The sequence below is a fragment of the Coregonus clupeaformis genome, chromosome 7, assembly GCF_020615455.1.
Source record: "Coregonus clupeaformis isolate EN_2021a chromosome 7, ASM2061545v1, whole genome shotgun sequence".
Taxonomy (NCBI): domain Eukaryota; kingdom Metazoa; phylum Chordata; class Actinopteri; order Salmoniformes; family Salmonidae; genus Coregonus; species Coregonus clupeaformis.
Genome location: NC_059198.1, coordinates 23,837,812 through 23,981,990, shown reverse-complemented (window position 1 = coordinate 23,981,990; position 144,179 = coordinate 23,837,812). Strand labels below are relative to the sequence as shown.

At 44.4% G+C, this 144,179-nt stretch overlaps 4 protein-coding genes, 1 long non-coding RNA gene and 2 pseudogenes across 11 annotated transcripts in view; 5 read left to right on the top strand and 2 right to left on the bottom strand.

The window, feature by feature from the left end:
- Positions 1–30,846: 30,846 nt before the first annotated feature.
- LOC121568685 lies at positions 30,847–35,136 on the bottom strand (annotated as a pseudogene).
- Positions 35,137–35,610: 474 nt separating this feature from the next.
- Positions 35,611–49,871, top strand: LOC121569222 (ranBP-type and C3HC4-type zinc finger-containing protein 1). The gene is made up of 14 exons (XM_041880011.2): positions 35,611–36,094; positions 38,109–38,283; positions 38,405–38,488; positions 38,605–38,746; positions 38,886–38,976; positions 39,139–39,436; positions 39,536–39,663; positions 43,324–43,494; positions 47,638–47,798; positions 48,143–48,254; positions 48,446–48,625; positions 48,722–48,820; positions 49,074–49,217; positions 49,577–49,871. The coding sequence occupies exons 1-14, from the start codon at positions 35,828–35,830 to the stop codon at positions 49,655–49,657; spliced, it is 2,133 nt and encodes a 710-aa protein (XP_041735945.1). The 5' UTR covers positions 35,611–35,827; the 3' UTR covers positions 49,658–49,871.
- A 13,862-nt stretch (positions 49,872–63,733) lies between these two features.
- LOC121568686 lies at positions 63,734–84,019 on the top strand (annotated as a pseudogene).
- A 2,514-nt stretch (positions 84,020–86,533) lies between these two features.
- LOC121570459 (forkhead box protein H1-like) lies at positions 86,534–93,406 on the bottom strand. 3 transcript variants are annotated; one of them, XM_045221625.1, is made up of 4 exons: positions 93,336–93,406; positions 89,174–89,739; positions 88,468–88,572; positions 86,534–88,111 (listed from the first exon to the last, which is right to left on the bottom strand). In XM_045221625.1, the coding sequence occupies exons 2-4, from the start codon at positions 89,654–89,656 to the stop codon at positions 87,128–87,130; spliced, it is 1,572 nt and encodes a 523-aa protein (XP_045077560.1). In that variant the 5' UTR covers positions 89,657–89,739; positions 93,336–93,406; the 3' UTR covers positions 86,534–87,127. The 3 variants fall into 3 exon arrangements, with proteins under 3 accessions (XP_045077560.1, XP_041737856.2, XP_045077561.1); XM_041881922.2 differs by lacking the exon at positions 93,336–93,406 and adding an exon at positions 91,193–91,447; XM_045221626.1 differs by lacking the exon at positions 93,336–93,406 and adding an exon at positions 91,193–91,447 and having other exon boundaries at positions 88,507–88,572.
- Positions 93,407–93,535: 129 nt separating this feature from the next.
- Positions 93,536–109,199, top strand: LOC121569224. The gene is made up of 3 exons (XR_006001341.2): positions 93,536–93,621; positions 93,884–94,034; positions 109,159–109,199. It is a non-coding gene; the product is annotated as an uncharacterized LOC121569224 (long non-coding RNA).
- On the top strand, positions 109,192–120,018 carry LOC121569223 (protein phosphatase 1 regulatory subunit 16A-like). The gene is made up of 11 exons (XM_041880012.2): positions 109,192–109,228; positions 109,409–110,534; positions 111,219–111,289; positions 111,941–112,086; positions 112,473–112,576; positions 112,763–112,887; positions 113,261–113,386; positions 113,711–113,786; positions 118,403–118,532; positions 118,689–118,851; positions 118,989–120,018. The coding sequence occupies exons 2-11, from the start codon at positions 110,282–110,284 to the stop codon at positions 119,484–119,486; spliced, it is 1,692 nt and encodes a 563-aa protein (XP_041735946.1). The 5' UTR covers positions 109,192–109,228; positions 109,409–110,281; the 3' UTR covers positions 119,487–120,018.
- A 14,421-nt stretch (positions 120,019–134,439) lies between these two features.
- Positions 134,440–144,179, top strand: part of LOC121569225 (alanine aminotransferase 2-like) — an 11,225-nt gene continuing 1,485 nt past the window's right edge. The window contains exons 1-8 of one of the 5 annotated variants that reach the window (XM_041880017.2): positions 134,440–134,674; positions 138,152–138,338; positions 141,431–141,520; positions 141,628–141,736; positions 141,831–141,964; positions 142,090–142,333; positions 143,980–144,059; position 144,179. The exon at position 144,179 is cut by the window's right edge and continues 136 nt beyond it. In XM_041880017.2, the coding sequence (XP_041735951.1) occupies positions 138,201–138,338; positions 141,431–141,520; positions 141,628–141,736; positions 141,831–141,964; positions 142,090–142,333; positions 143,980–144,059; position 144,179 (796 nt within the window). In that variant the 5' untranslated portion in view covers positions 134,440–134,674; positions 138,152–138,200. The other 4 variants (XM_041880014.1, XM_041880015.1, XM_041880016.1 and 1 more) reach the window with 4 other exon arrangements.

Genomic DNA, 144,179 nt, shown 5'->3' with positions numbered 1-144,179 from the left:
TCTCTCTCTCCTGAGAGGACACAGTGGGCCTGGACTGCTCTCCACTGACAGTTGTCTATCTGTGCAACAAATGGCACATTCATTCAGGGGCAGCAGTGACAGCCCCACTCCATAAATTCTGGGGCACGCACACACACACACACACAGCAGCTAACAGCAGCACCTCCAACAGAGCCTGCTGTGTTGATGCTGCTTTGCGCCACAAACTTTATGTGCAGCTCTTAAAAGGCCTGTTAAGTTCAAGTCAGTTAATAGTCTAGTTTACCAACGGTCATTGACTACCGTATCAGTATTCCAAGCCAATGAACAGCAGAACAGCCTGTAAAAGCACTTTGTTTTATTAAGGCTGTGCATTCAAATGGGATGGTCTGCTCCTATTTGCATATGGGGCATCCTCCAGTTGGCATCTGGATTCACCCGAATTTGAATTAGGCCATGATGCCTAACTAGACACCAACCCACAACATTTGTTGCTGAGGTTTACACATACGGTCCAGGACACCTTGTATCCACATGAGGCCAAGGGCCGATAACTAGAAGCCTACTAGTTCGATTCTTTATAAAATGGTGGTACGCCAGCAGTTGAGGCACATAACATCTTAGGGGAGATTGAAGTGAAAAGAGATGGGCTCAGTTCAACAATATCCCAAGTGTTACAACAATACACTTGGGTGTGTCACTGTCTTTCGCAAAAGCAAACCCTCACAGTCTTTCAGCACTTGTGTGTGTGTGTATACATGGGTGTGAGTGTAGGGGCTGCCTTCAGGCCTGCAAGCTCATACACGCCATACCTGCCTAAGCCTGGACTTACCCAACACACACACACACACACCAAGTCCCTCAGACAAGACTCAAACCCTCGTCACACGGATTAGCCCAGCCTACATTAAAACTTTTGTGTGCATAGGCATACCACAAAAACAGAAAAAAGCCCACCCAAAGCATCTCCCAACCCATACAGTCATATGAGCTACTTGTATGTCAGATCTTAAAAGCAGGCAATTATTTCAGCCATTCACAGTCAGTCATTACAGACAGTAGCTAGCTGTTTGAAATGTAGCGTTCATCTTAATATAGAGCACTGTGTGCACAGTGAACACACACATCTGGGATGAGTTAGGTTGACTTGTGTGTCAGATGTAAAAAGTATGCCACTTCAGACATTCGCAGTAAGTCATTTCGCACAATAGCTGCTTGAAATGCAGCGAGCATCTCAACATTGTGTAGAGTGAGTGAAATGTTTTCACGCTACTTGGTCATTGTGTTTAAAATGCTGTATCCCTACGAGTCTGGGATGCCCTTATAACTGTAGCATGAAGCATCATCAGCTTGTGAGGCTGTCCGCCTGTATGTGTTCCACCATGTCTGATGAGGAGACAGAGCTGGAGAAACCACTGGAGGGGGGTTCTCCCAGCAGAAGACCCACAGCCCAGGCGGGAGGATAGGCCTCTTCACCACTCTCACCATAATGGAGCTCTTTGTACAGCCAAGAAGAATACACCCTTCATCTGGGCTGTGGACTAAGGCTATCCCTCTCCCTCTCTTCCCACACACACGCACGATTTGTGGCTGTCAAGACCTTTCTTCCCTCCCCCTTGTAGAGGACTGCCTCTGTGTGTGTGTGTGCGTGCGTGTGCGTGCGTGCCGACATTTAGCAAAGTGTAAAACTAGATGGATTAGTTCAGCAGAGGCACCACCAGGTATTATCTGTATCTGTCCTTCTACCCCTAACCCCTCCCTCCAACCCCTAACCCCTCCCTCCAACCCCTAGCCCCCTCCCTCCAACCCCTAACCCCTCCCTCCAACCCCTAACCCCTCCCTCCAAGCCCCTAACCCCCTCCCTCCAAGCCCTAACCCCCATCCTGCAACCCCTAGCCCCCTAGCCCCCTCCCTCCAACCCCTAGCCCCCTAGTCCCCTCCCTCCAAGCCCTAACCCCCATCCTCCAAGCCCTAACCCCTTCCCTCCCACCCCTAGCCCACTCCGACCCCTAACCCCATCCTCCGACCCCTAACCCCATCCTCCGACCCCTAGCCCCATCCTCCGACCCCTAGCCCCATCCTCCGACCCCTAGCCCCATCCTCCGACCCCTAGCCCCATCCTCCGACCCCTAGCCCCCATCTCCTCCCTCCAACCCCCATCCTCCACCTCCTCCCTCCAACCCCCTAACCCCCATCCTCGACCTCTCCAACCCCTAACCCCATCCTCCACCTCCTCCCTCCACCCCTCAACCCCCATCCTCCACCAACCCCTAACCCCCATCCTCCCCCTTCTTTGGCTTCTTGATGTTAGATGACCTAACACTCTAAAGTGAGGATGCAGGCCAAAGTACAAAGCCAGACAACATCGGCCAACTGTTTGCCGTCACCAGCTCGCACTCGCCCACTGAGCTGCCCAGTGCCTAAGCCCCTCCTACCCACATGGGCACCGGCCCCCTTGCTCTCTGCCTCGGGCCAATCAGGGACTACGCAGCCAGCTGTTTGCCCGAGCAGCACGTGTGAATGACAGCGAGCGGGTGGATAGGTGGGGGGGGCTCTCGCAACTCCTAGCAGCGGGGGGGGTTATCCATGGCGCCCCCAGGGGTATATGGCCGGCCGTGCAGCACAGCACCTCTCGGCTACACTGAAACGACTCCCCCAGCAGCAGCATCACATCATGTCTGCCTTTCTCCTCCCCTCTCCTCCACTACTCCCCTCTCCTCCACTCCTCCCCCCTCCTCTCCTCCACCCTCCTCCCCTCTCCCCTCCTCCTCCACTCCCCCCCTCTTCTCCACCACTCCTCCCCCTCCTCTCCTCCACTCCTCCCCCCTCCTCTCCTCCACTCCTCCCCCCTCCTCTCCTCCACTACTCCCCCCTCCTCTCCTCCACTACTCCCCTACTCCCCTCCACTACTCCCCTCCACTACTCCCCTCTCCTCCACTACTCCCCTCCTCTCCTCCACTACTCCCCTCCACTCCCCTCTCCCCTCCTCTCCTCCACTCCCCTCTACTACTCCCCTCTCCTCTCCTCTCCCCTCCTCCTCTCCTCTCCTATCCCCTCCTCTCCTCCCCTCCTCCCCTCCCCTACTCCCCTCCCCTACTCCCCTCCACTACTCCCCTCTCCTCCACTACTCCCCTCCACTACTCCCCTCCACTACTCTCCTCCACTACTCCCCTCCACTACTCCCCTCCACTACTCCCCTCTCCTCCACTACCACTCCCCTCTCCTCCTCTCCTCCCCTCTACTACTCTCCTCCCCTCTACTACTCTACTCCCCTCTCCTCCACTACTCCCCTCTCCTCCACTACTCCCCCCTCCTCTCCTCCCCCTCCTCTCCTCCACTCTCCTCTCCTCCCCTCTACTACTCTCCTCCACTCCTCCCCTCTCCTACTCCTACCTCCTACTCCTACCTCCTACTCCTACTCCCCTCTCCTCTGAAATAAGAGTCACATTGTGTTTTTTTTATTTTTTCCCCCTCTTCCAGCAGTGCTGGGATCTCACTACATGGATTCTCTGACTGCCTTACTGCCTGAGGACATGGGCTCCTACAAGGGAGTGATTCATCTGGAGGGTGGGGTGGGATGTGATGGGGGTGGAGATGCTGGAACTTCACATAGAGCAGTTTTTTTTTTTTTTTTTTTGGGGGGGTCCCACAGAAAAACAACCATCTTATGCATTGAACTATTAGAGTCTGTGGCCCAAACAGAGGGACCCCTACAGCCCAGAGGCTGGTCACAATGAGCCCTGGTCTTCTGCCCAGTGCTATACTGACTGTAAAGACCTCATTTACATCCTCATTGTCCAGCTAAATGTTAGGCAGTGATGGAGCCTGTTGCATGTCAGACATTACTGAGAGTGGTAGAGCAGGATGGGTGACCGAGCAGAGCAAGATCTGGGAGTTTGAAAGATGGGCTACTTTCAGGGCTTGAAAGTGTTAAAAGTCAAATCCCCCCCACACACACACACACAAATTACGGGAGGGGGAGAATGGAGCAGTAATGACCAGTTACAAAGACTGCAAGCTTGTTTCTGCTTTCCATGTTTAATAGTAATGCTAGAACAGCTAGCATCGCATGTTAGCATCTATGAGGCTCCTCCTCTGATGTCTGCCTCAAGCCTCCTCGTCAAGCACAAGGCCTGATAAAAAAAAGTTAACATTTACTGGGATAGAAGTGCTAGCTTAGGGAGTGCCCGAAGGATAAGCTTTGACTAAATGTTGATTATTCTCTTTGTTAACTATTTCTTTCTGAACCAGTTTATTTCCCCTCGCCTTCTGACAACAATTTCTCTAATGCTACACACAACTGCTCATCATAATTATGAAAACCTGAAAAACATCCAGTAGCCATCATTTCCTGTTCAGGGGAAGTCCAAAAGACTGCAGTATTGTGGGATGGCCCATTTCCTCAGCAAAGGATGACATGAGAGGGGGAAAGGTCTTCTTTTCCCCCTCAGAGTTCTATTTATCCCTGACATTGTCCCTCAATCTCAAAATGGCTCTGGTGGCATGCTATTCTGGCCAGTCAGGCCTAGGTTAAAGGCATCACAACCAGCATAAAAACTAAAACATTGCACTGAAAGGGCAGCTGAGAGAAACTAAGCAACTTTGTCAATTTAGCGGAGTTAAGTAGTCTTAATCTTCACAAATGATAACACACTAATGCTAAGTCCCAGCAACTACAAAAACAAAACAAAAATCAATGACTGAACAAACCAAATGGCGGTACAGACGTATGCCTACGCAATTCCTTAGAGCCTTTAATTGTCAGCATGCGAGTCTATCTTTACTCGGAGCAGTCTCCATTAGGGTCATTAGAGGGCTCAATGAGCATAACACTCTCGTCTCTGGGGCCATAACACTCTCGTCTCTGGGGCCTTGCTACACTGTTACAGTCTTCAACACTGAGGGGGCTGACTGAGTCATTGCATCACAAGCTTGGTGACCTTGCTCCGAAAAGATAAGAAAGTGGAGACAGATCTGGACATAACGGACCTGAAAGGGCATCATCTTCCAGAGACGGTGTTGATTGAGACCGCCTTGATGACTCAGAGGACTGAGGATGTTTGGTGGTTTCACAGTTCACATTTCTGCAGTATTTGGCGACAAACAACAAGCAAAGCGTTTGTACTCCTGAGTGGCGCAGTGGTCTAAGGCACTGCATCGCAGTGCTAACTGTGCCACTAGAGATCCTGGTTCGAATCAAGGCTCTGTCGCCGCCGGCCGCGACCGGGAGACTCATGGGCGGCGCACAATTGGCCCAGCGTCGTCCAGGGTAGGGGAGGGAATGGCCGGCAGGGATGTAGCTCAGTTGATAGAGCATGGCGTTTGCAACGCCAGGGTTGTGGGTTCGATTCCCACGGGGGGCCAGTATAAAAAAAATATGTATTCACTAACTGTAAGTCGCTCTGGATAAGAGGGTCTGCTAAATGACTAAAATGTAAATGTAAAATGTAGGTAGACATAGTATGGAAGGATGAATGATGGACAAAGACGAAACTGGCCAGCTAAAGAAATCTCAGCTGAAAATATCCATCCATCTCAAAGTCCCAAGGCCTGTTCAATATCTAGTTAAGGAGCAAGAGCACTCCTCTCAGTTGAAAGTAGTTAGCTACATAAAGGGGTCAAAGTCTCCTCTTTTGTCCCGATGCTGCTGCTCTTTCCATGTAGAGCCTTAATCTGGTTTTCAACTGGGCACCAATGCCTGCGGGAGAGCTGTGAAAGATGTTTAATGTTCTGCTTGGACAGGGTTTATGATTCCACTCTGGTGAACTTTGGTACCTGGGGGGGAGCAGAGAGGAGGAGAGCTGGCTGACAGGCTGGTCTGACTGACTGGCTGGTTAATTATAATTCCCCTTTGAAGGAGGCACCGCGACCTCGCGCCACGCCAAGGATGCTGGGAAAAGCACAGCTCAGGAGAGTGGTGGGGGGATGGGGGAGGATGATATAGGGTCTTTGCTGGTGATACTTTGACTGAAGTTAAAAACTAACTTTTCCTCCCGGGGGGCTAAAAACGGGGGGGGGGGGCTAAAACGTTGCACTAGGCCTATGTCATTATACAGTTATCCCAGATCTGTTCAGTTCAGGAGAGAGAAAACATTCCCCTGGATGGTTGAAACGGCGGAAGTGGTCCTGTGTTGCTGGGTGTACACCTGCCGTGAGATGGGTGGCGGCTGTGCGGCCTATATATCACCAGTGTTGTCTGGGCAGGGTTTAAGGTTTAGGCTTTTAAGGTAGGTCCCTCCATTGTGTGGGAGCGAGCTGCTCCTGTTGTGGGGGGTGGAGGGAGAAGAGGCCAGGTTTCAACCAAGAGAAAGGACAGAGACTTTGTGTGCCCTGCCTTTGTGTGCCCTGCCTCCGGGGCATGTCAGGAGAGAGCCTATCCCATCAACTAGCCTATCCCATCAACTCTACTCCCAAAGTGTGTGGGGGGATGACAGTGTAGCGTTAACTTCAGATCAACGGAGTGAACACACCTATCCCCCCCCACTAAGCACCCCTCTCCCCCTCTTTGCATTCCTCCGCTCCAACTACATCTCTGCTCAGGATGTAGGAGGTATTTTGGAAACAGTGTGCATCTTTATCCATTGTCCAATCATATTCAAATGTTGTCTCTAAACAAATAGTTTAATCTCATTAGCAAATTTTTGTTTTCGCAAAACAGTGTTTTCTTCTGTGATGTGAGACAGAAGCAGGCAGGAAGGGGTTGAGTTACAACTAGTGTCATCCTCAAATCTTGGGCGTGGAACGGCATGATACAGAGTTGTGTGTGTAGCCGACGTCAAAGAGATTACGTCCATCTTGTAAAGTCAGTGTGGTTTGTCTGTGTCTCACGGCTGATGATGAGAGCATGTCTAATAACCGGAGAGGACTTTTAAGAGAAAACTGAAACTCAAAACAGAGTTCCTCCTGTCAGTAAGAATGAAAGTTCTTGTGTTTTCCTCTAAACTTTTTTCTCTCCTGAAAATCCGTAAAATAAAGTCTACAGTCAACTGAACTGCACATCCTAAAAACAAAAAATACTATTCCCATAAAGAAAGAATAGAACATTTAGAAAAATAATGTGTACGTTCATGTAGGACTAAGCTAGTTCAAAACTACTTGTTGTAAGTGCTGAATCATTTCAAAACAGGAAGAAAAACAGCAACACCAAGCAGAGTCATACTCCTCCCCCCCAGGCTCCTCCTACACTAGAGCCTCTCCCATCCCATAATCCATGTACCCTCCCCCACCCAGCTGTGCAAAGGGATGCTCTCTCAGGTGTGTGATGTGTGAGGTGTCCGTGTCGGGGGATGTGAGTGAAGGTGTGTGTGTGTGGCGGGGATGTGAGTGAAGGTGTGTGTGTGTGGCGGGGATGTGAAGGTGTGTGGGGGGGGATGTGAGTGAAGGTGTGTGTGGGGGGAGGAGGTGTGGGGGATGAGTGAAGGTGTGTGTGGGGGGGATGTGAGTGAAGGTGTGTGTGGGGGGGATGTGAGTGAAGGTGTGTGTGGGGGGGATGTGAGTGAAGGTGTGTGTGTGTGGCGGGATGTGAGTGAAGGTGTGTGTGTGGGGGGGGATGTGAGTGAAGGTGTGTGTAGCTAACTTCCTTTCATGGCCATGGAGGAGCGACAAGCAACAAGTCTGGGGGCATGTGCTCCGGTCTCTATGGAGACGAGGTGTGCCGTCTGTTTGTAGAACAAACATTGGTACCTTTTCAACTGATGAGGGGGAAGATGGCTAGTGTGTGTGTGGGAATGGGACAAGGAAGTGGGAGCTCAGTGTTTCTTCCAAGGATGCCCTTTTGAAGAGGCATTACGCGGGGCTAGCCTAGCAGGATTAATAGGGATTACCACGGTGGAGTTGGGCTTAACAATTAAAATGCAAAGGAAATGTGATTATTGCTCTGGAATTCTATAAAAATAAAAATACCTTATTTACACCAGAAACCAAGGTATACAGAAAAACATATCTAAGTTAACTCAAGGTTTGGAGGTGTAGGCTAAAAGTAACACGAATCAGATGCATGTCGAAATGCTCCACAATAGTTATGCACAAGGAAGCAAAATATAAAACTGCAGGAAATGGTTTGGGTGTACATTCAGCCAGAAGCCTCTGAAAGCTATTAGCACGTCGGCCCCATATTAGCAGTCACCTCTGACCTCACTGGCATCTTTTCCCAGCATGCAGCGCTCAGGTGGGCTGTCATTAGGGAAGCTCTTCCTTCAATATTTATTGTCTCTGTGCAGCTGACTGACTGTCTGAGACACACAGACTAACTAACTAACTAAAAGAGCCCTCTCTCAATTAGAAATTGCAGATACAGCCTATAATCATCCATTAATTTGACTACATTTCTCTAGACATTTATTTACGTTCTAAAAACAAAACACAATGTTAGGCAGTATTTTTTTTAAAAGACAGTTTGCCTGAAAAATTATGCCCACAAATTCAAAAACTTTGATTGCGGTAATCTGGCTGTGTTGATGATAAAGTATGTTGTATTTGCATGTTCTCTCTTCTCTTCCACACACAAAACTGGTTGGACGATGCAGTTGCCTTATGCACTTTTTTTCCCTCTCCCTCTGTTCCTCCCAATGACGTATATAAACCCTGGATTGCTATCCATTGGCCATTGAGAGGCTTTGAAGCAACCGGTCGGCCATGTTGGCACTCCCCAGTAGGAGAAGTCCTCCATAGGAATGAATGGAATTCTACAGTATTTCAATTAAAATGTTTCAAGGACAAAATTGCATGTATTTAAGTAATTTTGTTGTTGTTGTTGTGACAGTAACATTAGTACTCTCTAAAAAAGATACTTTAAGGAAAATGTTTTAATACGTTATTTCATTGTTTATTTTTATGTTTAGCTCACATAATATAATTTAAAAGTACGCATTAGGGTGTCTGTAATAGAATACACTTGTCAAAAACGAATGTAGACATTTATAAATGCATTTATATAGCTTCCAAAAAGCTATTTCTTTCATGGAGTAGGAGTACCAAGATGGCTGCGCGGTGGCTTCAATACAGCGCCCCATGTCAGTCATCCAGGGTTTATTCACATCATTGGTTCCTCCCTCCCCTGCCTAGCTCCAGTGAGCAACAAGTGCTGCCTGTGAGTACCACCCCCTCCCCCTCTAACCTCCAGAAGCTATCGCAAATCCTCAGCCTGCGAGCAACTGCCAGCTGACAAAACTGTTTAGTCAGCAAGAAAGATGGGGAGGGAGGGAGCGATGTGGGGCTGGAGGAGAGAGGGAAAGGTAGAGACAGAGCGAGGAGGCAGAAAGGGAGAGAGAGAGAGAGAGAGAGAGAGAGAGAGAGAGAGAGAGAGAGAGAGAGAGAGAGAGAGAGAGAGAGAGAGAGAGAGAGAGAGAGAGAGAGAGAGAGAGAGAGAGAGAGAGAGAGAGAGAGAGAGAGAGGGAGGGGCAGCGCAAGAGCAGGAGACATTCTTACTGCGCACTCTCGGTTTAGCCTCCCTTTTTCGTCTCCATCACTCTCTCGACATAGTGTTAACCCTTTCCTCTCCGAGACAGCCGACACAGAGAGATGGCTGCTCGTGGAGGGGAAAAGTAACACTAAACTACAGGGGGGGAAGACAATCCACTTTGTGGTAGGAGTATTTTGAGGGTTATTTTGCAGGTAAATAGGAGTCAATGGACTCAAAGAATTGTAAACAAAACAAGACTTTAAACTTTTTTTCTCATCTGTAAGACGGAGCTAGCTGCTTGGAAACAGGCTGACTTAGGAGAGGACAACTCTGGAGAGCGGAGCCATTGTTGTTCCACTTCCTCCATATCTTCCCCCACCACTTCGAAGAGGAGGCAGTTTAACTTCCTGTCTCCCCCATGCTTCACCCCAGGTCCTGCTGCAGCCTCCATTTTCATTTTCTTCTCCTCCTCACCCCTCCACCCTCCTCTTCACCCGCCACCCTCCTCCTTCTGGCATTCTTTCACATCAGTGACACAGCCGTCGAGTTAGACTTTGAACCCACAGTAAATACCTGCTTTTTTTGCAGCCTGTGCTGGAGGTTGAAGCCTAGGTGGTGGCTGGTGGTTGGGAAGGGGAGGGTGTGTGTATGTTTGTGGTGTATACGTGTGTGTGTGTGTGTGTGGGGGGGGTAGTGACAGCTCTGAGCTGGGCAGAGGGATAAAGGACACGTAGGGCTCTGCACTGAGACAGGGCCGACATCACCCCGGTGCAGTGCTCCCTCCCTCCCTGCAGCTTATCAGTTAGACCCTGGACACACCCTGTGAAATGGATGACTTTGCCAATATTAACAACACACTTCTGTGGCCCGACAAGAAAGAGGAGAACTATTGGACAACCAAGGTGCTACTTGGTTGTTATGGCAAGGGATGCTAGTAAAATAGGTCACTCAGTACCCATAACAACAAATAAAGCCATCAATCCATTCATCCAACAACAAAAAAGATCATGTTCACCAATGTAGGATGGATGGCATGGATTTTCTAGCAGTGGGTTGAAGGAGTAGTCATGGCAGCAATCAATTCATCCAAATGTTTACCGAACCCAGCGATGTGACGCAATAGTACCTTGAGAGACGGGCCCCATAAACATTAGGACCTACTTTGCACATTATCTGTACAGCCAAGTATCGCCTATAAAAAGACAGTGATATTAACCTAGATTTGGGACTTCTACCACAAATGTGTGGCTGTGTCTACAAATATCACTCAGCCTGACCACTAGGCCTATATTTACACTGGGGCATAGACCACAGGCAGAGTATAGGGGGCTAACTAAGGACTCACCCCAGGGACATGTTGTAATGTCTACTGTAAGGTCCCGCCATGTGTTTGTTAGTTACAGCTTACATTCACACACCTGTAAAAGAAGTCCATCCCTTATTCGGTCCCTTTAAAGCGACACTGTCCTACTTTGCCGTTTTGTCCACTTCTCAAATTTCCATCATCTCACTTCTTTTTTTTTTTTTTTTAAGGTAATTTAGCAGACGCTCTTATCCAGAGCGACTTACAGTTAGTGAATGCATACATGTTTTTTTAAATTTATTATTATTTTCATACTGGCCCCCCGTGGGAAACGAACCCACATCCCTGCCGGCCAAACCCTCCCCTACCTTGGACAACGCTGGACCAATTGTGCGCCGCCCATGGGTCTCCCGGTCGCGGCCGGCTGCGACAGAGCCTGACTCGAACCAGGATCTCTAGTGGCACAGCTAGCACTGCGATGCAGTGCCTTAGACCACTGCGCCACTCGGGAGTTAACTTGGCTGTCTGTTACCGCATCCCCATCAAAACACCCACACGAGCCTCCCCAACTTTCCCTAATTCGATCAATACATCAATAATGTTGGGTATGTAACATATTTGAGTTGCAATACAGTGCATTGTCATTTTTAAACAAGGAGTCAATGCTTAGTAACAACTGCATCAAGGGGTAAAATGTATGAACTTAGCCATTTCCCAAAATCACAAAGTAAACATGTTATGAATTACTTCAATTTGTAATGTAGAAGGTAGGAGTACCCTACATTTGAGAAATTCCTGAGCAAGGAAGGTTTAAGAGGAGGGGCGTGGTGGCAAAGTGAGGCCCAACCCCAAGCTTGGATTCCATTTTGGAAACCATCTTCCTCAGGTTCCCTCTTTCCTCCCACCTCCTGCATCTACAAGTAAGTCCCTGTGTCCCCTCCATGCCCCGCCGGCCGGCCAGGGGATGGAACCTAATCTTATCTAAAAAAGGCGGGTTAAAAATAGCCCTGGGAGCCAAAGGGCCAGCCCATCTGTACCCTTGGGGAAACCACGACCCATCTCCATCAGGAAGAGAGAGAAGAAGAACTGTCTTAATACCACTACTTTTTTCATTTTGACCACATCTTCTGGGTGGTTCGCCCCATACATCCCTCTCCTATTCCACTGATTTAGCCTCAGTGAACAACATGTTAACAGCTAAATGAGAGGAGAGATAGAATGGGGGGGGGGGACTTGACTGTTGGCTTGCCATCAGGGGACATTGTGTTTAAGTAGGTGTCTTTGGGGGTATGGAGGGGTATTTTAGGTTAAATGGTGGGCTAATGAGAGCATAAAGGGACCTGATAGGAGGGGGGTGAAGGCTCTTAATTACCTCTCCTTAGAGGGAGCTCACAGCATCCTCGTCTGGCCCAAACCTCATTGGGAGGAATGTTGATCAGCTGACTTGTTTTTTTGTCAAATAATCTATAAATGATTCTCCTTTTAGCTTATCCAAACTCCTAATTACTTGTGTTATCGTTTCAGTGATGCTACAAAATCCATGTTTAACATCTGGACATTATTGAGTGTTTAGTTCAAGGCCTAATCATTCCCTTGAGTAGCCTATTTGTTTCAATTATTTTACCAGCCCATATACACTGAGTGTACAAAACATTAAGGATACCTTCCTAATATTGAGTTGGACCCCCCACTTTTGCCCTCAGAACAGCCTCAATTCATCGGGGAGTGGACTTTACAAGGTGTCGAAAGCATTCCACAGGGATGCTGGCCCATGTCGACTCCAATGCTTCCCACAGTTGTGTCAAGTTGGCTGGATGTCCTGTCGGTGATGGACCATTCTTGATCCACACGGGAAACTGTTGAGCGTGAAAAACTCAGCAGCGTTGCAGTTCTTGACACAAACCTGTGCACCTGGCACCAACTACCATAGAGCCTCACAGTGGAGGTGTCATAATACCCATAAAACCTAGCGGTCAAACAGGGAAACGGTCCCAATCGTTTTCCCACCATTCATTTTTCCAATTGGGAATTTTAGAAACTCTTAAAATAAGGGCTGTGTTTTGTGTAGGCTTAACCTGGCATGACATTTTGATAACCATGTAAATCTCTCTCGGACAAGGTGACGTTTATCAATATATTTGTCTCTATTGACTCTCAGATCCGAAAATGCTAAACAGCATCAAAGTAGACATCATGCAAGACTACAAATCCCTGCAAGCTCCTGTACGTCATTTCTAGCTGACACCTTTGCTAACAGGTATTGTGTAAATTTAAAACATGCACAAGACAGTTCACAGAATTGTCAATTGAAAGAAATGTAGCCAATTTATTCATTACTAAATTTAGCTAACATTAGATAGTTAATCCAGAGATTCTTACCTTTTGCTTCGATTCGACAGTCTCGTCCAGATCATCATGGCATTTGTAGTTCTTTGTGATAGCCACATTAGCAGCTAATTAGCATTTCAGTTTTGGGGGGTAAATACAGGCGAATATATTGATAAAAGTAACCTTGTCCTAGAGAGATTTACAGTTATCAAAACGTCACGCCAGAGTAAACCTACATGAAACACAGCCCTTATTTTAAGTGCTTCTAAAATCCCCTATGTGAAAAATGAATGCTGGAAAAACGATGGGAACCATTTCCTTGTTTGACCGCTAGGTTTTATGGGCATTATGACTCATGGACCCCAGGAAGAGTAGCTGCTGCTTTTGCAGCAGCTAAAGGGGATCCTAATAAATACCATACCACACTGTGGTACTCTATACCCCGTTCAAAGGCACTTAAATCTTTTGTCTTGCCCATTCACCCTCTGAATGGCACACATACAGAATCCATGTCTCAAATGTCTCAAGGCTTTAAAATCATTCTTTAACCTGTCTCCTCCCCTTCATCAACACTGATTGGATTTAACAAGTGACATCAATAAGGGATCATAGCTTTCACCTGGATTCACCTGGTCAGTCTATGTCATGGAAAGAGCAGGTGTCCTTAATGTTTTGTACACTCAGTGTATAATGACATTGTTATTATTAGGACCATTTAGGCCGAAGACAAAACAAACATCATCAAACAAACATCTCTCCATTAAAGCCTATCACATCAAATTGCAGAGATGGAACAACACAAGATGGCAGGCAGTCAAACTGCCATTTCTAACCAAAAGAGTAAGATGTTCTTGCTGGAGTAAGATCCAAGTCCAACCAACAACTTAAATCAGAAATATGCATTAAGCCTTCTGGGGTGTGTAACTACCTACAACTGGTCAACATCACATGAAATCAAACATTATTTTTGCACTCTATGCATCCAACATCAAGGATGAAAAAAAACTGTTAAAACTGACTTGCCTCCTGACTCATTGGCTAAGCAGAGACCCATAGCTAGTCTATTTTGTCAACAGGCTAGATTCACACCCCTGAGTCAATACTTTGCAGTGGATTTGGAAACATTGTGGAGGGTGGAGAGCTGAGGACATACAAAGGGACCTCCTCTTTTAAAGTGTGGTTCCACGTTGATCATCATTCATCAACTATCTCCAGGCTCAGAATTCAATAGAAAATAGTTGGTATATAGAATAAATTGTTGATCATTTATTCAACCACACCATCTATATAACTTCCTCCAAAAAGAACATGATAATTTATGAGGGATGATTACATTATTTATTTATTTTACTAAACTGCCTTCTTGACAGTGCAAAAGCATTCTCCTCTGATCTAGTCTGCCATTTTATTTGCATGGCCTTGCTTGAGTATGACTGCAGGGCCTAAACCAGGACAGGCTCATCATCTTTCTCTACCACAGAAAAACTACTTTTAAAAAAACTAAGTTATGTCTCTAGCCTATATCAGGATATCCTAAATACATGATGATACACTTCAAGCAATTAATTCAACTGATACATCCTGCATACTACCCCTACCCACATCATTATCACCATCGTCCCCTCGTGTTGCCTTGAGGTGTTATTTCATCACACATTCAACTAAACTATTCACACTTTCAGCATTTCTTCATCTGAAATAAACCAAACATCTTTGATAGAGAGGTGAGTTTCCCTACAGCAAAATGAGTGTGTTTGATCCCGCTGTCGCTGTAGGCCTACTCGACTACAGTGTAGAATTTCGTAATGGAATGTGAACTGCTCATCCGGATCTGCACTCTCCTCCCTGTCTCCTTCCAAGTAGTCACAGAGCTCGAGAGAAGAGGAACATCGCCCAGCAAGTGCTCCAAAACCGTGTTGCTTCTATTTTCAACCACCAACAAAATAGCATACAATGCAAATATCAACAGGTCATTTCTCCATCACCAGACAACATGTTGCAAACAGAGCAACACAGTAGAGACAAAGTTACACTTTTACTCAATGCGGTTCTATGCGCACAGTAGCCGACGAGAGCAAGGGACGAATGATTTTTATAAGAAAAAATGCCTAGCAACCATTATCTAACCAGCTCTCGCTACTTTGCAGTTCCACAAGAGACAAAAACGCATCAATTCACTTGAGAAACTTTTGAGCGTCTAAACGAGCAAAACAATTCAAAGGAACCATGAATGATCACCAAGAAACACGTTTAACATCAACCATTATCTTCGTAGATGATGCAATATAAATTATCATATATAACTGAATGATAATAATTGTAGAATGTGAAAAGTGAGAAATAATGACGTTCTTAATTCTAGTGATGTAATAATTAGGACAAATACAGACTGATAACAAGCGTCGTGATGAGTACGGAGAACTATTCTGTTTACTTCCTGAGCAATCTAGAAATAATGATATCGAATCATTGAATAATTCGAATTTTAACATTTTAACACACAGGCTACTCTTGAAAAATAAATAGGTTTCGAAAACGTCTTGGCAAGGTCAAAATGTAGCTAGCTATACCGACACATGGCCACTAAGCTGTAGCTAGGCTTCGATCAAAGTGCACTGAAGATATGGATGCTCGAGCGCAGCAACAGGCGGTTAGTTAGCAAGCTAGCAGACTTTGAACCTCCACCTCGAGCCCCCATCATTAAAACAAACTTTACCGAGGGTGGAAGTTAGAACTCCAACAATTGCTGTTAATTTGAAGTGGGGATGAGTAACTAAACCTCGTCGGTTAAGAATAATCATATAAGGAAGATACATTCCATCGCTCAGGCGTTTTAATCATGGATGAGCATCAGGTCCTCAGCGAAACTAGGAAGCGAATGGGAGTCGAGAAAACTATCCTATCCACGTCTCTTTTCGAAGTTTTACAACTTTGTCACAACAACTGTAAACTTCGCCAAACACGCAATTAACATCACATATGACTAAACCAAACAAATAAGGCAGACTTAATAGAATAAGCCGAGAAGCTAGCTAGGTACTTACGTTTGACTTTGTTGGGGTTGGGCTGCTTACGCCGAGACATACTGATGATGGTGATGATGGGCAAAGAAAAAAAAGAAGCTGCAAAGTTGTTCCGGAGAGGAATCAAAATGGCGTTTCTGAGGATGTGCAAAGTTCGACAACTTTGTTCCCCCCTCTTTCTTCCAAATTCCTAAAAAGGAAGATAGGAGAAAGAGTTCAGAGACGAGAGGAAAACACTTATTTCGCTTTCCTCTCTGACCGTCCCCAAAGCGCAGCTCTCTCCTCTCCCCTAACCTGATAAGTAAGACGCATCACGTGTTGCTCCTGCTAGTCTCCAAGGGGACGTGTTACTGAGGCTGCTTCGACAAGACTTGAGCCACTAAGCATCTCTACAGGAGGGGTCTCAAAAGAGCAAAAAGTTTTATCGAGCGGCGTGGTACCCTCAACATGAAAACTTGTCGAGAGAGGAAGTGCACGCCGAGGAAACTCGAGCCCTTTAAAGTTCTAGAACTTTGTTGTTCATCAACATTTCTTTATGGGGCAACTTTGAACGATGAACAGATGCGATTTATAAAATTAAAGACCGCCAAGAATACACACCAATCATTTTAAAAATAAGTGTGATGATTTAATAATGTTTAAGTAGATACAGGACCCAGTGATGGATGCATAACCAAACTATATTTAGCTAGTTTCAATTGTTAAATTTAGTTTCAACTGGTGCTGGCATACTCCCACATTCCTCCAAGCCCTCCTCTCTGGATACAAACCCCTCCCTGCGCCTTTACTCATCAACCACTGGCCGACAAACATTCCCTCCCCTCTATGCAGCTGAACTGTTAGGAGCCTGCACAGCCCTCACACTGTCTGGGCCCCATTGAGATGGAGTCAGATACATTAGGCTACTAATTATTATAAATTAAACTTTCATTTAGGCCTAATGAACTGAAAAGTAAATGTGAGATGATAGGCCTAGCCTACAGAGAGTTTGGTCATTGTGGCTTCTGTTGATTATACCTAACCTAAACTTAATTTGATTGGAGGTGTCATGTGTGACTGAAATCACCACAATGTTATTCCCCTGACTCTCCTCCATAGCCATTGCCAAGTGAATAGGCCTAGTGATGCTTCAGGAATTACAGATAATAAGGATGCTATTTGGGATGTTTTTAATGCTAGCTTTCAAAAAAACAATATATGATGAATGGGATGTAATTTTGTTGGCATCACATCATTCTTATGACACTTATGGAGACACTTATTGCAAATTGATCTGACCATTGATCACTAAACATTCTAACAAAGTTAAACTCTAGGCTCTATCCAGCTGTATGCTCAATCAACCCCAACTGAATGGAAAAGATATGCACAAAATAAAATAAAGAAATTAGATGGTGCTTAGCTTTCCTATTAATATGGGGTTGAGGCATGGGACATGTACTCATCTTGATAGACCAATTCAGAAGGTTTTTAAAAATCTGGCAAACATATGATTTTGGGAGTGAGATCTTAGATCTTATTTGTATAGCTAATCTAAAATCAAAGAAGATACCTAACATACAGTGCCTTCAGAAAGTATTCATACCCCTTGATTTATTCCACATTTTGTTGTTACAGCCTGAATTCAAAATGTATTTAAAAATAATAATCTCACCCATCTACACACAATACCCCATAATGACAAAGCGAAAACATGTTTTTAGAATCTTTAGCAAATTTATTGAAAATGAAATACAGAAATATATCATTTACATAATTATTCACACCCCTGAGTCAATACTTTGTAGAAGCACCTTTGGCAACGAATGAGTCTTTCTGGGTCAGTCTCTAAGATCGTTCCACACCTGGATTGTGCAACATTAGCCCATTATTCTTTAAAAAAAATCTTAAATCTCTGTCAAATTGGTTGTTGATCGTTGCTAGACAACCATTTTCAGGTCTTGCCATAGATTTTCAAGCAGATTTAAGTCAAAACTTTAACTCGGCCATTCAGGAACATTCATTGTCTTCTTGGTAAGCAACTCCAGTGTAGATTTGGCCTTGTGTTTTAGGTTATTGTCCTGCTGAAAGGTTAAGTCATCTCCCAGTGTCTGGTGGAAAGCAGACTGAACCTGTAAGGGTTGGTGTGAGGTGTGACCCAGGTGCGGTGCAGGATATACAGTAGGCAGTAGGCAGAGATGGTGAAACAAGGATCTTTACTGGTGGTCCCAAAACCAGGATACAAAATAACGGACTTGTCACGATAAAATAAAGGAGGAGCAAATTGGTCTCCAAAAACAGGCTGACAGCAAACATACGAAATACTAACTACGACTGAAAACAACAATGAAACAGGGAGAACACTTCTCAAGTACCTGTACATATGTCTCACGATCAGACACTGATTAGTACTGTTTGGCATCAAGAAACTAGCAGAGAAAACAGAGCAAGGGAACACAGGGAAGTGAGGACATAAATACACAGGTGAACATGTAGACACAGATGACACCAATAGGGTAATGATTAGTCCATTCTGTGAGTGAGGAGGTGACTAAGGTTGTCGGAGGATGACACCTAGTGGGTCGCTCCAGAACTGCGACCCCCTACTGTAACAGTGCCCCCCCGACGAACGGCCCCAGTGACGGAATGTTGTTATCAGCCCTGGATCCAGAATGTCCCTCCTGGGCACCCAGGACCGCTCCTCCGGCCCATAACCCTCCCAGTCCACCAGAATTTGGAGACCCCTCCCCACCCGCCAGCAGTCCAGGATCCGGTCCACAGTAAAAGCCGGCTGCTCTCCGACGATGCGCAGCGGGGTAACAGGACGAGGAGGGGGAGCCAGGGAACAGGTGGCGATGGGCTTGAGGAGGGACACATGGAACGTGGGATGCACCCGTATGGTAGGGGGAAGTTGCAGGCGGTAGGCCACTGGGTTGACTCACCAGACCACTCTGAATGGGCCGACGAACGAGGGGGACAGCTTCCTGGACTCCACGCGGAGAGGAAGATCCAGCGTGGAGAGGACACACCCTCTGTCCCGGGCAAAAAACCGGGGCCGGGCGACGCCTGCGGTTGGCCTGATGTTGAGACCTGACCGAGGCCCGCTTAAGCGCCGCCCGTACCTGCCTCCAGGTGCAGCGACAGCAACTGATGTGAGCCTGGACCGACGGAACCACCGCCTCCTCCTCTTGCTCTGGGAATAGGGGGGGTTGGTATCCGTATTGGCACTGGAAGGGGGACAGGCCGGTGGACGAGCAGAGAAGGGTTTACTCCGCCCACACCAGTCGCTGACTCCACGTATCTGGGTTGCTGGAGGCGTAGCACCTCAGCACCGCCTCCAGATCCTGGTTGACACGCTCCGTCTGCCCTTTCGACTGGTGATGGAAGCCGGAAGACAAGCTGACGGAGGCGCCGAGGCAGGTGGCGAATGCCTTCCAGAACCTGGAGGCGAACTGAGGACCCCGATCCAACACCACATCTTGGGGAAGGCCGTGGACCCTGAAATGTGCTGCACCACCAACTTAGCCGTCTCCCGGGCCGACGGGAGTTTGAGAAGGGGAATGAAGTGGGCAGCCTTCAAAAACCGGTCCACAACGACCTGGATGACTGTGTATCCATCAGAGGGGGGTAGGGCGGAAATGAAATCCAGCGAGATGTGGGACCAGGGGCGCTTGGGGATAGGCAGGGGTCGGAGCAGCCCTGCCGTGGGCTGACGTGAGCTCTTCGTGCGCGCGCACAACGGGCAATCCCCATCAGCTGATGGCCACCAGAACCTTCTACACAGGAACTCCAACGTCCTGGCGCCTCCCGAATGGCTAGTGAGGTCGGACGTGTGCGCCCACTGAAGCAGTCGTGAGTGCGCAGCCTTGGGTACATACATCCTCCCCGATGGACCTCCGCCTGGATCGGGCTCCCGCTGTAGCACTGCTCTGACCAGCCTATCGATTCCCCATGAAACTGGGGCAGCAATTAGGGCGTTGGGGACAATGGGGTCGTCCCTCTCCACCAGGCTTGGTGTTCTTCGACCCCGGACGGTATGAGATCGTGAACCGGAACCTGGTGAAGAACAACGCCCACCTGGCCTGGCGCGAGTTGAGCCTCTTGGCCCCCTGAATGTAGGCTAAGTTCTTATGGTCAGTCCATACAACGAATGGATGGGCGGCCCCCTCTTGCCAATGCCTCCACTCCCCCAGGGCGAGCTTGAACGCTAGCAGCTCACTGTTCCCCACGTCGTAATTCCACTTCGCCGGGGACAGCCGATGGGAGAAAAATGTGCAGGGGTGAGTCTTACCATCCGTGAGGAACCGCTGGGACAGGATTGCTCCCACCGCAATGTCTGAAGCATCCACCTCCACAATGAACGGCAGGGACGGATCAGGATGTCCTAGGACCGGGGCCGATGTAAAGCGCCGCTTAAGCGCATCAAATGTGTTCCCCGCTTCCGGGGTCCAGGCGAAGGAGCGTACGCTCGTCTGGGGGTGAGGGCTGTCAGGGGAGCGGCTAGGGAGCTAAAATTGCGAATAAATCGCCTATAAAAATTAGCGAACCCTAAAAACCGTTGTAGTTGCTTGAGGAATGAGGGTTGGGGCCAATCCAGTACCGCGCTGACCTTGGCTGGGTCCATCCGTAGGTCCCCCTGGGTGACGATGAACCCCAGGAAGGAGACTGTCTCTGTGTGTAACACACACTTCTCCACCTTGACGTAGAGCTGGTGATGGAGAAGGCGTTGGAGGACCTGCCGAACGTGCTGCTGGTGTTCACTCATGTCCTTTGAAAATATTAGGATGTCATCCAAATACACAAAGACGCTGTAGTCGAGGAGGTCCCAGAGCACGTCATTGACCAACGCCTGGAACACCGCAGGTGCGTTGGCTAGACCGAACAGCATTACTTGGTACTCGTAATGCCCACTGGGTGTGTTAAAAGCCGTCTTCCACTCGTCCACCTCCCGAATCCTCACCAGGTTGTAGGCATTTCATAAGTCCAGCTTGGTAAAGACCCGGCTCCCTGCAATTACTCGAATGCCGTCGTCATCAGGGGGAGTGGGTAGCAGTTCTTAACCGTGATGTCGTTGAGCGCCCGGTAATCAATGCACGGCCGCTTCCCACAGTCCTTTTTCCCCACGAAGAAGAAGCCCGCGCCCGCGGGTGAGGTAGAGGGACGGATGTGACCCTCAACAAGTGCCTCGTCGATATACTCCCTCATGGCCAGCGTCTCCGGCCGGGACAAGGAAAACAATCACCCTCGTGTGGGCATGGCGCCCGGCAGGAGATTGATAGCGCAGTTGTATGGCCTGTGAAGAGGTAGGCCCTTGGCACGCCTCTTACTAAACACCTCCCCCAGATCCCAATACTCCCGGGAACACCTGCCAGGTCTATGCCGGTGATGGAGTCTGTAGCCGCTGTCCTCCCGGTGGCAACAGCCGCTAGGGCGGTAGGCGGTTCGGAGTGCAGGACCTGGGGAAGAGGTGAGGACTGGTAGGTGGTCTGGGATGGTGGTTTGGGCTGATGAGTTTTCGGTGGAGACTGGAACAGGACGGAGGCGGAGCCTCCCTCCAGGATGAGCCGCACCGTGGACCAGTCTATCTGGGGTTTGTGGGCGACCAGCCAGGGGTGCCCGACGACGAGGGGACACTACGGAGAGTCCATGAAAAACTGGATATCCTCCCATAGCCCCCTTCCACCCGGACACGCACAGGGACAGTGCGCTGGTGATGAAGCCCGACCCCAACGGCAGGCCGTCCAGGCCCATGACCAGAACCAGCTTGGAGAGGGAGAGTAATGGAACGCTCCACACTTGGGCCAGCCCCACGTCCATCAGGTTTCCCGCGGCCCCCGAATCCACCTGTGAATGCGCCCGATGCGTAGCGCGGGCCCACTGAACCCTGACGGGGAGAAAAGTCCGGGAGTCTCTGGGGTTGGGGTTCCGGCTAGCACCCTTCCCGATCTTAGCGAGCCCTCCCATTTCCCAGCTTCTCCGGGCATGATTCGCAGTGGTAACCTGCCTGGCCGCAGTACAGGCAACGTCCCTGGCACAGACGTCTCTGCTTCTCCATCCTGGACAAGCGAGCCTTGCGTCATCCCTCTCTCGTGCGCCCTCTCACAACGGCAATTGTCTACCCGCACCGAGAGGTTGACGAGGCCGTCCAGTTTCTCAGGCAGCTCCCTGAAGGAGAGTTTGTCCTTCATGCCCTCCGATAGACCCTGCGCATAAAGGACGACCAGGGTGGCCTCCTCCCATCCTGCCTCTCGAGCCCGGGTCCGGAACTAGCTCCCGGGTGAATTGGTAGGAGTCGAGAGCACGCCTGAGTTTGGCTCTCCCACTCCGCGGTAGCCCAGGAAAGGGCTCGACCCATCAACAGAGTGATAATGTAGGCCACCCGGCCCTGCTCCGTCGGGAAGGAGGAGGATTGTAGGCTGAATACCAGGGAACACTGGGTGAGGAATTCCCTGCATCCCTCTGGATGTCCGTCGTACCTCTCCGGAGGTGGTAGGCGGGGTTCCCGCAATGTCACAGGCGAGACTGGAAACGCCGCTGCCGCGGCTTCCGCTCCGCCAGCTGCCGGGGCTTGTGGGGTGTTCACCCGGCTCTGCACGGCAATCGTCAGCTGGCGGAGATTCTCGGTGATCTGCTGCAGGCTGCGGTCGTGCTGGTTCAGCATAGCTCCCTGCGTTGCCAATGCGCTACGATACTGTGCTGCTTCCGCTTGGTCCATATTGGCTCTGTTTTCTGTAAGGGTTGGTGTGAGGATAGACAGTAGGCAGAGACGGTGAAACCAGAATCTTTACTGGTGGTCCCAAAACCAGGATACAAAATAACGGACTTGTCACAATAAAATAAAATAGGAGCTAACTGTAAGTCGCTCTGGATAAGAGCGTCTGCTAAATGACTAAAATGTTGTTGTTTTTAAAGTAAAATGAGCAAATTGGTCTCCAAAAACAGGCTGACAGCAAACATACGAAATATTAACTATGACTGAAAACAACAATGAAACAGGGAGAACATTTATCAAGTACCTATACATATGTCTCGCGATCAGACACTGATTAGTACTGTTTGGCATTGAGAAACTAGCAGAGAAAACAGAGCAAGGGAACACAGGGAAGTGAGGGCATAAATATACAGGTGAGCAGGTAGACACCAATAGGGTAATGATTAGTCCATTCTGTGAGTGAGGAGGTGACTAAGGTTGTCGGAGGATGACACCTAGTGGGTCGCTCCGGAACTCCGACCCCCTCCTGTAACAGAACCAGGTTTTCCTCTAGGCTTTTGCCTGTGCTTAGCTCCATTCTGTTTATTTTTTTGTCCTGAAAAACTCCCCAGTCCTTAACAATTACAAGCATACCCATAACATGTTGCAGTCACCACTATGCTTAAAAATATGGAGAGTGGTACTCAGTTATGTGTTGTATTGGATTTTCCCCAAACATAACACTTTGTGTATTCAGGACAGAAAGTTAAGTGCTTTGCCACATTTTTTGCAGTATTACTTTAGTGCATTGTTGCAAACAGGATGCATGCTTTGGAATATTCTTATTCTGTACAGGCTTCATTCTTTTCACTCTGTCAATTAGGTTAGTATTGTGGAGTAACTACAATGTTGTTGATCCATCCTCAGTTTTCTCCTATCACAGCCATTAAACTCTATAACTGTTTTAAAGTCACCATTGGCCTCATGATACACCATCCAAAGTGTAATTAATAAGTTCAAAGGGATATTCAATGTCTGCTTTTTTTTTTACCCATCTACCAATAGGTGCCCTTCTTTGTGAGCAATTGGAAAACCTCCCTGGTCTTGGTGGTTAAATCTGTTTGGAATTCACTGCTCGACTGAGGAACCTTACAGATAATTGTATCTGTGGGATACAGAGATGAGGCAGTCATTCAAATATCATGTTAAACACTATTGTTGCACACAGAGTCCATGCAATTTATTATGTGAGTTGTTAAGCACATTTCTACTCCTGAACATATTTAGGCTTCCGTATCAAAGGGGTTGCATAGTTATAGACTCAAGATATTTCAGCTTTTCATCTTTAATTAATTTGTAAAAACTTTGAAAAACATCATTCCACTTTGACATTATGGGGTATCGTGTGTAGGCTAGTGACAAAAAATCTCTATTTAATCTAATTTAAATTCAGGCTGTAACACAACAACATTTGGAAAAAGTCAAGGAGTATGAATACTTTCTGAAGGCACTGTATTTCACAAAGCACAGTTAAAGAAAGATGGTCATTGGTGAGCTATTCAATTAAAGGCAAACATGAACTTTATGTGCATCAATTTAGTTTTAAAAACAGTGCTTGACTTGGGCAGGAGCTCACCCGAGCTGAGTACCGGCATCTCAAATGTTCTAGTGCTTGAGCTCCTGTTACTCTTATAGAATATTACCTCAAAAGTATTGTGAACCTCCTGCACCTAAATATAAACAGTACCAGCACCCAAAATGAGTACCGGAACCTATTTCAGTCCAAGTCAAGCAGTTTATAACTATACTTTTTTTTTACCTGAGTGTTTAACATAAACACACACACATTCTGCAGTGCCTAGCCTATCTAAAGGAAATACTCACAGTATCAGCCTCATGAGCCTGTGATGAAAAGTAATTACATTACATCAGTAAACTAATAAAGTGTTTACATTCAAATTCCAATCGAACTATATTGACAAACAATTAGCCATAGCAATATAATGATTTATGTTTTTGTGCAATTAGCACATTTAGTTTCAAGCTGCTGTGCATGCTAGCAATGAACTGATTCACAAACATGTTGCCTTTCCCCTAGGTATCAGTCTTTGTCTTCAAGGGTTTGCATGCTAAATAACCATTTTAATTCTAGGTTGCTCAAACTTTATGATCTTCCATCAAAACTCTCAAAAAGGCATTTTAAAAAGCTGTATGTGATTTTATGATAATAAAATAACATTTCATCAATTTGACTTGAGTTTCAAGTAAGACCTGTAGCATGCCTATACATGATGGTGGTCAATAGTTGAGATTGCGTGTGCCGCGCAGGCGCGTATTTTAGTTGCCAGAAGTGGCAGTGTGCCTTTCTTCAGTCACAAAACCCACACAAATGAGAGTGATGTTATTTATTCAACGTAATCATGGCCTCAACCCCGTTGCTGGGAACAACTATCCCAATTCGACAGCAACAAAAGGGTGGATTCATCCATCGTGGGCGAGGCGCCCACAGCATCTCATTTTCTGTAAAAACAAGTTCCAGATTGGTCTGAACCGCGAGAACGCATTTCTCTAAAATAAGCGAAAAAGTTGATAGCACTCGACGCATATGGGTCACCATGTTTTAACTTTAAAAATGATTTGACGCGGTCTTGTACAAACTGTAATTACAACTGTACTTGACTCTACCCTCGCACCATCGTCAGTCACATGAGATTAACACCTGTTGGTTGTGTGGGGGATGACAAGCACATGCTGCACTTACTCAATTGGCTGTGGACTGACTGTCTAGTTTTTTTCCTATGGAGGGTCAATTTAACTGCTTAAAACTTTTATTGTATTTTTTACACATATATGTGTTGCAGAAATTGACTTTGTGCTTAAAGAAAGTAGTGATGTGAATTACAGTAAACAGGTTGTTAAAGATGTTGCCCTGGCTGGCTCCAGCATGTACTTGTAAGTAAATGCAAAGAGGACAGGGGGAGTGCTGAAAAACCGGTTTCCATTGGTGACAGATGATTTGTAGGTAACAGTTGTTTGCCTTGCAGCCTGCACTGCACTATAGCTGCACAGAGACTCTTCGTGCATGAGGGCAACTTGTAAATGCTCTTTTTATAACTTGCAGATTCATTCTTTATTACGGGGCGCAATATGCACAAACAAATGGTGTGCACCCACTTCTTAGTTGCAGTTTGCCCTTAATGAAGTCAATTTTAAAGTGTATGGTATCTTTGGCTAAAAAATTACTTAGAAAATGAGGATGAGTGAAGTTGTGATCGCTCAAATGTTTTGCAAGCAACCTCATCCATCTGTCATCCATTTATGTTAAAAAAATGTATTACAGTTATTACAAATAAATCATCATTTGGTTATTATGTCTATAATACCCTTGACCCCAAATAGAAAGGTTTCTGATTGAAGGGCATTTAATCTACCTTTGTGCCAATTCATAAAAGAGCTTGGATGGAAGACATGGAAATTATACTCAGGCAAGGTGAAGAGAATAGCAATAATTACAATGGGCAACTACAGTATATATTAGCCACAAGTGCAAGAATGTCCTCTCTCCCTTTAGTAACGTCTCTTTCCACTGGGAACAAACTGGTTAAATCAACTTTTTTCAACTTAATTTGTCGATGTATTGTGACGTGGAAAATACATTGGATTTGCAAAAAGTAATCACCCTCAACTGTTGTTTTGAGGGTGAAATTTCAACCACAGGATTATGTCATCATGGTAACCAATTTTCAACATAAACAAACCTTGTATAAAATATGTTGAATTTGTACCTTTGAAACATCATCAGATCTTCAATGTAATATCTACCCTAAGAAAAAAACAATAGGCTGGACAGCACCTCCTACAGGATAGTTGATGTATCTACAGGTATCCTTTTGATTTTAACCAAGCCCTGCTTTTATATTTGTCACTGACTACTACCAATGTGCTATCGTGAGAGTGATTGTTGAGAAATCTCCACTAAATAGATTCACTGTTGCTATCGAAATCATTCCAAAGGGTATGTATAACAGAGCAAATTAAATGTACCATACTTTATTAGTCATATCATCAATGATGCTATTTAGGCCTATATAGCATTTGCGAAGTCATCAACAGCTGTTGTTTTAAATTCAGCCCAGGATTCAAGAAAAATAGACAATACATATAGGCCTAGGGTTTCAAGCTTTGGTTGATTTCAAATGGAATCTACAAGTTAATAATAAATATGTTGGATTCACGTCTCCATCTCAACCAAAAATCTAAGTTAAAGAATAGGACTAAATTAAATCAAACTGTATTTAAAGTGCATTTAAAGTTTGATTTGATTTGATTCAGTCCTATTCTTTAACTTAAATATTTGGTTGAAATGGAGACGTGAAACCAACATATCCAACATAACATAATAATTATTAATTTGTAGACAAACTGGAATTAATGCCAGACTCAGTGGCACAGATAAAACTATCCAAGCAGAAGTTACATCTCATTCAAATGTTGATATTTGGTTGAGTTGACAACCAAACACAATTCAATATCACTTTTGTAATACAGTAAATAGCCCTAAAGTTAAAGCTATCTTACAAACTAATGTAACCGTATTTATTCAACTTTAAAATGAGTCTTCTAATGTAATCATAGAAAGCGTGCATGTTCAAGATAGCATGCAAAGGTCACAGGTCTGTGGAGAGCTTTACAATTGCTATAATAATCTGGGCAGAATCTCAAATGGCATTGATTACTTGCACCATGTACTTTAATGTAATCTTAACTGCAATACAGGTCATTTGGTTGTGCTATTAGATGAAGCACAGTGATAACATATTAAATTGTATAAATTAACAAAATATCTGACATTGTATTCCCATTTTAACTTTGTTGTGCTTTTAAATGGTTGAAAGCAAGTGACAACACATTTAGGTGACAACTAAACCAAAAATCTGAAATGTATTTGCCATTGGAATTTGGTTGTTCTTTTGGATGGTTGAAAGCATAGTGATAACACATTGGGAATTCAACAAACTTTTGGCTGTCTTTTTGAGTGGGTGAAAATAGGTTTTAATTTCACTGATCTACGTATCAACCAAATATTACCCAATTCTACACGTTGAAATGACGTGGTGTGCCCAGTGGGTTATTAGGATTTTGGAGAGATGACAGGTCATTGCAATAGAGCCTGACTCATTCCTCCATTGAAGTCTCTTAGGCAACAGGCGTTTTTTTTTCTCTATTTTCATTCCATCCCTGAATAGGAATATTCTAATAACATTATAAGGTTATTATCTAACCAACCAGGAACTAGGTGTAAATGTTCTTTATGTTCTGGGAAGGTTTCTTGTCAGCTTGGTTCCTACTGGTTGGAGAGGTTTACAGTCCTTCCCTGACCCCAAATCACCACCATACCCTTTTGAAGGACCTATCACATGGGCTGTGTTCATTGGGCACCAAACGGAAGAAAACAGACTGAAACAGGGACGGACCACCTGGACTTATTTTCATTTTCACTTTCATTTCTGTTTTAAATTATTTTCTCTGGATAAATGTGAAACCTTTGTTGCCTATGCTGACACTATCCTGATATTAGGGGGAAGAAAAGGTGACAAATAAGATGTTTGCAAATTTGAACGGTAGTAGGATAGAAGAGTGAGGGGGGAAGGGGAGAGAGAGAGAGAGAGAGAGAGAGAGAGAGAGAGAGAGAGAGAGAGAGATAGCGATAGAGAGAGAGAGAGAGAGAGAGAGAGATGAGAGAGAGAGAGATAGCGATAGAGAGAGAGAGAGAGAGAGAGTGGGAGGGGAGGACAAGAGAGAGGGAGTAGGCGGTAACATGAAGCCTCCTTCAACCCTGTCAAGGGATCCAAATTGTTTGGAGTGCTCGAGTGCTTTGAGATCTGACCTGCACTGCAGCGTGGCTGTCTGTTCTACTAAAGGCTATCCCCAGAGGCCATCACACAGTCTGTGATGAAACAACCTTGGGATTTGTCACAGCAGTAGCAGTACATGAACATCATGTAAACAACTTTTTTTTGGGAATACGGCCCTTCTCTTACCATGCTTCAAGTGGAAAGTGATAGTGGTGTGTGTGAGGTGCATGTGTTCCTGGCTTGAGGAGTTAATCATTGACCTGTTTGCTAGTCCCAGTGTGTGTGTGTGTGTGTGGGTGGGTGTGTGTGTGGGTGGGTGTGGGTGTGTGTGTGTTTCGGTCATGACATGAGTCACCAAAATGGCAGGTAACTTCGGCTGGGGTGAGACAGTCCAACCTGTGCAGAACTGTAGGGATGGTTGCTATGGCTCCACACCTGTTATTTAGGATGCTTTCCAGTTGCCACCTTTCAGACAAATACGAGAGCAAAGGCCAACACAAAGTGCCTCAGACACAGGCAATCCAAACATAAGACCAACTTGAGTTTTGAAAGCCAGCCTCAATGCATTTAAAAAAAAAAAATTTGAACCTGATCTACTGGTCTACTGAAGATCTTGAATTGTGGCGTGAACCTCTTGATTCTATGGCAACAGGAAATACTTTTAGCAGTGTCAATATCAGTGACTGGTGTGGAAAACAGACTAAATCCTTCTGCGAAAGTGACCCTTAAGCCAAAAATAAGCATCTTCTGCTTGGAATGTCCACACAGTGAAGCGTTTGACAAAGAGAAAATTAGTCTGTAAAGACAATAAAAATACAATAAAATGTTAAATATATGAAAGCAATAATAATGTATAGCCTATAACAATGTATCCAAATTCACATGTACAATCAACAAAAGCGACAATGTATCAACATCCAGCTAAAATTGTATCAGTGTTCAATTCGACCACAGGGTACCTTTACTGATGACTAACAAAACAGTGACATGGATTTAACAGGATCCAGTAACAGGTTCACACATTGTTGAGAAACACTCCTTTCACACCACTTCGTACAGCTACGATGGAAAGTTACTTTTTTGTAGCAGGTTAGGAGAATAAACTTAGCAAGTTCGGAGAATTAACGTAGCAGGTTAGGAGAATTAGGTTAAGGTTAGGAAAAGGGTTAGGGTTAGGGTTAGGGAAAATCACTTCCCGTCGTGAAAAGAGTGTGTCCCCACATTATTATGTCAACAATAAAACCAACATGGAACTTCTCACATTTGGCATGGAGCGTTATGTATTTCTGTACTCTCACATTGAAAAGAGTAGGACCTCTAGTGGACGAAATGGGAAACTGCTGATGTAGGCTTTCTACCCTTCTGTAGAGGATTGCATAATCGGAGAGTATATTTCGGTCAGAGGTCATTTTTGCTTTTGAAGCTTTTATTTTAAGAAAGAGTTGTCATTTTGGAATCATTAGTAGTCAGAACTTTTAGAAACTTAACTTGTTCTACTGTATGTTGAAATCTGTATCAATGAACAGAATCAGAGAACCTGAAATTCAGAGCAAATAGCAAAGAACTCATTTAATACAAAATGTATACATGAACAAATTGTAATTGGACAGACATTATGCACCTTCACAAATCATGGATCTCTAATGCATGTTATTTGAATAATGGTGCAGGTCTATTTGAATCAAGCGTTTTATCTTGTATTCACTATGGGACAGTTTGCCAGACACAGATTAAGCCTAGTCCTAGACTAAGAAGAAGCATTTTTAAGGGAGATTCTTAATTCAAAGTGGTTGTAAATCCAGGACTAGGCTTAAAGCTGCAATATGTAATTTTTGCGGTGACCCGACCAAATTCACATAGAAATGTGAGTTAAGAACAGAAAGCATAGAAATAATGCATATAGAACAGATCTACTGCTTTTTAGACTTGCTTTCAATGAGAATGACAGATCTATACGTTTCCTCTTTGCATCTTTTACTTTCGGTTTTGTACACCAGCTTCAAACAGCTGAAAATACAATATTTTTGGAAATTGAAACTATATTTCACAGCGGTTTAGATGGTACAATGATTGTCTACATTGCTTGTTTTGTCACATAAACTGAAATTATAAAATATATAAAATTATAAAATTACTCATTTTTAGTATTGTAAACACAGCTAATATCTAAGTACATCATGAGTTACAGTATATCAGCAACATTTACACACACTATCCAAATATTGTACATAATGGTGTGGTGTGGTCATATCACAATGTATTTATTCCTCTCCTCTATGTCATCTAATTCACATTAAACCTTCTCCTTGGCCTATTTTTTTTCTTAAAGTGAGATTGAAGCAGGCAATGTGGTAGCCATTTTGGTTCACCACAACAGCATGCATATCAAGTCGTCTCTGGAGCAGGCAGCAGAGGAAGAATGAGGTTACAACATGCACTTCACAGGAATGTGTCCAAATAGGCACTTCACAATATAAGAGCAACATTTGCACAGATGCACACAAGCACACCCGTGGTAGGTAGTCCAGATTCAACTTCAATGGTTTTTCACAAGCAATCAGTTCTGCAAATAAACACACCCTATTTTAAAAGTTTAAGAAAAACATCCAAGTGAACCAAAGTTTTATATTAATCATGAATCTATAAAATGTATCATTCACTTCTGCACACCATTGTGCTACAGTGCATCCTGCTAATGCGTCCTATCTATCTATCTATCTATCTATCTATCTATCTATCTATCCTATCAATGTGTTTAACAGCATAGCAAACACTTCTCCACCCTTTAACGTAAAGTGCATTTAATGCATGAGAAAGACTTAATATGTCCTTTTTAGGGGTGCTTTTTTCTTTACACAGGGCGAAATTCAATCAAACCTGCATTTCTGTATTTACGCCATAGTTTTTTTTGGTACCTACTGTGTTTGATTGAATCCCAGCCCTGATCTGCTATTAGTGCCACACACCTCCTTTCTTTCGGGAGCAGAAGGGGAAGCAGGGGATATTTGGCAGGCACAGGGGGTCGTCATAGTGAAACATGGCAGCCCTGTCCAGGAACACATTAGCAGACAGGTATAGCTCCTCAATGGACTGACCTGTGGGAGAGGGATATACACTGAGTATATCAAACCCCCCCCTTTGCCCTCAGAACAGCCTCAATTCGTTGGGGCATGGACTCTACAAGGTGTCAAAAGCATTCATTTACATTTTTTAAAAACATTTACATCATTTAGCAGACGCTCTTCTCCAGAGCGACTTACAAATTGGTGCATTCAACTTATGATAGCCAGTGGGACAACCACTTTTCTTATTTTTTGTATTTCTTTTTTTTATGGGGGGGGGGGGTAGAAGGATTACTTTATACTATTCCTTAAAGAGGTAGGGTTTCAAGTGTCTCCGGAAGGTGGTCAGTGACTCCGCTGTCCTGGCGTCGTGGGGGAGCTTGTTCCACCATTGGGGTGCCAGAGCAGCGAATAGCTTTGACTGGGCTGAGCGGGAACTGTGCTTCTGTAGAGGTAGGGGAGCTAGCAGGCCAGAGGTGGATGAACGTAGTGTCTGATCAGAGCCTGAAGGTAAGGAGGTGCCATTCCCCTCACTCCGTAGGCAAGCACCATGGTCTTGTAGTAGATGCGAGCCTCAACTGGAAGCCAGTGGAGTGTGCGGAGGAGCGGGGTGACATGAGAGAACTTGGGAAGGTTGAACACCAGACGGGCTGCAGCGTTCTGGATAAGTTGTAGGGGTTTAATGGCACAGGCAGGGAGCCCAGCCAACAGCGAGTTGCAGTAATCCAGACGGGAGATGACAAGTGCCTGGATTAGGACCTGTGCCGCTTTCTGTGTAAGGTAGGGTCGTACTCTGCAAATGTTGTAGAGCATGAACCTGCAGGATCAGGTCACCGCTTTGATGTTAGTGGAGAACGACAGGGTGTTGTCCAGGGTCACGCCAAGGTTCTTTGCACTCTGGGAGGAGGACACAATGGAGTTGTCAACCGTGATGGCGAGATCATGGAGCGGGCAGTCCTTCCCCGGGAGGAAGAGCAGCTCCGTCTTGCCGAGGTTCAGCTTGTGGTGGTGATCCGACATCCACACTGATATGTCTGCCAGACATGCAGAGATGTGATTCGCCACCTGGTTATCAGAAGGGGAAAGGAGAAAATGAATTGTGTGTCGTCTGCGTAGCTATGATAGGAGAGACCATGTGAGGATATGACAGAGCCAAGTGACTTGGTGTATAGAGAGAATAGGAGAGGGCCTAGAACTGAGCCCTGGGGGACACCAGTGGTGAGAGCATGTGGTGCGGAGACAGATTCTCGCCACGCCACCTGGTAGGAGCGACCTGTCAGGTAGGACGCAATCCAAGAGTGAGCAGCGCCGGAGATGCCCAACTCAGAGGGTGGAGAGGAGGATCTGATGGTTCACAGTATCAAAGGCAGCGGATAGGTCTAGAAGGATAAGAGCAGAGGAGATGCTGGCCGATGTTGACTCCAACGCTTCCCACAGTTGTGTCAAGTTGGCTGGATGTCCTTTGGGTGGTGGACCATTGTTGATACACACGGGAAACTGTTGAGCGTGGAAAACGCAGCAGCGTTGCAGTTCTTAACACAAACCGGTGTGCCTGGCACCTACTACCATAACCTGTTCCAAGGCACTTAAGTATTTTGTCTTGCCCATTCACCCACTGAATGGCACACATACACAATCCATGTCTCAATTGTCTCAAGGCTTAAAAATCCTTCTTTAACCTGTCTCCTCCCCTTCATCAACACTGATTGGATTTAACAAGTGACATCAATAAGGGATCATAGCTTTCACCTGGATTCACCTGGTCAGTCTATGTCATGGAAAGAGCAGGTTTTCTTAATGTTTTGTCAACTCAGTGTACAGAGAGATCAAACACTTACTAACTGCTGGTATTTTTAAAAATGACTAAACCTAGTTTCTACTAAGGATCAATGTACAGTAGCTTTCACGTAGCATCAACATAGCTGGTGGGCTGAATTTGCCAAAAGTAATACAGTTACCTTGATTTCCGCCATAAATCGACTATAGGGTTTCAAGGGTTGGCATATTCCAAGTGTATTTGATGACAACGCAACATACCATTTACCAACCTAAATTGAACGGTGATGATCTGGCGTCTTTGCCCTATGGGTGGATGCAGTTGCGTTGATTTATTGTAATATTCTTCAGGGCAATGTTCAAAAACATACACTCATTCCAGTTAGCACTGTTTATTTCATATTGATGTGTAACATTACGTTAGGGTTAAGATTAGGGTCAGAGAACTATAACACCAGTGGCTTTGTTTTGAAGGGAAGTGCAAACAATCAACAAAGGGAAATAGTGAACTCATGGAGCAGATGTGACACTCTTTAAGGAATACCTGGGATAGGATAAAGTAATCCTTCTACCCCCCCCTTACCCCAACCCAAACCCCAACCCAAAAACAAACAAAACAAAAAATATATAAAAAATATAAAATAAAAAAAAATAATAATAAAAAAAATTAAAAAAAATTGTAAAGTGGTGATCCCACTGGCTATAAGGTGAATGCACCTATTTGTAAGTCGCTCTGGATAAGAGCGTCTGCTAAATGACGTAAATGTAAATGTAAATGTGACACTCAACTTGCCCTCATACGATGATGGCATGGGAGTGCAGGGGTTAAGGCTGACTCCAATGTCCTGTAAAGGGTCTGGAAAAACCAAACAGCAACAGAGCAACTTCAGACAATTTTACTTTTTCTGATGAGAAGTAGAAAATATTTATTGATAACAACAATTAGTGAAAACATAAACTGTAACCGACATGAAGTTAAAAAAAATAGACCCACCGTGGTAGTGCTATCCCATGGGCACAGATGTCATTTCAACGTCTAGTTTTGATTTACATTTGGTTGAGCTGTCAACTAACTTGAATTCCATGTCATTGGATTTAGGTTAAAAGTTGGGTGAAAAAATATTAAATTCCCTTGCCATGGGGCGTAGAGAAAATTGTTGCAGTTTTAAAGCAAGTTTGCTGCAATTCTACACATTTTGCCATGGGACGAAGAGAAGATTTTGCCATTTTTAATATGATATCTGAGTGTGACTGACTAACAAAATCAAGAATTGATCTGTGGGCCTTCAAAAGGGGTGTGCCGCCAGCTGCTCTACACAGTATCAAGGGGTCAAAACATGTGCAATTCAATTACACATTCTTCATAGGCAAAGGCAAACATTGCAAGTCAACTTTGTATGTAAGGTTTGCTACCTTGCTATAATCTGAATGTCGGTATAACAGATGTAGTACAGCTGTGTTATCTCTGTTGTAATGAGTGGTACCCTGCTTTGCAAATTAAAAGGAATACTTATTTAAAAAAACTCACCACAGCTACAATTGAAGATTTGCATTTTTTCCAAGTTGCAAATAGTGTGAACAGGCCATTGGACCGACCTGAACGAAACACCTCTGGGGCCAATGGGTCAGGATAGCTAGAACCAAGAGAAGAGACCGTGAGGCATAGTTTCTTCCATAGGCTGGCTGACTGCTCTCCGTACAGCAAGAGGAAGTGACCAGAGCGGGCCAGGCTTCCCCCATTTCAGTGTGTGCATGCGTGTGTGAGCAGGGATATGATGTGGACTTTTCCAGGCCTCATCTTCAATGGATATGTGTATTCTATTTCCACTGGCTCACACATGAAGGTAAACACTGGGCATCGCTGTTTCACCCTGTCTAAAAGAAGGAACACTGGATTAGAAGCTGTCTGAGTTGTTGGACTACAACTGTGGGGTCTTATAAATTACAACAAAAAAGCAACATTTTGCATGGCATGACATTAGCGCTGCATAGTCCTCAGACTTTTCTATCTGCTAATGTCTTTTTGAAAGTAGGTCAACCATGTATGCGTAAAATGTAGTATAGGAGTACATCACATATGCTGTACATTTGTGCACCTGCTTTTGAAAAATTTAGGAAATTGAACGTTTTTGGACCTGCAGAAAAGCCATGTTGTGTAGTACATGGGTACAACGTGTGGTGGCGCAAATGATTGGCACTGGCAGCACGAGAGAGCCAGCCAAACAAACAGTACCACAGAGTGCGCACTTCCTGGTAGCTGGTCGTTCATCGGTTCTGTTGTTGTGAGCTTGGTAAATGAAGGGACTACGATGAAACTGCCATTTTTATGGGAATACTAATAGCAATCGCTGCTGGCAATATTGGGGTGGTGGTAAACACACCGGGAACGGTGTCTTGACGTCTCCAAACACTGCATGAGGCTGTCGGTGGAATGTCGCTGAGCTCAGGCGGGTGGACTACTCACACCCCTCCGCCGGACCCGTCCTCATCTATCGCTGGCTATGGGGCCTCACAAACTGGCTGCCATACCGTCTTGATGTCGGTACGGGTATCAGTTTGCCATTCTGGTATTCGGCCGCTGTGTCTTCCAGGGGCAGGTGATGAGTCACTCCGTCTACAGCTCAGTATGGACCCCGGGAAGTCCGGGGAATTCCGTGTCACGCTACGGGACACCAGCGGAACAACGGGTCGGAGTGTGGTAAGAGAGATGAGGGTTAAAGGGGGATTTCAATTCATGTCATTTGTCAGCCATGTTGACAAATAATGTTTATTGCTTTTGACTAAATGCAAAATGGTGTTCATTAAAAATAGTTTTTGAAATTGCCAGCTAAAACGCAATGAAGTAAAGTTACATGTCACGTGATGTTTTTATTATTACCAGTGTTACCAAGGTAGGCAGGCATGTGTGTACAGGGGGTTTTAAAACAACACTATGACATTTCTCCTGGTCTCATGCTTACATTTGACAGGCATGCATGAGTTATTTAGTCATTTGAAACAGATCATTTATAGTTAAACAAAATACACAGAACAAAAATATAAGCACAACAGATTTTACTGAGTTACAGTTCATATAAGGAAATCAGTCAGTTGAAATAAATAAATTAGGCCCTAATCCATGGATTTCACATGACTGGGAATACAGATATGCATCTGTTGGTCACAGACACCTTTAAAAAAAGAAGCTAGGGGCATGGATCAGAAGACCAGTCAGTATCTGGTGTGACCACCATTTGGCTCATGCAGCGTGACACATCTCCTTTGCATAGAGTTGATCAGGCTGTTGATTGTGGCCTGTGGAATGTTGTCCCACTCCTCTTCAATTGCTGTGCAAAGTTGCTGGATATTGGCAGGAAATGGAACGCGCTGTTGTACATATCGATCCAGAGCATCCCAAACATGCTCAATGGGTGACATGTCTGGTGAGTATGCAGGCCATGGAAGAACTGGGACATTTTAAGCTTCCAGGAATTATGTACAGAAACTTGTGACATGGGGCTGTGCATTATCATGCTGAAACATGAGGTGATGGTGGAGGATGAATGGCACGACAATGGGCCTCAGGATCTCGTCACGGTATCTCATTCAAATTACCATGCTATTGTTTTCGTTGTCCTTAGCTTATGCCTACCCATATCATAACCCCACCATGGGGCACTCTGTTCACAATGTTGACATCAGCAAACCACTCGCCTACACAACGCCATACACGCTGTCTGCCATCTGCCCAGTACATTTGAAACCAGGATTCATCTGTGAAGCTTCTCCAGCGTGCCAGTGCCCATCGAAGGTCAGCATTTGACCACTGAAGTCGTTTATGACGCCGAACTGCAGTCAGGTGAAGACCCTGGTGAGGACGTCGAGCACGCAGATGAGCTTCCCTGAGACTGTTTCTGAAAGTTTGTGCAGAAATTCCTCAGTTGTGCAAACCCACAGTTTCATCAGCTGTCCAGGTGGCTGGTCTCAGACGATCCCGCTGGTGAAGAAGCCGGATGTGGAGGTCCTGGCCTGGTGTGGTTACACGTGGTCTGCTGTTGTGATGCCGGTTGGACGTACTGCCAAATTCTCTAAAACGATGTTGGAGGCAGCTTATGGTAGCGAAAAGAACATTCAATTCTCTGGCAACAGCTGTGGTGGACATGCCTGCAGTCAGCATGCCAATTGCATGCGCCCTCAAATCTTGAGACATCTGTGGCATTGTATTGTGTGACACAACTGCATATTTTAGAGTGACCTTTTATTGTCCCCAGCACAAGGTGCACCTGTGTAATGACCGTGCTGTTTAATCAGCTTCTTTATATGCCCCACCTGTCAGGTGGATGGACTATCTTGGCAAAGGAAAAAATGCTCACTAACAGGGATGTAAACTAATTTGTGCACAAAATTTGAGAGAAATAAGCTTTTTGTGTGTATAGAACATTTCTGGGATCTTTTATTTCAGCTAATGAAACACTTTACATGTTGCGTTTAATATTTTTGTCCAGTATAGTTATATATTCTTCTCATCAAACATTCCCACTGACTAGGTCTATAGGCTGTACCTTGCTACAGTGCTGTCCAATCAATCTCTCCCAAAAACAGAGCTCAAAAGTAATTCCAGTGCAAGAATTACAGTCAACATACTACCATGGAACAAACAGTGGTAGGCAGCCAATTTCAGTGTGATAAAATGAGCACCACTCTTCTTCTCTCTCCCCCTCCATGTCTTCCAGTCCATTGCAGAGTTTGACCTGAGGTCGGTGCACTATGAGGTGAAATCACCAAAATGCCATGAGCTGAGTTTGGCCACGCCCCCTCACGACCGCATCAGCTTCAACTTCCGCTGCGAGCAGGAGGCTCAGGAGTGGGCCACAGTGGTGATGTCATCACTCCGAGAGGCACACAGGGGTCAGTCTACTTTCTTCCCGCCTCTTTTCTCTTTGATCTGATATTCCACTATATTCTCCTCTAATCTTTGCTGTGCTCTAATAACTTGAGTCCCCTGTCTTCTCCTGTCCTGACCCCTCAGTGTCCGACAGCCCTCCCACCGATGACCGACAACTTCCTCTAGAGGCCTTTGAGACACCTAGCTCCACTTCCTTACCACGCACAGGTAGCCCTCAACAGTGGGGGTGTGTGTACAGTAGTGTATTGGCCAAGTTTCTACCCTTTTTCAATTGCTCACTGTCCCTGACTCTGTGTTTCTCCCTTGTGTCCATTCGTCTGTAGAGGAGATGTGTGCTGAGCTGACCAGGGCCATCCAGGCTGGTGACATCCAGGCGGCCTCCATCTACGCTGCCACCCTGGCTCGTCAGCAGGCAGCGCTGAAGATCCAGCCCTCTGAGAGGAGCTACGGCGACACAGAGCTTAGGTGAGAGAATTAAGAGCAAACAAGCTACTGGGTAGAAGAACAGGAAGTTATTGAAGAAGTAAGAATATTGTGCGAATTGGTGCGATGACAGGAAATGGGTATTTTAGGAGTTCATGACGATTGTATCTTTCTGTGAAAGCTTGGCTGTAGTGGTCGAAGATTCTTCGTCTTCCTGTTGTGTCACAGTGAAAGTCCTCCCCCACGCGACCATCGCAATACTCAAGCAGCAGGTTAGTCTGAACAGCTAAAATAAGAATATATATTTTTTTACAGTTTGAATTTGAATTCAGATCTCTATAACAGTATTTAGCTCTACAATAGTTTCAACATAATGTAAACCTACTTTCTGTCTTCAGTTTTTGTACCTTTCTGTATGTCCCTCTGTCCCCTAGGTATTCCTGGAGTATGGCTTCCATCCGCGGGTGCAGCGCTGGGTGATTGGCCAGTGTCTGTGCGCCGACCAGCGCTCTCTAGCGTCCTACGGGGTGCGTAGGGACGGAGACACAGCCTTCCTGTACCTCCTCTCTGCCCGCCACGCCCGCCTCACACGGCAGCTGCTCCAGCAGGACCAGGAAAGAGCCCTCCTCACCCCCGCTACCCCTCCTCCTGAGACCCCAAGCAACGGCCCCACATCCCAGGAATGGAGGGGTTACAGCACCCTGCCCCCCAGACTGAGCCACAGCAGCATGGGTGACACTGCTAAACACTCACACAAATGCACGCACATACACACCATTGACAGAAGGACCCATTGTGTTGGCTTCCTCCTGACGAGCTTTGTTCCGATAGGTTCAAATGGAGCGCGGCCAAATGGAGCCGGGGCAGAGAGGCTGAACATCAGTGAAATCAAAGACCTCATCAACCTGGAGATGCCACAACTCAACAAAGCACTTACCCCTATGAAATCAGGCCCTCAGGTACACTATTATTATTAATTTCACCTTTATTTAACCAGGGAAGCCAGTTGAGAATAAGTTCTCATTTACAACTGCGACCTGGCCAAGATAAAGCAAAGCAGTGCGATTAAAAACAACAACAACACAGAGTTACATATGGGGTAAACAAAACGTACAGTCAATAACACAATAGAAAATATATATACAGTGTGTGTGAATGTAGTAAGTTATGGAGGTAAGGCAATAAATAGGCCATAGTGCAAAATAATTACAAATTAGTATTAACACTGGAGTGATAGATGTGCAGAAGATGATGTGCAAATAGTGATACTGGGGTGCAAATGAGCAAAATAAATAACAATATGGGGATGAGGTAGTTGGGTGGGCTAATTACAGATGGGCTGTGTACAGGTGCAGTGGTCGGTAAGCTGCTCTGACAACTGATGCTTAAAGTTAGTGAGGGAGATAAATGTCTCCAGCTTCAGAGATTTTTGCAGTTCGTTCCAGTCATTTGCAGCAGAGAACTGGAAGGAATGGCGGCCAAAGGAGGTGTTGGCTTTGGGGATGACCAGTGAGATATACCTGCTGGAGTGCATACTACGGGTGGGTGTTGCTATGGTGACCAATGATCTAAGATAAGGCGGGGACTTGCCTAGAAGTGATTTATAGATGACCTGGAGCCAGTGGGTTTGGCGACAAATATGAAGTGAGGGCCAACGAGAGCGTACAGGTCACAATGGTGGGTAGTATATGGGGCTTTGGTGACAAAACGGATGGCACTGTGATAGACTACATCCAATTTGCTGAGTAGAGTGTTGGAGGCTATTTTGTAAATGACATCGCCGAAGTCAAGGATCGGTAGGATAGTCCGTTTTACGAGGGCATGTTTGGCAGCATGATGGAAGGAGGCTTTGTTGCGAAATAAGTAGCCGATTCTAGATTTAACTTTGGATTGGAGATGCTTAATGTGAGTCTGGAAGGAGAGTTTACGGTCTAACCAGACACCTAGGTATTTGTAGTTGTCCACATATTCTAAGTCAGACCCGCCGAGAGTAGTGATTCTAGTCGGGCGGGCGGGTGCAAGCTGCGTTCGATTGAAGAGCATGCATTTAGTTTTACTAGCGTTTAAGAGCAGTTGGAGGCTACGGAAGGAGTGTTGTATGGCATTGAAGCTCATTTGGAGGTTTGTTAACACAGTGTCCAATGAAGGGCCAGATGTAACTGTAAGTCACTCTGGATAAGAGCGTCTGCTAAATAACTAAAATGTCAATGTATACAAAATGGTGTCGTCTGCGTAGAGGTGGATCTGAGAGTCACCAGCAGCAAGAGCGACATCATTGATATACACAGAGAATAGAGTCGGCCCGAGAATTGAACCCTGTGGCACCCCCAGAGACTGCCAGAGGTCCAGACAACAGGCCCTCCGATTTGACACATTGAACTCTATCTGAGAAGTAGTTGGTGAACCAGGCGAGGCAGTCATTTGAGAAACCAAGGCTATTTAGTCTGCCAATAAGAATGCGGTGATTGACAGAGTCAAAAGCCTTGGCCAGGTCGATGAAGACGGCTGCACAGTACTGTCTTTTATCGATCACGGTTATTATATCGTTTAGGACCTTGAGCGGGGCTGAGGTGCACCCATGACCAGCTCGGAAACCAGATTGCATAGCGGAGAAGGTACGGTGGGATTCGAAATGGTCGGTGATCTGTTTGTTAACTTGGCTTTCAAATACTTTCGAAAGGCAGGGCAGGATGGATATAGGTCTGTAACAGTTTGGATCTAGAGTGTCACCCCCTTTGAAGAGGGGGATGACCGCAGCAGCTATCCAATCTCTGGGGATCTCAGACGATATCGAAAGAGAGGTTGAACAGGCTAGTAATAGGGGTTGCAACAATTTCAGCTGCTAATTTTAGAAAGAAAGGGTCCAGATTGTCTAGCCCAGCTGATTAGCTCTGTACAGTACCCCTTGGTAATAATTGAATAACTATTTCACTCCACTACATGGATTTCACCCTCATAACACAACTGATGCATACCTAGATGCTGTATGTTGACATACAGTAGGTTTCCATCTACAGTGGGGGAAAAAAGTATTTAGTCAGCCACCAATTGTGAAAGTTCTCCCACTTAAAAAGATGAGAGAGGTCTGTAATTTTCATCATAGGTACAGGTCAACTATGACAGACAAATTGAGAAAAAAATTTCCAAAAAATCACATTGTAGGATTTTTAAGGAATTTATTTGCAAATTATGGTGAAAAATAAGTATTTGGTCACCTACAAACAAGCAAGATTTCTGGCTCTCACAGACCTGTAACTTCTTTTTTAAGAGGCTCCTCTGTCCTCCACTCGTTACCTGTATTAATGGCACCTGTTTGAACTTGTTATCAGTATAAAAGACACCTGTCCACAACCTCAAACAGTCACACTCCAAACTCCACTATGGCCAAGACCAAAGAGCTGTCAAAGGACACCAGAAACAAAATTGTAGACCTGCACCAGGCTGGGAAGACTGAATCTGCAATAGGTAAGCAGCTTGGTTTGAAGAAATCAACTGTGGGAGCAATTATTAGGAAATGGAAGACATACAAGACCACTGATAATCTCCCTCGATCTGGGGCTCCACGCAAGATCTCACCCCGTGGGGTCAAAATGATCACAAGAACGGTGAGCAAAAATCCCAGAACCACACGGGGGGACCTAGTGAATGACCTGCAGAGAGCTGGGACCAAAGTAACAAAGTCTACCATCAATAACACACTACGCCGCCAGGGACTCAAATCCTGCAGTGCCAGTACATGTCCAGGCCCGTCTGAAGTTTGCTAGAGTGCATTTGGATAATCCAGAAGAGGATTGGGAGAATGTCATATGGTCAGATGAAACCAAAATATAACTTGTTGGTAAAAACTCAACTCGTCGTGTTTGGAGGACAAAGAATGCTGAGTTGCATCCAAAGAACACAATACCTACTGTGAAGCATGGGGGTGGAAACATCATGCTTTGGGGCTGTTTTTCTGCAAAGGGACCAGGACGACTGATCTGTGTAAAGGAAAGAATGAATGGGGCCATGTATCGTGAGATTTTGAGTGAAAACCTCCTTCCATCAGCAAGAGCATTGAAGATGAAACGTGGCTGGGTCTTTCAGCATGACAATGATCCCAAACACACCGCCCGGGTAACGAAGGAGTGGCTTCGTAAGAAGCATTTCAAGGTCCTGGAGTGGCCTAGCCAGTCTCCAGATCTCAACCCCATAGAAAATCTTTGGAGGGAGTTGAAAGTCCGTGTTGCCCAGCGACAGCCCCAAAACATCACTGCTCTAGAGGAGATCTGCATGGAGGAATGGGCCAAAATACCAGCAACAGTGTGTGAAAACCTTGTGAAGACTTACAGAAAACGTTTGACCTGTGTCATTGCCAACAAAGGGTATATAACAAAGTATTGAGAAACTTTTGTTATTGACCAAATACTTATTTTCCACCATAATTTGCAAATAAATTCATAAAAAATCCTACAATGTGATTTTCTGGATTTTGTCTGTCATAGTTGACGTGTACCTATGATGAAAATTACAGGCCTCTCCCATCTTTTTAAGTGGGAGAACTTGCACAATTGGTGGCTGACTAAATACTTATTTTCCCCCACTGTACACACCTGTAAAGACCGTCTCGCTGTGTGTCTCAGGGTTGGGCCTGCCCCTCTTGCACGTACATAAACAAGCCCACGCGGCCAGGGTGTGAGATCTGCAGTACAGACCGTCCAGAGAGCTATACTGTTCCTGGGAGCTACAAACCAGACCCTCTGGAGCTCCGCCGCATACAGCAGGAGAAAGAAGCTGTCCGACAGTACCAGCAGGTAGGATGGTTTTATGCTCATGAACACATACAGTGGCTTGCGAAAGTATTCACCACCCCTTGGCATTTTACCTATTTTGTTGCCTTACAACCTGGAATTAAAATGTATTTTTGGGGGGTTTGTGTCATTTGATTTACACAACATGCCTACCACTTTGAAGATGCTAAATCTTTTTTGTGTGTGATACAAACAAGAAATAAGACAAAAAAACAGAACTTGAGCATGCATAACTATTCACCCCCCCAAAGTCAATACTTTGTAGAGCCACCTTTTGCAGCAATTACAACTGCAAGTATCTTGGGGTATGTCTCTATAAGCTTGGCACATCTAGCCACTGGGATCTTTGCCCATTCTTCAAGGCAAAACTGCTCCAGCTCCTTCGAGTTGGATGGGTTCCGCTGGTGTACAGCAATCTTTAAGTCATACCACAGATTCTCAATTGGATTGAGGTCTGGGCTTTGACTAGGCCATTCCAAGACATTTAAATGTTTCCCCTTAAACCACTCAAGTGTTGCTTTAGCAGTATGCTTAGGGTAATTGTCCTGCTGGAAGGTGAACCTCCGTCCCAGTCTCAAATCTCTGGAAGACTGAAACAGGTTTCCCTCAAGAATTTCCCTGTATTTAGCGCCATCCATAATTCCTTCAATTCTGACCAGTTTCCCAGTCCCTGCCGATGAAAAGCATCCCCACAGCATGATGCTGCCACCACCATGCTTCACTGTGGGGATGGTGTTCTCGGGGTGATGAGAGGTGTTGGGTTCGCACCAGACATAGCGTTTTCCTTGATGGCCAAAAAGCTCAATTTTAGTCTCATCTGACCAGAGTACCTTCTTCCATATGTTTGGGGAGTCTCCCACATTGCTTTTTGGCGAACACCAATCGTGTTTGCTTATTTGTTTCTTTAAGCAATGGCTTTTGTCTGGCCACTCTTCCGTAAAGCCCAGCTCTGTGGAGTGTACGGCTTAATAATAATATAATAATATGCCATTTAGCAGACGCTTTTATCCAAAGCGACTTACAGTCATGTGCGCATACATTTTTACGTATGGGTGGTCCCGGGGATCGAACCCACTACCCTGGCGTTACAAGCGCCATGCTCTACCAATTGAGCTACAGAGGACCTATGAACAGATACTCCAATCTCCGCTGTGGAGCTTTGTAGTCTCTCTCTCTGATTAATGCCCTCCTTGCCTGGTCCGTGAGTTTTGGTGGGCGGCCCTCTCTTGGCAGGTTTGTAGTGGTGCCATATTCTTTCCATTTTTTTATAATGGATTTAATGGTGCTCCGTGGGATGTTCAAAGTTTCTGATATTTTTTTTATAACCCAACCCTGATATGTACTTCTCCACAACTTTGTCCCTGACCTGTTTAGAGCTCCTTGGTCTTCATGGTGCCGCTTGCTTGGTGGTGCCCCTTGCTTAGTGGTGTTGCAGACTCTGGGGCCTTTCAGAACAGGTGTATGTGTTATATATATATATATATATATATATATACTGAGATCATGTGACAGATCAGGTGACACTTCGATTGCACACAGGTGGACTTTATTTAACTAATTATGTGACTTCTGAAGGTAATTGGTTGCACCAGATCTTATTTAGGGGCTTCATAGCAAAGGGGGTGAATACATATGCACACACCACTTTTCCGTTATTTATTTTGTAGAATTTTTCGAAACTTTTTTAGTTCTTTTTTTCATTTCACTTCACCAATTTGGACTATTTTGTGTATGTCCATTACATGAAATCCAAATAAAAATCCATTTAAATTACAGGTTGTAATGCAGCAAAATAGGAAAAACACTCACTCACTCACTCATGCACGTAAACACATTCAAATGGTGCGTACAGCAGGAAATGCAAGCTGTCAGACAGTGCCAACAGGACCGGTAGGAACATCTGATGCAGACACACACATACACACTCTTGCATATGCACACAGTTTACAGTTCATTACAGTGCGTCATTTATTAGGGAAAAGGTTTATTAGGGAAAAGGTAGGGATAGTAGGAGTTGAGACGACCAGGGATGGTAGGCTGGGCTCTAAGGCTGACTCTCTTCTCTTCTGTCTCTTTGTTTTTTGAAGGAGGAAGGGAGAAGAGAGGAGCTGAGGGGCGCGGGTGCTCAAAATGACTCACTACTGGAAAACTTGGCCATGGACTAGACACACACACACACACCACGTAACATCGCAGAAAGACGCTGACTGACTGACTGCACACACACACACACACTTTCTATGTTTTTGTAAACATACTTGAACGTTCTCTTCAACCCATGCACTCACGCTCAAGCTACTAAGTAATACTCATTTATCGTATGACAGAATCTCAGTGACTGTACACTACATTACATAGCATTGTGGCTTCCTACCCTCTGACATTGTTTGATACAAATACACTATATATACAAAAGTATATGGACACCCCTTCAAATTAGTGGACTCAGCTATTTCAGCCACACCCGTTGCTTATAGGTGTATAAAATTGAGCACACAACCATGCAATCTCCATAGACAAACATTGGCAGTAGAATGGCCTTACTGAACAGCTCAGTGACTTTCAACGTGGCACCGTCATAGGATGCCACCTTTCCAACAAGTCAGGTTTAAAAATGTCTGCCCTGATAGAGCTGCCCCTGTAAGTGCTGTTATTGTGAAGTGGAAACGTCTAGAAGCAACAACGGCTCAGCCGCGAAGTGGTAGGCCACACAAGCTCACAGAACGGGACCAACGAGTGCTGAAGCGCATAGTGCGTAAAAATCGTCTGTCCTCGGTTGGAACACTCACTACCAAGTTCCAAACTGCCTCTGGAAGCTACGTCAGCACAATAACTGTTCGTCGGGAGCTTCATGAAATGGGTTTCCATGGCCAAGCAGCCACACACACCTAAGATCACCATGCGCAATGCCAAGCGTCGGCTGGAGTGGTGTAAAGCTGGCATAGTGCCAACTGTAAAGTTTGGTGGAGGAGGAATAATGTTCTGGGGCTGTTTTTCATAGTTCGGGCTAGGCCCCTTAGTTCCAGTGAAGGGAAATCTTAACGCTTCAGCATACAATGACATCATAGACGATTCTGTGCTTCCAACTTTGTAGCAACAGTTTGGGGAAGGCTTTTTCCTGTTTCAGCATGACAAAGCGAGGTCCATACAGAAATGGTTTGTAGAGATCGGTGTGGAAGAACTTGGCTGGCCTGCACAGAGCCCTGACCTCAACCCCATTGAACACCTTTGGGATGAATTGGAACACCGACTGCGAGCCAGGCCTAATCGCCCAACATCAGTGCTCGATCTCACTAATGCTCTTTTGGCTGAATGGAAGCAAGTCCCCGCAGCAATGTTCCAACATCTAGTGGAAAGCCTTCCCAGAAGAGTGGAGGCTGTTGTAGCAGCAAAGGGGGGACCAACTCCATATTAATGCCCATGATTTTGGAATGAGATGTTCGACAAGCAGGTGTCCACATACTTTTGTTCATGTAGTGTACATCAGAAGTGTGTTTGTATGACTTCTAAGCAAATGAAAGAATCATGGCTGTTGTATGTTGAAGTCTTTGTATATAGGACAGCAGGTAGCCTAGTGGTTAAGAGCGTTGGGCCAGTAACCGAAAGGTCGCTGGTTTGAATCCCGAGCCGACTAGCTGAAAGAAATCTGCCGCTGTGCCATTGAGCAAGGCATTTAACTATAATTGCTACTGTAAATTGCTCTGGATAAGAGTGTCTGCTAAATGACTCAAATGTAAATGTAACTTTGCATGTTTGTAATGAATTATGTAATTATACTGCAAGTCCATGTAGGCCAAGTTTGCTTAGTGTGTGCCAACCAGTTGAAACCTACCATTTCAGAGAAAACAAAGAACTGCTGTGTTGCCCACTCTGTGCCTGTGTTACAGTCAGGGTCATCAAGTGGACAACTTCAATGGCCGTTTGTTTTTAATGTGTTATCTTTCAAAATGCACAATTTAATAAATAATGAAGGCCTTTTGACATCCATGTTGTTGCAATTAAAACGTGTATTTAACTGTAATAAAGCAAGCGAATAAAATGCTGTTTCGAACAAAATGAACGTCTGTCTGTGTGTGTGAACGATGTGTGTGTACAATGTGCGTGTTCAACGTGTGTGTTGTATGTTGTGGATCCCCACCACCCCAGGCGAGGGAGACAGAGCGGAGGGAGAACTTTGCCCGGCTGGTGATGTTGGATGGAAAGGACCTGGTGCCCAACCCAGATGCTGTGGAATGTAGGATCTGTTACCTGGACCTGCAGCCTGGGGAGGGAGTCCTGCTCAGAGAGTGTCTCCACTGTTTCTGCAGGTAACACTCAGAGACATGGGAGACAGTATCCGTCCACAATTCTCTTGACCCTCCTCCTAATTACCCTCCCCCTAGTGACCCTCCCCCTCATGACCCAACCCCTCGTGACCCTCCCCCTAGACACTAGCTGATCTGAAAGCATTGGAGCGGTGTTAGCAATGTGACGGAAACTCCACTTAGCCTGCCAGAGAGCTGCTAAGTGCAGCTATAACATCATATTGCTTACACCCCTCGGATTCTTTCTTTCTACAAGAATTGTCTTGGGGTGGATTTCGAACTGTGCAAGAGGGGCGTGGGTGAGATGCTTATGCAGAGATGGAGCAAGTGTGTTGTTGTGTTCACAGAGATTGCCTGCGCTCAGTAGTCCTGATGTGTGAAGACCCGGAGGTGGCCTGTCCGTACCGTGATGACACATACGCCTGTGACTGCACCCTGCAGGGGAGAGAGATCAGAGCTGTGAGTGGAGACATCACTGGCTTCTTTCTAATGTATATAATAGTAGCTACACAAGATGGTCCATTGGATATTATAGACATACTGTGTAACACTGCCTAATGTCTGGTTAATGCAGACCAGACAACCCACGATACATCAGTAATCTAATCATCTCTCTCCCCTCTGCTCTTCCATTCCTTCCTGCCTACCAGTTGGTGTCGGAAGAGGAGTATGAGCGCTGGCTGCAGAGAGGCTTGTCTGTGGCAGAGTCTCGCTGTGAGGGCAGTTACCACTGTGCCAGCCCAGACTGTGCCGGATGGTGTGTGTACGAGGACACAGTCAACGTGTTCGACTGCCCCGTCTGCAACAAGCACAACTGCCTGCTCTGCAAGGTACACACACACACACATGACATTTACATTCACCATTGATTGCATACACCATGGATTTGAACAGATCTCATTCTCTACTCTGTCTGTCTCTCTCAGGCAATCCATGAAGGGATGGACTGTAAGCAGTACCAGGATGACCTGACGGCCCGTGCTGAGAACGACTCGGCAGCCCGCAGAACTAGAGATCTACTCAAGGTGACGCACAGACACTTTTACACACATACTTTATACCTGTAGATCGATTTCAGCATTGAGGACAATGAGATTTTAGGGGAAGGATTGTTAGTGTTTTCAGGTTAGTAAGACTTTGCTCATATCATATTAACAGATAATAACTGTTACATTAACATGTAATACCTGTCTCTCGCTCTCTGTCTCTCTCTCTGTCTCTGTCTCTCTCTCTCTCTCTCTCTCTCTCTCTCTCTCTCTCTCTCTCTCTCTCACACAGACCCTGGTCCTCTCCGGGGAGGCCATGCACTGCCCTCAGTGCGGCATCATCGTGCAGAAAAAGGAGGGCTGTGATTGGCTGCGTTGCACTGTCTGTCACAGTGAGATCTGCTGGGTCACCAGAGGGCCTCGCTGGGGGCCAGGGGTAAGAGCCCGCCCCTCCTGTCTCTCTCTGTCACATTCAGTCTAGCTCTGCATGGTGGTGCTCCTCTGGTCACCTGTAATGCAGACATTTCACATTTGTCTGTCTGCTACCTGTGCAGCGCAGCATGTAGCCTAGCAGTTAGAGCGTTGGGCCAGTAACTGAAAGGTCGCTGGTTCGAATATCCGCACCGACAAGGTGAAAAATCTGTTAATGTGCCCTTGAGAAAGGCACTTAACCCTAATTCGCTCCAGGGGCGCCGTACTACTATGGCCGACCCTATAAAACAACACATTTCACTGCACCTATCCGGTGTGTGACAATAAAATATACACATCTAATGTGCTTCTGTTTCCTCCCAGGGTCCAGGAGACACCAGCGGTGGCTGCCGCTGCAACATCAACAACCAAAAATGTCACCCAAAGTGTCAGAACTGCCACTGAGAAAGACAATGAGGGATGTGTGTGTTGAGAGAGTGAGTGAGTGAGATAGGACAAATTAGTGTGTGTCACTCAAAGGATTGATGATTGCACTACACATTTAGCTATGCACGTTTCCTGTTGGTTTCTGTTCTCCCTTTAGGCTGCGTTTAGACAGTCAGCCCAATTCTGATTTTTTTTTCACTAATTTGTCTTTTGACCAATCAGATCAGCTCTGAAAAAGATCTGTGAAAAGATCTGATGTGATTGGCCAAAAGACCAATTAGTGGAAAAATATCAGAATTGGGCTGCTTGTCTAAATGACTCATGCAAATAGAGTCATGCAATACTGTTCAGGGACACATTAAACTAAGTGTACTTAACTTTTTCAGCACTCAAAGCCAAAGTCTAATGCTAATTACGGCATTCTGGGGTTGTAACAGAGAGCGTACTGTGTTCTGACTGGAAATAATGCTAATTACGGCATTCTGGGGTTGTAACAGAGAGCGTACTGTGTTCTGACTGGAAATAATGCTAATTACGGCATTCTGGGGTTGTAACAGAGAGCGTACTGTGTTCTGACTGGAAATAATGCTAATTACGGCATTCTGGGGTTGTAACAGAGAGCGTACTGTGTTCTGACTGGAAATAATGCTAATTACGGCATTCTGGGGTTGTAACAGAGAGCGTACTGTGTTCTGACTGGAAATAATGCTAATTACGGCATTCTGTGGTTGTAACAGAGAGCGTACTGTGTTCTGACTGGAAATAATGCTAATTACGGCATTCTGGGGTTGTAACAGAGAGCGTACTGTGTTCTGACTGGAAATAATGCTAATTACGGCATTCTGTGGTTGTAACAGAGAGCGTACTGTGTTCTGACTGGAAATAATGCTAATTACGGCATTCTGGGGTTGTAACAGAGAGCGTACTGTGTTCTGACTGGAAATAATGCCATTTTTTCTGCATAGAAACAGAACAAACATAATCTCTGTATCAAACTGAATTGCGTTGTGTGTTAATTAATAGCCATTTTGAAAGTACATGAGAGTTCATGTGAAATTAATACTTCTTCATGTTTTTCTATGTTTTAGCACCTCTGAATGAATGCCAGGCTCTGTCACGTAGATCTGTTTTGAAGACTAAGTGTTCTGTTCTATTTATTACACACAGGCTCTTATTACAGACAGACAAATGTATGAATGCCAAGAAAACACTTTCTATCTGCCAGTTTTCATGGAATAATCAGTGGATCTGCTCAGTAGCTGCTGTGTGCCATAGTGCATTTTAAAACAGTGTGTCAATAAAGCCACTCTAAACACAAGATTGAGTCTCTCTAATGAAATGTAATATGATAAAGCATTAGATGAGGGTGGTTCAGAAGAGGGTGGTTTAACACAAAAAACACCACAGTTTGAATGCCTCCTGTTTTGCCAAAGCTCATGAGGATGGCACACTCGGTCTGCGTTTCTTTAGCCTATTCAAGCTGCATAAGGTAATTAAAATGTATTACCCAGTCTATGGTAAATACACTATTTTCATGGTTTACATTGTTAATGTAACAAATATCAGTATGTGTTATTATTTTACATTTTTGCATTTTACTCATTTAGCAGACGCTCTTATCCAGAGCGACTTACAGTTAGTGAATGTAAACATTTTCATACTGTAGCCTACGGAGGAATATAATGCCAGAATTCGTGAAGCTGTTCATTATAGTTCGCTTTTTGTCAGTCAGTGGCAATGTAGGCCTGAATGCAAAACTGATGCATTGCATTGCTAAATGTTTGGAATAAACTAATGATCACTCTACTATGGCAAATCCTAAACCTTGTCATATGATGGTCATCTGTTGCAGTAGTCTGACAACTCACACCAAATTCTTACTATGCTCTGTCGTTCGCTACATACTGTCGTTCGCTACATACTGTTGTTCGCTACATACTGTCGTTCGCTACATACTGTCGTTCGCTACATACTGTCAAGCAAGGAGTCTGGGTAGCCAGGCAACTGTTGCAGCTAGCTGGTACTAAAAAGCTGTAAATCCGGTTTCAGAAATGTGACAATACAGGAACAGGAAGACCGATGAGGCTTGCCTCAAGCACATCAATGAAGATTCCGAGATACACTGCACAGTAGGGGCTCTCGCTCACATAGCTGCGGGAAGTAGGGGTGCTGAGGGTGCTGCAGCATCCCCTGATAAATCGAGATGAACCCCTAGTTAAAAAAGTATGACCATCATTTGACAAGGTTTAGGATTTGCCATAGGCATAAGTTTATTCCAAACATTTCGCAATGAAATGCATCAGTTTTGCATTCAGGCCTACATTCCCAATTTAGCCACAACATTTGTGAACTATGCCTTTATTGCTCCTGTATGAGCAGAGAAGAATACCCCCTTTTGCCCTCAGAACAACCTAAATTCGTCGGGACATGGACTCTACAAGGTTTCGAAAGCGTTCCACAGGGATGCTGGCCCATGTCGACTCCAATGCTTCCCACAGTTGTGTCAAGTTGGCTGGATGTCCTTCGGGTGGTGGACCATTCTTAATACACATGGGAAACTGTTGAGCATGAAAATCCCAGCAGCGTTGCAGTTCTTGACACACTCAAACCGGTGCGCCTGCCACTTACTACCATACCCCGTTCAAAAGGCACTTCAAGCTTTTGTCTTGCTCATTCACCCTCTGAATGGCACACATACACAATCCATGTCTCAATTGTCTCAAGGCTTTAAAATCCTTCTTTAACCTGCCTGCTCCCCTTCATCTACACTGATTGAAGTGGATTAAACAAGTGACATCAATAAGGGATCCTAGCTTTCACCTGGATTCACCTGGTCAGTCTATGTTATGGAAAGAGCAGGTGTTCTTAATGTTTTTTATACTCAGTGTACATCATAAGGATGTAGTAGCCTAATGCCTCGATCATACCTACAGTGTCATTGCACAAAATGGTATGCAGCATCATCTGGATATGTGTGCAACAAAAGTTCAGCATTCACCTGCTACCATTTCTGTCAAGCCATCTACACATACAGAATGCACTGCCACTGCAACGCAATGCTGTAAGGCAAATGCAGTGTTCCATTAGAAATTAATGTACTTCTGGTGTACAAAAACATAATGGCACTGTCGGTGTAATCGAGGCGTTAGGCCAATGTAATAGGCCTATTGTCAACCAATCATATTTCTCAAATCCTTTCGGGAGATGACACTTAGGCCTACTGTGCTTCTGGTGAAGAGCTACAAAATTAAGTAAATAGCTGTATTAGACTGAAAGTAATTTCATCAAACTTGTGAGGCTCTCCTTTCTTATTCAATATATTTGCTGCTACTTCACTCAATCCTATTTTAAAAGTCTCCCTTAACTGTTTTACATTCCCTGAGACCAATCAGAAATGTTTCCTTGGCCATACATGTGGTCTCTCGTTTCTGCATCACCTAATTGAAATTGCATGTTAACTTCAGCGGACTGCCGGGGTGTAGCAAGATGATGGATATACTGACAACACTATATATATACAAAAGTATGTGGACACCCCTTCAAATTAGTGGATTTGGCTATTTCAGCCACACCCGTTGCTGACAGGTGTATAAAATTGAGCACACAGCCATGCAATCTCCATCGACAAACATTGGCAGTAGAATGGCCTTACTGAAGAGCTCAGTGACTTTCAACGTGGCACCGTCATAGGATGCCACCTTTCCAACAAGTCAGTTTGTCAAATTTCTGCCCTGTTAGAGCTGCCCCGGTCAACTGTAAGTGTTGTTATTGTGAAGTGGAAACATCTAGGAGCAACAACGGCTCAGCCGCAAAGTGGTAGGCCACACAAGCTCACAGAACGGGACCACCGAGTGCTTTAGCACATAAAAATCGTCTATCCTCGGTTGCAACACTCCCTACCGAGTTCCAAACTGTCTCTGCAAGCAACGTCAGCACAATAACTGTTTGTCGGAAGCTTCATGAAATGGGTTTCCATGGCCGAGCATCCGCACACAAGCCTAAGATCACCATGCGCAATGCCAAGCGTCGGCTGGAGTGGTGTAAAGCTCTGGAGCAGTGAAAACGGTTTTGGCGGATGCCAGGAGGACGCTATCTGCCCCAATGCATAGTGCCAACTGTAAAGTTTGGTGGAGGAGGAATAATGGTCTGGGGCAGTTTTTCATGTTTTGGGCTAGGCACCTTAGTTCCAGTGAAGGGAAATCTTAACGCTACAGCATACAATGACATTCTAGATGATTCTGTGCTTCCAATTTAGTTGCAACAGTTTGGGAAAGGCCCTTTCCTGTTTCAGCATGACAATGCCCCTGTGCACAAAGATAGGTCCATACAGAAATGGTGTGTCGAGATCGGTGTGGAAGAACTTGACTGGCCTGCACAAAGCCCTGACCTTTACCCCATCGAACACCATTGGGATGAATTGAAACGCCGACTGCGAGCCAGGCCTAATCGCCCAACATCAGTGCCCGACCTCACTAATGCTCTTGTGGCTGAATGGAAGCAAGTCCCCGCAGCAATGTTCTAGTGGAAAGCCTTCCCAGAAGAGTGGAGGCTGTTATAGCAGCAAAAGGGGGACCAACTCCATATTAATGCCCATGATTTTGGAATGAGATGTTCGACAAGCAGGTGTCCACATACTTTTGGTCATGTAGTGTACTACTCCAGGGTTGCCAGGTCTACCAAAAATGTATAGAATAAAGACTAGTCAAAACCCGACCACAAGGCCTGATACAAAAAATGTTTTGCAGCGAGAGAGGAATTGCTACATTTAGCCAATAAACCCATTTTTTCCATAATGTTATCGAGCAAAATAAGAAGGAATCTCGACTTAACTTCCAACGACCTAAGGTAAATTCGGTTTTCCATCAAAATAATAGTTATTGCTTGCTAATGTGACTAATAAAGGAATCTGAATATGTCGCAAGAGAAAATATATTAAACTTTATAAAACGAATGTTAAGTTATTTTCTGCCAACCGTGCCTTCATTATGCAGATGTTAAGACTACAACCCGTTATAAATTGCCTATCTGCGAGATTGATTTGTAATTTCAATAAGAACAGGCTTTCAGAACACCCGGGGATCAACGCTGACTCCGGGAGGGGGTAGATTTCATCCCTGCACGACCGAAATGAAGCGGCCCGCACTCTTGGCCTCGACGCTAGCAGAGAACATTTTGCAGAAACATCACACTATGTGGCATATCTCACTGCTTTCTTCCATGCGCTGTGCTCTCCTGACGCCAAATAATCAAGACTTCTTAATATTAAGTGAATGGATTGTGGTCAGTAAACCCATGGAATATGGTGTTAGGTAACTGCGTAGCTACTGTTAATATTTATGCATAACTATATCGTAATTTTCCATTGAGAAAAAGTATTGGAAAAAGTATTTGTATCATTATTTTGTTACAACATTTTCATAAACCATGTTCAACATTTGATTGGCAACAAAAAAAAGCCTGACGTTGATGTTGGTCACATTACCGCTATGTGGTCGGAGGCGCAGTATGGATGGTGTGACGCAATCGCGAAGCCTTCCGAGGCACGTAGAGGCCAATTTTAGCTCAGTACCGCATCGCTGTGCGCCTCTCAACATTTGTTCCAATGCCGAGGGCTCCGTATCCGCATTGACATGATTGGTTGACCGTAGGTGAGGGCGGGAGATCCTGTATAACACAAACTCACTTCCTTGACAACTTCCTTCACGATGCTGCACGGCCAATGCTGATGTCTGATTGACCATGTAGCGCCTAACTAATGTGAGTTTGTTGTGCTGCGCGCACTCTGCAGTTCTAACATATTCCAAAGGGTGGCAGTCTAGACCACAAATTAATGTTTTGTATGAAATAATGTAGTTTATTTTTATTTTTATAATGTAGTTATTTGCAATATAGCAGGATTGGGATTTTAGGCTTCCATCCTTTGGATTATGTTGGAACTGCGTAAAGCTACTTTCCTACTTTCCTATTTGTCAGCTGTGCAAACCTGTCTTCACTCTTTCCCAAGCGTGTTAGTATATCTTTGTCAATGTCATGATGCATTTTATCTTGGTATCAGGGTCCAACAGTTTATACACACAGTACTTGTCAGAAGTGGCATCTTTCTTTTTTTGAGAGGTAATGTTTAGCAACAACTACTTCCTTTGGCTTGAGAGGAATATGATACATGTTTGTCTTGTGTGGGCCTCTCTGTCTATGTTCTCCTGTGTTCTCGCTCTGTCCTGTCTGCTCCCCTCTCCTCCTTGCTGTCTGAAGTTCTGCTTTCCTGGATCTCCTATATTATTACAGAGATGGAATAGTATCCGTGCCTTTGCAATATGGAGTACTCTGAACACACACATGCACACAGAAGCAATATGAACAGGCAAATCATATGTTTACCTGAATTGAGCTAAAGGTCAAATCTGGGATAATTTCTGTTCCTTAATGATAATAGCAGTTCACTCAATCTTAAGCCTGATTAACATTCAACTGACTTAACCTATCACTAACCACAATACCCGTTTTCTCTCTCTCTCTCTCTCTCTCTCTCTCTCTCTCTCTCTCTCTCTCTCTCTCTCTCTCTCTCTCTCTCTCTCTCTCTCTCTCTCTCTCTCTCTCTCTCTCCAATTCAATTCAATTTAAGGGCTTTATTGGCATGGGAAACGTATGTTAACATTGCCAAAGCAAGTGAAGTAGATAGTAAACAAAAGTGAAATAAACAATAAATATTAACAGTAAACATTACACTCAGAAGTTCCAAAAGAATAAAGACATTTCAAATGTCATATTACAGTTTTTCTCAATTGCTAAAACACTAAAACCCATTGGCTGAACAAAGTTCTCAGTTGCCTGGACTCATTTAGCTAATTATGCAGTCTGTTGTCAATACCTTAAACCATTTCACATGGTAAAACACAATTTGCAGATCTCACTTAGACTTTTCAGCAAAACTCTAAACACATTCTCATTCTCAAAACACATACTGCACTCTAATGCACATGTCATCCATACTGGTAAACACAAGTGGCAACAATCAAATACAAATAGAGAACACATGTCATTGATTGAACACAACCACTCAAAATTGATTTAACCTGTTTCAAATGATGCGACACAACCAATATGAGCCAGTTCAGAAAGCAAACAGGTTGTTGTAGGTGGGAAGGAGAAAGTCTGAGAATGGATAGAAGAAACAATGTGAGGGGACGAGGACGAGGACGAGTGCGTATGCGAGGTGGGCGACGAGGAGGAAGAGGAGGAGGAGGGCAAGAAAGAGGAAGAAGAGGACGAGGAAGACAAAGAGTGGAAATATCTGATGAAATTCGAGCAACAGTCATTGACCATGTTCTTGTCCATGGACTGACTATGAGGGAAGCAGGACTTAGAGTGCAACCCAATTTGAGCCGATTTTCTGTGTCCACCATAGTAAGGACATTCAGAGAAGAGAACAGGTACAGTATACTACTGTATTTTTGTAATTGCACATTTACTGTACTACACTATATGCAGCTGTTTCAATAGACATTTGTAAAGTTAATCACTGTATGTACAGTAGGGGAAAAAAGTATTTAGTCAGCCACCAATTGTGCAAGTTCTCCCACTTAAAAAGATGAGAGAGGCCTGTAATTTTCATCATAGGTACACGTCAACTATGACAGACAAAATGAGAGAAAAAAAATCCAGAAAATCACATTGTAGGATTTTTAATGAATTTATTTGCAAATTATGGTGGAAAATAAGTATTTGGTCAATAACAAAAGTTTCTCAATACTTTGTTATATACCCTTTGTTGGCAATGACACAGGTCAAACGTTTTCTGTAAGTCTTCACAAGGTTTTCACACACTGTTGCTGGTATTTTGGCCCATTCCTCCATGCAGATCTCCTCTAGAGCAGTGATGTTTTGGGGCTGTCGCTGGGCAACACAGACTTTCAACTCCCTCCAAAGATTTTCTATGGGGTTGAGATCTGGAGACTGGCTAGGCCACTCCAGGACCTTGAAATGCTTCTTACGAAGCCACTCCTTCGTTGCCCGGGCGGTGTGTTTGGGATCATTGTCATGCTGAAAGACCCAGCCACGTTTCATCTTCAATGCCCTTGCTGATGGAAGGAGGTTTTCACTCAAAATCTCACGATACATGGCCCCATTCATTCTTTCCTTTACACGGATCAGTCGTCCTGGTCCCTTTGCAGAAAAACAGCCCCAAAGCATGATGTTTCCACCCCCATGCTTCACAGTAGGTATGGTGTTCTTTGGATGCAACTCAGCATTCTTTGTCCTCCAAACACGACGAGTTGAGTTTTTACCAAAAAGTTATATTTTGGTTTCATCTGACCATATGACATTCTCCCAATCCTTTTCTGGATCATCCAAATGCACTCTAGCAAACTTCAGACGGGCCTGGACATGTACTGGCTTAAGCAGGGGGACACGTCTGGCACTGCAGGATTTGAGTCCCTGGCGGCGTAGTGTGTTACTGATGGTAGGCTTTGTTAGTATGGTAGGCTTTGGTCCCAGCTCTCTGCAGGTCATTCACTAGGTCCCCCCGTGTGGTTCTGGGATTTTTGCTCACCGTTCTTGTGATCATTTTGACCCCACAGGGTGAGATCTTGCGTGGAGCCCCAGATCGAGAGAGATTATCAGTGGTCTTGTATGTCTTCCATTTCCTAATAATTGCTCCCACAGTTGATTTCTTCAAACCAAGCTGCTTACCTATTGCAGATTCAGTCTTCCCAGCCTGGTGCAGGTCTACAATTTTGTTTCTGGTGTCCTTTGACAGCTCTTTGGTCTTGGCCATAGTGGAGTTTGGAGTGTGACTATTTGAGGTTGTGGACAGGTGTCTTTTATACTGATAACAAGTTCAAACAGGTGCCATTAATACAGGTAACGAGTGGAGGACAGAGGAGCCTCTTAAAGAAGAAGTTACAGGTCTGTGAGAGCCAGAAATCTTGCTTGTTTGTAGGTGACCAAATACTTATTTTCCACCATAATTTGCAAATAAATTCATTAAAAATCCTACAATGTGATTTTCTGATTTTTTTTCTCTCAATCTGTCTGTCATAGTTGACGTGTACCTATGATGAAAATTACAGGCCTCCCTCATCTTTTTAAGTGGGAGAACTTGCACAATTGGTGGCTGACTAAATACTTTTTTTCCCCACTGTATTGTACTGCATGAATATGTTTTGTAACTGCACAACTACTTTTTGTAGAATTGCAAGGCTGCCACATGCAGGTGGATGGACAGCTATATTCACTCGGGAGCAAGAGGCCGTTATAGTTGGCATGGTCCTTCAAGATAATGCAATACGACTCAGAGAAATCCAGGAACGGGTGATACAAGACAACACACACTTCCAGGGAATCGACAGTGTGAGCATTTCCACAATTGACCGTATCCTCCATCGTAACAGGATGCAAATGAAACAAGTATACAGAGTACCTTTTGAGCGCAACTCACCAAGGGTGAAAGAACTGCGAGCTCAGTATATGCAAGTAAGTGTACATTCAGAAACATCAATGGGCAGTTTATGAACTTGTACCTCCCTCCATACTCGCCTTTCCTGAATCCGATTGAGGAGTTTTTCTCCTCTTGGAGATGGAAAGTGTATGATAGACAACCCCAGAGTAAATCTGCTGCAAGCCATTGATTTAGCCTGTGGTGATATAGGTGAGGAATCATGTCAGGGCTGGATACGACACACAAGAGGCTTCTTCCCCCGTTGCCTCAGGAGGGACAATATTGCTTGTGATGTCAACGAAGTGCTCTGGCCTGACCCAGCCCAAAGACAAGAAGAAGCACATTGATCACATGTTTACTCCTTTGATTTTTGTCCCTTTTAGTATTGTATACTGTAGTACAGTGCATTGTAGGCTGTATACTGTACAATGGACAAATTGTATGGCCCTGAACATTGTGCTTTCCATTTGTTAACAGTACTGACTGCTCAATAGATTTTGACTGGTTGCAGGTTCATATCAACAAAGAACAATAATTACAGTATCACAGAGACAAAGGACAAGTTTGTGAGATGCAGGGTACAGTACTGTAAAAATAGGGGTACAAGGAGGAGGAAGAACAAAAAACTAAATCTCAAAGAGCAAAGCAGAGTAGTAATTTCTGATACATTTTGAGCTACTATGATAGAACATGTTTTCGTTCATCAAAAGACAATGACGGAAAAATATGAAATTAGTTTTGAGATTAAAAATGTACTTCTCCCTGAGAACTGTATGTTTTGAACAATGTGTTTTTTATTTTTCGGTGTATTGTTTACTGACTGCTTGAGAGTGTATATCATTTTGATCACTTTGTTTATGATTTGAGAGCAGTGTTTGATTTTGAACACCGGTAAAACTGTTTTGAGGCGAATGTTTCATTTTGCGAGAGGAGTCAGAGGTTTTGTAAATAGTGCTTGAAGATGAGGTTTTGTGTTTAATGTTTTCAGGAAATGGAGCAAGGTTTCAGAAATTGTGTTTTAGCAATTGAGAAAAACTGTATGTATATATACAGTGTTGTAACAATGTGCTAATAGTTAAAGTACAAATGGGAAAATAAATAAACATAAATATGGGTTTTATTTACAATGGTGTTTGTTCTTTACTGGTTGCCCTTTCCTTGTGGCAACAGGTCACAAATCTTGCTGCTGTGATGGCACACTGTGGTTTTTCATCCAGTAGATAAGGGAGTTTATCAAAATTGGGTTTGTTTTCGAATTCTTCGTGGATCTCTGTAATCTGAGGGAAATACAGTGGGGCAAAAAAGTATTTAGTCAGCCACCAATTGTGCAAGTTCTCCCACTTAAAAAGATGAGAGGCCTGTAATTTTCATCATAGGTACACGTCAACTATGACAGACAAAATGAGGAAAGAAAATCCAGAAAATCCCATTGTAGAATTTTTAATGAATTTATTTGCAAATTATGGTGGAAAATAAGTATTTGGTCAATAACAAAAGTGTCTCAATACTTTGTTATATACCCTTTGTTGGCAATGACACAGGTCAAACATTTTCTGTAAGTCTTCACAAGGTTTTCACACACTGTTGCTGGTATTTTGGCCCATTCCTCCATGCAGATCTCCTCTAGAGCAGTGATGTTTTGGGGCTGTCGCTGGGCAACACAGACTTTCAACTCCCTCCAAAGATTTTCTATGGGGGTTGAGATCTGGAGACTGGCTAGGCCACTCCAGGACCTTGAAATGCTTCTTACGAAGCCACTCCTTCGTTGCCCGGGCGGTGTGTTTGGCATCATTGTCATGCTGAAAGACCCAGCCACGTTTCATCTTCAATGCCCTTGCTGATGGAAGGAGGTTTTCACTCAAAATCACACGATACATGACCCCATTCATACTTTCCTTTACACGGATCAGTCGTCCTGGTCCCTTTGCAGAAAAAACAGCCCCAAAGCATGATGTTTCCACCCCCATGCTTCACAGTAGGTATGGTGTTCTTTGGATGCAACTCAGCATTCTTTGTCCTCCAAACACGACAAGTTCTATTTTGGTTTCATCTGACCATATGACATATGACATTCTCCCAATCCTCTTCTGGATCATCCAAATGCACTCTAGCAAACTTCAGACGGGCCTGGACATGTACTGGCTTAAGCAGGGGGGACACGTCTGGCACTGCAGGATTTGAGTCCCTGGCGGCGTAGTGTGTTACTGATGGTAGGCTTTGTTACTTTGGTCCCAGCTCTCAGCAGGTCATTCACTAGGTCCCCCCTTGTGGTTCTGGGATTTTTGCTCACCGTTCTTGTGATCATTTTGACCCCACGGGGTGAGATCTTGCGTGGAGCCCCAGATCGAGGGAGATTATCAGTGGTCTTGTATGTCTTCCATTTCCTAATAATTGCTCCCACAGTTGATTTCTTCAAACTAAGCTGCTTACCTATTGCAGATTCAGTCTTCCCAGCCTGGTGCAGGTCTACAATTTTGTTTCTGGTGTCCTTTGACAGCTCTTTGGTCTTGGCCATAGTGGAGTTTGGAGTGTGACTGTTTGAGGTTGTGGACAGGTGTCTTTTATACTGATAACAAGTTCAAACAGGTGCCATTAATACAGGTAACGAGTGGAGGACAGAGGAGCCTCTTAAAAAATAAGTTACAGGTCTGTGAGAGCCAGAAATCTTGCTTGTTTGTAGGTGACCAAATACTTATTTTCCACCATAATTTGCAAATAAATTCATAAAAAATCCTACAATGTGATTTTTCTCGATTTTTTTTCTCTCAATTTGTCTGTCATAGTTGACGTGTACCTATGATGAAAATTACAGGCCTCTCTCATCTTTTTAAGTGGGAGAACTTGCACAATTGGTGGGAGAACTTGCACAATTGGTGGCTGACTAAATACTTTTTTTCCCCACTGTATGTGTCTCTAATATGGTCATACATTTGACAGGAGGTTAGGAAGTGCAGCTCAGTTTCCAACTCATTTTGTGGGCAGTGTGCGCATAGCCTGTCTTCTCTTGAGAGCCAGGTCTGCCTACGGCGGCCTTTCTCAATAGCAAGGCTATGCTCACTGAGTCTGTACATAGTCAAAGCTTTCCTTAAGTTTGGGTCAGTCACAGTGGTCAGGTGTTCTGCTACTGTGTACTCTCTGTTTAGGGCCAAATAGCATTCTAGTTTGCTCTGTTTTTTTGTTAATTCTTTCCAATGTGTCAAGTAATTCTCTTTTTGTTTTCTCATGATTTGGTTGGGTCTAATTGTGGGTGTCATGATTTGGTTGGGTCTCGCTTTCTCTATGTTCTACTGTACGCTCCTCTGTGTCTCTATAGACATGTTGGTTGTTTAGCAACAAAAATGAGACGTGCGCAACCATGGGGCAAAACAGATGAGGTTGGCTTTAGATTGTTGACAATATGTAAGCTATATTTTGTCTCCAATGTTTATTGAAAACATAAATACATTTGCACAAGTACCACTTGTTGTCTCTCAAATACTTAGTTACAGTTGTAGATTAACTAGCTAGCGAATTTTTGCCATATTAGCCTTGACATGAAATCAGTCACAACACCTCAAAACAAGACATGGTATCAATAACAAGATGAAACAAGCTGAAATGAGCCACTTATGATTCCCCACATGGCAGTTTCTTGTCATTCTTGCTAGCTATCTGGCCATCCAGAATCACAACAACAGGCTGACTTCTGCCCCATGGAAGCGCACACATCGTTTTCATGATGTTGTCAGCCAACCCATCTATCTAGATGCCGAATAATTGTATTGTAAACACACACACACAATATCTATTCACTTACTCCTGCAAATAGAAGAACCATCTCTGTGTTTGCTGTGCTGCATCTCTTGCCCTTTTTCTCAAAAATAAATTATGTATCTTCTATAAGTTGGAAAAGCAATGTTAACTCAGCTATCCAGCTTAGTTTTCTCAACAGATAGCTAATTGACCTGACATTACCAAAAGTAGCTAAGGTCATGTTAGCCATTGTCGCCCCTCAAATTAGGTTTAGGGGGGTGTGGTGTGTGTGTGTGTGTGTGTGTGTCTGTGTCTAGGGTCTAGTGTCAGATTGCCTGTTCTTCTTGGTTTTGGATCATTGTGGTCTATGTGGAAGGTAGGGATGGGCGGTTATTTCTGTACCATACAGGGGTCTACGTATCATACCATGTCTGTACCGTACAGGGGTCTACGGTATCATACCATTTCTGTACCGTACAGGGGTCTACGTATCATACCATGTCTGTACCGTACAGGGGTCTACGGTATCATACCATTTCTGTACCGTACAGGGGTCTACGGTATTATACCGTTTCTGTACCATACCGGGGTAAACTGTATTACTGGAAGTGCACACAAGGGGCGCTATTTCAAAGCTATTTATGCACAAAACAATTTAGGCAACAGGGATCTTGATCCAGGAGGGGATTGAATGTCTCTGTTGTAACCAAGAAGCTTGATCTTGATATCAAGCCACTTAGCTAGCAAGTTAGCAAACCAAATGCATAGCTGGAGCCTTGAGCTGCATATAATTTATTTGACACATCTTACATTTCTTATTCTTATACTTAACTTAGTTATAAGCAGTGGGGGATTTTTTAAAACGGTATTGAAAATCATACCGTCGGTATAAACAGTATATCGCCCAAGCCTAGTGGAAGGTCATGGACAGAGAATGGTAGAGGAAACTGGGCCTCTCCTTCTCTTTCACTCCCTTTTCTCCTGCCGTCTAGATACTTGAGTTTCACTCCCTTTTCTCCTGCCGTCTAGATACTTGAGTTTCACTCCCTTTTCTCCTGCCGTCTAGATACTTGAGTTTCACTCCCTTTTCTCCTGCCGTCTAGATACTTGAGTTTTACTCCCTTTTCTCCGGCCGTCTAGATACTTGATTTCACTCCCTTTTCTCCTGCCGTCTAGATACTTGAGTTTCACTCCCTTTTCTCCTGCCGTCTAGATACTTGAGTTTCACTCCCTTTTCTCCTGCCGTCTAGATACTTGAGTTTCACTCCCTTTTCTCCTGCCGTCTAGATACTTGAGTTTCACTCCCTTTTCTCCTGCCGTCTAGATACTTGAGTTTCACTCCCTTTTCTCCTGCCGTCTAGATACTTGAGTTTCACTCCCTTTTCTCCTGCCGTCTAGTTACTTGAGTTTCACTCCCTTTTCTCCTGCCGTCTAGATACTTGATTTCACTCCCTTTTCTCCGGCCGTCTAGATACTTGATTTCACTCCCTTTTCTCCTGCCGTCTAGATACTTGATTTCACTCCCTTTTCTCCTGCCGTCTAGATACTTGAGTTTCACTCCCTTTTCTCCTGCCGTCTAGATACTTGAGTTTCACTCCCTTTTCTCCTGCCGTCTAGTTACTTGAGTTTCACTCCCTTTTCTCCTGCCGTCTAGATACTTGATTTCACTCCCTTTTCTCCGGCCGTCTAGATACTTGATTTCACTCCCTTTTCTCCTGCCGTCTAGATACTTGATTTCACTCCCTTTTCTCCTGCCGTCTAGATACTTGATTTCACTCCCTTTTCTCCGGCCGTCTAGATACTTGATTTCACTCCCTTTTCTCCTGCCGTCTAGATACTTGATTTCACTCCCTTTTCTCCTGCCGTCTAGATACTTGAGTTTCACTCCCTTTTCTCCTGCCGTCTAGTTACTTGAGTTTCACTCCCTTTTCTCCTGCCGTCTAGATACTTGAGTTTTACTCCCTTTTCTTATATCCTTCCACTCTGGGACTTCTACTTTGTTAACTTACAGGGTTCTTTCAACTCCTAGTTTCAAACTGTAAAGTAATTAAAGTCACTGGATGTAAGTACATTGAAAAGGCACCTTCAGGATTTAATGCCATGCCCGATAATCACAGAACACACATTTCAATAGGAGGGAGTGCACAGAAAGGCTTAACAAAAAAAACACTGTTCAAAGCAGTATGAGTTAATGAGTCAACTTTGCAGACTGCCTCTCAGTACTGTATGTTGGACAGGAACATAATGGAATGAAACTGATGTGTGAGCTGACTCTCTCTGTATGTCAGGTTGCCTGGCCATGAGAAGGTCGCAGGGTCATTGGCACGCAGGCTGGGTTTCGCCCAGGTGTCCCTGTCCTGTGAGGTCATGCCCATGGTGAGGGCTGTGCCACGTGGGTACACCATCTGCGCCAATGCCTACCTCAACACCTAAAATCCGCCAGTACTTGAAATGCTTCACTTCTGGCTTCAGGGGCACCTGGAAGTCAGTCACTGTGGTTTTGTAAATATATGTGTGGGTTTTGTTCTATTAGCATAATGTTATGTAGTTGTATTTACTTAACACTCATAGTATGCAGAGAGATCATACTCTCACAGTCACCTGATGTATACACACCTTGAAATTACTACCTCCCTCAACCTGCTGTACTCCCCTCCTCTCTCTCCTGTAGGATGTGTGTTCTCTTCATGTAGTCTGATAGAGGTCTCACCCCCATGGAGCATTTCTGTGCGTCCCGGGCAGTGCTGTCTGGGCCTGCCGGGGGCGTGATGGGCTACGCCATCACCTCCTACAGCCAGACAGAGAAGAAGCCCGTCACCGGGTTCGACATTGGGGGGTGGGGCGAGATCTGAAGTGGGGTGTGGGGAGGTCAGCCACAATAGACAGGAAGCAAACAGCAACAATTACACCTAAAGAGTGGCAGGGGGGAAGGGGCCAAATGCGGTCTATATAGCATGGGGACAGGGAAAGGGGTTAAGGGGTTGTTGACATTGAGAGAGAGGTGTGAAGTGAAGGAGTAAACAGGATCATAGGAGGTTACACACATCGTAGCAGGAAGCATGACACAGAATAATGGGGAATGGTATTGATGGATGTCCGACAAAGGCTTCTTTGAAGCCCTTGATTACAAAATTCCAAAGCATTTCGCTAATACTGGGCTGATGGAGGAACTTGTGTTCTTTTACACTCTTCATGCCCCTAACAGATACGCTGTGCCCCCTCTAGGCACCTCTACGGATGTGAGTCGCTACGCGGGGCAGTATGAGCACGTGTTTGAGGCCACCATGGCCGCCGTCACCCTGCAGGCCCCTTAGCTAGACATCAATACAGTAGCGGCAGGCGGTGGCTCTTTTTCAGGTCAGTCGGGACATCTGGGTCACACAGAGTATGGTTCAAACACAGCATAAATATGGACTTTCAACATACATGTATGTATACATAGACTGTACACAGTCTGTTGTTGGAAGTACAATGATTCAAATATATTTTCTTTCCTTTTGTAATTTATGCTCATGGGCCTTCTGTAGCTCAGTTGGTAGAGCATGGCGCTTGCAACGCCAGGGTTGTGGGTTCGATTCCCACGGGGGGCCAGTATGAAAAATGTATGCACTCACTAACTGTAAGTCGCTCTGGATAAGAGCGTTACTAAAATGTAAATGTAATGCTCAGACTGTTCTTCCGTAGCTAAACCATTAACCCACAGTTACTACCTATGACGCTAGTAGATAAACATTGGATGGCAACGTATAACTTCTTCAGGGAATGACTGTCTATGTGGTGGAAGTCACTCTAGTCCAGTCAGTCTACAGGGAGATGTGACATTATAGTCGTGACCCCCCATACCTCCCCTCTCTGATCCCAGGTCAGGGATGTTTGTAGTGAGGCCAGAGTCTGCTGGTGCTCATCAGGACCAGCCTACTACAGAAAGGGTAGAAATACTCCCCATCACTGCTTATCTTTCTCTCTCTGTCACGATCGTTGACTGAAGACACGGACCAAGGTGCAGCGTGCTAAGCGTACATACTTTTATTTAGCGTACTTAACGACAAAACAACAAACAAACGATACGTGAAGTCCTGAGGTTATAAGCGGAGAGCTAGGTCTGGAGCGGAGAGCTGACACAACCCGTCCTGGCTGAATGCCTATTTCCACACAATATGTGTGAGGCATCAGCACAGGACGTACAGGGCTGTGCACTCGTACTGGCGCTACAGCACGTGGCACTGGCGCAGGATATACGGGACCGAGGAGGGGTACTGGAGGCCACGAGCGTTGAGCCGGCACACCCCGTCCTGGCTGCATGCCCACCTTAGCACGACACGTGCATGGTGCTAGCACAGGACGTACAGGACTGTGCCGGAACACTCGCGGCACAGTACGTGGCTCCGCCAACCACCCTTTTAGCCCCCCCAAAAATTTTTTTATTGGGGCTGTCTCTCGGGCTTCCTCCCCGGCCGGTACCCTCTGCGTTGCCGCTGCTCCTCTCTGTAGCGCGCCTCCACAGTCTCCTCTCCTGCCTGGGCATTCACCTTTGCCCTTTCCCCGCGAATATCTCCTCCCAAGACCACCATTTGCCCACCTGCGACATAGCCATCTTCTCCTCCTGGGCACGCTGCTTGGTCCTCTTATGGTGGGATCTTCTGTCACGATCGTTGACTGAAGACACGGACCAAGGCGCAGCGTGATAAGCGTACATACTTTTATTTAACGTACTTAACGACAAAACAACAAACAAACGATACGTGAAGTCCTGAGGTTATAACACAACAAACCTTTACGGATCAAGATCCCACAAAGACTAGTGCAAAACAGGCTGCCTAAGTATTGTCCCCAATCAGAGACAACGAGCTACAGCTGCCTCTGATTGGGAACCACCCTGGCCAACATAGATCAAACGATCTAGAACAAAAACATAGAAAAACTAAACATAGCAAATCCACACCCTGGCTCAACATTTAAGAGTCCCCAGAGCCAGGGCGTGACACACTCTCTCTCTCTCTCTCTCTCTCTCTCTCTCTCTCTCTCTCTCTCTCTCTCTCTCTCTCTGTCTCTCTTTCTCTCTCTATCGCTCATCCTCCCCTTCTTTCCACTCCTTTACTCTGTTAGATAACTTAACCCTATCCCTTTCTGCTGCTCTCCTTCCCTCTTCCTCACACACTCTTTCCCACCTTAATCCAGTGTTTTGTTTTCCGTTTATCACACACCCCATCATCCCCAGCTTTTACCCTTTGACTCGATCTACCCCTTTCTCCCGGATACAGATTTCTGTCTTTAATCCGTTCCACTCACTCAGATAAAAATGTATGGACATTTAACATCTATACGGACAACGTTTTTCCCTACCCCCTCTTTAGGTTGATGGGATGGCTGAGGGGGAAGGTTTAAAAAAGTTGGAATAACTCCAAGTTCTAACCGAAATGTGAGATCATGTAACTCTGCTTTACATACGGCTCTAGTGGAGTAGTAACCTACATCTGTGTCTGATCTTCATAGGTGGTCCTCTGACAGTGACGGATGCCAACCTGGCTCTGGGCCGCCTGCTCCCCTCCTTCTTCCCCAGGATCTTTGGTCCGGGAGAGGACAAGCCTCTGTCCAGCGATGACACCATGAAGCACTTCCACCAGCTCACCCGCGAGATCAACCATTTCCTTTCCACAAGTTATGTCAGCTGTTATGACATATTATGACATGGTTATGACCGTGTCATAATGTGTGATGACGCTGGGTGTTAAGTAAAGTGTTACCGGGTGCGGTATGTAGTGTGTAAGGGTAGTGTATGTGAAAATCTCTGCTGTTATTGCCTGGTTGGAATAGAGTCAAGTCTGATTTTTACTAGTAATCAAGTATAGTTTTTACTGGTATCCAAGTATGATTTTGTACTAGTATCCAAGTATGATTTTTACTGGGATCCAAGTATGAATTTGTACTTGTATTCAAGTATGATTTTTACTAGTATTCAGGTGTGATTTGTACTAGTATTCAAGTATGATTATGTTAACATTCAAATTAATTTCCCTTTTTATTACTTTTTTTTACTTTTAACAGAAACTTGATGGTCTTTCTGCTTGTCTGCAGATTCTCAAATATTTTCTCTTTCAATGCACTTTTGTCTCTCCCAATTGAACTCTATCCCTCTCTCTCTCCCTGTCCCTCCCTATCCCTCCCAGGTACAGTGGTGTGTTGTCAGCCTACGACCTGGCCCTGGCTGATGTGGTGGAGGAAGTCCAGGAGCCCTGCTTTCTGCACTACGACCCTCGCTCCTTTTCTGAGCTGGACCGCAGGGTGGACCAGCTAACCCAGCGCTGCACAGAGGCCCTGAGAGACCGCGGCTTCAGCAGGTCAGACACAACACACTCACATGCATAAGCACACATACACATGAGCACACACACACACACATGATCGTGCACTCACACACACACACACACACACAAACACACTCTTATCCATTGTCTGTTATATAATTAAGAAATAAGCTCCAAGGGGGTGTGGTATATGGCCAATATACCATGGCTAAGGGCTGTTCTTATTCACGACGCAACACGGAGTGCCTGGATACAGCCCTTAGCCGTGGTATATTGGCCATAAATCACAAACCCCAGAGGTGCCTTATTGCTATTATAAACTGGTTACCAACGTACTTAGAAGAGCAATGTTTTGTCATACCCGTGGTATACCATGGCTTTCAGCCTATCAGCATTCAGAGCTCGAACCACCCAGTTTATAATTAAGAATGAACCAATGATTTCTTATCTTTTTTTCTATTTCAGCGCCCAGATAACCACTGAAGTTTTCCTCCACCAAACAGACTGTGCGCTCATGGGAATGGCCACAGGTTACCCTGGCAACTCCCAGTCATGTAGGTCTGGGGAATTCTGTATTGCCTTCATTAAGTGGTGAGCACATTAACCTTTCCCCTCACTCCATTATGTTCCTACATAATAAGAACCAATTATCTTAATTCTATAATCAACGGTACAACCCTCACACCCTCATGTTCCCTCTGTACCTCTATCTCCTCCCAGCTACCTGAAGGAGTTTGGCTTCACCATCCCAGACCGGCCCATCATAGTTGATGACATCAGAATCAGGGGCTCTGGGAAATCGGGCCTTAAATCTATGACCAACACCAAGATGGGATATGGGTTTCCCAAAGCCACTATGGTTCAGAACTCAGGGATTTTGAAAGTGTCATTAATCATCACACGCACTGTTTCCTTACTGTACTGTACATCTCAAAGTAATGTCACTTTTTTCGCCTGTGTTTACAGGGCTGTGAACAGACACACAGTCTGTCTTTTATGTGAGTAACAGGTAGTATTACAGTATATTTCATGTATGGCTCCATCCTGGGATCCTCAAAATGGACTCAAAGTCAACTACTGTATATCCTCTGTTTTCCATCACTAAGATAACCATGTGTTACTTTGAGGATGGTTACCTGGACACCAACGTTTACCTGTGGGAAGAGTTGCCATGTGACCACACACACACTGAAAGCAATTTGGTGTTTTTGCAATGCGGTGGCTTGCGAAAGTATTCACCCCCCTTGGCATTTTTCCTATTTTGTTGCCTTACAACCTGGAATTAAAATGGATATTTTGGGGGGTTTGTATCATTTGATTTACACAACATGCCTTCCACTTTGAAGATGCAAAATATATTTTATTGTGAACAACCAAGAAATAAGACAAACTGAACTTGAGCGTGCAAAACTATTCACAGTACTTTGTAGAGCCACCTTTTGCAGCAATTACAGCTGCAAGTCTCTTGGGGTATGTCTCTATAAGCTTAGCACATCTAGCCACTGGGATTTATGCCCATTCTTCAAGGCAAAACTTTTCCAGCTCCTTCAAGTTGGATGGGTTCCGCTGGTGTACAGCAATCTCAATTGGATTGAGGTCTGGGCTTTGACTAGGCCATTCCAAGGCATTTAAATGTTTCCCCTCAAGTGTTGCTTTAGCAGTATGCTTAGGGTCATTGTCCTGCTGGAAGGTGAACCTCTGTCCCAGTCTCAAATCTCTGGAAGACTGAAACAGGTTTCCCTCAAGAATTTCCCTGTATTTAGCGCCATCCATCATTCCTTAAATTCTGACCAGTTTCCCAGTCTCTGCCGATGCAAAAACATCCCCACAGCATGATGCTTCCACCACCATGCTTCACTGTGGGGATGGTGTTCTCGGGGTGATGAGATGTGTTGGGTTTGCGCCAGACATAGCGTTTTCCTTGATGGCCAAAAAGCTCAATTTTAGTCTCATCTGACCAGAGTACCTTCTTCCATATGTTTGGGGAGTCTCCCACATGCCTTTTGGTGAACACCAAAAGTGTTTGCTTAATTTTTTCTTTAAGCAATGGCTATCTTCTGTCCACTCTTCCGTAAAGCCCAGCTCTGTGGAGTGTACGGCTTAAAGTGGTCCTATGGACAGATACTCCAATCTCCGCTGTGGAGCTTTGCAGCTCCTTCAGGGTTATCTTTGGTCTCCTTGTTGCCTCTCTGATTAATGCCCTCCTTGCCTGGTCTGTGAGTTTTGGTGGGCGGCCCTCTCTTAGCAGGTTTGTTGTTGTGCCATATTCTTTCCATTTTTTAATAATGGATTTAATGGTGCTCCGTGGGATGTTCAAAGTTTGGGATATTTTTTTATAACCCAACCCTCATCTGTACTTGTCCACAACTTTGTCCCTGACCTGTTTGGAGAGCTCCTTGGTCTTCATGGTGCTGCTTGTTTGGTGGTGCCCCTTGCTTAGTGGTGTTGCAGACTCTGGGGCCTTTCAGAACAGGTGTATATATACTGAGATCATGTGACAGATCATGTGACACTTAAATTAAGTCCACCTGTGTGCAATCTAACTAATTATGTGACTTCTGAAGGTAATTGGTTGCACCAGATCTTATTTAGGGGCTTCATAGCAAAGGGGGTGAATACATATGCACGCACCACTTTTCCATTATTTATTTTGTAGAATTTTTTGAAACAAGTAATTTTTCATTTCACTTCACCAATTTTGACTATTTTGTGTATGTCCATTACATTAAATCCAAATAAAAATCCATTGAGGTTTTAATGGTCCTCTGTAGCTCAGCTGGTAGAGCACGGCGCTTGTAACGCCAAGGTAGTGGGTTCGTTCCCCGGGACCACCCATACACAAAAAAAAATGTATGCACGCATGACTGTAAGTCGCTTTGGATAAAAGCGTCTGCTAAATGGCATATTATATTATTATTATATTATATTATATTTATTATATTATATTATATTATATTATATTACCACAATATCCCCGATCCAGCCATCATCATAGACAAGAACAGGTGTGGGTTTCTCATGCCATATGACATAAGTGCAAGGCTACTTAAGGGCAAGGCTACCTTGGAGTATTTATAAATAATGACACTGGAGAGGTTGAGGGTAGAGGAAGTTCAGGAGTAAAAACCATCAAAATAGAATTATTGTCAAATTGACTGTGTCATTAAAATGTACAGTGGGGAAAAAAAGTATTTAGTCAGCCACCAATTGTGCAAGTTCTCCCACTTAAAAAGATGAGAGAGGCCTGTAATTTTCATCATAGGTACACGTCAACTATGACAGACAAAATGAGGAAAAAAAATCCAGAAAATCACATTGTAGGATTTTTAATGAATTTATTGGCATATGATGGTGGAAAATAAGTATTTGGTCAATAACAAAAGTTTCTCAATACTTTGTTATATACCCTTTGTTGGCAATGACACAGGTCAAACGTTTTCTGTAAGTCTTCACAAGGTTTTCACACACTGTTGCTGGTATTTTGGCCCATTCCTCCATGCAGATCTCCTCTAGAGTAGTGATGTTTTGGGGCTGTCGCTGGGCAACACAGACTTTCAACTCCCCTCCAAAGATTTTCTATGGGGTTGAGATCTGGAGACTGGCTAGGCCACTCCAGGATCTTGAAATGCTTCTTACGAAGCCACTCCTTCGTTGCCCGGGCGGTGTGTTTGGGATCATTGTCATGCTGAAAGACCCAGCCACGTTTAATCTTCAATGCCCTTGCTGATGGAAGGAGGGTTTCACTCAAAATCTCACGATACATGGCCCCATTAATTCTTTCCTTTACACGGATCAGTCGTCCTGGTCCCTTTGCAGAAAAACAGCCCCAAAGCATGATGTTTCCAACCCCATGCTTCACAGTAGGTATGGTGTTCTTTGGATGCAACTCAGCATTCTTTGTCCTCCAAACATGACGAGTTGAGTTTTTACCAAAAAGTTATATTTTGGTTTCATCTGACCATATGACATTCTCCCAATCCTCTTCTGGATCATCCAAATGCACTTCAGACGGGCCTGGACATGTACTGGCTTAAGCAGGGGGGACACGTCTCGCACTGCAGGATTTGAGTCCCTGGCGGCGTAGTGTGTTACTGATGGTTGGCTTTGTTACTTTGGTCCCAGCTCTCTGCAGGTCATTCACTAGGTCCCCCCGTGTGGTTCTGGGATTTTTGCTCACCGTTCTTGTGATCATTTTGACCCCACGGGGTGAGATCTTGCGTGGAGCCCCAGATCGAGGGAGATTATCAGTGGTCTTGTATGTCTTCCATTTCCTAATAATTGCTCCCACAGTTGATTTCTTCAAACCAAGCTGCTTACCTATTGCAGATTCAGTCTTCCCAGCCTGGTGCAGGTCTACAATTTTGTTTTTGGTGTCCTTTGACAGCTCTTTGGTCTTGGCCATTGTGAAGTTTGGAGTGTGACTGTTTGAGGTTGTGGACAGGTGTATTTTATACTGATAACAAGTTCAAACAGGTGCCATTAATACAGGTAACGAGTGCAGGACAGAGGAGCCTCTGAAAGAAGAAGTTACAGGTCTGTGAGAGCCAGAAATCTTGCTTGTTTGTAGGTGACCAAATACTTATTTTCCACCATAATTTGCAAATAAATTCATTAAAAATCCTACAATGAGATTTTCTGGATTTTTTTTCCTCAATTTGTCTGTCATAGTTGACGTGTACCTATGATGAAAATTACAGGCCTCTCTCATCTTTTTAAGTGGGAGAACTTGCACAATTGGTGGCTGACTAAATACTTTTTTCCCCCACTGTATATAGTATGTATAAGCTGGAAGTAGAGGCCTAAGCTTTGTTGTTCACTAGTTTACTCCAATTAGGGGAGGGATGGTGGGGTTGGAAAGTAATAAAGGAAAATAATTTCAAAAAAAGGATATGTATTTATATGTATGTATGTATGTGTATGTGTGTGTGTGTGTATGTATGTATATATATATATATATATATATACTGTATATATATATATATATATATATATATATATATATATATTTGAGAGAGATAGAAACATATGGGGGATTGGAAGTGATGCAGACAATTACATTGATGGAAGTTACAATCTGCAATATTAAAGCTTATCTCAGTTTACCTATTTGCTTATGGTCTTGCGAACAGTTTTTTAAATTATATGAGAAAAAAACTATTTGATTTTATTTGGAACGGCAAGCCAGACAAAATTAAACGGGCCTATTTATATAATGAATATGAATTAGGAGGACAGAAATTATTAAATATTAAAGCATTAGACCTATCACTAAAAGCTTCAGTCATACAAAAATTATACTTAAAACCGAACTGGTTCTCTAGCAAACTAGTAAGATTGTCTCACCCAATGTTCAAGAAGGGACTTTTTCCCTTCATTCAGATTACAACCCCTCACTTTCAGGTATTTGAAAAGGAAATCATCTCCCAAATATCACTATTTCTAAAACAAGCCATAGAAAGTTGGTTGCAATTTCAATTTAATCCTCCAGAAATGACAGAACAAATATTGCAACAAATATTGTGGTTAAACTCTAATATAGTAATTGATAGAAAACCGTTCTTTTTTGAGAAAATGTTTAAAAAATGTATAATCTTCCTAAATGATATTATCGGTAGGAATGGTGGAGTTATGTCGCACATGCAGCTAACAAAAACATATGGAAATGTTTGCTCTACCCAAAATTACAACCAAATAAATGCAGCATTACCGCAAAAATGGAAGAGGAAAGTGGAAGGAGGAAAAAGTATGGAAGTTGTCTGTCGGCCTTGCATTAGTTACATAATTGGTTAAAGAAAATGGTGATAAATAAAAAAGTTTACCAGTTTCATTTAAGGACCAAAAGATTGACAGCCGTCCCATATAGATTGCAAAATAGTTGGGAAGAGATTTTTGACGTACCGATTCCATGGCATAGTGTTTATGAATTGATACGCAAAACGACGCCGGATTAAATTTGTCAATTTAAATTATTATATCAAATTCTTGCTACCAACAGAATGTTATTTGTATGGGGGATACAATCTTCCCAGCTCTGCAGATTTGGCTGTGAAGAGACAGAATCATTAGATCATTTGTTTTGGTACTGTCCATTTGTAGCTTGTTTCTGGACACAGGTCCAGGAATGGCTGAAGGGTTGCAATATTTGCATGGAGCTGACCCTGCAGATAGCACTACTGGGTGATCTGAAAAGTCATAGTCAATCGATCAATAATATAATAATACTTTTAGCAAGGATGTTTATTTTCAATTCACAAACTGTAGAAACAATGAGAATAGAAAGGTTCAGAACTTTTGTAAAACATCACAGTACAGTTGAAAAATATATGGCAAATAGAAATCCAATATGGATGGTGTTAAGAGATAGATGGGAGGTGTTGAATGGAGCTGAAGGATGGGACTAATAACAACAACGAATAACAACAAGATAACTAGTGTAAGACATGCTGTGTCCATAATAAGTATATAGGTTATATATTGTGAGCTTTTGTGAAAGAGCACAGTTAGAAAGATATGGCATATAGAAGCATACCAGATGGACATCATGAAAATGTTTGGAGGAAGTTCAGGAGTAAAAACAAACAAAATATAATTAGTGACTGTGTCCATAAAATGTATATAGTATGTATAAGCATGAAGTAGAGGCCTAAGCATTGTTGTTCACTAGTTTACTCCAATTAGGGAGGGGATGGTGGGGTTGTAACGTAATAAAGGGAAATATATATATTTTTAAAGGATATGTATGTATGTATGTATGTATATATGTATGTATGTGTATATACAGTGGGGAAAAAAGTATTTAGTCAGCCACCAATTGTGCAAGTTCTCCCACTTAAAAAGATGAGAGAGGCCTGTAATTTTCATCATAGGTACACGTCAACTATGACAGACAAATTTAGAAAAAAAAATCAGGAAAATCACATTGTAGGATTTTTAATGAATTTATTTGCAAATTATGGTGGAAAATAAGTATTTGGTCACCTACAAACAAGCAAGATTTCTGGCTCTCACAGACCTGTAACTTCTTCTTTAAGAGGCTCCTCTGTCCTCCACTCGTTACCTGTATTAATGGCACATGTTTGAACTTGTTATCAGTATAAAAGACACCTGTCCACAACCTCAAACAGTCACACTCCAAACTCCACTATGGTCAAGACCAAAGAGCTGTCAAAGGACACCAGAAACAAAATTGTAGACCTGCACCAGGCTGGGAAGACTGAATCTGCAATAGGTAAGCAGCTTGGTTTGAAGAAATCAACTGTGGGAGCAATTATTAGGAAATGGAAGACATACAAGACCACTGATAATCTCCCTCGATCTGGGGCTCCACGCAAGATCTCACCCCGTGGGGTCAAAATGATCACAAGAACGGTGAGCAAAAAATCCCAGAACCACACGGGGGGACCTAGTGAATGACCTGCAGAGAGCTGGGACCAAAGTAACAAAGCCTACCATCAGTAACACACTACGCCGCCAGGGACTCAAATCCTGCAGTGCCAGACGTGTCCCCCTGCTTAAACCAGTACATGTCCAGGCCCGTCTGAAGTTTGCTAGAGTGCATTTGGATGATCCAGAAGAGGATTGGGAGAATATCATATGGTCAGATGAAACCAAAATATAACTTTTTGGTAAAAACTCAACTCGTTGTGTTTGGAGGACAAAGAATGCTGAGTTGCATCCAAAGAACACCATACCTACTGTGAAGCATGGGGGTGGAAACATCATGCTTTGGGGGCTGTTTTTCTGCAAAGGGACCAGGACGACTGATCCGTGTAAAGGAAAGAATGAATGGGGCCATGTATCGTGAGATTTTGAGTGAAAACCTCCTTTCATCAGCAAGGGCATTGAAGATGAAACGGGGCTGGGTCTGTCAGCATGACAATGATCCCAAACACACCGCCCGGGCAACGAAGGAGTGGCTTCGTAAGAAGCATTTCAAGGTCCTGGAGTGGCCTAGCCAGTCTCCAGATCTCAACCCCATAGAAAATCTTTGGAGGGAGTTGAAAGTCCGTGTTGCCCAGCGACAGCCCCAAAACATCACTGCTCTAGAGGAGATATGCATGGAGGAATGGGCCAAAATACCAGCAACAGTGTGTGAAAACCTTGTGAAGACTTACAGAAAACGTTTGACCTGTGTCATTGCCAACAAAGGGTATATAACAAAGTATTGAGAAACTTTTGTTATTGACCAAATACTTATTTTCCACCATAATTTGCAAATAAATTCATTAAAAATTCTACAATGTGATTTTCTGGATTTTTTTTCCTCATTTTGTCTGTCATAGTTGACGTCTACCTATGATGAAAATTACAGGCCTCTCTCATCTTTTTAAGTGGGAGAACTTGCACAATTGGTGGCTGACTAAATACTTTTTTCCCCCACTGTATATATGTATATATGCGAGAGAAAAAACAAAACAAAAACATATGGGGGATTGGAAGTGATGCAGACAATTACATTGATGGAAGTTACAATCTATCTGCAATATTAAAGCTGATCTACCTCCTAAAAATGTTTAACAAAATTATGACACTGCAGATCTAAATTCAGATTAGTTTTTAAGCCTTAAATAGCCACTGAATTACATCCGTTGGTTTAGATGAAGCTGGCATTCTATAGACCAAAAAGTAATTTCCTCTGTAAGTACTATTTTAGACGGTGTCATTTGATTGTTTCCTCCCAGCACCATCCTGGTGGAGCGCAGCTGTGTGGCCCATCTGACAGAAGGGGGTGATGTGTGCATCGCTGTGGGCACCGACACCCACTGCCTCCTGGGAACTGAACTCAACACCGTACAGCTCTCCATCTTCTCCCATCGCTTCATGAGCATCGCAGGTCAGTTAGTAACCAGGGATGGCCTGGGTGCTCCATAGAACCTCCATCTCCATGTTTGGCCCTGACGGAGGCCTGGTGTCCAACGCACCTCACATCCCTGTTCACCTGGGAGCCATGCAGGAAACTGTCCAGTACCAGGTCTGGATAATCACTGCAAACATGAAAATTCACTGCTTTACAAAATTTATTCAAAGTCTGTTAAACATAATAAGCAAGTATTTGGGGAAGTTGAGACAGCAAGGAACCAAAGTACAGTATATTCTATCTCATATCTCTCTCTGTCCTTTCTGTGTTCTACAGATCAAATCCATAAGGAGCACTGTTAGAAAGTGTCATGTGATTCTGCGTAACCATCCACGTGCAGGAGGCAGTCACCTCCCTGACCTCAGTCATCACTCCGGTGAGTTTCACTCATAATCAGTGGCGTGTATTCATGGATGCCAAGGGAAGCCAGGCTTCCCCCAAAAATGTACCAAGAAAAAAAGAAAAAAACATTAAAACAATGTATATTTTGTCTCTCTGTGTTTTATCATGTTTCTTCAGTTCGCAAGAGGCTGAATGTACTGTATCTCACCGGAGCAAGTGAAACAGCGCCCCTCTGTCTCTCTATGTGTAGGCAATCTATCTGATGCTGTCTGGTCATAAAGAGGATGCAAGGGAAGCCAGCGAACATTTGGCCTCCCTGATAAAAAAAGTATAAAATAATATCCAATCAGCGTTGAGCTAAAATGAGTGAGCTCAACTGTGAATGGTTCTGGAGCACCAAAAAAAGTGTCAGGGAAGCCAGTTTGGATTTGGCTTAACTCCTATCACAGAGAAATACGTCATCGACAGAAACAACTTGAATTGTTGCATCTCGTTGTGTTGTTGTCCTCCGGTGGCTAGCTAGCTAGCCAAAATTGCCCCTTTCCTAAATTAGCCATGGATGGAGATAGGGATTTGGACTTATTTAATTCTCTGTACTTAATTCTCTGTACTGGCCAATGATTATAACGGAGATTGTGATTCAATCATAAAATACATTGTGCCCCTGGACTGAGAGGATGGAAGTTCAATATGTAGCAAGATGTAGAAGGCTAATGTTAACTAGCTAACATTGCCCATGAAAGGAAGTTAGGCTAGTGAGCAAGCATTTTGGCCAGGTAGCCTAGGACAACAAAAAATAAAAGCCTATACTGTATGACAGAGTCATAGACTGTTTCGTCATCATGAAAGAGAGGAGGACGGCATTGATGTTTCTCTACAAGTTGGGTGAGTCAACATGTTTTTTCTACTTGCAGGAACACACACACAAATCAGAACCATGGACAGCCACATATTTAGCGTGCGTTGATTGGACTAAATAGTTTTTGGTATCTTTTAGTTGTCACTGTATTAGACTAAGCATAGGTGATTTGATGATGTTGAAATGTTGTAGTTGAAATGGTGCTGGAATAGTGGAGGCAGCTCCTGTTTTCTTTGCGACTTGCATTAACTCTCCGTGGTTCTAAATCAATAGTTGTTTAGTAGTCCGAAAATGTTGGGAACATTAACTTGCTTTACCATGCTGTAGGTCATGTAACTGTTTGTTACATTCAATATGCTTTGTGGACTTCACCAGACAGAGATTGCTCTCCAGTTTTGTGATGAAACAAAGGTGTGGTTGAATTTATTCTGTCACTGTGTCGGCTTTAGGCCTATCTATCACGGTCGCAAGGCATATTAACTAACAGGTTATAGAGCAATTATCACAACATCACAACAGGAATTCAGAGCACTCCAGGAATCTGTTTGTAAAAACGTTTCCATGGCATTGTACTGATCTTTCTCATTATCTGTCTCTCTCTCTCTCTCGTTCTTTATCAGCTGTAACCGAAGCACTCATGGCTCCAGCTCAATACCAAGACTGCTCTGAGACTTGCAATCTCCATGACAATCTGTCAGACCTGTGAGCTCAAGTGGCAGCCAATCAGCGAGAGAGCACACTAGTGGGGGAGTTGATTGACGGCTATGGGCTGGCTGTGGTGCAGGTCTACATGGGATACATCCAGGTTAGGAGGACATCACTGTGAGATGCTTGATTCAGTTGGGCTGTATTAGCTCATATCACATTACAAATGGAGTGGTCAGCATTCGTGTTGATAGGTACTAATGTGTTTGTCTTTATGTAATCTGACCTGTGTGTGTGCGAGCGCCTGTTTCTGCGTGCATGTGCGTGATTCCAGAGTAATACAGAGCTGGCGGTGAGAGACATGCTTAAAGACAGGTTCCCTGAAGGTGGAGGCAGAGGACTTCATGGACGATGGAACACCAATCAGACTGCGGGTCCAGATGAACGAGAATGAGGTACATGTATGTGGAGATACAATGCTATCCATGTAATAATATATCCGCCAGATCTGTTTACACTGGAGCCAACTCCTTTTTCGTGTTTGGCGTGCCTACGAACACAAGATAAGTGTTGGTTAAAACACAGACAGACCTGGCAACCGGGTCACTACCCATCCATCAGGACTGTAAAGGAATTGCTAATCTCAGTTAACCCAGAACTAAAGTCTTGTGTAATTGGTCAGATGTTTGATTACATTCTGGGTCTATACGTGTTGAGAGAAGGGATGAAGATACGCTAGAACGATGAGCGGAACTGGAACAAGGTGCTCCACCCTCTCTCTTTTCAAGTTAGGGGCCTAATGACCCCTCCCCTTCCGAAATTTGAAAGATGATAACACCTGCGAAATCGTAATCGAACTAGCTACTGCTGCTCGTTTTCCCACGCATGCCATTCCTCCCCAATGTAACCGGTGTGAAATGGCTAGCTGGTTAGTGTTACTCGCAAGTAATGTTTTAATCGATGACGTCACTCGCACTGAGACCTTGAAATAGTTGTTTCCCTTGCTCTGCGGGGGTCATGGCTTTTGTGGAGTGATAGGTAACAATCTTTTGTGGGTGACTGTTGTCGATATGTTCAGAGGATCCCTGGTTAGAGCCCAGGTTGGGGCAAGGAGAGGGACGAAAGCAACACTGTTACACCGACAGATTCTTCGGTACCAGTTATGTTTATGTAGATCTGTCTATGAGAGATTGGAACTGTTTATATGATTCTATTGGTTATTCCTCCTTTCTTTTATTCCCTCTACCTCACCATCTCTCTTCCATCTCTCCCTCCCAGGGCAGTGCAGTGTTTCACTTCACAGTGGGGGAACTGTAACGCCCCTCATGCCATCAACTTCTCTGCCCGCATCTACTGCCTGCCTGCATGGTAGGCCAGGACATCCCCCTCAACCAGGTCAGTAGGGGCTCAATGTTCTCAATTCACAAATTCTCAATTCAGAAAGAGAGTCTAGAATAGGAAACAAATGCTAGGACCTCTGGTGGTAGACATTGGTACTGCAATGTTGAAGTTTGGATGCAAGGATATGATGTGATAAACACTGAGAAAGCATTAAAACCACTCTTCGTCTCAGGGCTGTCTCACTCCAGTCAAAGTCATCATTCCCAGCGGCTCCATCTTCTAGCCTTCCCAGAATGCCGCTGTGGTGGGGGGGAATGTGCTGACGTCACAGAGGGTGGTCGATGTCATCTTCCGCGCCTACAAGGTCTGCGCCGCCTCACAGGTAGGAGAGGGAGCTGTTACTGGACAGTCCTGCCACAGTTACATAACAATTGTCTTGATGTTTATGAGTGTTAGCAGCCCTCACTCTCCTTTTTCTCTCCTCCTCACTCTCCCTCTCTCTCTTTCTCACTCTCTTTCTCTCTGTCAGGGCTGCATGAACAATGTGACTTTCGGCAGTGAGGGGAGCGCTTACTACGACATGGGAGGAAGAGAGAGCAGGGGCGGGGCCAGGCTGGACAGTCACATGACTAACACACTCATCACCGACCCAGAGATTCTGGAGAAGAGGTGGGGGGGAGGAATTATAGTAGAGGCTTCAACCCCTCACATTTCTACATTCAGTTCCATAGTGCTTGTCCTTAACTTAGTTAGCTAGCGATCACCTCTTCTTGTGTCCTGTTGATCTGACTCCTCATGCCCTCTCCTCCTCTTCCTCCCTCTCCTCATGCCCTCTCCTCCTCTTCCTCCCTCTCCTCATGCCTTCTCCTCATCTTCCTCTCTCTCCTCCTCCTCCTCCTCCCTCTCCTCCTCTTCCTCCCTCTCCTCATGCCTTCTCCTCCTCCATCTCCTCCTCCCTCCTCTTCCTCCCTCTCCTGATGCCTTCTCCTCCTCTTCCTCTGTCTCAGGTACCCTATGGTTCTGGAGCACTTCTCCCTGCAGCCCGGCTCGGGGGCTGCAGGGGAGTACCATGGGGGCGATATGGTCATCCGGAAACTTCTATTCAGGAACAAGGGGGTCCTGTCAGTGCTAACAGAGGCGCTCCAGCTGACCCTATGGTCTCCATGGTAATGCAGTGGAAATGTTTTTTTTGGGATTAAGTTCATTTTCATGGCAATTAATTGCAATTCATCTGATCACTCTTCATGACATTCTGGAGTATATGCAAATTGCCATCATCATAACTGAGGCAGCAGACTTTGTGAAAATTAGTATTTGTGTCATTCTCTAAACTTTTGACCACGACTGTACAATATGGGCCTGTTGGTGTGGTGTACTGTAGAATATGGGCCTGTTGGTGTGGTGTACTGTACAGTATGGGCCTGTTGGTGTGGTGTACTGTACAATATGGGCCTGTTGGTGTGGTGTACTGTACAGTATGGGCCTGTTGGTGTGGTGTACTGTACAGTATGGGCCTGTTGGTGTGGTGTACTGTACAGTATGGGCCTGTTGGTGTGGTGTACTGTACAATATGGGCCTGTTGGTGTGGTGTACTGTAGAATATGGGCCTGTTGGTGTGGTGTACTGTACAGTATGGGCCTGTTGGTGTGGTGTACTGTACAATATGGGCCTGTTGGTGTGGTGTACTGTACAGTATGGGCCTGTTGGTGTGGTGTACTGTACATATGGGCCTGTTGGGTGGTGTACTGTAGAATATGGGCCTGTTGGTGTGGTGTACTGTACAATATGGGCCTGTTGGTGTGGTGTACTGTACAATATGGGCCTGTTGGTGTGGTGTACTGTACAGTATGGGCCTGTTGGTGTGGTGTACTGTACAGTATGGGCCTGTGGATGTTCTTGCATTGTACTGTTTAGGCTTGGCATTTTTTGTTCTGGGTGTGTGTTGATTACCCAACTGACCATCTGCGTGTCTTTTGTTGACAGGATATGTTTTGCCTGTATACCCCTGGTGGAAGTGGATATGGTGAGGGAGGACAAGCAGGCAGCTGGGTATGGAAGACCTCTTAAAAATGAGAACTTCTCAGAGAGGGGCAGTGTGTTTGAGTACCGTATGGCACAGGGGTGTAGAGGGAAAAGACCTGGAAAAATAGTTCCACAGGGAACTCCAATCAAATAAAATTGTATTTGTCACATGCGCCGAATACAACCGGTGTAGACCTTACAGTGAAATGCTTACTTACAAGCCCTTAACCAACAATGCAATTATAAGAATACAAAAAAAATACAAAAAAACATTACATTTTTCATTTAACTCCAGTACAGCGAGTATGAATACGATGAGTGAGAGGTGTGTTGAGACACTGCCAAAGATGGATACGACGAAGGCTGGAGAGAGCATTTCAAACTCCAATGTAATCATGTCAGTACTGTACTGTTTTTTTCCTAGACCTTGGTTCAAATCGAATTACATGAACAATGCCTTTATTTCAGCAGTCTGTAGTCAACAATCCAATACCACTAGTCATAAACCACTAGTCGTGTTTTTAAAAGCATGCTAGCTTTGCAAGCTCCTTACAGTACCGTATGAGTTTGCGCAGAGAGCAGACATACATGGAAATCCTGTCACCTGTAGCGGATTTATTAGAGAACAAGTTAGGATACATATCGCTCTCTGAGCAGACCTTTAAGCTTAGTGTTTAACACACTCTGTGTTGCCCATCTCTATTCATCTAGTCTACTCTCTTCTAGACTAGTCTGCTGCCTCTCATCACAACTGATTTTAACCATGATGTAAAAGCAACAATACATGAAACTTAACTCTCACTTCAGTTGTACCTTTTTCAAATCAGTCGAGGTGTAACAGACTAGCCGACTTGTGGATCAGATCTATACAGTCAATAACTGACCTGGGTTTGTTCTTTGTGTGTGTAACCTGTAGACCCCTCCAACCCAACTCTGGACCTTTCGCCAGTTCCACTGCGTTTTTTCATTGTTCCCCTCTAATCAGAGGCTGATTTAGACCTGGGACACTAGGTGTGTGCAATTAATTATCAGGTAGAACAGAAAACCAGCAGACTCCGGACCTCGTAGGGTAAGAGTTGAATACCCCTGCTTAAGACAAATCGCTGCATTATTATACAACTGTAGTTTGGCGAATACATTTATAAAAACTTCCAGTGAAAGCTTGCCGTTTTGTTTATTTATATATAAATAAATAAAATGCTATTTAAAATAGTCATTTATTCCAGGGTTTCCCCACCTCGTCTTGGGGGCCCCCCCTGTGTGCACATTTTGGTTGTTGTCCTAGCACTACACAGCTGATTCAAATCATAAAAGTTTGATGATAAGTTGGTTATTTGAATCAGCTGTGTAGTGCTAGGGCAAAAACCAAAACGTGCACCCAGGGGAGAGCCCCAGGACAGAGTTTGGGAAACTCTGTTTTGAGGTGAGAGCTCAGCCCTGACCACACAGACTCAAGGAAAGTAGTTCTCCTCATCCAAACACACACACACACTTCAAGCCAAAATGACTGACCCATCTATGTTTCCTGTTATTGCACTGCCACCCTGTGTTCAGAGCACTACATGGGGGTTTCTCAACCCTCTGCCCCTTTCCCCCAGACGTTTAACATTTTAGTTTTAACCCTAAACTGGCACATCCGATTGAATTAGTCAAAGGCTTGATGATTAGTTGACTAATTGAATCAGGTGTGCCAGTTTAGGGTTAAAACAAAAATGTGAAATGTCTGGGGGGGAGAACCCTGCACCATGACACCCAAATGTTACACAACATAACCAGAGTCATGAGGGGTCCATATGGGAATGAGTACAATGATTATCCTCACAGGCCTCAGTTACAACACCAACCCCTGCATGATGTCAAGGTTTACAGTATCTGTCATTCTAACTCAACTCAAACTTATAAAATAATAAAGCCCAAACCAGCCTCCAATATGAATTCCAGGGAGTCGCAGGGTGTTCTGGGAGAGATAAGGAGACCCAGCAGGAGGGTTGCCGTGTGGGGCTGAGAGGCAGGAAGGTTGGGGAGTGGGGTTGAGAGACAGGAGGGTTGGGGAGTGGGGCTGATAGGAAGGAGGGTTGGGGAGTGGGGGTTGGGGGGTTGGGGGGGCTGAGAGGCAGGAGGGTTGGGGGTGTGGGGCTGAGAGGCAGGAGGGTTGGGGGGTGGGGTTGAGAGGCAGGAGGGTTGGGGGGGGTGGGGTTGAGAGGCAGGAGGGTTGGGGGGTGGGGTTATGAGGCAGGAGGGTTGGGGGGGGTGGGGTTGAGAGGCAGGATGGTTGAGGTGTGGGGCTGAGAGGTCCTGGTCCCCACAGGGGGGAGGAGAGTTTTCAGTGACTAGGATGATCGGGGAAGGAGGACTAGCAGAGGAGAGGAGGGGGTGCAGGCCCAGGGCAGGCATGCATGGAGAGTAGATTGAAAGATAGTGAGCATTGATGTTCCAGCAGCAGGACGTTGGTAGAGTGATGTAAATCAGATGTTAACGAGTCGCGTGGGACCTTACAGCTGGTGCTGTGGACCACGGATCAAAGACAAGAAAATTTAAGTTTATGGATCACAATTCCTGTGGTAAAAATGTTAGTCACACCCAAAGAGACATTCTAAAACTCAGCCCCTCCCCTAGTCACCACTGAGCGCTCACCCACCCTGTATTGACTGATAGTGGGCTTGGGTTGTGAGACGGGGTGGTAGCTACAGCCCTGACTGACATGGTAAAGATATCTGCCTACGCATCAGGAAAGGCGACTTGGAGACTCTCTACAAGTATTTCTTCAGTAATAGCCAGTATTGTACACTAATACAGCGATAACATCGATAAACATTAAGGGGTGAAACCAAATGACACCAATCTTTAGACTAGAATAACAGCTACCATTCACAGTAAGCCCTATGCAAATAAGCCCTTTAGAGCTGGCTGGGGGGGGTTCAAGCTTTTTGTCAGGTAGGCAGACTAAGATCACATTGTCTTGTGTTGTAACACTGGGACATGTCTATTGGACAAAGAATACAAGGTATTCAACACTGAACTTTAACTCTGAACCAATTACGGACAGCTTATCTCAAGTCTGGGACAAACACTTAATTTTGGTTCAACCATCTGAACAAACACACTTAACCTCCCTGGAGTATGAGGCAGTGATCCACTGGGCTCCAATGAGACAAGATGACCAATACAGCACACACACATAGACAAAAGAGCTCTCTCTTCACTTAAGTGAGGCTCAGAAAACCTAACTTCTCTGTTCTCCTAAGGCTCTCGGCACTGAACTAGCACGTGCAATATTGAAAAGCTTTTCCTACATGAATACTATCAAAGCCAACAGTTGAGTGAAAGAAAACATTTTATTTCATACCCTATGAAGAAATGTACTGGCATCATGTGCAGTTTTACAACATTTTAAAAATACTGTACAAGCTTTTCAAAAGACAACCATAAAAACAAGAGGGAAGAAAATACTTTTCCTCTGGAAAAAAATCCACTAAAAAAACACATTCAATAGCCGAGGTAGGCAACATTTAAAAGAGATTTCTTAAAAGAAAAACTTTATCATATTGACAATACAATAGTGCAAACGCGGGCAGTGCAACATCCCTGTATTAACTGATTTCATAAGAATGAGGTAGATATTAGTGGTTGTATATTTGAGGTAGATGTTAGTGGTTGTATATTTGAGGTAGATATTAGTGGTTGTATATTTGAAGTAGATATCAGTGGTTGTATATTTGAAGTAGATGTTAGTGGTTGTATATTTGAAGTAGATGTTAGTGGTTGAACATTTGAATTTACAATTTGGTCTTCTGTAAACATTTAATAATATGACCGGTCAATCAGAAATTACAAATGTATAGGGTGGACACATTTGTTTCCATGAGTGAAGTTTGTACGAATAGGTCATTCATATCCCTGCATTGCACTTACAATATATTTGGTGCTGGTTTGATTTGAGTCATAGTCAATAATGGGGATACCGTCTGAGAGGGGGTCCGCTCTGCAGGGTATACTGACCAGCAGACTGGTGCGATGACTGATTGGCCGGACCCAGCACATCAAACACACTCTTATTGGGCGGTACTGACTGGAGCATAGTGTCCAGGTCCATAATGAGGGGAGGGTGCCCGCTGGGTAAGAGGGGCCAGTAGGCATGACCTACAAAATGGCTGGATGTGACAGGAGACCCTCCGTAACCATACAGAGGCATCCCCAGTGGCATCAGTGGGCCTCCGTTAAAACGCATGCTGGGCGGGGCCACAGCATTGGGCGGTGTGTACTTGGCATATGAAGTGGGAAGTTCCCAGGGAGGGGTGCAGCCTCGGCGGGCAGCCTTGTGTGGAGGGGGCCTGCAGTCCTCGTACCCGTCTGATCCCGCCTCGCCCTCGGGCACCCTCTTCCCGCCCTGCGACACACCCCTCCAGTCCTCATCGGATGAGGAGGCGGGGCTGACGGAGCTCGCTGAGGCGCTGCGGGCGGAGGAGGAGTAGCGAGAGCATGGAGGAGGGGAGGGGCGAGTGTGGGGCTCCACCCCCCAGCAGTTCCTGTCCCTGTCGGGTTCTCCTGCGTCGCTGGCCGGCCTCAGGCTGTGGAGAAGGGAGTCGATGGCAAAGGATGAGTCCAGCTTGGGCCGGTACAGGTCCTCCTGAGAGGGGGAGAGTTGTCTGGTGGGCATGGGGGGTAGAGCGGTGAAAGGAGGGCCGGGGGGGGGAGTTGTGATGGGTCCTCGGGGTAGAACAATGATTGGTGGTGGGGGGGCCGGGGGCTGCGCATTTGGCTTATGTTGGTGCCCATGCAGGATGTAAGGGGCGAGGTCCTGGGCGAAGATGGTCTCATCTTGGCGTGACACAGCAGTGTTCTGCCTCTTGAGGAGCTCAACGGGCACCCGGCTCACCTCCACGGCCCAGAAGTTCCCCTTCCCTTGGGGCTTCCCAGGATCCTTCAGTACCTACAGGGACCGGGAGTGACAGACAGCGGTGAGATCAAGAGTATAGTACAACCTGAAAACCAGTCAGACAGGATCTCCCCAGTTTCACACAACTCAGAATTAGCTAGAATGATTTGCTCCACCTAATGTTTCATAAAGCACTGCAGTGGCTTTTGGTAGGCTACACAGGTAGTCTAGTGGTTAAGCGCATTGGGCCAGTAACTGAAATGACGCTAGTTCAAACCCCCGAGCCAACTAGATGAAAAATCTGCATATGTGCCCTTGAGCAAGGCACTTAACCCTAATTGCTCCTGTAAGTCGCTCTGGATAAGAGTGCCTTTTTGAGCCCACTGATTGACATAACAAAGAAGACACACCTTAACAAAGCAGTCATAGGAAGAGAGGTTGTGTCGTACCGAGTCCCGCCAGCCCTTGTAGTTCCCTTTGAAAAAAGGGAAAAGTGTACTGATCTCCTTTAGAATCTGGGGAAAGACAATAAGAAAGGAGTCAACTTGCATCAATGGGTGTCTGCATTAAACAGACAAATTAACAGACTATATTAAAGAGATACTGTATATGATTGAAAACATGATTGCAGCCTTTTCATAGGCCTATAATGCAAAACGTAAGATGAACTGTAGGACGGATAGCCTACACAGAGAGCTATCCTTGACTATATTTCTTATCAACTCAACCAACTCCAGCTGATACATCACAGTGTCTGGTTTCACTGTATGCTGCTATCCTTAACAAAACAAAACAAGAAAAGCATGGCAGTCACTGAAGTGTGCCAAGAGGTTACTAGCTTACTCTGTTTAGAGTCAAATGATTGTACTGTTCTGTCTGTTTAATGCAATCGAACGATAAGACAGCATCCCCGATTAGAACTTTTTAAAGAATAAAGTATATCAACTTTATTTGCTGAAACTTAAATAATACATGAAAATAAGAATTATTAACAGCAAAATGTACACAAATAACCATGCGTGATTTGGCCTAAATTGACACAAATAACAGTGCGTAATTTGGCCAAAATGCACAATTTATTCTAAACTCGCATGTCCACACACAAACTCACTTTACCTCAGACAACGTAAGCTTCTTCTCTGGAGAGTTTTGGATGACCATGGCAATCATTGCGAGGTACGAGTAGGGTGGTTTGGGGTAGCGTTGATAGTTTTTTTTCTTTCCACTGTTGGCATTTTTCTTCTGGTCCCAAGATTCCTCCTTGATCGGCCCATCTTTGTTGAGCTTGGGCGACGGCTGGTAGGATGACCCGGGCGGTCCGTGGTGGTTTGGCAGCATCGCTTTATCCATGGGCGCTGTGGCCCAGCTGAACTGGGCAGGGACAGGCTTTTCCAGCCGTGGAGGCTGTTGGACTGGCACCTGGGTCGAGTAGTAAGGCCCGTGTTGGGCTGGAGAGCTCCGCGCTGTGTTAATCAGAGGATGGATCTGGAAGTCAAGTTGATGGTCGTGGTGGCCTCCTAGGCTAGGAGAGCGCAGGTAGGAGAAAGCGGGTGGTGCCAGCAGGCTCTGACCCCTCCAGTGCTTTGTCATGCTGATCATCCAGGGGGCTGCACTGTCGGACAGGAGGGGGAGGGAGGGAGTCGGTTCTTAACCTCTGGCAGACTGTTGGCTCCAGGCCACCTCTATTTGAAGAGCAAACAATTAACAGTTTCATGTAAATCCCGCTGCGTAATCGAGGAGAGAATTGAGCGCTATCTGCGGGCAGAATGAGAGGAGAGGAGAGGAGAGGGGAGGGGAGGGGGGCTCTGTGTGTGCGAGAGAGAAAGACAGTAAATCTATAAATAACCCCTCGGACAAATATCAACAGGGCACTTACCATACAGCGTTCCTTTTGGCAATGGTGCTCCAAAACTTCTACGCATCAGGTGCGCACGGGAGTGAGCTTCTTATATGCCCACAGAGTATCCAAATTGTGTTGTTTTATATCAGTCCACTTGAATGTACCTTTTCAATCAACAATTTATGGCAAGCAATATACATAGGACAGCTAATATACAAACATTGAGGTAGTAACACCCTCGGCCCACTAAACAAGTACACTGAACGAAGACAGAGATAATGTAAATTCAAAATATTAGGCGTACTTCTCATTAATTGTGTTGCTGATTTGTTGTGCCATTGTGACAAATTGTCATCTAGTCGCCCAAAAAGTAAAAGATCACATTAGGCTATAGTAACTGTATGGGAAAAAAAATAGGCAGTCCTGTAGACCATATTTATTACAAAACATTATATTATTGTAGCCTATTATAAATTATATATTTATTATCTAAATATATGGCTCTGCATGTAATTATTAAAATATGGCCGATTGCCTAGTCTGAAAATATATAAAACAGTAGGCAGACTAGCCTAATAGGCACTGACAGTAGTCTGCATGTGTCAGCATAATTAGGATAGATGTTCTTATTCAAAAGCAAATAAAAACTTTTGAGAGTACTCAAAAACTCAGGGACTGTGCAGGAGAGCGCCAGTTGGGGTGTAGGCTATTTGCGCACAGTAGGAAGTCCCTTGAGAATATTCAGTGAGAGTCCAACGTGAAAGAATGGTTTCGGGATTGCGTGTCTCTTTGGTGAAAGTTAATGTAGTGCTAATGCCCAAACCCTTACTTCTCAGCAAGACCGTGAAAACAAGTTGGAATAGCCAGATTTTAATTGACAGACAGACTGACCCCGTCTCGTTTCAGGGATGGCCTACTATTTAGCGTGCGAGGACACACAATGGACGATTCAACGCCATCCATGGTCGCCAAGTGGTGGGGACATTCGCACCTTGTAAACACGAGCTATCATCTCGTTCCGATTTATGCACAGGTTTAATTTAAATATAGGTAATGCAGAAGCTGTTAAAGGCCACATTATGATGAAGGCTATCTAACCAAGTGAAAGTTTCAATTAATTAACTCGGCCCATTGAGACAATTAAGCAGACCAATATGGGGAGAAAATTGCACTTTCTAATAAATACATGTATAATATATGACAATGTGAAAGGCGTTTTAGCCTATTGTGTGTCTTATGACGCCTAGGCCTGAAGTGTTTTTAAAAAATGTCAACCATCATGTCTTCGATCTTACCGTGTAGAAATCGTCAGTCAAATGTTTCAAATCAGAGTGAAGATGATATGGAAAGGTATAGGAGACCGTGGCGCATTCATGCTGTCCTCACCTGCCTGGCACACGTTCTAATTGCTACAATGTGACCTCTCGTTTCCAACTGGTTGTAATCAACCAATGCTTCCTGCTTCCTATTATGAATTATGTTGTTGTCATGCTTTCCATGCCAAACAGAATTTGAAAGTATTATGAAACTAAAAAGTCCTTGGTTCATTTGGTATTTATAGAAGAACAATGTGATATAGTTAATAAAGAAGAACAAACATTATATTCTCTGCTGTTCAGAAACTCGTTAGGACATTTGAGTAGAGACAATGTTCAGGCCAAAATAGCTACTTTGGTATTGTGCCCTGATGACTGTTAAAATGAGAAAATGAAGGATAATAGATGTCTAAAATATTACTGCTCTCTGCAGTAGGCCTAAAAGGCAATAAACCTGCAGTGTTTTTTCAGTTACACTGCTGTGCAATGGCAAGTATGATATTGGTATTGGTTTGATAATGAAAACGGGGTGCCAATGAATAGACTAGCCTACAGGATTGGATTGGGGTGTACAGATAGAATGTGTCTGGTGGTGTAATCCATCTAAGCTTCTCTGTCATACTCCCGGATACTGAGATGGACTAAAGAGAGTAGGTTTAGTCTTGCTGGCAGAGAGGAGTCGCTGTCTTTGTCCCCCTGAAGCTTTCAAATAAGGGACAAATTCCATGTCTGAATCACCTGCAGACATTTTAAAGATATTCTCAGTCAGGATGCACAATCCTCTGGTTTGGATAAGACAAAGACAAAGCTTTTGGTGTAAGGAACATAAATTGAGGGCATTGCACAGCATGGATGATCCACATGAACAAAAACCATGCAATCCTAATATCCTATTTATGTTATCTTGAATCGGTACACGTCATGAAATAATTGTCATCTTTCTTTTCCCGAGCTTCTTATTACTAACCATATCTAAACAATGGTGCCTCAACAATCACAATAAAATATAATTTCCCCACCGATCACAGAACAATTTAGAAAACACAGGGATTACATAATTCCCAACGCCTCATTCATAGAGTGAAAAACTAAAAGAGAAGCTTTCCATTTCCTTTGTCCAGTCCTCTGCAGAATGTTACTCCAATGTTGACCGGGGAGGTCAGTAGTTCAGCAGATTGTCCTCGCCTGGGAGTTTTCCCAGGATTCTCTATCAGTCCAACCAACCTCGAGCAGTCAGTGGACCCGTCACATAAGAAGAATAGGCTGACTACATTTTGATTAAGGGCTTAGCACATTTTGATTCAGGGCCTACTATATTTTAAATACGTTTTGATTCAGGGCCTACTACATTTGAAATAAGTTTTGATTCAGGTCAAATGTTCTAGACCATGTTAGCTAAATCTCATCAGACGAACATCAGACAACGTTTTGATTCTTATGCAACTATCTGACCAGCGACCACCAAATCACTCCCTTCTCAGTTTTATTATCATGCCCTTGCTATGTTAATTCTCTGATAGATACAATACCCTCACTTTTTACAACTGTAAAAGATAACATACTGTACCTACCCCCACATTACCTGCTCACAGGCTCTGTCTTATGTCAAGAACATATCTTATCTCTGTGATAGGGTAGGAGACTCTTTATATCACTGTATGGTATGTTTCAGGTTCGTTCCATTTGATTTCAATCACTTTCAGGTGATAGAGGAGCTCAAAATGGACCCATTTTCAATACCTCACCCTACCATGAGACATCCATGTCTTCATCACTTAAAAAGATAAACGTTTATTTTTTTAAATATGTTATTTCTAAACTTTAACATCAATTATCTAAAAACGAGTAAACTCTGATTTGTTTCATGTTCATATATGTTGTAGCTTAGAGACCTTATTTTGCATCATCAAAGGTGTTTGTGTTGTGCCCACCATTGGTTGAAAAACAGCATACTCTTGAATACAGGGTAGGTGTCATGTTTTGGCTGATAAATGAACTAAAATGTGAATAAAAAGAAATGTCAACTTTCAAATGGTACCACAAAGATGTTAATTGTATCCATTTTAGAATAAGGCTGTAACGTAACAAAATGAGGAAAAAGTCAAGGGGTCTGAATACTTACCGAATGCACTGCATGTTCGCTAGGTACTTCATTGAGGAGAAGAAACTAAAGTCCCTGGGCGTGGCGTAGCGTTTGGCCGGAGCAAGGAGTTTGAGTAGCCAGGGAAGTCTCATGGTAGGGTTGGGTATGCAAAACGGGTCTATTTTGAGCACCCTTTTTCCCCTGAATGTTTTGGGATTGTGGTCCACCGCTACCATGAGCAAACATGTTTGGAAGGTTCAAATCTAACGGGGTGCAGTCAGAAAGTGATTGAATTCATACGACCCGTCAATGATTTATTCGTTTGGTAGGCAATATTTTAGCAGTGTATGCCATGGGGGACATTTTCTGCTCGTGATTACGAGTCCATATTTTTTTTGTAAGCACAGACAGACATTTAGATGTACATTCTATGTCAGAAAATGTGAGGCTAAGTTTATGTAGGATTTTGTTGTCAAATAGTTTGGTAAGAGTCATTATACATTACAGTTATGTCCCATAGTAAACGTTGCACTAGGCTTACAGCATTTACATTTATAGAGTTTGCTCTGAGCAATGTTTCCCTCTAGTGGGCACATTTCGATGACAGCGCCGCGGTTGTTATGGAAAAGCGTTTCCCCCGAGAGCTGGTGTTGGGACAGAAAGCAGCTGATCGGTTTCAGTCGGGCTGAGAACACAGATACGAGCTCGTGCTGCTGTCAGACTGAATTAACTCCACAGGTAAGGAACGAGACAGCAACATGCCTTGTTTTTCATCTCCAATATATTTGAAAGTCGACATTTGAGTTACGCAAAGCAAACTTTTACCGGGGCTGAATGAGGACAGGTAAGTGAGCTGTGTTAATTAACGTTAGCAGGCTAGCGTGGATGCTAGCTAACTGGGTTGTTAATTAATTGGCATGACACGCATTACAAAATGTTAATGACAAACAGATTGCTGTCACGGATGGAGCAGCCATTTTTTATGTTAGAAGGTTATGATAAGCGACATTAGAAAAGTGTGATGATAAACAACTACAATTTATTCAGCAACTAGCTACAGAGTTATGTGACCGGAATATAATATAGTCTATTTTTGACTGAATTAGTACGCTAGCTAGCCTGGGTTACCTGGCTGTAGACTGCTAATATCTACACAGTGAAGCTGAATGTACTTAACGTTACTATTCAAGGCTTGTACATGTATTGGTCAGTCATCAGACATAGCTACATGTCCTGTTCTTTTTGATGGACAACGTCTTAGATGATTTTAGACAGCCTACTGAAAAATACAAGGAAACTCTTTCATGAATTGAACACTTTAACAACTATGTTGATAGCTCATCATTCAGTGCCTGCTCAGTGTTATGAATCAATATGGTGCAGAACTGTTGTTATTTTGTGTGTCCAGGGGCCTGTTGCACAAAACTAGGATAAGGGATTAAGCCAGGATATCTTGGTGATCCTGGCTCAATTGATCCGTAATCCGGTTGCACTAAAGATGGATAGGGGGCAGGAGGATATGTTATGGTATAAATTACCATGGAGATTTATTCTGTGGAGCTAGCCTGCTCCAGACCAGGCTAAATTCCAGGATCTATTTAATCTCATCCCTAATGTCAGTCAGCAGTCACCACAAATGGAAACCAATAGTTATTTCACTGCTCACTATACATTGTTATCACATATAACTAGACCCACTGTCATTATTTAAACGTTTGTGATCATTAATTTCAATGATTTTGGATAAAAAATGATTTTTAGATGATGTTGCTATCATTAGATAATTTACAGTTTCCCATAGACTATAAGGCTATATATAAAATGATAGAATATTAGGGCCACAGAGGGGAAAAAAACACAAGTCATAATATTGTAACCAGTTGTTTTAAAGGAGGACAGTTGTTAAAATGACAGATGTGGGGCATTTCGTGAAATTGTACTTCAGTATGGTTTCATAAACAAAGACATGCTGATGTGCCAGAATATTAAGTATCACATTGTCATAAGTATCAAAACTGTAAAAACAATATGTAGCTGTTCTGCAGAAAGAACCAGCCTCATAAATTTATGACTTTATCCTTTTCTTCAGTGTGGCCCTAGTACTCTGTCATATAAACAAATACACATTCCATATGAATATAAAAACACAATGTGTAACATTATGTTCCTTTATTGAATAAGGACAAAACAAAGCAGGTAAACCATCAGCTCCTTTCGAAACTGAAGTCACAGTGACTCTACAAGATGGAAAGCACAGAATCCAAGCATATTATACAAAATGATACATACACATTCAAAGGTCTGTATATAACACACCCTGCATGTCTGCACACTAAAATAAATGCAGGACAAATCCATACACATCAACTGAACAGACAAATGAATGGATGCAGTAGCCTCCCTGCAGCCTTGTATTACACACAGTATACCGCACAAACATCATAAGAGGCCAAATTCGTAAAAAAACTAACCCAAAAAACCCAAATTCCTCTGCCACCGCAGGACATATTTAACCAAAATTGAAAGCACACATACTAACTAAAATAATTCAACACATATTGGTCCCTCAGCAGCCGACCACTGTCGTCATCAGGGAAGATTGCCGGATTGTCCCAGTCCATGGCTGGTGGCACTCTGGGGGCCCTCTCCTTCCTCAGGCAGGCCACATTGTGGAGGACAGCACAAGCCACAGTAATATCACATGCCCTAACAGGGCTGACCCTTAATTTGTGAAGGCAGTGAAAGCGTGCCTTCAGGAGGCCAAAGGTCATTTCAACTCTGGCCCTGGTCCTGGCATGGGCATGGTTGTAGGCCTGCTGTGCTTCCTGGGGGTCTGTGAAAGGTGTCAGGAGAAAAGGCTGGCAGCCATACCCCCTGTCTCCCAGCAACACACCAGAGAATTCACCTGTCAACACAAAATCTCATCATTACTACCTCATAAACACAGTGATATTCTTGACACAGCCATGATGGTTATAAATAGGGGTTGTGTGGCTTACCTTGTGATAGGCACTGATAGATTTCAGAGGCCCGAAAGATTCTGGAGTCATGGACTGAGCCAGGCCATTTTGCCACAACATTGCTGATCACACAGTCAGCATTGCAGACCATCTGAAATCATAAGATGAGGAATATTACACCAATCAATGCACATCACTGGCAATGCAGAGTGTTCGTCAATGGACAATATCAAAAAGTTATGTTCACCTGAACATTAATGCTGTGAAAGGATTTCCTATTCACAAAATCGGCCTCATGGGCACCTGAGGGGGCTTTTATCCTTATGTGTGTGCAGTCCACTGCACCAATGACATTGGGGAAACCTGTCACACAAAGTAATGAGTATCCTACTATGTGTTAACAGTTGTCCTGTAATTTGTAGATCCTCTTACCTGCAATCCTATAGAACTCCTCTTTGATGTCACAGAGTCTTCTGTGGCCAGGGAAGGAGATGAAGACATCTGCTAATGCTTTGATAGCCAGACACACACTCCTTATTGTGCGGCAAATTGTGGCCTTGTTCAGCTGATCTGCATCCCCCACTGAGTACAGGAAGGCTCCACTAGCAAAAAAGCGCAAGGCCACACAAACCATTTGCTCCACACTCAGTGCATGGCTCCGTGCAGTGCGGTGCTTAATCCTGGGACCCAGTAGTCTGCATAGATACCTGATGCCATCTGCAGAAAACCTGTATCTTTCATATAGATGGTCATCAGGGAAGGCCAGTGGGTCCAACCGGTCCCTGAAGACCCTTTCTCGCCTGAAGGCTCTCCTCAGCACAAGTGCTTCTTCATCCACCACATCTCGCACGAATGGGCATGCCATTGTCAGAGCAGAAAGGAACACACAATTTTGGGCCTTCATATAGGCTAGTGGCCACACCTGGTGCTGGGGGGTGGGCAAAAGAGGGCGATGCCTTATAACGATGACTTGGTTGTACTGATTGCTGGGAAAATAAAAAAACCTTAGAAAGATGCCACCGTCCTGTGTGCTCACAATAAGAGCTCATATGTCATGGCTCACTTGACTTTACGAGAATATACCTAATTTTTATTTTGAGCTGTGTCATCTTCTTGGAGCTGGGGGAGGAAAGAAAAATAATGATTAATACATTTGTGTTACAGTTAGCATACAGTGTACATTGAAGGCATATCTCACCTCCCTCTCAAGTTTTTTTATTTCAAGGTCCAGTTTCCTAATTGTCCTCTTTTTTATTTCGGACTCCAGTGCAAGATTTTCCATCTTTTTTTTGTATCCCATGTAGAGATGGAAGGACATACCTTGAATGAAGCGGGTGGCATCTTGGGAGGAACCTATGCTCGTCTCTTTCCCCCAGGGATCCCCTCTAAGACGGGCCTGCCTTTATTTAGCTCCAAGGCCATGTCCTCTGCTGGGGTAAGGTCAGCCTTTGGTGACCCACCACCCGTGCCTTGTCTGTGGGTATTCTTTTTCACTGCTAAAACAGTACAGACAATGTGTGAGCAGGCACCTTCTGGGTACAATATATGCTTGTGCTTTGTTAAATATTAGTCAGGGACCATACCATTCTGCAGAATGTTCTTGTATTTGATTTTGACCTGCTGCCATGTCCGTTTTGGCCCGTTCATGTTTAATCTACACACACACACACACACACACATTTAATGGAGTCACACTGCAAAAATTACTTGGTATTTTTGTCTTGTTTTCAGTAAAAATATCAAAAAATTTATCATAGCTTTATACAGTGTGATGGAGTTACTTTACACAATTTCACTCATATCTGCAGTGCATTTCAATTAAAAAATTTAACCGTTTCATAATTACAGTACAACTGCATTTTTGGAGATGTGAATTAAATATTTGAATTGTAATTGTGATGTTTCAGCGGAGCGGTGAGTGTGTAATTGTGCACTACTTACGCATTCAGGCGGTCTGCAATACTTTGCCACGCTTTTTCTCTTTGCTTTATCACTGTGGCGGTGTTGCCTTTCTTCTTAATTATATCTTTTACCTCCTCGTATGCCTCCATGAGGATTTGTGCTTCCGACGGGGGAAAAGTACGCGGCTCTAGTTGCCATGGTAAATCAGTTAATCTGTGATCTGTGGCGGGGTCTATTTGAGTGAGCCGTGAGCGCGCACCTATCCAGGATTGGTTTCACCTGGCTTAATGAATCCGTGTCTGCTCATCCTGGCTTGGTCTTTGTGCAACCAATTAAGCCTGGACGCACATGTTTTGGCTTCATTGAGCTCAGCTGAGTCATTTATCCCGGATGTCTTAATTCTACTTTTGTGCAACAGGCCCCAGGACCAACAGGATAGCAGCCCTAGAGTTTATGTTATAAGAATGACACTGCCTTATGAATGACCCTTCACTAAGGGCCGTGTTGCATTTTATTTGTTTACTTGCATTTTATTTGTTTTCATTAAGAATCAGTCAATGAAAGAGAGGAAGCAAGCAGGTCCCATTTCTTATTGTACTTAGAGATATCTATAAGTTACAACTAGGGCTGGCACAATTAATCGTGTAATAGACAATTATGGACAATAACCGTGGATTAAAAAAATAATCGTTTTAATACACGTTCATTTTAGGAGAAGGGGGATTCAACTTTATATTCAACTAGATATAATTTACCCAATAGCAGTTTTTCATTTTTACATGAAGTGGGTAAAGTTGGTAGTCATTTTACGAGCAGAACGGCACCATTGGGAGAAGCTTCATTTCAAAAAGTTCCAAGCAGTCAAAATCATTAGTTTTTTAGACCGGGGTGTCACCAAAGCGGTGTTGTATTAATTAGGTTTGTGTAGGTATTTGTCAGATGCATTACAAGAAAGAAAAAAAAATGAGTCGTCAGGCAATGTTGGTTCTTCGTGTCCTATAAGGCTGCTTTAATCAGATCTCAAACCCATTTTGAGATTCACGTTGTCTCACCAAATACTTAGGCCTATTGGTTATTAAGTAATCCCTTTGTTTGGCCTATAACAGTCCTTTTGCATACCTTACTCTGTAGGCCTTACACTGTAACTCATTTATGCACAAATGGTTTTTATGATTTGTAGGCAAATTAAGTCATTTGCTTTTACCACACCAAACAAATATGAATGTGTGAGTATTCATAGTGAGGGCCAGTCACTGAGTGATTTGTTCCACAGAACCACCCTGTCTAGGCTGAGTCAATGACTCATTGACGGTGGCTGTCCTGTACTGACCAAACTCAAAGTACACTGATGATACATGAAGAACACAGGTGACCAAACTAGGCCGCCCAGAAGCCTATAACCTGAGAAATTAAGCTAATTGATTGCATAAGAATCATATAATATTCAATAAATATCGTACCTAACATCTGATTTGGACCAAACTTTTTTCTAACAATGAGTTAGACATGAGGAATCCAAAGAAATTGTCAAAAGCCACCCACGGACCCCCCTACACCCCACGGCAATCCCACCCCAACAACGAGTAGTATCAGTTATCTGTGTCTGACCAGTAGTATGGAGCTGCGGCTCAGAGTATTGTTTCTCCATCCTATGTAATGTATTCTCAGGGATTCATATTTTTGATTTTTTTTCCCTGTTCAGAGAAATTAGTCATTGAAGTTGTTAGGTTTATGTCCCATCCTACATCCTGATATTACCAGGTTCTGACTAGAGAATGACCGATTTTGATTTTTTAGGGCCGATACCGATTTTTGGGGTCAAGGAGGAGATCGACGATATTTAATATCATTACATTTGAACATTTTGATGACATAATTTCCCAGAGACAGCCATGTATGCATTAATGCATCCATTTTTAAGTAAAACAATACATTTATGACTTTGTTTTTACCAATCTAACTACATAACAACATAATGGTCATAATTTGTGCCACAAATGCTAAAAAGTTATCATTTGAAACAGTGGCCAGGTAAACAAAACCAAAGCATGATTTGCTGTCATACCTTGTCCATAAACTGCTTACAGGGTAAGGAAACCAATGTAATTTCGTCATTTAGGTGAACTATCCCTTTAACATTGAGGGGGGGGGTCTTTAAAATATTTTGACAATTTCTTTGGATTCCTCGTGTCTTAATCATTGTTAGAAAAAAGTTGGGTCCAAATCGGATGTTAGGTACTATATTATGTTTCTAACTACAGAAATGATTGCAGAACAATCTGAGATGGTGAGTGTCATGGCTTACTGAAATGACATGGAACGACCCACCTGGTAGAGTGTACAGTCCTGCCAGTGACGCCTCGATCACACCGACAGCGTCATTGCATTTTGGTACACCAGAAGTACATTCATTTCCAATGGAACGCTGCATTTGCCTTGCAGCATTGCATTGCAGAGGCAGTTGCAGTGTGTTCTGTGTGGTGCATACGTTGGATTTATCAAACGTGTATATTCATCAAACTGTATGTGTAGACGGCTTGATAGGAATGGTAGCAGAAGGTGATTGTTGAACTTATGTTACACACATATCCAAATGATGCTGCGTACCATTTTTTGCGCAATGACACTGTAGGTGTGATCGAGGCGTGATGCCCAACCTGATACATAACATTCCTATCCAGATTTTAATATACTGAACAAAAATATAAACGCAACATGCAACAATTTCAAAGATTTTACTGAGTTACACGTCATAGAAGGAAATCAGTCAATTGAAATAAATTAATTTAGCTCTAATCTATGAATTTCGCATGACTGGGCAGGGGCGCAGCCATGGGTGGGCCTGGGAGGGCATAGGCCCACCCACTTGAAAAATGGGACCAACACTTTACATGTTGCGTTTATATTTTTGTTCTGTATGGTTAGGGTGATGTGTGAAAAGTTCAGTAGGCCTACCCAGTGGTATGCGTATTAAAAAGGTATGATAAACTGTAATCTGATTGCTGCCAGAGTACAGTTTGTGTTACTATCTATTGAAATATGCCTCGTTGCCCACATTAACTGAGATAGAGGAGAGAGCGTCCCTCCCAGTCAGTAAATTATCCCTGATTTCATTTACATTTTACATTTTAGTCATTTAGCAGACGCTCTTATCCAGAGCGACATACAGTTAGTGAGTGCATACATCTTTCCTCCTCTGCTATCGACTGTGTTAATAGCCACTCAGCCCTCACACACACTCACCTTTCAAACCAAGGTGTTTCTTCCACTAACTTTAGCATCCCGCCAACTTTATGCCGACTTGTCTTTATAGATGAAAGGTATTGCCGGTGACAAAGCCTCTACTTTTATTTCCGCCAGCCGACCTAGTCGAGATTGCGGTAAAGTTCTGCCTACGGCTTAGTATTAACTGTAGCCGTAATGCATAGGTGACATAGATGCACACGGCGAAATAGGGCTTAACGTGACCATGCCCCTGAGCAGGGTACATCCGCAGGGTACTCTCGTTACTCCCATGTTAAATGGCCGACTTTACTCATTTTTTATTTTACCTTTTATTTAACTAGGCAAGTCAGTTAAGAACAAATTCTTATTTACAATGACGGCCTACACCGGCCAAACCCGGACGACGCTGGGCCATAACCCGACAACGGCTGTATTCTTTTTTTTTATCAATCAATAAACATTTTGGATATGCTCGGTTGGTCATTTTTAACATACTTCCATGTCGTCTTAGTCAACAAACCACATCATACCTAAAAACACTTTCATTCTAAATTTAAAAATGTTAGCATTAACAGATAGAATGTTGCATGGAATGTACATTACGATTGTCAGCCAAAGAGACGATTCCAACAGACTTTCTTAACTAGCTAGCTAACCCTGCTTTTAAGAAGCCGAAAGGCTGTTGAGTACCGTTTAGTTTGAAAAATAGTTGGAGAAAAATACCACCAAATTAAGTTTAATCAACTTAGACAAATCTCATGGTTTCAGGCTATTACGCCGCGATGATGATGGAAAGCTGTGGGCTCCGGTTACTCAATACATTATGTGTGGTATTCGAAGCAGTTCATCACCGGTAAGTCGCTAACACTTGTTTGTCTCTAACTAGCTATGTGTATTGCATAAAGCTTGCTAGTTAGCTTGTAGTAAGGACTAGTGAGCTGTATCCATCCAAATAACAGCTATAATATTCCTGGAGATTCCACCAAGTAGGTGTAGTTATCGCCATAGTAGGCTACTTTGGGCCATTTGGTAGGATTGTCTCCCCAGTTGAAAGGACGTATAGGCAAGCCAACAAGAATCACATGGGAGTAACAGGAGTACCCTACGGCTGTACCCTACTTGGGGGCGTGGTCACGTTAAGCCACGCACTATGCTCTTAAGCTCGTGATGGTTACTAGGCAGCACCCGTTACTACCATTTCATTGTAGTTCTAAACTTTGCAAGGCATGTCACTTCACCCATGTCTTCGCATAGCCCACCACATGCATTGTTTTCTTAACCACAACTGGATGAAACCATAAATAATGACTGTGTTAATAAGTATCACTGAATGACTAAAATATTGGAATAAACTAGGCTAATGCCATTGAAAGCATCAAATCGTTGCTTACTGAAACTCCCAAAGTCATCCAATTGTTATAATACATTTGAAGCAATAGCCTCAATGTAAGACCCTACTCCTGCTCCCTAACAAAGCAGAGTCAGGGTAGGAAAGAGATTAAACATGGATTTAAAAAAGCATGGGCTTGCCTTGGGCTTGGTTTCAAAATATAACTTTTTTTATATGACAGTGGTTTCACATGTTCCTGTGACGCATGTTGTGTGGGAAATATTATTTGTATTTTAGTCTGTTATATTCCATTATATTCTTAGCCTACAATAAAATGTGTGTGTTGACTGTGATCAGGGTAAGTGTGTCTTGTCTGTTTAATGAACAAAATAACTATTGATTTCATGTGCATGGCGCAGCTCAGTGCCTTTGGAAAGTATTCAGACCCCTTGACTTTTTCCACATTTGTTACGTTACAGCCTTATTCTAAAATGTATTACATACATTTTTTTCCTTGTCAATCTACACACAATACCCCATAATGACAAAGCGAAAACAGGTTTTTAGAACGTTTTTTGCAAATGTATTACAAATAAGATACTACATTTACATAAGTATTCAGACCCTTTGCTATGAGACTTGAAATTCAGCTCCGGTGCATCCTGTTTCAATTGATCATCTTTGAGATGTTTCTTCAACTTGATTGGGGTCACCTGTGGTAAATTCAATTGATTGGACATGATTTGGAAAGGCACACACCTGTCTATATAAGGTCCCACAGTTGACTGTGCATGTCAGAGCAAAAACCAAGCCATGAGGTCGAAGGAATTGTCCGTAGAGCTCCGAGACAGGATTGTGTCGAGGAAGCCACTCCCAAGTAAAAGGCACATGACAGCCCGCTTGGAGTTTGCCAAAAGGATATAGAGGACTCTGACCATGAGAAACAAGATTCTCTGGTCTGATGATACCAAGATTGAACTCATTCGCCTGAATGGCAAGCGTCACATCTGGAGCAAACCTGGCACCATCCCTACGGTGAAGCGCATGGTGGTGGCAGCATCATGCTGTGGGGATGTTTTTCAGCGGCAGGGACTGGGAGACTAATCAGGATTGAGGGAAAGCTGAACGGAGCAAAGTACAGAGAGATCCTTGATGAAAACCTGCTCCAGATCGCTCAGTACCTCAGACTGGGGCGAAGGTTCACCTTCCAACAGGACAACAACCCTAAGCACACAGCCAAGACAACGCATGAGTGGCTTTGGGACAAGTCTCTGAATGTCTTTGAGTGGCCCAGCCAGAGCTCGGACTTGAACCTGATCGAACATCTCTGGAGAGACCTGAAAATGGCTGTGCACCAACGCTCCCCATCCAACCTGACAGAGCATGAGAGGATCTGCAGAGAAGAATGGGAGAAACTCCCTAAATACAGGTGTGCCAAGCTTGTAGTGTCATACCCAAGAAGACTCAAGGCTGTAATCGCTGCCACAGGTGCTTCAACAAAGTACTGAGTAAAGGGTCTGAATACTTATGTAAATGTGATATTTAATTTAGGAATTTTTATACATTTGCTAAAAAAAATTAACCTCCTTTTTGCTTTGTCATTATAGGGTATTGTGTGTAGATTGATGAGGGGGAAAAAAACAATTTAATCAATTTTAGAATAAGGCTGTAACATAACAAAATGTGGAAAAATTCAAGGGGTCTGAATACTTTCCGAATGCACTGTATATGTGACCAACCACCTCGATTCAGTCTTATATAGCAACATTTGAAATGGTGTTATTTTACATTAGATAAAAGTAGAGACTCAGAGCTAGATGGTATATCATACACTACAGTTGAGGAACAATGGGAAAGTAATTATACTTTGAAAGTTGATAAACTTGTAACCCAACCTTTGAGAAAATGGCCCTTGAAGGTTTTGGTACACCTACTAGAGAGCTCTACACCCATTCAGCATCGTTCACACCCTAGTAAGCCTTAGCCCCACCCATCTCTTTAAGGATTCACATGTGAGGCCATGTGATAAACACATGCTATATCAAATAAAATGTTTATTTGTCACATGCACAGGATACAGAAGGTGTAAACGGTACAGTGAAGTGGTTACTTGCATAGTAGCAATATCAAAATTAGAAAGTGTCCAGATAAAAATATTTTATCATTATTAGATTACGCTTACTCGACACACTTGTCTAAATTGATGGGTCATGTGAAGGAAATGCTATAACCACCCCCTTGCCACATCTATGTAAGTGGATGGGTCACTATTGTCTAGACATGTACACATGTTCATGAAATACAATGGATGGCCGTAATCACCCCCAGACACACCTGGCTAATTTGATGGGTCATGTAATAATCCGGCCGAAGTGGAGTCTTTTGTTTAGACATGTAGCTAGCTAAACAATGAACCGGCATAATCCCAACTCATACTACTACCAATACAAACATTGTGATAGCTGTGGTATGAATCTGCAGGTAGCTAACAAATTAGGTTCAATGTTAGCTAGCTAACATTAGGCTATAACTAGCAATGCAAATGGATTTCTGATTTGAATAATATTACTACACAGACGTTTGCTAGCTAACTAACAATACGCTTTAAAAACAACTTTCTGACAAAATTAGAAACTTCTATCTGCAACCAGGTGCTGGGTAGAGAAGGAGTGTGAAGGCGTCAGCATGCTTCAGTTCGGCTGGCGCCTAGCTGAACTCGGCTAGCCGAACTGAAAGTGTCCTCACATACTCCCTTAAAAGACCTTTGCTTGAAAAACAAGAAAAAAGCTGCAATAGTACTGTTTGTCCATTTTGAGACGCCGTATCAAGTATACACTTCCTCAAAATAGTCAGAATTAATCTAAGATAATTCAAGAAATCTGTCATTAATTTTAACATTTTTGCTAAAGAGATCTTAGTCGCGCAATTTGACATCTAACAAAGATGTTTGATGCAGTATTTTTCAATGAAAAAATGTGCATAAAAACGAGTCGTCTCGTTGAATGACAACAAAGATTTTATTGAAGAATCCCTGCTGTTGACCAATCATCAACGAAGGGGTGTAGACTTCAGCTCCGAACTTCGGCTTGCCTCCAGAATTTGTTTTGTGTGCCTGAACAGCTGAAAAAACCCTCACCAAAGTCCAAAACGAACAAAAACTTCACAAAATGTCGTCATAATATATGTACAAACTCTACCAAACTGTTTCGTCTGGGAAGCATGTGGACGCCTTTACAGGGTAGAGAGGAGTGTGCTCTCTGTAAGTTCTCTGAGTTGAGGAGGCACAATGGCTGTTATTGTGCTGAACCTCGCTGTGGGCCACTGGGCCAGTCTGTGCTGGGCTAAAGTACACATACTGATCTGCTTCTGTTCCAGACTTGCTCGCTGTTGGACTGACTGGCTGTGACTTGGTGTGCTTTATGTTTGGCATTTGAACTGCAACAGACAGGAAAGGATGTCCTTCCGTCCTAAAAGCTCACTCTGTGACCCGCTCTATAAAAAACGTCTTCCATCCGCCTCAACCTAAGTGTGTGTACACAAAGGGTCAAAGTTCATCCATAGGCACCTACATTATTCCTGACCCCTGGCAGAGGCCTGAGTTCATATCTATGTTTGGTTATGTAATTCAGCTATCACTTTCAAAATGACTTTTGAGACCCCAGGCACAGTATATTCACAGAAATATGAGCATGAGCTCTTGTTGAGCTCTAGGCCTATTCTACTGGCTATTCAGGGTGAAAGGAGACCCTTTGTGTAGGTCTCATTTGCCATTGTTCAAGTGTGATTATATAGGCTAGGTTTCATGGTCACTAATGGTCTTGAGGTATAGTGGTGGTGTTTATCTCCATGGTGATTGACAGCATTACTGGGAGAACTGTCAGCCAAAGACAATGAGATTAGGCAGGAAGGGGAAGTTTGAGGTTTTGTGATTTAGGGCATCTTTACATACAAAGATGTAGCCTACTGCTACTACATCACATATCACTTCTGTCACACAGACAAGGCTGAACACACTGCAACTGAACAGGCTCACGACTTTCAGCAGTACAGCGATGCACAAAGATGAGTGATGACACGCATAGACATGCATGGAAAGCTATTCAGTTCCAGAGTCCCATGGAGTTGTGTGTTCCTAGTGAGGACGGCCAATGATCTGTGATTCAGAGGACAAACACACACAGAGCAGTAGTTCTCCTCATGTCTGTCTGTGTCTTCATCACTTTTGTTACATGCTGATGAGAGAAGTACATGAAAATATAGGCCTAGCTATTGGCTACAACTGGAGGTGTTGAATAAGACTATTTTCTTACATGCTGATTTGTGCTCTTGTTTTTTTTAAAGCGTTATGATTTGTTTGAAGTGTTTTAGAAGTTCGTTCTTCTGTGCTGATCCTAAAGTAAAGTACCTAAAGGGATTGTGGGGGTCTGGGGGACACTGCCTTTCTCAATTTCTTCCCCAAATCTCCTTAAAGCTGGAATCCTTAATGGTGAAATTGCCACGTCAGTTTGCGATATTACAACAACAAAGAAGTTACTGAAAACAATAAACACTGTTCTTTCATTGCACGCTCAATAGAAGGGCACCATGTAAAAAATTAATTAATAAAAAAACATGCTGCACGATACTCCTCAGCTCTGCAACAATAACGGTGGTGGGGCGGCCCCTACTGCGAACTCCATCTTTAAAGATGCAGTCCGGGATCTTAAGCACAACAAATTCGTAACATATCATACAAAAGGGATGACGTAGTACACAATTGGATGATGTGGTACACCAAAAAACGGGGACCCGTTTTGGCTCGTGAGCACCACTTTTAACACTAGTGGCTAAAATTATACAAAAGTTCTGGAGCATCACTTTAAGAGTCTGTAAATAATGATTATTCTCTTTCTGTGTTCACTGTAGTGGAATAACAAGCCTAGAAGAGTTAGGCTACTTATTGTGCACTGATTACAAGCTGTTCTGTGGAGTGTGGACACACTAGACAGCGACAGCCTATGTGTCATCAGCAGCTGGTGTCTGTCTGTTTATGGCTGCTTGGTCTCTCTCTGTAGCTAGGTTTTGTTCAGTTCTCTGTGATGGGGTATCAAGCAAGGCGTTGCCCTGGCCTCTATATTGCAGTAGAGCCTCATTATATCTGAATAGGAATACCGGTATACTCTGTGCCACTTTGTTAGTGTGTGCGGGTGTGTAGGATAAACATTCTGATTGAATCCAAGGAAATCATTACATTGTGGTCTGGCCACTGATAAAGGAAATGTCATCCTAAATTTAGTTTGAAGTGTCCCTAAAGCAGGTCTATTCATTCAGGACTTGGGAATTACAATTCTGGAAAGATTATGCTGTAGGCCAGTGGTTTTCCAACTTTTTCAGCGGGGACCCCGTTTTTTTCACCACAATTTCTGGGTACACCATTTTTCCCCCCAATAATTACTTGCGACCCCACCCCAAATCTAATGACACAACTTTAAAATCGGTACATTTGGATTTTTACATCAACAAATAACCTTAAATACATTACACGTTCATCTCTTATCAAAATGAAAAGAAATCAATAAATAAATTTACTCAATAAAATTGTATTTTTCAAATGATCTCAATAACGTTTGTATATTGTCTCATAAAATAATCTGTACTCTTAAACATTTTTTATGTTGGCGACCCCACTGCGGTTCGTCGCGACCCCGACTTTGATTACCACTGCTGTAGGCTGTAGTAAGGTCACAACACAGCGTGGTCTCTGTAGTTTCACCATAGGTATACTTGAATGTAGCCCAAAGTGCCATGCATTGTGTTTGTGACGCCCTCTTTCCAGTCTTGTCCATGCTACAAGATCTTTGATGTCTTGTCCCAGCCCTGGTCCCATCTGTTAGGCCTCTGTGACTATGGAGTGGTCTCCGTCTGCGCTGGGCCTGCCCGTAAGCTACTGCTCCCTATCTCCCTGACTGCATCTAGTTGACCTTCCTCTCAGCGACTCACGGGCCAGGCTAAATAATGGATGAGGTGCCTGGAAAGAGCGGCTGGTGTGAGATGTTACTTACCTGGATAAACGGGGAGGGAGGGACAGAGGGCTTGGTGACAGCCAGGAGGGCCACTGCTAGCCTAGCACTTAGCACCCAAACCAGGGTTTAGTACTACATCCTCACTAATAAACACCCTACAACATTCCTTCCTGATCCGTTCTATTACACTAACCAACCACAGAGCGTGCTGTGCTGAAGTTGAGGGGGCATGCACAGGGCAGGCAGGGTGTCAATCATTAATGAAAGGCGTCCCATCTCCGGTTTCCTTGGGAGAGAGAGGAGTGGGAGTGAAGAGAGGAGGGTAAGGTAGCGTACAGCTTCCAGATAACAGGCTTAGGAGGGCAAGTTGTGTACATTACTGTAACAGGTCTCACTCACTCTCTCTCTCACACTCACACTCACACTCTCTCTCCCTCTGTCAGGTATCCTGGCGGGTAGGAGCGTTGGGCCAGTAACCGAAAGGTTGCAGGATTGAATCCCCGAGCTGACAAGGTAAAAATCTGTCGTTCTGCCCCTGAGCGAGGCAGTTAACCCACTGTTCCCTGGGCGCCGATGACGAGGATGTTGATTTTAAGGCAGCCCCCCGCACCTCTCTGATTCAGAGGGGTTGGGTTCAATGTGGAAGACACATTTCAGTTGAATGCATTCAGTTGTCTCCCTTTCTGTTTGCAGGTGTCAGGGGAGTAGAATGTTCTGTATTCTAAGAAGCACAATGGATTCTTGAGACGCCTTGATGCCTGACTCTTCCTGGTTCCTGAAGCCCCACCTGCAGTGGCCTATTACAGGACTAGAAGTGATCCAATCCCCATGCATCCCCCACCTCTGACCAACCCCTGCCCTTACATTCTCTCATACTATTGCACTCTAAAAACAAGCTCTATTGTTCCAAATCTCTGTTTATATTTTATTCTCACATTTAACAATGTGACCTGGCTCCTCTTAGCTGCTGAGTTTGTACACTCTAAGTAACCACCTCACTTCAAGGTTTGCACAACCGCTCTCAGTATGGACTCCCAACCGGGGACTTCTGTGTTGGGTCCACTTCCCAGAGAGTGTAGGCCTAACCATCAATGGTTGCATTGCTGGCACTGACAGGGGCAGAGGCGAAGTAGTGTCACTGTTTTGGTCCCCCTCCCTCCAACCCAGAGGAATAGAGGAAGGAATACAGAGGTGACATGGATTTAAGAACAGAGATGTAGTTCAAAGTAATCTGGATGGATCTGTTCCAGGAGGAGATGTTCCATAAAGATCTAGAATAAGAACCAGTTGGTTCTCAGGTGATTTAATCTCCATTGAAGTTCTTGAATTTCCATACATAAGTCTTTAAAGCATATAGACCCATGGAAGATAAATTAATGCTCTGTTACTCACACAAAGAATACCGACTTGGACTTTTAAACCTTGGAGATGTCTGCCACCTGACCCTCCAGCAGCTTTGATTATTTTTGTGTTCACTTTCAACTGCTAAAACCCAGAACCAGATCAGAACAGTGAAACGGGCGGGGAGGGGAGGTGTAGGAGGTCCGAGGTGGGCGGTGGCGTGGCATGGCGGAGCACAGCGAGCTGCTCGGTGAGATGGCCACGGTTGGGCGTCTGAGTGCCACAGAGCGCCTGAAGCACGCCCAGAAGCGGCGCGCCCAGCAGCTGAAGGGCTGGGCCCAGATGGACAAGGACACGGCCCGCGGCGGGGGCAAGGCCGGCCAGAAAGGGGACAAGAAGAAAGGGCGCACGCGCAGGGTGGTTTTCCCCAACAACATCACCCTGCTGGAGGCTGCAGCCCGTCATGACCTGGAGGAGGGTGAGTCAGTCAGCACACCATTATGGGCCGGTTTCCCGGACACAGATAGTCTAGTCCTGGACTACAAAGCATACTCAATGGAGAATCTCTATTGTGTGTTTTAGACCTGAACTAAGCATAGGCTAATTCATGGTTTTCATGGTTGCTGTTGTTTTAAGTAGCCTAGCATGAATAACACAGTACAACTGCTCTATAAACACAAGGGCAATTCCACAATAACAGAGTGATGCTGAGACTTCGATTTTTCACTTTAAAATGTATGTTGAACAAAAACCAATGATTGCAAAGTTAAACAAACCATACAACTCTATGCACAAGGACTACTTTTAACAATTTCCACAGAAAATTGTACAAAAACACATTTACTTAAAGTGCAGATGAAAAGTTTGTTAACAGAATGACAGTTTGTGCTGCATCACACTGTTATCGTGGAATTGCCCAGAAGTTACAGAGGAAATTATTCATGCATATTTTTTTGAGACATGTCATACGTTTAAACTTATCAGACCAGGCATTTGGTTTCAGTGGTGCTATTGTTTCCACATATGATTATGGCTAATTATAGTGGTGACTCATAACTTAAACTTTTGTGTGCATTGCAAGAGCAGAGGTTATCTGAAGTTAGGATTCATAGCATAGCTTAGTGAATAACGGCCACGCTGTTGTGGTTGTGTTTCTCTGCAGTGAGGGAGCTGCTGAACAGTGGAGTAAGTCCAGATCTGTACAACGAGGATGGACTCACTGCCCTGCACCAGGTGCGCACGCACACACACACACACACACACACACACACACACACACACACACACACACACACACACACACACACACACACACCAGGTACAGACAGACAGTTGTGACCACTCACACCAACAGGTCAGCCTGTGTGTGTGTTGTTTAGTGTCGTCAGTACTGTCTGTGTTGTCTATCTAAAATCATAGTTGATGTAAACACTGTAGAGTGTTCTCTCATTGCTTCTGGGGCTAGACATGTAACTGCTGCTCTGGACCAAGGCTCTTGCTTACATTCCTAGACCTTTGGGGAGGATAGATTTAGTGAGGCTCCCCTTCATAGCACTGCAGTGTTGTTTGGAAAGGTCTATGAACCCAACCAAGAAACAACACTGCTCTCTTTATAAGTCAAAATGACACAGACCCTACATTTACACGCTAGCACACACATACACACACTGTAAACATGAGTGGCACTAGAGAGCACAGTGCTCTCTTTATAAGTACTATAATTATTTATTCCCTCTGGAAAAAGTCAATGTGTTTTACTTAGTAAATGGCTGGAGGCCTGGGCCTATGCAAATTCAGTTTACACTGCAGTTGACTTACTGATACTAGGACACTGTAGGTGTGCATGTATTCATTGGTTTGTCTGTCTGTCTGCTCCCCCTGCAGTGCTGCATTGATGACTTTGTGGAGCTGGTACGGTGTCTGTTGGACGCGGGGGCCAGTGTGAACGCCTGTGACAGTGAGCTGTGGACGCCGCTCCACGCTGCTGCCACCTGTGGACACACAGGCCTGGTGCAGCTCCTGGTGCAGTCGTGAGTCACATTATAAACACTTCAACATGACACACTCTCACTGTACTGTTGGTCGCAGAAATACACACAGTTACAATATACTACTTTACTTAGACTTGTAAAAATAAGTATGAGTAACTAAGTATGAGTTTGCACACGGTCCTCTGGTTGAACTTCCCAAAAATATATTCTTAGCCTTTCTTCACAGACACTATCGTATCATATAAGCATATGGTTACAATTCCAGGACATTCTTATCATTTCCAAGTAGGCTGAAGTACTACAGTAAATTACCACTGCGTGTCAGTGAATATACTGTACCACATCTACATGTGATGGTGATGTATGTGCCACTGGTGTAATGAGTCCCTGACTCCTGATGTAACATTCTCCTTGTCTGTGTCCAGTGGAGCAGAGCTGCTGGCGGTCAACGCTGATGGCAACATGCCCTATGACCTTTGTGAGGACGAGGCCACGCTGGAGCTGCTAGAGATGGTCATGGCAGAGCAGGGTCAGATGGGAACCCAAATCCTCTCTTTCTCCACAACCTTATCCTCTATTTGCATTCCCAACTACTCCCAATCACTCTCTTGCCATGACTACAGCCTTGAGCCTTCATCCTTAGCTACCTAGCCCTTCTCTTGCCAGTTGCGATCGCCACCATAACTCTGTGTTGACTTCCTGTGTACCTGTGCAGGTATAACCCAGGACCGTATAAACCAGTGTCGTGGGGCTAAGGAGATGGAGGTGCTGACGGACCTTCGAGCGCTGGTCCAGAGTGGAGCGGACCTGAACGCTCAGGATGACAACGGGGCCACACTGGTGAGACACTAATCTGGGCCTTGAAGCCAGTTCAACTGCTTTTTAAAAATGTTATCTTCCCCTCTAATCAGGGACTGATTTTAGACCTGGGACAACAGGTGGGTGCAATTAATTATCAGGTAAAACAGAAAACCAGAAGTACACTGGACCTCGTAGGGTAGGATTTTGAATACCCCTGCTGTAAACCTTAAAATACACACTGAAAACACACCTGGCTCGGAAGAACTGTTCAAAAACAGTACTTATAACAGCACTAACACCAGCACTAAGGTTTGAACTTCTAGTCTCATATTATGATCCATATATTCACCTCACCACTGGTATAAAAGGTTGACCAGGTAACAATCTGTCCTCTGTCTCACTTCACATCCAGCTGCACATAGCGGCGGCTAACGGCTACCTGTTGGTGGGGGAGCTGCTTCTGGAGCACCAGGCCAAAGTGGAGGAGAAGGACACAGACGGCTGGACACCACTCCACGCCGCCTCCTGCTGGGGACAGGTCAGTATTGCAGCACTCAGAACAGTTTAGAATGAAGCCACAGCCCCCTTTCTCAACTATCATGCTATACGTTATGCTATGGGCGGCAGGTAGCATAGCGCTTAAGAGCATTGGGCCAGTAACCGAAAGGTCGCTGGTTTGAATCCCTGGCTGACTAGGTGAAAAATCTGTTGATGTGCCCTTGAGCAAGGCACTTAACCCTAATTGCTCCTGCTAAGGATAAGAGCGTCCGCTAAGTGACTAAAATGTAAAATATGCCATGATATGCTAAATGGCTGTATTGCCTCACAGACCTGAACATGCTGGTGTGTCTTGTTTCCCCAGGTCCAGATGGTAGAGCTGCTGGTGGCTCATGGGGCCAGTCTCAACACCAAGTCCGTCCTGGAAGAGACCCCGCTGGGTAAGAACACAACTATCAACCCCCTCAGTTAGAGACTGTGGAGACGTGATGGGCAAAGACAGAAAAGGATTGGACAGTATAGATTAATTTACTGTTGTCTTGGTAACCGCGATCGATAAAAGACAGTACTGTGCAGCCGTCTTCATCGACCTGGCCAAGGCTTTCGACTCCGTCAATCACCGCATTCTTATTGGCAGACTAAATAGCCTTGGTTTATCAAATGACTGCCTCGCCTGGTTCACCAACTACTTCTCAGATAGAGTTCAATGTGTCAAATCGGAGGGCCTGTTGTCTGGACCTCTGGCAGTCTCTATGGGGGTGCCACAGGGTTCAATTCTCGGGCCGACTCTATTCTCTGTGTATATCAATGATGTCGCTCTTGCTGCTGGTGACTCTCAGATCCACCTCTACGCAGACGACACCATTTTGTATACATCTGGCCCTTCATTGGACAATGTTAACAAACCTCCAAACGAGCTTCAATGCCATACAGCACTCCTTCCGTAGCCTCCAACTGCTCTTAAACGCTAGTAAAACTAAATGCATGCTCTTCAATCGAACACTGCTTGCGCCCGCCCGACTAGAATCATTACTCTCGGCGGGTCTGAGTTAGAATATATGGACAACTACAGTGAGGGAAAAAAGTATTTGATCCCCTGCTGATTTTGTACGTTTGCCCACTGACAAATAAATTATCAGTCTATAATTTTAATGGTAGGTTTATTTGAACAGTGACAGACAGAATAACAACAAAAAAATCCAGAAAAACGCATGTCAAAAATTAGGGGTGTAACGATTCGTTTTAACAACGATTCGATTTGTATCACGATTCGTGGTTGTCGATACGATTCAAGGACGATATTGGTTCATTTAGAACGATACGATCCGAAACGATTCAGTGACTTGAAATCGATTCAGTAACCTTTTAGCCAAAAATTCAACCAGTGTGACTGAAATAAATACCTGGATACTGGACAGTGCAGGTGAAGTTTCCTAGATTCCTGTTTCTTGTAAGGACCGCAATGGTGGCTTGATAATTTCTCGCTCGTCGGCTTCTCCTCTGTCGTCCGCCATGCTATGTTTTGTTGTCTTTGCGCCTTTGCGCTGCTGCTGGCGCGGGCGATGACGTCACGGATAGGCAGACTGAATCGAGTAATGTTTAAAGCCTTTATCATTAAAAGTGCTAAGAAAAAACATCCATATGAAGTCTGACGTGCTTAAATCCAATGGGTTATTTCCTAGTATCGATACAATCGATTTATTACATTTTAAAACGATGTTAGATTGATATATGTTGTCCAAAAGGCCAACTCGCCGAGCACAGATCGATGTAGTTGGATCATAGGAATATAAATCGATACATCGATGTAGTAGATGGATCGTTACACCCCTATCAAAAATGTTATAAATTGATTTGCATTTTAATGAGGGAAATAAGTATTTGACCCCCTCTCAATCAGAAAGATTTCTGGCTCCCAGGTATCTTTTATACAGGTAATGAGCTGAGATGAGGAGCACACTCTTAAAGGGAGTGCTCCTAATCTCAGCTTGTTACCTGTATAAAAGACACCTGTCCACAGAAGCAATCAATCAATCAGATTCCAAACTCTCCACCATGGCCAAGACCAAAGAGCTCTCCAAGATGTCAGGGACAAGATTGTAGACCTACACAAGGCTGGAATGGGCTACAAGACCATCGCCAAGCAGCTTGGTGAGAAGGTGACAACAGTTGGTGCGATTATTCGCAAATGGAAGAAACACAAAAGAACTGTCAATCTCCCTCGGCCTGGGGCTCCATGCAAGATCTCACCTCGTGGAGTTGCAATGATCATGAAAATGGTGAGGAATCAGCCCAGAACTACACGGGAGGATCTTGTCAATGATCTCAAGGCAGCTGGGACCATAGTCACCAAGAAAACAATTGGTAACACACTACGCCGTGAAGGACTGAAATCCTGCAGTGCCAGCAAGGTCCCCCTGCTCAAGAAAGTACATATACAGGGCCATCTGAAGTTTGCCAATGAACATCTGAATGATTCAGAGGAGAACTGGGTGAAAGTGTTGTGGTCAGATGAGACCAAAATCGCGCTCTTTGGCATCAACTCAACTCGCCGTGTTTGGAAGAGGAGGAATGCTGCCTATGACCCCAAGAACACCATCCCCACCGTCAAACATGGAGGTGGAAACATTATGCTTTGGGGGTGTTTTTCTGCTAAGGGGACAGGACAACTTCACCGCATCAAAGGGACGATGGACGGGGCCATGTACCGTCAAATCTTGGGTGAGAACCTCTTCCCTCAGCCAGGGTATTGAAAATGGGTCGTGGATGGGTATTCCAGCATGACAATGACCCAAAACACACGGCCAAGGCAGCAAAGGAGTGGCTCAAGAAGAAGCACATTAAGGTCCTGGAGTGGCCTAGCCAGTCTCCAGACCTTAATCCCATAGGAAATCTGTGGCGGGAGCTGAAGGTTCGAGTTGCCAAACGTCAGCCTCAACCTTAATGACATGGAGAAGATCTGCAAAGAGGAGTGGGACAAAATCCCTCCTGAGATGTGTGCAAACCGGGTGGCCAACTACAAGAAACGTCTGACCTCTGTCCCCAGTCCGCCTGGCCTTGCTGCTATTCCAGTTTCAACTGTTCTGCCTGCGGTTACGAAACCCCTACCTGTCCCAGACCTGCTGTTTTCAACTCTTAATGATCGGCTATGAAAAGCCAACTGAGAGACCTGAGCCCTAGGACCATACAGTCGGGACTACCGGCCGTGGTGACTCCTTGCTGTCCCCAGTCCGCCTGGCCTTGCTGCTATTCCAGTTTCAACTGTTCTGCCTGCGGTTATGGAACCCCTACCTGTCCCAGACCTGCTGTTTTCAACTCTTAATGATCGGCTATGAAAAGCCAACTGAGATTTATTCCTGATTATTATTTGACCATGCTTGTCACTTATGAACATTTTTGAACATCTTGGCATGGTTCTGTTATAATCTCCACCCGGCACAGCCAGAAGAGGACTGGCCACCCCTCATAGCCTGGTTCCTCTCTAGGTTTCTTCCTAGGTTTTGGCCTTTCTAGGGAGTTTTTCCTAGCCACCGTGCTTCTACACCTGCATTACTAGCTGTTTGGGGTTTTAGGCTGGGTTTCTGTACAGCACTTCGCGATATTAGCTGATGTAAGAAGGGCTATATAAAATAAAATTGATTGATTGCCAACAAGGGTTTTGCCACCAAGTACTAAGTCATGTTTTGCAGAGGGGTCAAATACTTATTTCCCTCATTAAAATGCAAATCAATGTATAACATTTTTGACATGCGTTTCTCTGGATGTTTTTGTTGTTATTCTGTCTCTCACTGTTCAAATAAACCTACCATTAAAATTATAGACTGATCATGTCTTTGTCAGTGGGCAAACGTACAAAATCAGCAGGGGATCAAATACTTTTTCCCTCACTGTAAACAGTAAGGGAAAAAGTATTTAGCACCAAAAAAGAGAGGCCTGAACAACTATGACAGACAAATTTCCCTCGCTGTACAAATACCTAGGTGTCTGGTTAGACCGTAAACTCTCCTTCCAGACTCACATTAAGCATCTCCAATCCAAAGTTAAATCTAGAATCAGCTTCCTATTTCGCAACAAAGCCTCCTTCACTCATGCTGCCAAACATGCCCTCGTAAAACGGACTATCCTACCGATCCTTGACTTCAGCGATGTCATTTACAAAATAGCCTCCAACACTACTCAGCAAATTGGATGTAGTCTATCACAGTGCCATCCGTTTTGTCACCAAAGCCCCATATACTACCCACCATTGTGACCTGTACGCTCTCGTTGGCTGGCCCTCACTACATATTCGTCGCCAAACCCACTGGCTCCAGGTCATCTATAAATCACTGCTAGGCAAATCCCCGCCTTATCTTAGATCATTGGTCACCATAGCAACACCAACCCGTAGTATGCACTCCAGCAGGTATATCTCACTGGTCATCCCCAAAGCCAACACCTCCTTTGGCCGCCATTCCTTCCAGTTCTCTGCTGCCAATGACTGGAACGAACTGCAAAAATCTCTGAAGCTGGAGACTCTTATCTCCCTCACTAACTTTAAGCATCAGTTGTCAGAGCAGCTTACCGATCACTGCACCTGTACACAGCCCATCTGAAATTAGCCCACCCAACTACCTCATCCCCATATTGTTATTTATTTTGCTCATTTGCACCCCAGTATCTCTATTTGCACATCATCTTCTGCACATCTATCATTCCAGTGTTAATACAAATTGTAATTATTTTGCACTATGGCCTATTTATTGCCTTACCTCCATAACTTACTACATTCACACACACTGTATATAGATTTTCTATTGTGTTATTGACTGTACGTTTTGTTTACCCCATATGTAACTCTGTGTTGTTGTTGTTTTTATCGCACTGCTTTGCTTTATCTTGGCCAGGTCGCAGTTGTAAATGAGAACTTATTCTCAACTGGCTTACCTGGTTAAATAAAGGTGAAATAAATACAAAACTATAATTGTTGTCCAGACACAGTATAAACATGTTTCAGAGGGACTGTAATGCCTGAATGGGGATGTCCTGACTCTGTTGTGTTTTCTGTCCGTGGCAGATGTGTGTGCGGACGAGGAGGTGAGAGCCAAGCTGATGGAGCTGAAGCACAAACACGACGCCATCATGAAGAGTCGAGACCGACAGAAGGGCACCTTGCAGAGACGAGCCTCCAGCACTGGCAGCAGAAGGTGAGAGGGGGAACGAGAGAGAGGATTAGTTCAAGGATTGAGGGGAGAGGATGATGGTTTTGTTTAGACACATGTAAAACCCTCAAGCTACGGTCACTCTCTCCAGCTTGTAGCTGTGTCTACAGTATCTCTCTCTGTCGTCCCCTGTCTGAGCAGTAAGGTGGTGCGGCATGTGAGCGTCAACGAGCGTTCCAGCCTGTACCGGCGGGAGCACCACAAGGAGGCCATGGTGTGGCAGGAGAGAGGCCGGCAGGCCGAGCCGCAGGACGACGACGAGGACAGACAGACGGACAACGAGCTCCACCAGCACACTGCCATGGTGAGTTGTACTGTATTACGCCTGTCATAGCAACAACAGCAGGACAAACTGCTACCATGTTCAGTTAACACTGAGGATATGGTTCAGAATTGATAGGTGAATGTGTCATATTAACTCTCTTGCGCTGGCTTTCTCAGGCTGCAGGTGCCATGTCGAGGGGGGAGGATGACGAGGGAGCGGAGAGGAAGTTCAATCTGGGGAACGGTGGGACGCCCCTGGCCCTGTCGGCGTCAGTCCCAGGAGAGCAGTGGAGCGGAGGCCGGATGGACCGCAGCGCCTCTTACCAGCTGAGCCCTGCCTCAGGGTCCGGGGAGGGGGGGGACAGCATGACCCGGGAGAAATCCCACCAGACACTAGCAGACCTGAAACGCCAGCGGGCAGCAGCCAAGCTCAACAAGTACCTAGCCCCACCCCCACCTCTACCCCCTCCAGAGGAGGAGCCCCCCTCTCCCGCCCCTCTGCAGGAGGTGACCCCCTCCGGAGCCGCCCAGGAGACACCCAGCACAGAGGAGGTGGCCTCCCCCAGCGCTATGTACTTCACCCCAGCCAGTGGGGACCCGCCCCTGCTCAAACTACAAGCCCCAGAGGAGGACACCTCTAACAACACCAAGGAGCCCTGCTGTGGACTCATGTAGGGACACACACACACAAACACTCCCACTGCCTGACTGGAAATTAAAGTGGGTGACGTGTAACACTCAAAATTATTTCAAAACAAAACACTACAGTGACGACCAGATTCATTGCAGTTGGATTTATTATAAGCTTATTAGGTTCCGTTAAGCGCCTACTTCCATCAATGATATGCCATTGAATGTTTGGTCTACACTCCATTTTGGTCAATGCAGTTATATATTCTTGCACAGATTTATTTTCAGCTCTCCTTCCTGAAAAGTCTAAAACAAGATTGATCTAATGGAGAGAATGTAAAACATTTCTAATATATGAGCACTTAACATAAAGCTCCTAACATTCCTCATTGCTCCTCTGTTGAGAAGGGTGTGGCCAGAGCCATATATTTACATACATGGATATTGCTCTACATATGTCTATATTGACCTCATATAGAGACCTTAAGTGGCCAGCTGGTGGCTTCTAAGAGACATTTTACATTTTTAAGTCATTTAGCAGACGCTTTTATCCAGAGCGACTTACAGTTAGTGAGTGCATACATTTTCATACTGGCCCCCCGTGGGAAACGAACCCACAACCCTGGCGTTGCAAGCGCCATGCTCTACCAACTGAGCTACACGGGACTGTATTACTCTTTCAATAGCACGGAGTACTTTCTTCTGTTTAATCCCTTTTTTCCATGTGTGTTTGGGGCAGTTCAATCAAAGGAGATTATAGTTCTCACACATTATATCAAGCACATTAAATATGAACTGGCCGTCTGACTTAAGTGAATAAGATTTGCTTATTCAAAGCAGAAAGGGGCTAGAGAAGAGTGAATGTAAATGAACCAAAGCTGATTCTTTTACTTTCTTTTTTCAAGCTGATAATCGGACCAATTAATTATAATTTTCTACTCATGATTGACTGAGCATGATTTGAGATGTGCACTGTAAATGGATTTAAGAGAAGGACAGATTATGATCGAAAGTGATTGTTACAAAAGGGTACATGATAATATAATTTATTGATCTTATTTATTGTTTTCCATACACACACCAGTCTGTCTGTTGACAGGGTACAGAAGTGGGAGTGTTTGTAGATGATGGTTTCCCTTTCTTGTTGGTTTGAATTTGCATCAAATTTACACAAGTGTGGACAACTGCTATCGCCCTGCCTTTCTAGTGATCAGCGTTCAGCACTGTTCTTAAAATGATTTAGTTTGTTTTGTTCGTAAATCAACCTACTGTTCCAGTGCACTAAGAAAAACCTACATTTTCTACGTTGCAATTTGTAAACAAGGGTTTTGTTTTCTAAATGATTGTAAGAGATGATCTAATATTCAAATTCATATAAATTGTGTTTTTGTCATGCTGTTTAATGTCCCTCCTCAGGATAACATTACTTCTGATAGGCATTTCTATTTAAACTATTTATATGCTGTGAATAGGGATGTACACTGAGTGTACAAAACATTAGGAACATTTCCATGACATGTACTGACCAGGTGAATCCAGGTGAACGCAATGATCACTTATTGATGTCACTTGTTAAATCCACTTCAAATCAGTATACAGTGGGGGAAAAAAGTATTTAGTCAGCCACCAATTGTGCAAGTTCTCCCACTTAAAAAGATGAGAGGCCTGTAATTTTCATCATAGGTACACGTCAACTATGACAGACAAAATGAGAAAAAAAAATCCCGAAAATCACATTGTAGGAATTTTAATTTATTTATTTGCAAATTATGGTGGAAAATAAGTATTTGGTCAATAACAAAAGTTTCTCAATACTTTGTTATATACCCTTTGTTGGCAATGACACAGGTCAAACGTTTTCTATAAGTCTTCACAAGGTTTTCACACACTGTTGCTGGTATTTTGGCCCATTCCTCCATGCAGTGATGTTTTGGGGCTGTCGCTGGGCAACACAGACTTTCAACTCCCTCCAAAGATTTTCTATGGGGTTGAGATCTGGAGACTGGCTAGGCCACTCCAGGACCTTGAAATGCTTCTTACGAAGCCACTCCTTCGTTGCCGGGCGGTGTGTTTGGGATCATTGTCATGCTGAAAGACCCAGCCACGTTTCATCTTCAATGCCCTTGCTGATGGAAGGAGGTTTTCACTCAAAATCTCACGATACATGGCCCCATTCATTCTTTCCTTTACACGGATCAGTCGTCTGGTCCCTTTGCAGAAAAAACAGCCCCAAAGCATGATGTTTCCACCCCCATGCTTCACAGTAGGTATGGTGTTCTTTGGATGCAACTCAGCATTCTTTGTCCTCCAAACACGACAAGTTTAGTTTTTACCAAAAAGTTATATTTTGGTTTCATCTGACCATATGACATTCTCCCAATCCTCTTCTGGATCATCCAAATGCACTCTAGCAAACTTCAGACGGGCCTGGACATGTACTGGCTTAAGCAGGGGGACACGTCTGGCACTGCAGGATTTGAGTCCCTGGCGGTGTAGTGTGTTACTGATGGTAGGCTTTGTTACTTTGGTCCCAGCTCTCTGCAGGTCATTCACTAGGTCCCCCCGTGTGTTTCTGGGATTTTTGCTCACCGTTCTTGTGATAATTTTGACCCCACGGGGTGAGATCTTGCGTGGAGCCCCCAGATCGAGGGAGATTATCAGTGGTCTTGTATGTCTTCCATTTCCTAATAATTGCTCCCACAGTTGATTTCTTCAAACCAAGCTGCTTACCTATTGCAGATTCAGTCATCCCAGCCTGGTGCAGGTCTACAATTTTGTTTCTGGTGTCCTTTAACAGCTCTTTGGTCTTGGCCATAGTGGAGTTTGGAGTGTGACTGTTTGAGGTTGTGGACAGGTGTCTTTTATACTGATAACAAGTTCAAACAGGTGCCATTAATACAGGTAACGAGTGGAGGACAGAGGAGCCTCTTACAGGTCTGTGAGAGCCAGAAATCTTGCTTGTTTGTAGGTGACCAAATACTTATTTTCCACCATAATTTGCAAATAAATTCATAAAAAATCCTAAAATGTGATTTTCTGGATTTTCTTTCCTCAATTTGTCTGTCATAGTTGACGTGTACCTATGATGAAAATTACAGGCCTCTCTCATCTTTTTAAGTGGGAGAACTTGCACAATTGGTGGCTGACTAAATACTTTTTTCCCCCACTGTAGATGAAGGGGAGGAGACAGGTTAAACAAGGATTTTTAAGCCTTGAGACAATTGAGACATGGAGGGTGTATGCCATTCAGAGGGTGAATGGGCAAGACAAAATATTTAAGTGCCTTTGAACAAGGTATGGTAGTAGGTGCCAGACACACCGGTTTTAGTGTGTCAAGAACTGCAACGCTGCTGGGTTTTTCATGCTCAAGTTTCCCATGTGTATCAAGAATGGTCCACCACCCAAAGGACATCCAGCCAACTTGACACAACTGTGGGAAGCATTGGAGTCAACATGGGCCAGCATCCCTGTGGAATGCTTTTGACACCTTGTAGAGTCCATGCCCCGATGAATTGAAGCTGTTCTGAGGGCAAAAGGGGGTGCAACTCAATATTAGGAAGGTGTTCCTAATGCCTTGTTCACTCCGTTTATATGAATTAATTTGTTTTTTTGTCAAATCACAAATTGGCAACCCATCCCATACAGGATTATTTGACACATAAACTACAATGATTCTCAATGATGAATGATAGTTCTTACGGTGTTCTGTGCAGTGCGCACTGCATAAAGAATGACAAATAAATCAATACGTAATAGTAGATAAGGTTAACCAATCAATAATAACCCTAGGGCAGTAAAGAAATACTGAAATGTATATATTTCTGTGTGTAGAGTAGGTTGTCCTCAACCATTCCTTTACAACAAACCATTCCTACCTAGAAACCAGGATCTTCTACACTGCTGCCTTAATTAAATGAAGGGGTCATCGGAACAACTGACACATTTATTTTTGTCTCAACCAAGAACTATCTTGGTTAACCTTGTCAATGTGATGGTTTGTCAACAGTAAGTGCCTTCTGTAGGGTTGATTTGGCTAAGTGAAAATAGTTTGCAAAAGTATGGGACTAAATGCCTTAGTCAGTGACTCTCTCCTAAATGTACTATTGAAATGTCTCCTTCCCCAATGGAACTCAGTCCTCAATTACACATTTACATTTGTTTGTTTTAATGTAGACCATGATTTGTACGGTTGTTGCCTGTTTAAAAAGATGAATGTTTTCACTGATTTTTATATTGTTTTTTGGGGGGTATGCGACATGGGCTTAAGAGTACTTGTGTGGACATGTCATTTATTTGTATATATTGGGAGTCAGACGGACAGTCATGCTTGCTCGCCTAATATATACACTATATATACATAAGTATGTGGACACCCCTTCAAATTAGTGGATTCGGCTATTTCAGCCACACCCGTTGCTGACAGGTGTATAAAATTGAGCGCACAGCCATGCAATCTCCATAGACAAACATTGGCAGTAGAATGGCCTTACTGAAGAGCTCAGTGACTTTCAACGTGGCACCGTCATAGGATGCCACCTTTCCAACAAGTCAGTTCCTCAAATGTCTGCCTTGCTAGAGCTGCCCCGGTCAACTGTAAGTGCTGTTATTGTGAAGTGGAAACGTCTAGGAGCAACAACAGCTTAGCCGCAAAGTGGTAGGCCACACAAGCTCACAGAATGGAACCGCTGAGTGCTGAAGCGCGTAGTGCATAAAAATTGTCGGTTGCAACACTCACTACCGAGTTCCAAACTGCCTCTTGAAGCCAAGTCAGCACAATAACTGTTTGTCTTGAGCTTCATGAAATGGGTTTCCATGGCCGAGCAGCCGCACACAAGCCTAAGATCACCATGCGCAATGCCAAGCGTCGGCTGGAGTGGTGTCAAGCTTGCCATTGGACTCTGGAGCAGTGGAAACGCGTTCTCTGGCGTGATGAATCTTGCTTCACCATCTGGCAGTCCGACGGACAAATCTGGGTTTGGCGGATGCCAGGAGAACGCTATCTGCCTGAATGCATAGTGCCAACTGTAAAGTTTGGTGGAGGAGGAATAATGGTCTGGGGCTGTTTTTCATGGTTCGCGCTAGGCCCCTTAGTTCCAGTGTAGAGACATCTTAACGCTATAGCATACAATTACATTCTAGACGATTCTGTGCTTCCAACTTTGTGGCAACAGTTTGGGGAAGGCCCTTTCCTGTTTCAGCATGACAATGCCCCCGTGCACAAAGCAAGGTACATACAGAAATGGTTTGTCGAGATCGTTGTGGAAGAACTTGACTGGCCTGCACAGAGCCCTGACCTCAACCCTATCGAACACCTTTGGGATGAATTGGAACGCCGACTGCGAGCCTGGCCTAATCGCCCAACAACAGTGCCCGACCTCACTAATTCTCATGTGGCTGAATGGAAGCAAATCCCCGCAGCAGTGTTCCAACATCTAGTGGGAATCCTTCCCAGAAGAGTGGAGGCTGTTAGAGCAGCAAAAGGGGAACCAACTCCATATTAATGCCCATGATTTTGGAATGAGATGTTCGACAAGCCGGTGTCCACATACTTTTGGTCATGTAGTGTATATAGCGTTTTGCAATGTGTCCTTCATCTGCTTTATAACTGTACTTCAAGCCAGCAGGGGGACACTGAGGGAAGAAAACCATGCTGCTCAACATTCACACCAGTTTCCTCCTCTCTATTGTACATGGAAGTAGCTGCACTGAGCATATGAATGGTTGAAGTATTGAAGGATCCTGGAGTTCATTGTCTTTCCTGTCCAGCTGATGTACATGAACCATAAAAGGGGGATCCTCTTGTTTCCGTGGGAGGGGGAAAGTAGAAGGAATCCATGCTGTACAAACTCAGACTGATCAAGCCCCTACAGTAGCTTACCTGTCAATGTATTTCTTATACCTTCATTTTGATCACCTTACAACAAATCTACAGCCTTTGTAAATATTTTAGAATAAATATATTATGTCAAACTTGAGTGTGCTTTTCCTTTTGTATTTTATGTGCTTCTTTCAGGTATACAGTACATATGGTTGAAGTATTGAAGGATCCTGGAGTTCATTGTCATTCCTGTCCAGCTGATGTACATGAACATGTGGTCCTCTGTAGCTTAATTGGTAGAGCATGGCGCTTGTAACGCCAGGGTAGTGGGTTCGATCCCCGGGACCACCCATACGTAAACATTTATGCACACATGACTGTAAGACGCTTTGGATAAAAGCGTCTGCTAAATGGCATATTATATTATATGGATACAGTAAACATTACCTGAAAAACATTGGCACAGACTATCTTCCATTCTTTACAACAGCTAGGTGTAATTCTGACTTGAGAGCTCGTAGCTTTACACACACACACACACCACACCACACACAGCACGAATGCACACACACACTGTATTGATTGTAACAGCCCAGTCGTGCGACAATGGCATTCCAGTGCCCAACACATGCCTCTCAGACATCCAGGCAATACCGGTTTCTCCCCTGACCGACCCTGACTCACCATTGTTTATGTCCTGTCTCTGTGTTGTGAAAACATGGGTGGGGACATGGGTGATGTTCCACCACATGGTGGTGACACATTGCCTGCCCTTCAGTCTACCCTTGCCTCAACTACCCTCCCCCCTCTCTCTTTCAGTTTCTGTGCTGACTGTGGATTTGACAACAGTTGTCCACAAGCTTGTGTAAGAGAAACCCAGTAATGTAAATAGTAAGGGTATATGACAACCAAGGCCTTTGAGTTTTATGCAAATCAGCATATTGGAGTTGTGCAGATGTGCTGTTTGGTATAAGAGCCCTTTATGGAGAATAGGAGTAGTAGTACTGACATCGTTTGATGACAGACTGGATGTCATATGACCAACTGTGCACTGGGTGGTACATGAATGTCACTGGGGCTGGGGGAATCACATGGTTGGGTGCCCACCATGTGAAGAGGGATCAAATGTATTTTCCAAGCACCCACAGAGACACACACATATTCCGTCTCCTTGGGCTGTATGTAGTGGAGGACCTGTTGGACTGTATATTCTTAGCACTATGTGTTCTATCCCAGGTGCTTGTAAGGGCACAGATGACAGACCGGTAGGATTTCAGTTTAGGTAGTTTAATGACGCTGATTCACATAGAGCAGGAACGGCACAGCACAGTGTATGGCTTGACAATTGTGTTAACCAAGAGTGTGTGGTTTTGAAAAGGGGAAAATTAAAGACAATAGTAAATGGCAGGTATAAGCTTAATACAACCGCAAATTACATAACCTATTGTAGCCATATTAATTATAGCTTATTACATTTACGTCATTTAGCAGACGCTCTTATCCAGAGCGACTTACAAATTGGTGCATTCAACTTATGATAGCCAGTGGGACAACCACTTTTTTTTTATGGGGGGTGGGGGAGGTAGAAGGATTACTTTTATACTAGTCCAGGTATTCCTTAAAGAGGTAGGGTTTCATTTTACATTTACATTTTAGTCATTTATCAGATGCTCTTATCCAGAGCGACTTACAGTTAGTGAGTGCATAAATTTTTCATAATGGCCCCCCGTGGGAATCGAACCCACAACCCTGGCGTTGCAAGCGCCATGCTCTACCAACTGAGCTACACGGGGCAGTCACAAGTGTCTCCGGAAGGTGGTCAATGACTCCGCTGTCCTGGCGTCGTGGGGGAGCTTGTTCCACCATTGGGGTGCCAGAGCAGCGAATAGCTTTGACTGGGCTGAGCGGGAACTGTGCTTCCGTAGAGGTTGTGGGGCTAGCAGGCCAGAGGTGGATGAACGCAATGCCCTTGTTTGGGTGTAGGGTCTGATCAGAGCCTGAAGGTAAGGAGGTGCCGTTCCCCTCACAGCTCCATAGGCAAGCACCATGGTCTTGTAGTAGATGCGAGCCTCAACTGGAAGCCAGTGGAGTGTGCGCAGGAGCGGGGTGACATGAGAGAACTTGGGAAGGTTGAACACCAGACGGGCTGCAGCGTTCTGGATAAGTTGTAGGGGTTTAATGGCACAGGCAGGGAGCCCAGCCAACAGCGAGTTGCATTAATCCAGACGGGAGATGACAAGTGCCTGGATTAGGACCTGTGCCGCTTTCTGTGTAAGGTAGGGTCGTAATCTGCAAATGTTGTAGAGCATGAACCTGCAGGATCGGGTCACCGCTTTGATGTTAGCGGAGAACGACATGGTGTTGTCCAGGGTCACGCCAAGGTTCTTTGCACTCTGGGGGGAGGACACAATGGAGTTATCAACCGTGATGGCGAGATCATGAAGCGGGCAGTCCTTCCCCGGGAGGAAGAGCAGCTCCGTCTTGCCGAGGTTCAGCTTGAGGTGGTGATCTGACATCCACACTGATATGTCTGCCAGACATGCAGAGATGCGATTCGCCACCATGTTATCAGAAGGGGGAAAGGAGAAAATGAATTGTGTGTCGTCTGCGTAGCAATGATAGGAGAGACCATGTGAGGATATGACAGAGCCAAGTGACTTGGTGTATAGAGAGAATAGGAGAGGGCCTAGAAATGAGCCCTGGGGGACACGAGTGGTGAGAGCACGTGGTGCGGAGACAGATTCTCGCCACGCCACCTGGTAGGAGCGACCTGTCAGGTAGGACGCAATCCAAGAGTGAGCAGCGCCGGAGATGCCCAACTCAGAGAGGGTGGAGAGGAGGATCTGATGGTTCACAGTATCAAAGGCAGCGGATAGGTCTAGAAGGATAAGAGCAGAGAGAGAGTTAGCTTTAGCAGTGCGGATAGCCTCCGTGACTCAGAAAAGAGCAGTCTCAGTTGAATGACCAGTCTTGAAACCTGACTGGTTTGGATCAAGAAGGTCATTCTGAGAGAGATAGCAGGAGAGTTGGCTAGAGACGGCACGCTCAAGAGTTTTGGAGAGAAAAGAAAGAAGGGATACTGGTCTGTAGTTGTTGACATCGGAGGGATCGAGTGTAGGTTTTTTGAGGAGGGGTGCAACTCTCGCTCTCTTGAAGACGGAAGGGACATGGCCAGCGGTCAAGGATGAGTTGATGAGCGAGGTGAGGTGAGGTAAGGGAGAAGGTCTCCGGAAATGGTCTGGAGAAGAGAGGAGGGGATAGGGTCAAGCGGGCAGGTTGTTGGGCGGCCGGCCATCACAAGTCGCAAGATTTCATCTGGAGAGAGAGGGGAGAAAGAAGTCAAAGCATAGGGTAGGGCAGTGTGAGCAGGACCAGCGGTGTCATTTGACTTAATAAATGAGGATCGGATGTCGTCAACCTTCTTTTCAAAATGGTTGACGAAGTCATCCACAGAGAGGGAGGAGGGAGGGGGAGGAGGAGGATTCAGCAGGGAGGAGAAGGTGGCAACGAGCTTCCTAGGGTTAGAGGCAGAGGTTTGACATTTAGAGTGGTAGAAAGTGGCTTTAGCAGCAGAAACAGAGGAAGAGAATGTAGAGAGGAGGGAGTGAAAAGATGACAGGTCCGCAGGGAGTCTAGTTTTCCTCCATTTCCGCTCGGTTGCCCAGAGCCCTGTTCTGTGAGCTCGCAATGAGGAGGTCGGCAGGGATGTAATGCCACTTATGGCAGGCTTTCAGGCTAGGTAGGTAGTGCCTGATGTAGCTGGACCAGAAGTGATCCGTCAGGATCTGGCAGTGTCTCCATCGACGTCTGCTGAGGAGCTCAGTCTCCGGGTACACCACTTGCGGCAGGGATCCATCTGGCTGCCCCATCAACAGGAGGTTAGGGGTCACGGGGTCCAGGTCTGCGATACTGGAGAACACATAGCCCAAGGGCTTCAAATTCAGAATACCCTCCACTTCAATGAGAAGCAGTCCATGCCCGTGGAGTGGCAGGCTGGCTTGAAGAGGCGCAGGCGTGCAGCTGGAAGGTCAGCCATCTTGGGGACAGCAGGTCTGGATTTCCATCTACAGCATTCTTTGCATGTGTGCTGGAATCGACAGATGGCTTCCCGCCCGCGGAGGATCCAAAGGGTGCGGCGGATCTCTGCAAACACCCTCTCAGGGCCGGGATGGCACAGACGGCTGTCGTAATCTTGGATCAGGAGTCTACAGAGGGTCTGGTCGCAGCTTGGCAAGCTAGGCTCCAGTGACGGCTGCACAGAGCTCCAGTCTTGGCATGGAATGTAGTCGCTTAGAAGCAACTCTGGACCTGGCCATCAGAAATGACAGGCAGGTCTTGCTGTGACTATCTTCTGTCCTCAGGTACGCGACAGACCCGTAGGCCTTCTCTGACGCGTCGCAGAACACATTGACCTCTCTGGTCGACATCTGCAGGTAAGTAGCACCTAGACAGAGTGATGCGTGGCAGGATCTGTAGCTCTCCTTCCCAATTGTTCCAAGCCTGGAGTAGATCTTGAGGGAGAAGAGGGTCATCCCAGTCCCGATGTTTATCCTAGAGGCGCTGGACCAACACTTTGGCTCGGGTGGTGTACGGCAGAATGAACCCAAGGGGGTCGGACTGGCTGGTGAGAACCTTGTTCACATTCCGCATGGTCGGCACTCCGTAGTCCACGGCTCGATTCTTGTACCCCAAGGTGTCCGACTGGCAGTTCCAGCTGAGGCCTAGGGTAGACTCAGGTGAATCTTCTTTCTCTTGGACAAACCAAAGCTCGAGGTTGTCTGATCTGGCCTCCTTTGGTAGGTGATTGATGATGCTTGGCACATTGCTGGTCAACTGGCGTAGCTCAAACCCGCCAGATGCCAGGAGCTCTCATAGCTTGTCCACTAGCTGTCTGGCTTCTGCTTGTGTTGCGACGCTCTGGAGGCAGTTGTCAACGTAGAAGCACCTCTCCACAGAGAACCGAATATCTTCGCCAGGCTCGCTGTTTTTGTCGTATAAATATTTGACTCCAAAGTAGTCAACTCTAAAATATCTCTCAAGAAACTGGAGCCTGTGAATCCAAAAATTTGACTTTATTATCTAATAACAAAAGCCGAGCAGTTCCATGGAACGGCTGTCTCTCTCTGGCTTAGAGCTCCCTTTTATACACACACAAATGCACAAACATGCTTACATGGCATATTCAGTTACCCCCCTTATGGCAAATTCCTAACTTATTTTAGTTCTACACCACCCTTATTTTTCAACGTCCAGCTGTCACACAATGTCCTCTCCAAAAGGTCATGAATGCTTTTTTCTATATTCTATCTCTCATTCTATCATTCTATTGGCTGCGTGGCTGCGTGGCCTAGGCCCCTTCTTAAAAAAGAACTAATGTAACGCATACTGTTGAGAGCTTTTGTGAAAGAGCACATACATTCATTTGAAACACAGCATATACTACATGGCTATATTCCTTATTTAAGCATGTATCTGGATTATAAAATATCAAACATGTTTATTATATTTTACCTTTGACCTCTCCCTACATTTGCCTTAATGATACATAAAATAATACCATATTTTCGGTGACATGCCTCTGGAGGGCAAAGATTGCGCAGCATTGGCTGCATGTGGTGCCAAAGGGAAGCACCTGCCAATCGAAGACATCAGGGGGCTCTTCTCTCTTCATGTCGCGCCACACAAACCGTAGGAGGGGCCTATCTTCAGGCAGGAGGCGGACCTGATGAAACATCCCCTTGATGTCGCCACTGATCCCGACGGCGTGCTTGCAGAACCACAACAGTACTCCCAGGAGTGACGCACCCAAGGTAAGACTAAGACGGATGAAACAGAACGGCGCTGGAATGTATAGCGGCCATTTTACGGGCTATTTTGTGTGTTTTTTTCACGCTGATGTGAACTTTTTTTGTACATAATGTTTCCGCCATCATTTCCTATGACAGAAAAGAGCTTCTGGACATCAGAACATCGATCACTAACCTCAATTTATTTGAAGATATCTACTTCAATGAGTTGGTGGCACAGGACATACTGCTCACCCCGGACCAGGCCCCAATCCCCGACACTCGGAAGAGAAAGAGATGGTGATATAGAGGCCGATGTGCGGGTACCCTGATGATATTACAGCGACGAGTAAATAATCAGCCTCCTCTCTGTTCTGTTGGCAATTGTACAATCACCTGAGAAAAAACTGAACGAGCTGTAATATCCTATGTTTCTCTGAAACTTTGCTGAACAAGGACATGGATAATATTCAAGCTGTTTTTTCTATGCATCGGCAGGACAGAACGTCAGCGTCGGGTAAACTCAAGGAGGGTGGTGTGTGTATTTGTTAACAACAGCTGGTGCGCAATCTCTAATATTAAGGAAGTCTCAAGGTTCTGCTTGCCTGAGTTAGAATACCTCATGAGCTGTAGACTATACTATTTACCAAGAGACTTTTCATCTATATTTTTTGTAGATGTCTATTTACCACCACAAACCGATACTGGCACTAAGACCGCACTCAACAAGCTGTATAGGGCCATAAGCAAACAAGAAAATGCACATCCAGAAGCAGTGCTCCTAGTGGCCGGATGATTTTAATGCAGGAAAACTGAAATCCGTTTTACCTCATTTCTACCAGCATGTCACCTGTGCAACTAGAGGCAAAAAAACTCTAGACCACCTTTACTCCACACACAGAGACACACACAAAGACACACACAAAGCTCTCCCTCACCCTCCATTTGGCAAATCTGACCATAACTCTATCCTCCTGATTCCTGCTTACAAGCAAAAACTAAAAACAGGAAATACCAGTGACGCGCTTAATACGGAAGTGGTCCGATGAAGCGGATGCTAAGCTACAGGACTGTTTCACTAGCTCAGACTTGAATATGCTCCAGGACTCATCCGATGGCATTGAGGAGTTTACCACATCAGTCACCGGCTTCATTAATAAGTGCATCGACAACGTCATCCCCACAGTGACCGTACATACATATCCAAACCAGAAGCCATGGATTTCAGGTAACATCTGCACTGAGCTAAAGGCTAGAGCTGCCACTTTCAAGGAGCGGGACTCTTATAAGAAATCCAACTATGCCCTCTGACGAACCATCAAACAGGCAAAGAGTCAATACAGAACTAAGATAGAATCATACTACACCGGCTCTGATGCTCGTCAGATGTGGCAGGGCTTGCAAACTATCACGGATTACAAAGGGAAACCTAGCCGCGAGCTGCCCAGTGTCGCAGGCCTACCAGATGCACTAAATGCCTTCTATGCTCGCTGCGAGGCAAGCAACACCGAACCATGTGTGAGAGCACCAGCTATTCTGGACGACTGTGTGATCACGCTCTCCGTAGCCGACGTGAGCAAAACCTTTAAACAGGTTAACATTCACAAGGCCGCAGAGCCAGACGGATTACCAGGATGCGTACTCAGAGCATGCGCTGACCAGCTGGCAAGTGTCTTCACTGACATTTTCAACCTCTCCCTGATCCAGTCTGTAATACCTACTACATGTTTCAAGCAGACCACCATAGTCCCTGTGCCCAAGAACGCCAAGGGAACCTGTCTTAATGACTATCGCCCCATAGCACTCACATCTGTGGCCATGAAATGCTTTGAAAGGCTGGTCATGGCTCACATCAATTCCATCATCCCAGACACCCTGGACCCACTGCAATTCGCATACCGCCCCAACAGATCTACAGATGATGCAATCTCTATTGCACTCCACACTTCCCTTTCCCACTTGGACAAAAGGAACACCTACGTTAGAATGCTGTTCATTGACTACAGCTCAGCGTTCAACACCATAGTGCCCTCCAAGTTCATCACTAAGCTAAGGACCCTGGGACTGAACACCTCCCTCCGCAAGTGGATCCTGGACTTCCTGACAGGACACCCCCAGATTGTGAGGGTAGGCAACAGCACATCCGCCTCGCTGACCCTCAACACGGGGGCCCCTCAGGGGTGTGTGCTTAGTCCCCTCCTGTACTCCCTGTTCACCCACAACTGCATTGGTGGGCCTGATCACTGACGACAATGAGACAGCCTATAGGGAGAAGTTCAGAGACCTGGCAGTGTGGTGCCAGGACAGCAACCTCTCCATCAACATCAGCAAGACAAAGGAGCTGATCGTGGACTGATCGTGAAGCCCGCCCCCATTCACATCGACGGGGCTGTAGTTTAGTGGGTCGAGAGCTTTAAGTTCCTTGGTGTCCACATCACTAAGGATCTATCATGGTCCAAACACACCAACACAGTCGTGAAGAGGGCACGACAACGCCTCTTCCCCTCAGGAGACTGAAAAGATTTGTCATGGGCCCTCAGATCCTCAAAAAGTTATACAACTGCACCATTGAGAGCATCTTGACTGGCTGCATCACCGCCTGGTATGGCAATTGCTTGGTATCCGACCGCAAGGTTCTACAGAGGGTAGTGTGGACGGCCCAGTACATCACTGGGGCCGAGCTCCCTGCCATCCTGGACCTCTATACCAGGCGGTGTCAGAGAAAGGCCCTAAAAATTGTCAAAGACTCTAGCCACCCAAGTCACTGACTGTTCTCTCTGCTACCACATGGCAAGCAGTACCGATGCACCACGTCTGGAACCAACAGGAACCTGAACAGCTTCTACCCCCAAGTAATAAGACTGCTATATAGTTAGTTAACTAGCTAACCAAATATCTACCTGGACTATTTGCATTAACCCTTTTTGCACTAACTATTTTTGACTCATCACATACGCTGCTGCTACTGTTTACTATCTGTCACTTTATTCCTAGTTATATGTAGATATCTACCTCAATTACCTCGTATCCCTGCACATCGACTCGGTACTTGTACCACTTGTATATAGCCAAGTTATCCTTACTCATTGTGTATTTATTATTACGTGTTTTACTTTTCTATTATTTCTCTATTTTCTTTCTCTACATTGTTGGGAAGGACCCGTAAGTCAGCATTTCACTGATAGTCCACACCTTGATTTGATTTTCTGTCCTATGTCCTGGGTGTCAGGGTAAAGCTAACCTAACGTAGCAGGTGTAAAAGAAATGCCTGAGGCGGGGTCCCCACATCCGGTTTACAGGGGAAAAGTAAGCTAGGTTGAAGATACTGCATCCTTGAAAACTGGATGTTTCTGGTTTCTTCCAACGGGGTAAAGCAGAGACAGAAAGGCCAAAAACTGACTGACAGACACACAGGGATATACAGAGTGAATCATTGTGCTTCTACTGACCACTGACACTGACTAGGCTACATCGGGATTTCGACATACTTCGATCTGGTTTTAGACGTTCAAGCGTGGCCTGGAGTGTTTTTTTACCCCCCCACGGGCCAGATTGAATGCCTGCCTAAAAGTGTAGTTTGCCCACCCCTGGATTAGTGGCTACATCCACAGAGAGGATACAGTTATCTAGTGAGTACTGAGTCATTTCACTGTAGGAGAGACTGTGAGGTTCTCATAGGAAAGGCATGGACTAGACTGGATGGTCAAATAGTGAGTTTATGTCCAGCTCTATACGATGGGATGACCTCCAACCGTCTGCAGTGTGCTGTCATTTCCGTGGGTCAGACCAGAGCACTTTTAGGCGTGCAGAGAATGTTGTCTGATTTCAACTAACAAACACATGTAACGCAGTGCAACAAGAGGACTGGGCCTGTATCAACTTGTTATAAAGGATATGCCGGATACCAGAGTACCAGTGGAATAATCTATGTCATATTTCTGTAACATGTACATACACAGTTACCCTGGAATAGAACCTATGCAATGCAACATTTCACAGGGCATTCTTTTTTAGAAGGACTGTTTAAAACAAACTGGTTTGACATCAGTCAAAAATGTTCAGGGGAACATTGTATTGCTGACATGTGTGACATGGATAATTGCAAACTTGTCATAATCCTCAGTGTTGTGCATTGGAGTAATTTAGGACATGGGAGGAGTTATTTAGGTTAGGATGTTGACATTCAAGGGAATGGTTTGATATTTGCATGTGTACAGGGGGGGGTGTGAGAGTGTTGTTGTGGTAGCAATCTCTGGAGCTGGGCCATGACCTCGGGGTGGGGGTGTAGCATGTGTTCGTTTGGCCAGGCAGTAAGAGTAACACTACACCCCTGGGTGGGAGGAGGAGGGCTAGGGAGGCCCAGTTAAGAGCGCACAGCATGCTTTGCCAGTGCCACAGAAGAATGTGTAGCCCTTTCAGGTGCTGTGCAATTCCAGAAAGTAATGTAAAGCGCTCAGGCAACAATAGAATGTCTTTCAACACTCCATGGCAATAATATGAATCCTTCAATTAAATGGTTAATGTTTTGAAACTTTGACCATTGAAAACCTCAATTTTTTTATTATTATCTATAATTCTCTCCTAAAAATATTTTGGGTCACAAGTGTTCTTTAAATCCACCACAGCTATCTCTTCAATGTCTATACATCAAAATGCATAGTAGACTGGCCTATGTAAGTACCTCAGCTACACTCTTAGAAAAGAGGGTTCCAAAAGGGTTCTTCGGCTGTCCTCATAGGAGAATCATTTTGGGTTCCAGGTAGAACCCTTTTGGGTTCCATGTAGAACCCTCTGTAGAAAGGGTTCTACATGGAACCCAAATGGGTTCTACCTGGAACCGAAAGGGTTCTACCCGCAACCAAAAAGGGTTATTCAAAGAGTTCTCCTATGGGGACAGCTGAAGAACCCTTTACGGTTCTAGATAGCACCTTTTTTTCTAAGAGTGTACTTATAAAACAGCCCCAGGGTCTCCCATTCACAGGCTCAGTCAGTGTGGATCCATTTCTGGAATTTGAATAACCAGAATGACAACTGGTTAAGTTTGAACACTTCTCTGTCCATAATCTCAGTACCCAGAACCAAATATTTAAGTATGTTACAAGAGACCATCATCAAGGGTCAAGGACGTAAAGAACTGATGAAAAATTAAAAGGGCATGTTTATAAACAATGGATAAGCTTATATTTTGTATTCTGATTGGGTAAGGCAATTGAAATAAGCTCATGAGGCATTTATATGTAAGTTAGATTCTTCAAGAATCAATGGCTATATCATTCATTGAAATGTCCAGAACGGATGTACCAATCCCAGATTGCCCCTTTAAAGTTGATAAATATTTTTTTCACACAAGGCCTGAATGTTTGTAGGCTATAGCTCTTGAGTTTGATCAAGATATTTCTGCGGCATCATGCGCAGACGTTGCATGCATCAACCAATGGTTGCGTGCCATGTCATTGGCTGTGCCCTCAGGCACCAGATTGCTAAAACATATGATGTTGTCAGCTGATAAGTAAAATACCTTTGCCGGCGTTGTACGATCTGGCATGTGTCAGCAACGTCTGAGCAGGTGAACACAAGATGAGCATGATGCTCTGCCAAGGGGCGTGTTCCTCTGCTCAGACGTTGCTGTTGCCTGCCAGATCTTACAACGCTTCAATAGGTCTCTTACATATCAGTTAACCACATCATGGTTGCGTTCTCCTGCTCAGATGTTGCATGCATCAACCAATGGTTGCGTGTCACGTCATCGACTGTGTCATCGACTGACAGATTGCTATAACATATGTGGTTAGCTGATACATAAAATACCTATCGAGGCGTTGTAAGATCTGGCAGGCATCAGCGATGCTGGCCAGAGGAGCACGCTCCATATGTTATAGCTATCTAGTGGCCGCCTGCACGGTCGATGACGAAGCAGGCAACCATTGGTTAATGCATCCAATTTAGGCACCGAGAAAAAATTATCTCCTAGATAATAATTCTAATGACTCATTCGCTGTACTGCAACCTCTGAGTGCCATAGAGAATACACTGAGCGCATCCGTGACTGGCATGCTTGCACCATTACTACAGAGAAAACGGATTGTTTCTAGCCCAAACCCTTCAAAAACGATGACACATATTACCGGCGCAATAATGTTTTATTTTCATCTCATATTGGCAGGACAGCATTTTACATTCATAAACCATGTCACAGGCCATTATAAAACTACTCGCAAGCCGCTAACCTTAAATAACCTAGGTCAGTCGTGTTACAGCATTAGCGAGTTATAATAATAATATGCCATTTAGCAGACACTTCTATCCAAAGCGACTTAGTGATGCGTGCATACCTTTTTGTGTATGGGTGGTCCCGGGAATCGAACCCACTACCCTGGCGTTACAAGCGCCGTGCTCTACCAGCTGAGGTACAGAGGACCACAACCTGAAAGTTATCATAATATTTGTGGGAACTTTACCAGTAGTAGGCAAACATTTGGTGTCACAGAAATAAATGAAAACGGAGAGCTTATTCAGGTGATGTGCTTCTAAAGTAGCTAGTATCCATAGAGCCATGTAGGCTATATCTCAATCTCCTAAACCCGCCTAAATGTATTTGTTCTCCTAAATTGATGTACTCCTAAAACAAAATGACTGACTGGCCTGGCGGGTTTAGATAACAGAAGTCTAAAGGAGGTGTGACAACCTTCTTATAAAAGCATCGACTGTTGTTGATAAGAGAGGGGGTTGTGACGGTAGCCGGATAGAGCAAGTCAAAGCCTATCCAAGAGCTAGAACTGACAGACACTATCTAGTGACGGCATAAACGCGCGTTTTGGGTGGTTCTGGTAAGAGCTGACAACAAAGCAGTTTTATATCCAGCTTATGTCATTGAAAGAAAGAAAGACCAGTAGGGAAACAATGATTTCACGCTGGATGGATGGTGGGCTTTCTGCCTTCGCATTGTGCACACATCTGTAGTGTGTCTTCTGCTGCAACAGTAGGCCTCATGCTGGCTTTGACTAGTACCTACCCGTACCGTACATCCTCGTGTGGTGGTACTGTACATTGGTTGTTTCACACTTCAAACTAACCAACCACTTTTCCTTATTTCTCAAATTTCACAGACAATTTCGTGGGCTATCAGCGGAAGTGTGTGAGCTCCAGAAACCGAACATGACTGAAAATGGACTTGGGCACCGGGAGAGGGTGCTTAACATGGACACCATGAACCCGAATGTAAAGCGGGTTGAGTATGCTGTCCGTGGTCCAATCGTGCAACGTGCGGTGCAGATTGAAAAGGAGCTCAAAGAGGTACATTTTCATGTGTCTACAATTGGATAGAGGCTTGCAATAATCACAACTTGTCATTCATTGGTCCTGCTGCTGCTTTCACAAACAAAGCTTTTGAGCAAGGGGCTGACCTTTTCCTTGAGAGAGAGTGGACCGCCCAGGTGACATGGAGCAAATTACTAGATGTCATCGTCAATGAAGTTGCCCATTAAGCTAATGTAGCAGGCATAAAAACTTGCCAATTAGCCATAAGAAGGTGACGAGTAGAGATGAAAAGTGGAATCCCCACCCACTGATTTACTCAGAAGCGTTAGCGAAGTGCCTCACTTCAACCCGGTCTCAGAGCATTTCGTATTATTCTGTATGTAAATCCGAAACCATCATTTAGTATTCAATGTTACGTTTGGTATGGTATGTATTCATTTTTTAATGTCCATCATTAATTTCGTATGATATGGTACTAATTGCAATTTGTACAAAATATGTTACGAATTTGCAAACCGTACAATATGTTATGGTAGCTAGGTTATGGTGGCTAGGTATGAAAAATGTATGCACTTACTAACTGTAAGTCGCTCTGGATAAGAGCGTCTGCTAAATGACTAAAATGTAAATGTAGGTGGTTAACACTAACTAACGTTAGCAAGCTAGCCAGAATTCTTAACATATCATACGTTTTGCAAATTCGTAACATATTGAACATTTTGCAAATTTGTTATATGTTTAAAAAAATAGGAATGGAATGTCTCGGTGGACATACAGAATAATACAACATGCCAGGTTGAACTAAGATGTTTATCTATTTGAAAGGATAAAATATTCAGTGTTCAGGCCAGGGAGATATTGACAGCATAGGAATTAGGCTATTCTAATATTTGGCCAGTACTTAATAGAGGAGAATCCTAGCCGATTTTGAGTGCTTGAGAGACTGTTTTACAACCGGAGTATGCAGTATTGGTTTTACCAACTGCACACCTGTATCAACTGCCTGTCGGCCATTTGCGGTTATATCATACTAATTTGAGTTTGCCGGATTTACATTTACTATGTTATGTCTAGTCTATAACACCAGGCTGCTCACTTACACAACCCTGCATGCTAAATGAGTTGTGTCACAGACTTTCAGTCAACCTATTCACTATAAACTTTTAAAGCGTTGTGTGCACAAACACCGTCAAATAGTGTAGCGCTGCATAATGATGGTGAGTTTTGGGCGGCAGGTAGCCTAGCGGTTAAGAGCCTTGGGCCAGTAGCCGAAAGGTAATTAATTGCTGGTTCGAATCCCCGAGCTGAATAGGTGAAAAATCTGTTCAGCAAGGCGCTTAACCCTACTTGCTCCTGTAAGTCGCTCTGGATAAGTGTGACGCTGATCTATGATAAGTGCTTTCCTTAGGAGAGAACACGAGTAGGCAAAGGATAATGGTCTTTGTGAGGGGCGGTGATGTTCTCCTGGGCTGCACTGACACTAATGCTAATGCTCACTTGCTCTTTTGGAGACGCTGCATTGTTCTCTCAAGGCAGTAGTCTCCTAAAGGATTTCCACATCTAGTGGATTCACATATATAAATGCAATGCAATCAACTGAAAGGAGTGGATGTCACTCACTCTTATGGCCTGAGGTGGGGATAAGAACCAAACGTTTCAGAGTAGACATTGGATTGGTTTAGAGTAGACATTGGGTACATTCCACATCCCTCTTTTGTCTGTGTGAATTGACTCCCTCCCTTGGGCTGGTCTGAATCTGTGTGGAGCAGTCAGAGATCCTATTAAATTACTTATACTGAACAAAAATATAAACTTAACATGTGAAGTGTTGGTCCCAAGAAATAAAATACCCCCACATTTTTCCACACGCACAAAAAACGTATTTCTCACAGTGTGCACACATTTGTTTACATCCCTGTTAGTGAGTATTTTTCCTTTGCCAAGATAATCCATCCACCTGACAGGTGTGGAATATCAAGAAGATGATTAAACATGATCATTACACAGGTGCACCTTGTGCTGGGGACAATAGAAGGCCACTCTAAAATGTGCAGTTTTGTCACACAACACAATGCCACAGATGTCTCAAGTTTTAATCAAGGATCTCTCTGTACTTTGCTCCGTTCATCTTTCCTGCGATCCTGATTAGTCTTCCAGTCATGCTTCACTGTAGGGATGGTGCCAGGTTTCCTCCAGACGTGAAGCTTGGCATTCAGGCCAAAGAGTTCAATCTTGGTTTCATCAGACCAGATAATCTTGTTTCTCATGGTCTGAGAGTCTTTAGGTGCCTTTTGGCAAACTCCAAGCAGGCTGTCATGTGCCTTTTACTGAGGAGTGGCTTCCGTCTGGCCACTCTACCATAAAGGTCTGATTGGTGGAGTGCTGCAGAGATGGTTGTCCTTCTGGAAGGTTCTCCCATCTCAGCAGAGGAACTCTGGAGCTCTGTCAGAGTGACCATCGGGTTCTTGGTCACCTCCCTGACCAAGGCCCTTCTCCCCCGATTGCTCAGTTTGGCCGGGTGGCCAGCTCTAGGAAGAGTCTTGGTGGTTCCAAACTTCCATTTAAGAATGATGGAGGCCACTGTGTTCTTGGACCTTCAATGCTGCAAAAAAATGTTGGGGCCCTTCCCCAGATCTGTGCCTCTACACAATCCTGTCTCAGAGCTCTATGGACAATTCATTTGACCTCATAGCTTGGTTTTTGCTCTGACATGCACTGTCAACTATGGGACCTTATATAGACAGGTGTGTGTGCCTTTCCAAATCATGTCCAATCAATTGAATTTACCACAGGTGGACTCCAATCAAGTTGTAGAAACATCTCAAGGATGATCAATAGAAACAGGATGCACCTGAGCTCAATTTCGAGTCTCATTGCAAAGGGTCTGAATACTTATGTAAATAAGGTATTTCTGTTTTTTATTTTTGATAAATGTGCAAAAAATTCTAAAACCTGTTTTCACTTATGGTGTATTGTGGGTAGATTGATGAGGAAAAAATTAATTTAATCCATTTTAGAATTAGGCTGTAACAAAATGTGGAAAAAGTCAAGGGGTCTGAATACTTTCCAAATGCACTGTAGATAACCATATCTGTGTAATAACTGCAACTCTCTCTGTTTATCTGCAGGGAGTTAAGAAGCCCTTTACTGAGGTCATCAAAGCCAACATCGGTGATGCACATGCCATGGGCCAGAAACCAATCACATTTCTCAGACAGGTCTGTTAATTGTTGTTCTAAACCTGTGGTACATTTTATATCCAAGTGTCCCATTATTACAGATGACTATTTACTAAACATTACTAGATCTGCTTTGTTCCTGTCAGGTTGTAGCGCTGTGCGTGTACCCGGATCTCCTAGAAGACGACAAGTTTCCAGAGGATGCTAAAAACCGAGCACGGCGCATCCTTCAGGCCTGTGGAGGGGGGAGTTTAGGTGAAACACCTAGTTCTAATGTAGGCAAGCAGTGTGTACATACTGTATGACAAACATTGGCTAAATATCCATTGGACTTGTAATTTTACTCCAGGTGCATACAGTGCTAGTCCAGGCATTGAGGTCATACGACAGGATGTGGCTAAATTCATTGAGAAGCGGGACGGTGGAATTCCCAGTAACCCTGACAACATCTATCTCTCTACCGGGGCCAGTGATGCCATAGTGGTAAGAATGATGATGACAACCGTACTTTATTTTAATTTCTGGTCAATGGCAATTGGATCTACAGTACATGAATCTCCCCTTCCGTCCTTTCTACCTCCCTCACATCTCCTCCCTCTGTCCTGTAGACCATGCTGAAGTTGTTGACGTCAGGCGAGGGGAAGACCCGTACAGGGGTGATGATCTCCATCCCTCAGTACCCCCTCTACTCCGCTGCTCTGGCTGAGCTGGCGGCTGTCCAGATCAGCTACTACCTGGACGAGGACAAGTGCTGGAGCCTGGACGTCGATGAGCTGAGGAGGACTGTGAAGGCAGCCAGGGAGCACTGTAACCCCCGCGCCCTCTGCATTATCAACCCTGGCAACCCCACAGGTACAGTACCAGTCAAAAGTTTGGACACACCTACTCATTCAAGGGTTTTTCTTTATTTTTACTATTTTCGACATTGTAGAATAATAGTGAAGACATCAAAACGATGAAATAACACATATGGAATCATGTAGTAACCACAAAAGTGTTAAACAAATCAAAATATGTTTTATATTTGAGATTCTTTAAATAGCCACCTTTTGCCTTGATGACACCTTTGCACACTCTTGGCATTCTTTCAACCAGCTTCACCTGGAATGCTTTTCCAACAGTCTTGAAGGAGTTCCCACATATGCTGAGCACTTGTTGGCTGCTTTTCTTTCACTCTGTGGTCCGACTCATCCAATCTCATTTTGGTTGGGGGATTGTGGAGGCCAGGTCATCTGATGCAGCACTCCATCACTCTCATTCTTGGTAAAATAGCCCTTACACAGCCTGGAGGTGTGTTGGGTCATTGTCCTGTTGAAAAACAAATGATAGTCCCACTAAGCCCAAACCAGGCGGGATGGCGTATCGCTGCAGAATGCTGTGGTAGGCATGCTGGTTAAGTGTGCCTTGAATTCTAAATAAATCAGTGTCACCAGCAAAGCACCACCACACCATAACACCTCCTCCTCCATGCTTTACGGTGGGAACTACACATGCGGAGATCATCCGTTCATCCACACCGCGTCTCACAAAGATACGGCGGTTGGAACCACAAATCTCCAATTTGGACTCCAGACCAAAGGACAAATTTCCACCGGTCTAATGTCCATTGCTTGTGTTTCTTGGCCCAAGCAGGTCTCTTCTTCTTATTGGTGTCCTTTAGTAGTGGTTTCTTTGCAGCAATTCGACCATGAAGGCCTGATTCACACAGTCTCCTCTGAACAGTTAATGTTGAGATGTGTCTGTTACTTGAACTCTGAAGCATTTATTTGGGCTGCAATTTCTGAGGCTGGTAACTCTTATGAACTTATCCTCTGCAGCAGAGGTAACTCTGGGTCTTCCGTTCCAGTGACGGTCCTCATGAGAGCCAGTTTCATCATAGCGATTTTGCGACTGCACTAGAAGAAACTTTCAAAGTTCTTGACATTTGCGTATTGACTGACCTTCATGTCTTAAAGTAATGATGGACTGTCGTTTCTCTTTGCTTATTTGAGCTGTTCTTGCCATAATACGGACTTGGTCTTTTACCAAATAGGGCTATCTTCTGTATACCCCCCCCTACCTTGTCACAACACAACTGATTGGCTCAAACGCATTGAGAAGGAAATAAATTACACAAATTAACTTTTAAGAAGGCACACCTGTTAATTGAAATGCATTCCAGGTGACTACCTCATGAAGCTGGTTGAGAGAATGCCAAGAGTGTGCAAAGCTGTCATCAAGGCAAAGGGTGGCTATTTGAAGAATCTCAAATATAAAATATTTTGATTAGTTTAAGACTTTTTTTTTGGTTACTACATGATTCCATATGTGTTATTTCATCGTTTTGATTTCTTCACTATTATTCTACAATGTAAAAATAAAAACCCTTGAATGAGTAGGTGTGTCTAAACTTTTGACTGGTAGCGTATGTGGACAACTTTCCGTTCCAAAACATTAGTGATCTGTAAGTCCTTTTTAATTAATCTCTTCTGATTAGTGGACTCCCTTCACTGTGATAGGTCAAGTCCAGAGCAAGCAGTGCATTGAAGATGTGATCCGATTTGTTGCTGAGGAGCACCTTTTCCTGATGGCTGATGAGGTAATTTAGTAATAATACAATCTCTTCTTCCTGATTTGACCCTTTCTCCCCCTTCTCTAAGGTGTTTCTTCTAGACTAGTTACTCAATATGTATGACTCCCTCCCTCTGTGCCTGCTAGG

Excerpts from the sequence above, each read along its gene's own strand:
- LOC121569222 (XM_041880011.2), top strand. The coding sequence starts at position 35,828 with ATGTCGCTGAGCTCAGGCGGGTGGACTACTCACACCCCTCCGCCGGAC. Across the intron at positions 38,489-38,604 it reads CACTTCCTTACCACGCACAG|AGGAGATGTGTGCTGAGCTG; the intron begins GTAGCCCTCAAC and ends ATTCGTCTGTAG. Across the intron at positions 47,799-48,142 it reads TGTCTCCACTGTTTCTGCAG|AGATTGCCTGCGCTCAGTAG; the intron begins GTAACACTCAGA and ends TTGTGTTCACAG.
- LOC121570459 (XM_045221625.1), bottom strand. The coding sequence starts at position 89,656 with ATGATCAGCATGACAAAGCACTGGAGGGGTCAGAGCCTGCTGGCACCA. Across the intron at positions 88,573-89,173 it reads AGAAGCTTACGTTGTCTGAG|ATTCTAAAGGAGATCAGTAC; the intron begins GTAAAGTGAGTT and ends GTCTTTCCCCAG. Across the intron at positions 88,112-88,467 it reads CCTATGACTGCTTTGTTAAG|GTACTGAAGGATCCTGGGAA; the intron begins GTGTGTCTTCTT and ends CGGTCCCTGTAG.
- LOC121569223 (XM_041880012.2), top strand. The coding sequence starts at position 110,282 with ATGGCGGAGCACAGCGAGCTGCTCGGTGAGATGGCCACGGTTGGGCGT. Across the intron at positions 111,290-111,940 it reads GACTCACTGCCCTGCACCAG|TGCTGCATTGATGACTTTGT; the intron begins GTGCGCACGCAC and ends CTCCCCCTGCAG. Across the intron at positions 118,852-118,988 it reads TCCACCAGCACACTGCCATG|GCTGCAGGTGCCATGTCGAG; the intron begins GTGAGTTGTACT and ends TGGCTTTCTCAG.